Source organism: Prunus mume, linkage group LG4 (genome assembly GCF_029339155.1).
Source record: "Prunus mume cultivar Tortuosa linkage group LG4, ASM2933915v1, whole genome shotgun sequence".
Lineage (NCBI taxonomy): Eukaryota > Viridiplantae > Streptophyta > Magnoliopsida > Rosales > Rosaceae > Prunus > Prunus mume.
In genome coordinates, this window is record NC_142701.1 from 26,299,124 (window position 1) to 26,428,406 (window position 129,283).

At 37.0% G+C, this 129,283-nt stretch overlaps 10 protein-coding genes and 3 pseudogenes across 14 annotated transcripts; 7 read left to right on the plus strand and 6 right to left on the minus strand.

Annotated features, from left to right (window-relative positions):
- Positions 1-6,150: 6,150 nt before the first annotated feature.
- LOC103342477 (transcription factor MYB1-like) lies at positions 6,151-11,342 on the plus strand (annotated as a pseudogene). The gene is made up of 3 exons (XR_016126068.1): positions 6,151-6,526; positions 6,874-7,003; positions 10,898-11,342. The product of XR_016126068.1 is annotated as a transcription factor MYB1-like (transcript).
- Positions 11,343-19,679: 8,337 nt separating this feature from the next.
- LOC103342478 (transcription factor MYB1-like) lies at positions 19,680-23,550 on the plus strand. The gene is made up of 3 exons (XM_008246103.2): positions 19,680-19,910; positions 20,931-21,060; positions 22,900-23,550. The coding sequence occupies exons 1-3, from the start codon at positions 19,790-19,792 to the stop codon at positions 23,375-23,377; spliced, it is 729 nt and encodes a 242-aa protein (XP_008244325.2). The 5' UTR covers positions 19,680-19,789; the 3' UTR covers positions 23,378-23,550.
- Positions 23,551-43,109: 19,559 nt separating this feature from the next.
- LOC103328572 (protein C2-DOMAIN ABA-RELATED 4-like) lies at positions 43,110-44,866 on the minus strand. Of its 2 annotated transcripts, XM_016793882.2 has the most exons (4): positions 44,550-44,866; positions 44,308-44,441; positions 43,715-43,810; positions 43,110-43,617 (listed from the first exon to the last, which is right to left on the minus strand). In XM_016793882.2, exons 2-4 carry the CDS (start codon positions 44,422-44,424, stop codon positions 43,327-43,329), a joined length of 504 nt encoding a protein of 167 aa, XP_016649368.1. In that variant the 5' UTR covers positions 44,425-44,441; positions 44,550-44,866; the 3' UTR covers positions 43,110-43,326. The 2 variants fall into 2 exon arrangements, with proteins under 2 accessions (XP_016649368.1, XP_088907378.1); XM_089051252.1 differs by having other exon boundaries at positions 44,308-44,856.
- Positions 44,867-46,109: 1,243 nt separating this feature from the next.
- On the minus strand, positions 46,110-47,999 carry LOC103328573 (protein C2-DOMAIN ABA-RELATED 5-like). 2 transcript variants are annotated; one of them, XM_016793883.2, is made up of 2 exons: positions 47,552-47,999; positions 46,110-46,676 (listed from the first exon to the last, which is right to left on the minus strand). In XM_016793883.2, the coding sequence occupies exons 1-2, from the start codon at positions 47,660-47,662 to the stop codon at positions 46,296-46,298; spliced, it is 492 nt and encodes a 163-aa protein (XP_016649369.1). In that variant the 5' UTR covers positions 47,663-47,999; the 3' UTR covers positions 46,110-46,295. The 2 variants fall into 2 exon arrangements, with proteins under 2 accessions (XP_016649369.1, XP_008229192.1); XM_008230970.3 differs by having other exon boundaries at positions 46,110-46,673; positions 47,552-47,871.
- A 2,656-nt stretch (positions 48,000-50,655) lies between these two features.
- On the minus strand, positions 50,656-51,608 carry LOC103328574 (protein C2-DOMAIN ABA-RELATED 4-like). The gene is made up of 2 exons (XM_089049527.1): positions 51,374-51,608; positions 50,656-51,205 (listed from the first exon to the last, which is right to left on the minus strand). The coding sequence occupies exons 1-2, from the start codon at positions 51,482-51,484 to the stop codon at positions 50,819-50,821; spliced, it is 498 nt and encodes a 165-aa protein (XP_088905653.1). The 5' UTR covers positions 51,485-51,608; the 3' UTR covers positions 50,656-50,818.
- A 4,410-nt stretch (positions 51,609-56,018) lies between these two features.
- Positions 56,019-57,003, minus strand: LOC103328614 (protein C2-DOMAIN ABA-RELATED 4). The gene is made up of 2 exons (XM_089051157.1): positions 56,774-57,003; positions 56,019-56,622 (listed from the first exon to the last, which is right to left on the minus strand). The coding sequence occupies exons 1-2, from the start codon at positions 56,882-56,884 to the stop codon at positions 56,236-56,238; spliced, it is 498 nt and encodes a 165-aa protein (XP_088907283.1). The 5' UTR covers positions 56,885-57,003; the 3' UTR covers positions 56,019-56,235.
- A 4,564-nt stretch (positions 57,004-61,567) lies between these two features.
- Positions 61,568-63,420, plus strand: LOC148918290 (uncharacterized; the record flags this gene model as incomplete). Its single annotated transcript, XM_089050534.1, has 5 exons — positions 61,568-62,276; positions 62,843-62,977; positions 63,053-63,115; positions 63,218-63,280; positions 63,373-63,420. Coding segments are annotated over exons 1-5 (945 nt in total), but the record flags the coding sequence as incomplete, so codon positions are not given.
- A 1-nt stretch (position 63,421) lies between these two features.
- Positions 63,422-64,398, plus strand: LOC148918291 (uncharacterized; annotated as a pseudogene).
- A 9,945-nt stretch (positions 64,399-74,343) lies between these two features.
- On the plus strand, positions 74,344-75,607 carry LOC103328575 (uncharacterized protein At4g22758-like). The gene is made up of 2 exons (XM_008230971.3): positions 74,344-75,109; positions 75,263-75,607. The coding sequence occupies exons 1-2, from the start codon at positions 74,830-74,832 to the stop codon at positions 75,442-75,444; spliced, it is 462 nt and encodes a 153-aa protein (XP_008229193.1). The 5' UTR covers positions 74,344-74,829; the 3' UTR covers positions 75,445-75,607.
- A 9,146-nt stretch (positions 75,608-84,753) lies between these two features.
- LOC103328576 (DELLA protein GAI) lies at positions 84,754-86,550 on the minus strand. Its single transcript, NM_001326504.1, is given in 1 exon segment — positions 84,754-86,550. A coding segment is annotated over 1 exon segment (1,797 nt).
- A 9,454-nt stretch (positions 86,551-96,004) lies between these two features.
- Positions 96,005-100,583, plus strand: DHAR3 (dehydroascorbate reductase 1). The gene is given in 7 exon segments (XM_008230974.2): positions 96,005-96,212; positions 96,215-96,367; positions 97,015-97,105; positions 97,268-97,411; positions 99,345-99,462; positions 99,827-99,967; positions 100,173-100,583. Coding segments are annotated over 7 exon segments (798 nt in total). The 5' UTR covers positions 96,005-96,148; the 3' UTR covers positions 100,260-100,583.
- A 2,111-nt stretch (positions 100,584-102,694) lies between these two features.
- Positions 102,695-108,856, plus strand: LOC103328615 (putative splicing factor 3A subunit 1 pseudogene; annotated as a pseudogene). Its single transcript, XR_016126434.1, has 3 exons — positions 102,695-104,834; positions 104,954-105,517; positions 105,917-108,856. The product of XR_016126434.1 is annotated as a putative splicing factor 3A subunit 1 pseudogene (transcript).
- On the minus strand, positions 107,441-108,538 carry LOC103328616 (geranylgeranyl pyrophosphate synthase 7, chloroplastic-like). Its single transcript, XM_008231018.3, has one exon. The coding sequence runs from the start codon at positions 108,536-108,538 to the stop codon at positions 107,441-107,443; it is 1,098 nt and encodes a 365-aa protein (XP_008229240.3).
- Positions 108,857-129,283: the final 20,427 nt, after the last annotated feature.

Consider the following 129,283-nt stretch of genomic DNA (forward strand, 5'->3'; position numbering starts at 1 on the left):
AAGCAATGACCTCCTAACAGCAGCCTTTAGGTGCTTTCATAAGAAGCATATCAGAGCTTTTAATAATTTTTTATTATTTTTTTTGCTATCACACCTCCACCATCATCACCATCACCTCCACCACCACCCACCACCCACCACCACCACTACCTTCACCTCAATTGCTACCACCACTACCTTCGCCTCCCCTGCTACCACCATCACCACCACCACCTCTACCACCACCGCTATCATCACCACCACCACATGGTTAGCACATCATATATTCAACGTCATGTCCATTTTAGTCATTATCCACAGTTTCAATAGTTTTATATTAAAATTTACTAAACGGTTTTGACACTACTTTTTATACTAATAGCACTTTAAAATGAATGATGAGTCATCATCTAGTACAATGTCTCCCATTTGTGATGAGCAAAATCTACCCAAGTCTCCCATTGAGGGGGTTAAATATTAGATTTCCACAGCAAACAGTTGAACATCTTACTCTTAACTCAGCATTGGATCCTCGTGATTCCTTCAAGTCTTTCAATATTGAGCATCTATGTAAACTTGTTGAGAAATTCTATCATGCTGATTTCCTTCCAAGTAAGTTGAAATCTTTATAGATCAAGTTGAAGTTTTTTCAAAATGATATACATCGCCTTCCATGCTTTAAGGAAATCACCACTCTTTCTTAGTTATGTCAACAACTGGTGGAAACAACTTTGGTACCAAACTACTTTTTGTTTAACAGTTTGATTGAGTTGGTGTTGACTCTTCCTTCTTCTACAGCAACAACGGAATGAGCTTTTTCATATATGAGAATTTTTAAGAATCGGAGCACAATAGCTGATGAATTCCTTGTTGATTGTAAGAATCAACGCACTATGGCTGATGAATTCCTTGCTAATTACTGTTGGTCCGTCGCAAATCTCGCGGCCTGGTGCTCCGGGCCGAGGAGGTCCGCGTCAACACGTGACGTCCCTCTTTTGGATGCGGTGCGGTTGTGCGCGGAAGCGCCGACGATCTACCGTCAAGATGATGATGAGGTTCGGATAAAAGATGGTTTAAGTGTTGCGCTGTTTGCGTTCGACTCTAATCAAACGATTGTGGCGAGTGGGGAACGAATCTCGGCCGTCAGGTTCACGGCCTGAGCTACAAGGCAGTTTAGTGGTGGTGTTGGTGGCGAGTTTTAGGCGGTGCTCCGTGCGTTGCTCGAGAGCGACGGTCGTATGATATATGGGGTGAGTGAGGTGATAACAGAGATGGTGCTTCGACGCCTTGAAATCAAGGATCGTATGATATATTGATGGATGGATTTTCCTTACAATCTACCACTACTCCTAAGAAAGCAAATAAAGGTATTGAAAGTGCATTATAGGAAAATATAATTTGCTCCGTGGGAGGCTTTTGGTTTTGGTGTTTGAACCCCTTGAACGTAGTCCTGAGCTTAGTATTTATAGGAGTCCTAAAGGGACATTCGAGGCTGATAAGACCTGCGCGGTGGAGCCTGACTAGGGCAAGTGGGTAGTCAAATCGGCATTTAGGATCATGAAGTATGGTGGTCTGGGGTTGAGAAGCATGGTGGTGTGACCCCCATAGATCTCGGCAAATCTCGCCACCGCCTTGATCGTGGGTTCTGCCCCTTGGCCGTGGGAATGCATTTAATGCCCTGGACTGGTGGTTGATAATCTGACCCTAAGTCGTAAGATTACTTGTGAGAATGTCTGCGCCTAACCACCCTGATTCCCATCACCAAATCCTGACTTCAGCCACTCCCCTCGTGCATTGAATGCTTCTTGTGACTAGTGGGTTTTGCTGCGAAGTCAAAGGCATTACTTCATCAAATGAAGCGTGGGGCCCTGAGGCCACGTGGCGATTCAACCACAGCTTTTTCGGACCGTGTCTTTTGTGGCCTTTGGCCTCGGTCTTCAAAACTGTGGTCGCGAGGCCGAGGATTCTCCCTTTGCAGCTTTTCTTTTGCTCTTAGGAGGACGAAATGCTTGACGAAATGCTAGGCGCCGGGCCGAAGAAGTCCTTCAATCGATTCATGACTGTGTTTTATTAGGCACAAACATTGCCCCATCCCTTGATTCTTGATCGCGCCTGGGCGAGGCGAGAGGATTCCAAGGATGGACCCTTGCATTCCCGAAATGATTGTGAGTTGGTGCTTTAAATCGTAAGTCAATCGGCGCATTAAATGCGCAAGCACGTCTCTCGAGACCATCATTAGCGAGCTTGCGCGAGCCGTCGTTTCGTCCGTCAAATGAAGCGATGGCCTTTGGGCTTCGACCGTCATCGCGCCCTTTGAGCATGCTTGCGGCGTTCGTCTCTCGAGAGCCACGCCCTTCGTTTGAATTCTAGCGCTAATATAAAAGCTGTCATTCTTCATCCCTTCCTTGCGCTTTGGAACCTTGAGCCCAAATTCTGCCAAACCTTTCTCTCAACTCTTCAACCCTTTCGAACTTCATATTTCAGCACCTCAACCCCTTTACGCATTATCCCCTTTGTTAGTGACCACCGACTTCAATTGCCTTCCTGTGTTTTTCGAAAAATCTCGAACTCTTTGCCCTTTGAGCATTGGCCCTAGTGTTCTTTGTGTTCATCACCCTTCCTTCGACTTTTTCCAAACATATCCTCACTTTAATCCGTTGCAATGGCCTCTAACACCTACATCTGTTGAAGCTCGGTCCCAAGCCTTTTGATCGAAGACATTTGCCGAAATTCAGGGCTCGGTCTTACCCAACATCGTCACGCCTTGGGTGATGGCGATGGCCGCCACCAACTCTTGCGTCCTCGGCCCCTCGTAGATGGCGGGATGCCGAGAGGCGGTGGCTCACTTGAAGAACAATTTGGTGGACCTCGCGGCCTTTGATGAGGATTTCCAAGATTGGGCGTTGCGGACCGCAGCCCCAATGGCCAACCTCGACCCCAGACTAGGAGAAATGGTTGCGAGGATGGAGCACTTCTTCGGCCAGCAATGGAGGATCAGGGCATCTACCACTTGATCAAGTTGTTCGACCTGCCGCTCGTCATGAACCGGTCGCTTTGGCGCGGCCTATGCTTCGGTCGTCGGTCACAAATACCATGAACCTTCGGTTTGGTATGATGCGCCGACCGTTCTAGACATGGCTGCCTTATTCGGCCTCTCTCTCCTTGGTGTGGCATAAATACCACTCTGGTGGCCCCCGAGGCGAAGGAGTTTTAAGGCCGCATGGCCTCGGTCGACATGCTTCTTTGGGAGCAAGGCGAAGAACATGCTCAACTATTCCGACTTCTACACAACCGGCGTGGAGGGCGGCGCCGATGATGATTCCATTGCTCCTTGGGTCGAGCATGCGCGTCCTTCTTTGTATTGGTTATGCAAGTTCGTGTTACGCACCCGGCGAATAAAGTCACCCAGTTTGCCCACCTAGCCGACTATCTTGCGCGGCGAAGGTGGCGCTCGGCCCTTTCCTCCTCGATCATATCTACCGCATGCTTCACGCGTTGTCTCGGGCGGGATGAAGGCGAACTGATGGTCCACTATGGGCCTTCGATTCGGCTGCGAGCTTATTTCCCGAGGAGAGCAGCCAATATCATCGACAAGCCGTTGGCCAATCGTTTGCGGGCCTAGAAAACATAATGCCTCGACTTCTGTTATAAATCTTTCTATGGTTTGGTCGAGAGGAGGGTCGCGATTCGGGTGTGCCTTACTCGGCCGTATCCATTGTTCTTGGCGCACGACCTCTCAGTGATCCGATGGTGAAGCGGAGAGCGATTTGAAAAATGGGCTCCTTCCGTCGCGCTCGACCTTCACTGCGATCTGTCCAAAGGGTGAGGTTTATCTGCCGAACCGTGGCGCGGTAGTTTGGCTTGATCGACGGCACCGCTTCCTCCATTGTCAATCAATCGGCTCTCGTCTTGGAGGGCGGCGTAAATCGACAACACGGTGTGGCTGGCTTTTCCTTTCAACTTCAAAGGGAATGACCTTCCTCACTCTAACGCCTTGGCTGCGTCGTGTACGTATGAGGAGGATGGATGAGTCTAGTGCGAGGAGTGCATCTCGGCAGATTCATTCGGCCCGTTGAAGAGGCCGTGAGGGGCTCTGAAGAATGCAGTTGGGACCCTCGTCCCCAAGGCTACCAAGGGAAGAAGGCCCCAACCGTGCTTCCTCGATCGAGCTCGCTCGCGGCGATACCAGGTGGCAGCCCTTCCTTGGTTAGAGGCGGTGTGACCTCAAGCTGCGACCTCGACCCCAGCGCCGGCTATAGTGGGGTGCAAAAGGCTTCAGCGCATAGGACCATCCCATCCGCCAGACTCAATCGATCTGCCGTTGGTAAGCCCTCTTTCTTTTCGCTGCCGTTAGCTTCTCCAAGTCACCCTTGTCTTTGTTTACTTGCTTTTTACCTCTTACTTTTCCTGTACACACACAGGTTGCAAGAGGGATCGAGAGGCCCCAAACACTGGAGCTGATTGAGGCCGCCACGACCGAAGGTGTTGCCATTGAGACGGCGGTGCTAGAGCGGCTAAGGAAAAGGGTCCTCCTCATCCTTTCGGAGGCCGAGGACGAGGAAGAAGTCCCCACAGGATTGTGAGCGCGCCTCTCATGGCCGTAAGTACTCCTCCTCGATCACCTCTTTTCCTTCTTTTCCGGCCACACCCTCCTCTTTCTTTTCCGATAATCTGGTCTTTTCCTCGGGCGGCGTGTCAGGAATTGGCGATGAGGTGGCGACGAGGTAGCGAAGGACAGCCACCGCCGAGGTGGCGGCAGCGATGCATGCCGAGGCAGCGGTCGCGAGGTGCCGACCACTAAGGAGGCCGCCGCGGGCGTATTGGGACGACGAGGTCCTTGCGTGGACCCGCGCGAGCCATCTGGTAGAAATCCTTTGGCCGCCTCCGCCGTACCTACCTTGGCGTTACGCGCTGCTGAACCGCTGCCGCCGCCGTCGTCGTCGGCGGCATCATGATCCGCTCATTAAGCAATTTGTTCTTCAGTACATTCGTTTTATTTTCAGAATTCCGCCGCTGCGCTTTGATGAAATTTTTGTTTCAGCCTCCCTGGTCGTCATCACTACCCGCGATCGTCACGAGTATACCGTGGCGCGCGGTCCCGGCTTTCGGCGGCGGCCGAGCTTGTAGTGGTCGAGGCTATAGCTCTTGCGTGCCTAGCCCGCGCCCGTCTCCTCAACTCGACCGAGCTTGTTGTTGCAGAAGCTCCTAGCGCGCCGTCAGCTGAAGTAAGTATTTAGATTTTCACTTTGTCACTTACCATGTCCTAGTTGGTTGTTTCCCATTTTGACTCCCTTCTTCCATTTTCTGGGAACCACTTCCTCCGATGATCTCGAGGGGTTATATGCTAATCTTCATGAAGAAAGAGGCAGCTCGGCCCCGACCCCTTTGGATTAGGACTCTAGGGCTGTCATTCAAAGGCTCCGGGAGTACCTATTCCTCGAGAACGAAATTAGTAGCGTTATACGAATTTACATTAATATTTTTAAACTAATGACCAGAAATACTTACCCAAAGAACGTCTGAATTTAAATTTACCCCGTCAACATTCACGCAACGTGCGACGTATAATATGGTTCGTTGCACAAACTTTCGTTAGCAAAAACAACTTTCCGTCGCGCAAAATCAATCTTTCGTCGTGCAAGAATGTACCGACATCAAACTTTACGCGACAAACACTATTTTAAATCGCGCAAAAAAAAATATCCCACGCAAATATTTTGGCTCCCAAAAAAAAATCCCTCATTTTCTTACTGCGACAATCGTAAATCGCACAAGTTTTGTCGCCAAATAAGAACCAATTGTTTTTTCACCTTTACGCGACGAAGTGTCAACCGTCACACTAGGTTCTCTTAACGATTTTTCGTCGCGCAAAGTATCATGCCAAAAAAAACCCCAGTTTTTTTCTCACTTTCTAGCGAATAAATTTTCTGTCGCGCTAAGACATTTTGCGACGAAAAATTTGGTCGCGCTTGATTTTCGATGGTTTGTGCGACAAATATTCTTTTCCGTCATTGTAGTGCATTTTGCGCGACGAATTTGTGTTCATCGCGCAAATAGTAAAACGTAGTGGTGATTCCAACTAGGTTTCCTATAATGAATGCATGATTATGTCATGATTTACCTTAAATTAGTTTCCTCATATCGATCAAGTCACACTTTGGAAATCCGGGATTGAATGTGTTGCGCCAAAACTTCCAGTAAGACATATTTACACACTAATTCCCAACCTATGCTAAAGTCTAGGAAATGACAATACAATTTTCATACTAATAGGATATGAGGCATGCACGTCACTGACCTGGTAAGGTTTAATTTGATGGTCTCCATGCCGTGAGAGACCCTTTATTTATGGCTCTGGACGCTTGAAGTAACTAGCAGGCACAAAATAAGCTGGCTGCAAGCATACAACGCTGGCTAAATGAAAACATGGAGGGTTATGACTTGGGTGTGAGAAAAGGAGCTTGGACTAGAGAGGAAGATGATCTTCTGAGGCAGTGCATTGAGAATCAAGGAGAAGGAAAGTGGCACCAAGTTCCTTACAAAGCAGGTATTGACGTGAAATATAACCCCAAAAGAGAGATAGATATATGGTATATATAGCTACAGCTTAATTAAGTAGTGAAGCGTTGTCTTAGTATTGTTTCTTAACGCACACAAAAACGATATCCTGAACTTCTCCACTCATTGTCAATTGGTTTTCTGTACGTATTCTGCTCAAGGGATGTCATACATAAAAGGCCATTTTGATATCCAACATTGGGAACTTCCTCAAGAAAACACATTGTAGATATGCATGCTGTAACAAAGACAAAAACGAAGTTTAAGACGCAGCCTGATAATTTCATGACAAATTTTGTGATAAAAACTCAATCTTTGCATTATGCATGGGTGCAGGGTTGAACAGGTGCAGGAAGAGCTGTAGACTAAGGTGGTTAAACTATTTGAAGCCAAATATCAAGAGAGGAGAGTTTGCAGAGGATGAAGTAGATCTAATAATTAGGCTTCATAAGCTTTTAGGAAACAGGTACCAAATGTCTCTTTCCTTATCCCACATCGTTCTTTCATCACATACCATTAAAAAAAAAAACTAAAATCCACTATCGCGGACATGCATCCCGTGCTTTGTTTTCTATATTATATCTTCTGTTGTTTATCTCAGTACGCATGCACGACCACAAAAAGCACTAGAAGGGCAATGTAGCCATGCATGATGTATCTTAGTCTCCGTGAATCGTAAAACATAGTGATCATATATGTTACAACATTTATAGAAGGCTTTTTATCATAAATAGTCCTGGGGTTTATCGTCTTTCGTCCTTTTTTTTTTTTTTTTTGTGTAATCTGTTTGGGCCAAAATTGACACACCCAGTAAAATTAGGCCCGAATAAAGCTGCAAAAAATCAAAGAAAGATGGAAACCCAAAAAACCAGAAGAGACCCTAAGGCTCATCAGAGCAAACAAGGCTAATTTGGGCCTCACAGGCCCAATATAATAGGAAGAGGGAGCCCAGAAATAGGAACAATCCCACGTGACATCTCTAGGATAAAGAAAAGTCAGAATGGCAACTGCCATAGAAGAAGTGATTGAAGGGTTCATGACATCAAGTTGATTCTGAAAAAACTGAAGATCAAATCCCTCTTACATGTATATATGTATATTCAGAGATTTTTCTTCTGTCTTTTCAGAGAAGGTAATTCTCTCAAGGAGATAGGCAAGTTACAATCTCAAAGAGGGATAAGCAGGAAAGCAGGGAGCTGTCCAAAAAGTAGTCAAACTAACCATCACGGGTAAAATCTCACAAGGGGCAGTTGAAATTGGGAAAGAGATTAGGTTCCTTTTCAAGAAAATCAGGGAAGTGATTGCCTATTTGAGAGCCTATCTGCCAAAACTGAAGAAATCCTATTTTCTTTCCTTCCATTAAAAAAGAAAAAGGGGGGAGATATCTTTGCCGCCCAATAAATAAACACAATCACCCTACTCCAGAAAAGAAACAGTTTTACTATAAATACAAGAAGGAGTGAACAGGGTAAAACACACACAACAAAAAAATCATCACCCAATCAAACAAAGATCCTACACAAAGAAAACCGTCAACAGCCAAGTTCAAAATCAACCAATAAGCCCACTTGAATTTCAAGTGAAACCAGCTCCAGATCAGGATACACAAAATCCAGATTTAAGAAACAAGTCATTCAAAACGAGATTTCTTTCGTTACAAATTTGGTTCAGCAAACCAAGACAGGCAGGGTTTGAGTCTCCTCCAAGTATGGAAAACCTCAACAAAATTCACGGTGTAGTCTCTAGCCCACTGAAGCCCTCAAAAACCGTCACTCCTGCCCGTGCAGATTAAGAAGATTGCGCCACTCAAAAGCTTCACAAAAGCATGAGGTACATCAAAGCTCTGCCAGAATCAGCCTTTGGTATCGATTTACAAGTTGAAGCCTAGCAGCCAAGGTTGTCAACGGTCGATCCGGTAGCGTCGATCGGCCGGGTATCTCGGTCCAGTCGGACGTAACCTTCTATCTCGACAGAAATAAAGCCCGGTTGTCCCTTCATCTTCCTCTAATATAAGCATTCACTGTTATATATATATTTTTTTGTAAAAGGCGTTCCGCCTAAAGAACAATTTAAATCCCATCAAACCATTCTGGCCAAGGCAACCTCCTTATACTGAGATAAATTGTTAAAGTCCTCACCAGTCTGAGGCAGGAAAAGAACTTACTTGGGAGATATTCCTCACCCAAATTCACAATCGTTTGTTTGCAGAAATCAGTAACTTGGGACACAAGTTATCCATTCCAAACCAAGTCTGCTAGAAATTTTGCTAGCGTACCACGCACACCAAAGAAAGCGACTTGTTGACCAGTTTATGGTTCTCAAGGCAGTAGGGAACTTTGCCCTTCCATCATAGGAGTAAACCAAGAACGGGCAAACAAATACTAATGGTCCTTAAGGTTATCCTTCACAAATCAAAATAGTCTGCCGTCAGTTTCAGTCAAATTTTCTATTAAAATGCTGATGTGGCATATATGTGGGGCCACACATCTAATAACATAGTGCCACATAACTTTAATAAAAGATTTAATATATTTAAAAATTAAATTAATTTTTTTAGAAAAAAGAAAAAGAAAATTAAAAATTGAATTTAAATATTAAAAAACTTGTCGCCAGCCCTTCCCTTAGTCTTCTTCTCTGCCGTCTTTTCCCTCTGTTCTCTCTCCCCCTCTCCCTCTTCCTCTGTACTATCTCTCCTTCTAGAGCAGCACCAGCGGCCCTATCTTAAATGCCTTGAAGAAATTAATTGTAACTTTGTTACCATTTCTTATTACTGTGGCTGCATAGTTGGGCCCAACGTACAAGATTTCATAGTTAGTATCTACAATTCATGTCGAGTACCTAGGTAAACACCAGTTCAACTTCTACCATCACAGAAACTACACACAATTTCAAGTTCATAACAAAGAGCCATAACCACCATTCCAGATTTGGCCTATGCCTCCCCAACCATTGAAACTGATTATGTTCTTGCATCAAATCCCAACCCGGTTCTTTGCTTGCCTGACCATCACCCGAATCTGATGAGAGAGAGAGAGAGAGAGGGTGGAGGGAGGTGGGGTGCCATGGTGGGGTGATAGGTTAGAAGAGGGCGAGAGAGAGTTTTTTAAATTTGTTTTTTTTTTTTAAGTTTTAATCTTATCTTTTTTAAAATATATTAATATTCACTACTACATTTTAGTCTTTGCACAACAAAGGGGTCTTCGTCGCGCAAAAATGATTTTAGTCGCACATAATTATGCGCGACAGAAGTTTCGTCGCGCACAGTCCGTCGCGCAAAATTCGTGATGAAAGGATTTGCGCGACGAACAAATGTCATTGGTCGCGCACTGCAAGCGTATAACAACCGTTAAAAAAAATATTTGGGACGACCTAATTTCCGTCGCACAAATATTTGCGCGACGAAAGAGTGGTCGTCGCAAAAACAATGCGCGACGGACTCTTCCGTCACGCGAGATACATGAAGTTTGCGCTACGAAATGATATTCGTCGCGACGTAGGCCATGCAGCGGAGATAATTCGTCGCGCACAAATTCGCGTGAAACAATTCGCATACAAATTTTGCGCGAAATTCTTCGTCGCGCATGATTAAAATATATTTGTAAACGGGTTATTTAAATGTTTTGCGCGACGAATTACGTTTCGTCGCGCAAAAGCAATATATATTATTAAAAAAATTTATTATTATTTGATTTTTAATTTTGTAAAAAAATAAATTTGGTTTTTTTTATATAATTAAAATGAAATTACAATAAAAAGATTAATCGCAAAGAAAACATTTATTATATAAAATAAAAGAAATGTATATAAGAGAAATATTGTAAAAGTAAATATAAAAATAAAAAACTAATCAAATAATGTTCCAAAATCTACTTGGTCATCTGTGACATGCGGCTCGGAGGTATGGGCGTCTGCAGGGGCCGTGGTGTGCTGGGGATGCTCGGGCTGGAAGGGCTCGGAGGTCGCGCACCAAAATTCGGGATTGGAATCCGGACGCGCGAGGGCTGCAGAATCACCGACATCGACCCTCAAGCTCGGCAACCGCGATGTCAAAAAGCGATCACCTAGCTGTTTGCTGCGGCGATGACCGCGGTCGAGGTTCCCTCATCGGGCATTCCCATCCCCTACAATCGTTCGGCCTTCTCGAGTCGATCCAGCGTCTGCGTCAAAATCGAAATCCAGCATCATGCGGAGGATCCACAGACTCGATCGGTGTCTCGGGAGGAAGTTGGGAGGCGGACTATTTTCTTTCGTCGCTCCAAGATGTTTTGTGCGACGAATTATTCTTCGTCGCGCAATCTTTCGTCGCGCAAATGGTGAAACGTAGTAGTGTTGATTTATTTTCTCATGCTATCTGTCGAAGGTGGTCATTGATTGCAAGAAGGACAGCGAATGATGTGAAAAATTATTGGAACACTCGACTGCGGATGGATTCTCGCCTGAAAAAGGTGAAAGATAAACCCCAAGAAACAATGAAGACCATCGTAATAAGACCTCAACCCTGAAGCTTCATCAAGAGTTCAAATTGTTTGAGCAGTAAAGAACCAATTTTGGACCATATTCAAACAGTCGAGAATTTTAGTACGCCGTCACAAACATCACCATCAACAAAGAATGAAAATGATTGGTGGGAAACCTTTTTAGATGACGAGGATGCTTTTGAAAGAGCTACATGTTACGATCTCGCGTTAGAGGAAGAAGGGTTCACAAGTTTTTGGGTTGATGATACGCCACAATCGAAAAGACAGTGTACCAATGTTTCAGAAGGACTAGGCGTGGACCTTTGGAATCATTCAAAACAAGAATAGAGAAAGAAATTCTTGTACAAAATACAACTATCACTGCCTTTGTTTGAACAACTAAATCTTGTAGAGGTGTTTTCATTCAAATGAATGTCTTGGTGTCTAAGTCTTTGTAATGTTGGACTTAGTTTTTTCTTTTCTTTTCTTTTCTTTTTTTTTTTTTTTTTTTTTTTTTTTTGGTGGTAATGTTTGATGGCGACTTTGCATTGTATATATCATCTAGCTCGTGTACTACTGTTTTTCTTTTGTTGATGTTAATGTAATATTCTTTTATATGACTATACAATGAGGATATCAACAGTAATGTGGGCATGCATAGAAAAGTCACGGGAGACAGGTGCTATGAGAAATAAAGCATAGTGATGAGCTGAATAAAAGTCACATGTACGTTTAGGTCTCCAAACTATACTTTTGCGATTTATTATGCATAACAACATTAGGCAGTAAGTGGTCTCAGGTGCGAACTCCTATGACACTTTGATAATGTGAATATGTTAAGCTATCGTTTGTATTCACAAAAACATAAACATAAACAAAACAAAATATCATAGGCAATCAATCTTGATAAACGGGATTTTCTTGAGTATGAAATTGTCTACTTGTTACACTAAGTATGAATCTCGTTAGAACTCCTTCCTATTAATTCCAATTAAATTCCTGAGTCTAGCTAGGCTTTTCTTTGGGAGCTGAAAATTCCTCCCAAGTTGCAAATCTTTTTTTGGCTTGCATCCCAAAGTAAAATCTTATCCAGTGAGTATAGAGTGAGGCGTCAGCTAGCTATTGATTCTTCTTGTGGGTTATGTGATTGGCCTGTGGAATCTGTGTTGCATATTTTCTGTGATTGTGAAAGGGCTCAAAGTGTTTGGCATGCTCTTTCTATTCTTGGATTTGCTCCCCCTTTTTTTAAGCAGGATTTCATACCTTGGCTTAAAGTTAATCTGCTTTCTAAAGCTAAATGGGGTGGTGGTCTGCCTTGGTCAACTCTGTTTGGTACCTTGAGTTGTCATCCTCTCGCTGTGTTGATTCAGAGTTGTTGTGTTCTTATGAGGCGTATTGGCAACTGTCACTTTGCTCATGTTTACAGAGAAATGAATGTTGTAGCAGATCGTATGGCTAACTGGAGCTTTAACTTGGATTTGGGGGTTAGTTATTTGGATGAGGCCCCTGATTGGGTTAGCTCTTTCTTGGATGATAATTTTTTAGGAGTTGTTAGACATCGTTTGATCTGTACTAGTTAGTTGTCTTTTCTTTTTGGGGTTTGTCCCCCTTATCTCATAAAAATAATAATAAGTGGTCTCAGGTTCGAACTCTCATGACACTTTGATAATGTGAATATGTTAAACCCCCTCCCTCTTATAGTTTAGACCATCGTTTGTATTCAAAAAAACAAAAACAAAAACAAAACAAAATATCATAGGCAATCAATCTTGATAAACTGGATTTTCTTGAGTATGAAATTGTCCACTTGTTATACAAAGTATGAATCTTGTTAGAACTCCTTCCCATTAATTCCAATTAAATTAATTTATATAAATTAATTTTTTTGGGCTTCCAGGAGTTATGAACAACTAAACGTACATGTCATGTTTGTTCTAAACACATATGTCATTGATATATCCAAATTAAGCAGAACATTGTGAAGTTTTTCGTTTTACATTTGCAATGCGCAATAGAAATGTTCTATATATAACACGCACCAATGACTATAAACTCTTGTCAAAACACATTCTCCTATGCGGATGGCCAAACGTTATTATTGTGTGAAAACCGTATATTTTCTACTACTTTTTTATTTTTCGCATATTTACAATGACGTCCGCACGGTAATTACTTACGGACATCCGCATAAGAGAAAAACTGTATATATAATATATATGTCCCTTTGTTATAGAATATTCCAAATCATCTATTTATCAAGTTTTCATTTATAGATTATTCCTGCAAAATAATTAGACAAACTGAAAACCATGAAGACATCTAGTTGTCACCAATAAAATAGATGCATACGGTATTTGAAGAAAACATAAAATGACAATTGTTTAATTAAGTGTTCAAATAATTTCAGATTTAAAAGTGATATTTTGTACGAATGATCATTAAAAGAATACCTATAAATAAATAAAAAATTACCCTATTCGGATCATGGAAATCCAATCCCTCAATTTCATATCTTCATTTGATGATAACCGTACTAATCCAGCAAATCGTGGTCCCAAAATTTGCAAATAGTACTCAAAACTTCTGGCTATTCTACTTCTAGGACAGGACTTAAATAAAATCAAATAGTGGTCCCATTCTTTTTTAATATGAAATCTTGGCCCTGTGCTTTTTCGTATACAAGATCCATTTTGAAAACGGTTGAACAAAGATACGTAATTATTACTGCTGAATTCCACTTTTCCAGACAATGTTGTTGTATAACACCTAGGCAGTTACAAGATCGATGTGTGCTTGATTCGTTTTCTCATATAAGATGCACTGTAAGGTAAGTTGTTTGGTTTCTTCCAGTAACGCATCTGTCTCCCTGATGGGACAGGACTGTCCCTATTTCCATGTCTTTTGTGTCTCTTGTATAATTTTTTGACATGTATCTATACTTAACTTGAATAAAATTTTAAAAATAAAAACTTAATATTGAAATGAAAAAACAAAACAAACAAAGACAACCTAGCAGCCGCTAATCTCAACAGCCAACCCAACTCCTGACAACCACCCACATCCATCTGACCGACAGCATTTGCCTCTCCTACTCATCGCCGGCCAACCTCATCCCCTCCTCCTCCCCTATGTCAAGCTCGTTGGAGCTGATGATAGAACACTTGAACACGATGCTGTTAAAGAAATCACAAAGATCGGACTTGTCTATCAGATCAACTTCACACCCAACCCTTCCACCTTCTCTAAAGTCAGAAAAATTCACCACTTTTTCCTTTGATATTTTGAGTGGAATTGGAGAAATTGGATTTGATGACATAATTTTCACCGTTGATCTCAAGAAAAGGGAGTTTAGGGTTTCTAATTTTCCTCTATCCTAATTACTTATTGATTTTATAATTATGTATGAGAGATAAAAACTTTCTAAACTCTTAAACCGGAATTCATGGCCACGTGAAGGAGGGAGGCCAGGTACCACTTTTCTTCAAAGAGTGATGGCTTTGTGAAGGTTCCAATGGGGAAGATCAACCCAAAAATTGCTTTCATAAGGATTGCAATATCCTAACATTTTCCCCAAGCCTTCCAAGATGTGAGACCTGTGAGGTTGCAATAGATAGGAGATTGAGAGAGACTCAGGGAAGAGGGCTGGTCTGCAGTGAGAAGGACAAGGGGTTGTGGCGGGTGAAGTGGTAGGCGCTCAGACTGGTGGCTGTTTGGTTATATTTATTCTTTTAATGTCTGGTCTTTTCACTAACCCCTTCCTTTAATTTTATATTGAAAATTTTATCATTTCATAAAGAACACTTCTTTAAATGACAAAATTAACTTAAACAATTAGACTTCAAGAATATACATGCAATCTAATCTCTGAATTAACTTTGTTAACGAAGAATTTTGTTTTTATGACAACACAAATTTTGAGATGGATAATTAACATACGGAATTTTGTGAAATTAATTTGAAACCTCAAGAGAGTGTGGGTGTGTGTAAATTTTGAAACCTCTAGAGGTTTTGGGACCAAAAACCTCAAATGGAACAAATATCTATTTGACATCAAGGAAAAGGATCCGTGACATACAAACTCGTGTTTGTTTTGTTACAATAGAAAATGACCCACGAATCCTTCTGATTAGTTATAAATTAGAATACAAATTTTAAGATGCAGACATGGACGATGTACCAGTTGTATAGATGAAAGGCTGATTATATCCTTTGATTTTTTAAAGCTCTTGTTTCAATCTTTCATTATTTGTTGATGAAGTCTGGGGCTTGTTTGTTTGTTTTTGGGGGCTTTGTCTTTTGTTTTGTTTTGTTTTGTTTGGGTTGTGATTCTGTTTTCTTTTTCTGTTGGGTTTCTGGTGGTTTGCCCTGAGGGATTTTTGTCCTCTTTCTTGTGTTTCTTTTTTTGTTCTAAACAAAACTGTTTCAATTAGAAAAAAAGTATTGAGAGCATTTTGCTTTTATATATGTACATTCTTGATTTGTTTGTTATAACGTGGTCTACTTGTTTGGTGTTATTTCTTCTTTTCTTCAGTTCAATGAATGTACAATTTCTTGTTTAATACATTCTTTAGTCTCACATTTTTGTTATTTTAATTTGGTTTTTCTTCTGAGTTGAAGTAGATGGTGTTGAGGGTCATCCAATTGAGAGACAATAGATTGTTTTGTATTGAAATGCTGAAGTAATAGTTTTTTTAACCAATGATGTCTGATTAATTTGTTACCACTTTAGATGAGTAGTTCTGGAGATAGTTCACAAGAAGGGCTCAATGTTGACTTGGGGGATGGTCTAGAGGGAGATGGTTCCGCAAGTGGTACTGGTATGTTGGTTCCGCAAGAGGTCCAGAAGACTAATTGTACAATTCATCATTGTAGATTTTATTGGTCTGGTTAATCTATGATGACCATAGAATTTGATGGAGAATGATCAACTGAATGTATATCTTTGTTTTTTTGTTAGGCTGAAATGTAGGAAAACAATTAGCTCGGAAAAGAAGGTATATTTAATGGTGCATTAGCTCAGAAAAGAATTGAATTGACAAACAATCCTGGCTTTTCTTTTTCTTTTTTTTGGGTTAATAAACAATTCTGGCGAATGTTTGGCCACTGGTATCCAAACAATAATCCTCACAAAAGCTTGTTTAATACTGGCCATTTGCTTTGTCAGTAATAAATTGAAAGAGACAAACCTATACGGACGAATAAGTTGCCAAAGTTGGTCGGTTTAGTATTACTGACAGGACTTTTACAGACAAGTCTTATTTCCGCCGCTGCACTCGCCAGGAAGCCATTATTGACGAATTTTCACCAGTGATGAGGTTTCTATTGACCATAGAGGGTTGTCGGCATAAGCTAAAATTGAGATGGATAATTAATATACAGAATTTTGTGAAATTAATTTGAAACCTCAAGGAGTGTGAGTGTGAATTTTGAGACCTCCAAAGGTTTTGGGACCAAAAACCTCAAATGGAACAAATATCCATTTGACATCAAAGAAAAGGACCCGTAACATACAAACTTGTGTTTGTTTCGTTACAATAGAAAAAAAGGTGTGAAAGAAGCACTTGGGATTCTAAAATTTTGGAATCAATTAGACAAACCCTCACAATTTGTTTTCATCGTTAGTTAAACTGTTTTTTTTAATTTGCATCTTAAAAGTATCCTTAAATAACGAAAGAGTAGCTTTTCTGAACTTTTAACCTCAAGTTTAAACAACATAATTACCACGCAAAACCAAAGAAAATAACATTAATAATCAGATTTTCCACCTAATTGCACATCGATCCAAACGCTATCCCTCTATCCCTCCAATTAAATTATGTAGCTTCCTCTTGTTCTTCACGGGCTTAAATTCTATGTTTGCTATAGTGTAGTTTCCACCAATGCCCCATCTAAACTACAAATCAATCGGTCGTGTTTGAGCTTTTTGAATATTATCTTTTACTTTCTATAAATTATTGTTTTCTGATAAGTCCATAAATATACTCATTTATGTACTCTTTTTACTTAGGTTTTGTAGGAGAATTAGGTTTAAAATGGGCTTATTACTTTACTTTTCTGATTTTCAGCTTTTTGCGCTCTTAGAAGACTTTTAAGGAAAAATCAACTTTTCGGAGGAATTTTAGTGCAAGGCCAATCGAAAATGAAAGCTAACATCTTGAAGTTCAATCTTTGATTTTTCTAGAATTTTCTAACGAGCCAATTGGTACAGTATTACAAGTAAAGTTAGCCCACGTGTAGACAGGACAGTTTCGTACATGTTACGTGAATGTGAAGAAACGGAAGTCTTCCCGAATTTTTCAAGTTATGTGCTATATATGGTTGGAAAGATAAGACATTTATATTTCTAAAATGTATTTTTAATGATTTTTCTACAAGGCCGAAGATCCCCAAATCGTGTGACAATTGGGTTGAGCTGTATTTCCCTATGGAGTTAGGAATTGTGATTTTTACTTTCCTATTTGGATTCCTTGTTTACCAAGAGTTCTTGGACGACTTGTCAGTCAATTTTAGGGTTTAGAACTCTGATGTAAGTGATATAAAGGCCAGCCAAGGCCCCGATACAAGTGATTCACGTCCTAAGGAGATCAACCGCTCAAGAGGAGAAAGCTGCCAACGAGTTCTTTCTTTTCCTTCCTTCTTTTACTTTTCAGTTCTTATGTATTTATTTTTGAGTTCATCCAAGAACATGAGTAACTAATTTCTTGTTAGTTAGGGCTTAATCTTGAAGCCCTAAACATGATTTCAATTCTATAAACAAGTTTGAATGGATTTTCAGTTTCTACAAGTGTGATGATTTCGGTTTCTCTATGTTATGTGAATTATGATATTTTGTTTCTTTGAGTAGCTAACTTTGAAGCATGTATTGGAATTAAATTGTTGTAGAACATAGGTCAATTGCCATATTGAATGTGTTCTTGTTTGCAACGAATAATTGGGTTAAGAACTAGTTATGAGAAATCGATTCTTGAATTCCTAATAACAAATGCCATGTTTTAGGGTTTTTGTGACACTCATATTCTCTTTTATCTTAATGGATTCTTGATTGTTAATTTGAGTAAATGCCATACTAGATTTCAATTAAGAATACACGTATTGATGTAAATGCCATACACTCTACATACACTTAAGAGAGAATCATACAACTCGAGTCAAATGCCATGATCTTGTTGTGAGTGTCGTCATTATATGCTTGCTAGAAATTGATTATCTATTGTTGTTTATGGATTGATTGATTGTTTGGAGGTGGATAGTGAGTCCTAGCTATTGTGCTTGATTGATTCTAAACCAATTTCTCTTAAACTCTAATTTAAATTCTGTTTTGTTTTCTTTTCCTTGTTTTGTTTTATTCAAAAAATCAAATCAAAACCCCCCTGGTGTTGGTGTGTGTGTTTAGTCATTGTGTTTTAATTTTCGTTGCTTGACATTGATAAACATTGCTTTTGATTACAATCTATGTGGGATCGACCCTTGCTTGCTTACTATACTATCATTTGATTTGTGCACTTGCAAGGTTTTAATATTGTTGATAAAAATTACCAACATTTTCCTCTTTCAACTTAATCATATATCGTCCAATATTATTCTTGTTGAAGTTTTGTCCCTTTTTTTCACTTTAAAGCTGAATTCGTATAAAGGCTTGTAGTTTAAATGGTTAAAAACACTTACTCATACACAAGTCCTTGCTTCGATTCCCTCTCTCCCAATATTTACGGCTCTGGTCAACACTCCACCAACTTTAGCTTAAGTAAGTATTACAATAATTTGAGGAAACAATGTTAGGTGTTTTAGTTTAGTGGTTTGGTACTTCAATTGTCACGCGAATCTTTTTTTTTCATTTTCATAAACCAGACACAACGAATTACAAACTAACACTTCAAAAGTAAGGCAGCCTGTTGGGAGCATGCAGACAAAAAATCAAAAGCAGGATTCCAGGTGGGTAAAGATGTGTGTGTAGTAACAAGCTACACGATGCTGCATTCATATTCTTACAATGTGTTTTGACTATTAGACAATTTTATGCCTGTTGAAAACTGAATTTTCTGCTCATGTGGAAATTGCAGCTTTCTACATATAACTTTCATTTTTGTTTGTAATACGTATATATATGAGTGGACATCATCATCTGCAGACAAATCCAGATCCTTTTTCATCGTTAGCTTAGATAAAGTGAATGGTATGAAGATTACAGCCTAGTAGTTGGTGGAGGCACGAAAGGCTACAGCTACGCATGGGAAGTCTCAGTTAATGGGATGCCGGGTTCCTTTTGAGTGTAGAAAAGCTGCTGACAAACAGGATACCAGCGGAGTCTAGCATCCTATGTGACAAAGTTGACCTTTGAGATTGGATTGTAGATACTTTATTGAGGTTAATTTTCTCATTTGCATAAGTTTTTTTTCAATGAAATCATCAATTTTTGGATAAACAATCAACGAAAAAGGGATTTGTGAAAACAAACTTAAATCTCAGGGGGTATTCGTGTAATGTTTGAGACATGAGGGGAGTTTTGTGAAAACACAAGAAACCTCAGGGGGTGTTAGTGTAAATAGAAATATATTTAATAGTTTGACTGGTAGCTAATTTATGACTGAGAATTAATAACTGTTGCAATCTTTTAAACTTCGTCACTTTTTGCTTCTGTGGATATGAGGCATGCACGTCACTGGCCTGGTAAGGTTTAGTTTGATGGTCTCCATGCGGTCTTTATTTATAATGCTAGGTGGCTTCTGGACGCTTGAAGTAACTAGCAGGCACAAAATGAGCTGGCTGCAAGCATACAACACTGGCCAAAAGAAAACATGGAGGGTTATAACTTGGGTGTGAGAAAAGGAGCTTGGACTAGAGAGGAAGATGATCTTCTGAGGCAGTGCATTGAGAAACAAGGAGAAGGAAAGTGGCACCAAGTTCCTTACAAAGCAGGTATTAATGTGAAATATAACTCCAAAAGAGGGATAGATTATAGATATATGGTATATAGAGCTACAGCTTGATTAAGTACTGAAGCGTTGTCTTATTATTGTTTCTTAACACGCACAAAAACGACATCCTAAACTTCTCCACTCATTGTCAATTGGTTTTCTGTACGTGTTCTGCTCAAGGGATGTCATACATAAAAGGCCATTTTGATATCCAACATTGGGAACTTCCTCAAGAAAACACATTGTAGATATGCATATTGTAAAGATGTTACAAAATTCTAAAGGTTTAAACTTTTTTTTTTTTTAATTCATAAATTTTATAGGCTTATTTTTTGATATACCCCCAAAAAGTGTATTTGAGTCTCACTTTGCTTCCTGAAACTCATTTTGTCTCACTTTACTCTATGTTTCACACATACTTGTCTCACTTTACTCCATTTTTCATAACATATTAATTAAAATTTTCAATTTCAATTTTAAAACTTAAAATCCATTTCAAAAAATTGTAAATAAAATTAATTGAAAAAAGAAGATTAAAACAAAAACAAAAACTGCATAGACCAAATCTCTGCCCCATTATCTCTCCCTCATCTTCCTCTCTTTCTCCTTTTCTCTGTCAGTTATCTCTTCCATCTGTGAATGGTGCCTCTGGTTTTGTTCCCCCAACTACCCAAATCACCCCCACCCTTGAGCCTTACATGTAACCCAACAGAAGGACCGTTTGCACAGAGAGAGAGAGAGAGAGAGAGAAAGAGAGGGCATATAGTGGGTCGAGGATGGGAGGCTGAGGTTTGGGTTGCGGGTAACAGAGACATAGACAGAGAGAGAAAAGAGGAGGATGGGGCAGAGGGGGAGGGGGAAACGGATGGGGAGGTGGAGGGGCATGGGTAGGGATGTAGTTTTTTGTTTTTTGTTTTAATCTTATTTTTTCTCAAATATTAATTTTCTTTACAAATTTGTTATGGATTTCATGACACATTTTGTGATAAAAACTCAATTTTTGCATTATGCACGTCTGCAGGATTAAGCAGATGCAGGAAGAGCTGTAGACTAAGGTGGTTGAACTATTTGAAGCCAAATATCAAGAGAGGAGACTTTACGGAAGATGAAGTAGATCTAATAATTAGGCTTCACAAGCTTTTAGGAAACAGGTACCAATAAATGTCTCTTTCCTTATCCCACATGGTTCTTTCATCACATCCCATTAAAAAAAAAAACTAAAATCCACAATCGCCGACATGCATCCCGTGCTTTGTTTTCTATATTATATCTTCTGTTGTTTATCTCAGTACGCATGCACAACCGCTAAAAGCACTAGAAGGGCCATGTAGCCACGCATGATGTATCTTAATCTCTATGAATCGTAAAACATAGTGATCATATATGTTAAAACATTCACAGAAGGTTTTTTTATCACAAATAGTCCTCAGGTTTGTGAAATTATCATCTTTTTTTTTTTTTGTTGGGTGATAGTACTAATGGTCCTTGAGGTTATCCTCCACATATCAAAATATCAGTTTTCATATTTTTTTTTTTTGTTGGGTGATAGTACTAATGGTCCTTGAGGTTATCCTCCACATATCAAAATAGTTTCTGTCGTCAGTTTTCATCAAATTTTTGTTAAAATGCTGATGTGGCATATATGTAGGGCCACACATAGTATAGTGCCACGTAGCTTTAATAAAAGATTTAATATATGTAAAAATTAAATTAATTTTTTTTTAGAAAAAAGAAAAAGAAAATTAAAACTTCAATTTAAATACTAAAAAACCTGTCGCCAGCCCTCCCTTCCGTCTTCTCCTCTGCCGTCTTTTCCCTCTGTTCTCTCTCCCCCTCTCCCTCTCCCTTTGTTCTATCTCTCCTTCTACAGTGCCGACGGCCCTATCTTAAATGCCTTGAAGAAATTAATTGTAACTTTGTTACCATTTCTTATTACTGTGGCTGCATAGTTAAGCCCAGCATACAAGATTTCATAGTTAGTATCTACAGTTCATGTCAAGTACCTGCATCTGGGTTAATGAATCACATGCCCAACTCATGTGCAGCTATAGGTAAACACCAGTTCAACTTCTACCATCACAGCAACTACAAACCATTTCAAGTTCATAACAAAGAGCCATAACTACCTTTCCAAATTTGGACCCCTATGCTTTCCCCAACCATTGAAACCAATTATGTTCTTGCATCAAATACCAACCCGGTTCTTTACTTGCCTGACCATCACCCCCAAATCTGATAGAGAGAGAGAGAGAGAGAGAGAGAGGAGGTGGAGGTGAGTGGGGCGACAGGTTAGAAGGAGAGGCGAGAGAGTTTTTAAATAAAAAAAAATTTAACGTTTAATCTTATTTTTAAATTTAATTTTCTTTTTAAATATATTAATATTTTATTTAAAACCACCTGGCTATACATTATTGGATGTGTGCCCCACATATATGTCATGTCATCTTTTTAATAGAAAATTTGAAGTTGACGGCATGGACTATTTTGATGTGTGGAGTATAACCTTAAGGACTATTAATGTCACCAAAAAAAAAAATTGAGGATTAAAGACGATAATTTCACAAACCTCATGGACCATTTGTGATTTAAAAAACCTTTACATAAAGGTTTAAATTTGTCTGAAATAACATGGGGTAAACTCAACAATGCTTCCTACGGAAGATAAACAACAACTTGGTTGGAAAATCTTGATGTACAAATTCCTTGTACTATATAATCTTTTATCCTGTGATTAGGTGAGGAAAATAAACTTCCAAAATTGGATAAAAGTTAGAATTTCTAAAATAACATAGTCTAATCCCTTCTAAAATACCACAATCCCAAGTACTGTCACCGCCATCACATCTTTCTAACAAAACCAACAAACCCTTTTATAGTAGCAGAAATATAAACCTCCTTTGTTGGAAAAACATCACATCTTTCTACTTTTTTTTTTTGTGTGTATCATAGCACAAATGTATTGATTTATTTTCTCATGCTATCTGTCGAAGGTGGTCATTGATTGCTGGAAGGCTTCCAGGAAGGACAGCGAATGATGTGAAAAACTATTGGAACACTCGACTGCGGATGGATTCTCGTCTGAAAAAGCTGAAAGATAAAACCCAGGAAACAATAAAGATCATTGTAATAAGACCTCAACCCCGAAGCTTCATCAAGAGTTCAAATTGTTTGAGCAGTAAAGAACCAATTTTGGACCATATTCAAACAGTCGAGAATTTTAGTACACCGTCACAAACATCACCATCAACAAAGAATGGAAATGATTGGTGGGAAACCTTTTTAGATGATGAGGATGCTTTTGAAAGAGCTACATGCTATGGTCTAGCGTTAGAGGAAGAAGAGTTCACAAGTTTTTGGGTTGATGATATGCCACGATCGAAAAGACAGTGTACCAATGCTTCAGAACGAGGACTAGGTGGAGGTGATTTCTCTTTTAACGTGGACCTTTGGAATCATTCAAAACAATAATAGAGAAAGAAATTCTTGTACGAAATATAACTATCACTGGCTTTGTTTTCATTCAAATGAATGTCTTGGTGTCCAAGGCCTAGTTTGGGATTGTTGTGCTTTAAAAAGAATCAGCTATAAAGTAAAGCAGTTAAACATTTGGTAAACTGTAATTTTAAAAGTGTTGTGAGTATAAGCGATGTCAGGCGTTTGATAAATTTCTGTAAAAGTGCTGTAACTATTCATAATGACTAAAATAAACATGATGCTAAAAGTGTTTTTTTACTAATATGTTTTGTAAAAAATAAACCTTGAAAGTGTTATTATACTTTTCTCCCTAAAAATTATATTAATCTTTTCTTAAAGAAAAATAAAAATTCAATTTTTGAACAAAATATATCATTTATTTTCTAGGACCAAATATAACCAACAATGGGTAAGAAAGCTTTCAACTTGGAAGAATTAGAGTTGAAGGAGAGCAATGTCGCCCTGCCATTGAAGGACCTTTTGGACCATATGGATTCCATCCCTAAAAACTATCGAGAGATTGAAGAATACATATATCCCTAAAAACTATAATCAATAGCTTTGAAGAGATTGATAATCTACATTTGAAAAGAGATTGAATGAATCGTCTGCAAACTTGGGAGGCTACAGGAGATTAGTGAATAGATTGATAACTTGGGAGGCTACAGGAAATACCAAACGTTGGTGTCTGCAGACTTGAGAGAAATACGAGAGATAAATTTCTAACCTAATAATGGTATTTGTGGAATTGCAAAAAATTCATTAAAGGGAGCGTGCTGCTTCAATTGAAAGCAGCTTTAAAAAGCAACCCCAAGGATGCTACTAAAAGAGCTACAGGTTCTGATCTTGGGTTAGATGAAGAACTGCTCGCAAGTTTTGGGGTTAATAATGATATGCCACAATCGACAAGAACATGCATCAATTTTTCTAAAGAAGGTCTAAGTAGAGGTGATTTCTCTTTTAGCATGGACCTTTGGAATCATTCAAATGAAGAATAGAGAAAGTAAGTCTTAAGTCTTAGTAGTATTGTGTTTTTTTATAGTAAGTCTTAAGTCTTAGTAGTATTGTATTTTTTATAGTGTTTGTCCCACATTGAAAAGTTAAGGGACCTAGCCTGGGTTTATAAGGAGTTGAGGTACTCCTTTTATTGCCAATTGAGTTTGGAGTGGAAACTCAACTTCCTTTATGATAGTAGAGTAAGGCTTCACATGTGGGCCCAACCGCCACATGTGCTTCCACATCTCCTATTGTTCTTCCAAGTATTTTCCTTCAATTCATATCATGTTGTTGTACCAAATACAACTGTCAACATTTGCATTAGTAGCCGTTATTTTGGTTTGTTTCATTGAAATGAGATCTCTATCACCATCATTTCTAGTGTTTTTTACATTTGGAATAAGTCGAAGAGACCTTTAGGTTTTCTGTGTAGTTTTCACCTCGCTTGGTTTTTTCAACCGTTATCTCTGTTTGGTTGTTTTGAGTTTTGCAATCTTAGTTGGAATGTCTATGCCAGAGTTTCTTCGATCATGTGTATCATTAGTGAAAGCACACCAGATTGTCTTAGTTTTGATGTTAGATTGTGGCTAATTTGTATTGGCTTTTTATGGCTAGTGACTTTTTTGACTAAATTATGAATGAAATTCCAAAATTTCTCAACCCAAAAAAAAAAATCAGCATATGTAAAATCATGATCTATCTATGATTTTTGCAAGTTCTAACGTCTATAATGTTTACCTTTTCATCAACATAACTAAGACTACTATGTTGCACCGATACTCTTAATTAGAAGGGGGTGTTCATATCTGATACTCCTATACTCATGTCTGATACTCCGATACTCTGATACTCGTATCCGATATGTTGATACTCTTACTGTCTTCCAATAATGTCAATTTTAAAAACTCTATCTGTAAAGACTCAGCCTCTTCTTTTTTATAGAAGCTAGGTCTTCATATAAAGACTTGTATTTTGTGTTTTTTTATGGAGACTTGTATTTTGTGTTTAGTTTTATGTTTTGAAGTTATGAGGGACGATTATAACACGATGGATGCAATATTAATTTTTGCGATTTATATTAATTTTTTTTAATATATATTATTTTAATTGTCGTATTGGTGTCATACTCGTATCCTAGTTTTTGGAATTTCACCTTATCGACGAATCATACCAGCATATTTGTACTCATACCCGTGCAACATAATTATTAATTCCTTCTCGATGTTTGGTGTCTAGTTACATGTTGTTTTTAATTGAACTTATGTTGTACTTGTTTTTAATTTCACTATTGTTGTATTTGTTGTTATTCAAAATTAAATAAAATTATGTTTTTGGCACTTGAAATTTTTAGGTTAAAGTATTCATTAACATAAATTCAGATATATAAAAAATTAAATAAAACTAAAATGTTAACAAAACAAGATTAAAACAATTGTGAAACAATTAATAAAACTAAGGACTTAATTTTGAAATTGCAAGATTAAAGGAAAAAAACTACCTTAACAAATATTAAAACAATAGTGAAATAATTTTATTTGAGCGACGCCTTTTGGGATCCACTACAAATTCTTTTTCAATTCCAAACCATGTATTTTTCTCTTCTTCATTCACATATAATCCTTGCAAAAAATTAGAAAAATTCAACATCATTGAGGTATCTAATTATTACCAACAAAATAGATGAGCACCGTGCAACATAGTTATTAATTCCTTCTTGATGTTTGGTGTCTAGTTACATGTTGTTTTTAATTGAACTTATGTTGTACTTGTTTTTAATTTCACTATTGTTGTATTTGTTTTTATTCGAAATTAAATAAAATTATGTTTTTGGCACTTGAAATTTTTAGGTTAAAGTATTCATTAACATAAATTCAGATATATAAAAACTTAAATAAAATTAAAATGTTAACAAAACAAGATTAAAACAATTGTGAAACAATTAATAAAACTAAGGACTCAATTTTGAAATTGTAAGATTAGGGGGAAAAAACTACCTTAACAAAGATTAAAACAATAGTGAAATAATTTTATTTGAGCGATGCCTTTTGGGATCCACTACAAATTCTTTTTCAATAATCCAAACCATGTATTTTTATCTTCTTCATTCACATATAATCCTTGCAAAAAAATTAGGAAAATTCAACATCATTGAGGTATCTAATTATTACCAACAAAATAGACGAACACCGTGCTTCAAGAAAATACTAAAATGACAATTTTTATTTATCTATACTAAAACTGAAATTACAAAACGAACTCCCTAGGTTAATTTCACTATTGTTGTACTTGTTTTTAATTTCACTATTGTTGTATTTGTTTTTATTCGAAATTAAATAAAATTATGTTTTTGGCACTTGAAATTTTTAGGTTAAAGTATTCATTAACATAAATTCAGATATATAAAAACTTAAATAAAATTAAAATGTTAACAAAACAAGATTAAAACAATTGTGAAACAATTAATAAAACTAAGGACTCAATTTTGAAATTGTAAGATTAGGGGGAAAAACTACCTTAACAATAGTGAAATAATTTTATTTGAGCGACGCCTTTTGGGATGCACTACAAATTCTTTTTCAATAATCCAAACCATGTATTTTTCTCTTCTTCATTCACATATAATCCTTGCGAAAAAATAAGGAAAATTCAACATCATTGAGGTATCTAATTATTACCAACAAAATAGATGAACACCGTGCTTCAAGGAAATACTAAAATGACAATTTTTATTTATTTATACTAAAACTGAAATTACAAAACGAACCCCCTAGGACAAGAAAGCCCAAAGAGTTCAAAATAAAAGGAGAATAGATTGACAAAGGAAGCCCAAGATCCCAACTAACTTGTGACGAGAACCCATAGCCTAGCTTGGCAATCGCGTCCGCAGTGAATCTTACCTACCTAAACACATGCTAAAGCGAAAAGAAGCTGTAGAAGAGCTATGGAGCCAAATATCTTGAATGATTTGTTGGATACTCCAAGGGGAAGTAACTTTTTTGAGGACGCTGTCAATAACAAGTTTGGAGTCACCTTCTACCACAATATGACCCCAACCTCTATCAATGGCAATAGCGAGAGCATCCTAGTGAGCAACACTTTCAGCCACATTTATAGAATTTTCACCAATGTTATTGGCATCAGCCAGTAACACATGACCATCACTATTCGAATGACAAAATCAGTGGTGGCTTGAGAATTAATGACAAATCCATCGAAGTTCATTTTAATACAAGCTTAAGGATGTGGTAATCATTCCTTTTTTCGACCAAATGGTTATGCTGCCAATAATCCATACCAACAGTAGCTGCAACATGAAAACAACTGTGGCTGAGAGTCTCGGAACAACATATTATTCATGGCTTCCTAGATCTTCCAACAAATGAGAATAGCTTTGGACAAGTGATCCAGACCTGGGGGTTGAGTAGTGCAAGCTAAAGAGGATAACTAACTAATGAAATCACCAACATGCGAAGGAAGGGAAAGCAGAGGAGCATCCCTAAACATTCCTAGCAAAGCAACAATCCACAAACAGGTGTTGAATGGTTTCAAGCTGCTATTAGCAAAAAAGGCAGTTATGACACAGCTGGGGCATAAATCTATGGAGTCTAGCTCTCACTTGAAGGATTTTCTAACAAACATCCAAGAAAAAATCTTCACTTTATGAGGGATTTCAAGTTTCCACATTTTTTAAGAAGACGAGCTTGGGGGTATGAGGGGTGTCCCTGGACTTGAATATTGAAGGCACTTTTAATGGTGAAGGAGCCACTAGGGTTAGGGCCCCAAACCATTTGATCCTGCAAATTAGAGATAGGAAGAGGAACTGTTAAAATTTTACCAACCAAATCATCATCCAAAGCTTGAGAGAGTGTATTTCTGTCCCAATTGTTATTGGTAATAAAATATGGGACTTTCTCAAGATTCTAGGGAGCTCTTTGGTGCTCAGGAATTAGGTCAAGAATAGGGAAACAGTACTACATTTTACAATTTGCGTGAACGAGAATTTGTCACGCAAAGTACATTTTAGTCGCACAAATTTCAGCGCGACAAAAACTTGGTCGCACAAAGATCGTGAAGAAAAACTTTGCACAACCAAGGTTTTTTCATTAGTCGCGCAAAGTGACTTTGTGCGACAAAACAATATTGGTTGCGCAAAGTTTTGCGCAACAAAAAAATATTGGTCGCCCAAAGTGACTTTGCGCGACGAAAAATATTGATCGTGCAAAGTTTTGCCGACCGAAAAACATTGGTCACGCAAAGTCTTAAAAAAATTTAAAAAATAAAAATTCCCGTCCCTTTTTGGTACCGCCCAAATTTTGAGTTTTGCGACAAATACTAACGTCGCGCAAATATTTTTAGCGATTTTTAACTAAAATAAACTAATTTAATAGTTTGCGCGACGAAATATTTTGTCGCGCAAGGTTTTTACTTTTTGTTTTATTATTTCTTTAATATTAATTTAATTATATTAATTTATCCAAAATTTTACTTTTTAAATTTAATTTAATTGTATGTTTTTTTTAATTACTTTAATTTAAATTGATATTAATTTAATTATATTAATTTTTCAAATTTTTACTTTTAAAATTTAATTTAATTGTATGGTTTTTTTTTAATTACTTTAATTTAAGTTGACATATTCAAAATAAAATTACATATGAAAAATAGTGATCAAATTATCGAATAAATATATATATAATATTCAAAATGTACTCATAAATTAATAAAGTACAATAATAAAATCCTAATACAAGCCTATTATGGTTGTAGTGGCGGAGGATATGTTTTGATAGCTTCCTAATCCTCAACTTTAGCCGTCAAAGTCTCGATGACTCCCTACAAAAAAACAAATATGGTCAAATAACCAAAAAAAAAAAAATTGGTATAATCTCCCCTAAAATTGTTATACCACAAATCCAACCCAAACTCCAATCATTACCCTATACTCAACCCCAAACCCCACACCCCACACATACTCAAAACTAACTCCAAAAACACATATTAATGAAAAAAAAAATTAAAATTTTGAGAGAATATACCTTTTGGCAAGATTGAGAGTGAGTGAGAATGAGAGGGAGAAGTGAGTGTGAAAGAATTAGAGAAGATAGTGAGAGAGAGATGAGAGAGTGAGTGAGAGTGAGAGATTAAGTGAGAGGAGTGGCTGAGAGAGAAATGGTGGGATTTGGGGACAAGGAAAGAGAGAGGAGAGGTAAGAGTAGAGAAAGACATTGAGAAAATGGTGGAAGAGTTATTTTGATTTTAAAAAACGTATCACTTTGTGCAACGAAAAATATGTTGGTAGCACAAAGTTTTGTGCGACAAAAAATTTAGAATATTGGTCATCCAAAGTTTTGTGCTACGAATACTGGAATATTGGTCACGCAAAGTCTTAAAAAATTATTAAAATAAAAATAAAAAATTTACGCGTCCTATTTTTGCACCCGTAAATTTTTAAATTTTGAGCGACGAAAAATACATATTAGTCGCATAAAGTCTAAAAAATTATATATAAAAATTCAGCGTCCCATTTTTGGTACCCACCCAAATTTTTGGTGACGAAAAATATATATTGGTCGTGCAAAGTTTTGAGCAACAAAAAATATTAGTCATGCAAAGTCTAAATTTTTTTTTTTTTTTTTAAAATCTCTCGTCCCATTTTGGTACCCCAAATTTTAGAGTTTTGTCGACAACTGTTGATCGCGCAAACTTTTGAGAGACAAAAAATTGGTTCGTAGCACAATATTTATAAAAATAATTGTTATGAATAATAAAAAATAAAATAATTTTATTTTACGATGTAAAATATAAATAAGGTTAAAGCTACTTAATAAATATATATACTATTCAATTTCTTAAGTGTTATACGTACAAAATAAATAAATTTAAAGCTACTTAATAAATATATATATATATAACTACTTAATAAATATATATATATACACACACACACCATTCAACGATCCAACCGTCAGACTTGTTTGTATATACTTCAAGATCGTATACCCCAAAAATCACAAAAAACAAACATTCAGAGATCTAGTAACGGGACAAAACTAAATAAATCACGATTTAACGGTTATTTTAACTCCGATTTTGATGATTTTTTATAGCTACACTCCTTGGCCCTATACGAATACAATGACTGAATTTGATATTCAATTTAAAATATTTATATTAGTGGATACTATAAAATCTTATGTTATATTTAATGAAAGTATAAATAAACTCTTAATTGTTAGTGAATATATTGTTTTGATGGCATACACATTCTACGAAACTAGTTTCAAAGATCCAACCGTCTAACTTGTTTGTTTATACTTCAAGATCATATACGCCAAAAATAAAATAAAAATGAACATTCAGAGATCAGGTAAAGGGATAAAACTTTTCGATGGTTATAAATGAAAAATCACGATTTAACGGTTATTTTAACTCCGATTTTGATGTTTTTTAAAACTACACTCCTTGACCCTATATGAATACAATTACTTAATTTGATCTTCAATTTAAAATATTTACACTAGTAGATACCACAAAATCTTATGTTATATTTAATGAAAGTATAAATAAACTCTTAATTGTTAGTGAATATATTGTTTTGATGTCATACGCATTCTACGAAACTAGTTTGTTTGTTTATACTTCTAGATCATATATGCCAAAAATCAAAGAAAATAAACATTCAGATATCAAGTAACGGGACAAAACTTTTCGAATGTTATAAATGAAAAATCATGATTTAACGGTTACTTTAACTCCAATTTTGATTTTTTACAGCTACACTCCTTGACCCTATATAAATACAATGACTGAATTTGATCTTCAATTTAAAATATTTACACTAGTGGATAACCACAAAATCTTATGTTATATTTAATGAAAGTATAAATAAATTCTTAATTGTTAGTGAATATATTATTTTGATGGCATATGCATTCTACGAAACTAGTTTCAACGATTCAACCGTCAAACTTGTTTGTTTATACTTCGAGATCATATACACCAAAAATCATAAAAAAAAAATAAACATTCAAAGATCAAATAATGGGACAAAACTTTTCGACGGTTATAAATGAAAAATCAAGATTTAATGGTTATTTTAACTCTGATTTTGATGATTTTTTACAGCTACACTCCTTGACCCTATATGAATACAATAAACTAATTCGATCGTCAATTTAAAATATATATTTTCTAACTAAAACCCAATCCGAACTACAATAATATATTTTTCTAACAAAAATCTGATCCGATCTAAAATAATAAATTTAAAGCTACTTAATAAATATATATACCGTTTAATTTCTTAATTGTTATGCATACAAAATAAAAAATAAAAATAAATTAGTTTAGGCGATGAAATGTTTGGATTACATCATGCAAAGTCACTTTGAGTGACGATTTATTGTCGTCGCGCAAGACTTTGAGCGACGAAGTTTTGAGTTTCGTCTCGCAAAGTGACTTCTTTTTGCGCGACAATTGTTTTCATCGCGCAAAATTTGGTCACGCAAGACTTCGTCGTCGCATAAAATTTAGTCGCGCAAGACTTTGAGCAGCGAAGTTTTGAGTTTAAATCACGCAAAGTGACTTTGAGCGACGAATAGTTTTAAATCACGCATAAAGTTGGTCGCGCAAGGGGTTTTTTTTACTAGTGAAAGGCAAAACCCAATGGGAGGTCCAGAAAGATATGGAACCGTCATTTCCCACCACCCACCTAAGACTTTTGTATAAGACATGTCTAGCATCCAAAATAGGTTTCCAAGCAACAAAATGAATTGACTTTTTCTTGAGAGTAAAGAAACTCTCATGTATGAGATACTTCTGAGTAACAATCTTAACCCACAAATTAGAATGGTCAGTGAGGCATTTCCGCCCGAGCTTAGCTAGAACTGCAAGATTAAACTGCTTAGTAAGTCTGAACCTTAAGCCACCAAGGTCTTTGGGAAGGCACACATCCTTCCAAGAGATAGGACGGGTCCTATCACTACCCCATAAAAAAGTCCTACAACATTTGTTCATTTATTTAACCACCTGAGGGACATCTAAAATAGGACATCACATGATTAGGCACACTCGACTTTCTTAGGGTCAGTCGACCCACCCTAGAAAGGGTATGAGCTTTCCACCTTGCAAATTTTGAACGAATTCTTTGAATTAACTCCTTTGCATTTTGGGGATCTTTCCAGAAAACAATATTGTGGATATCTAAGTATCTACCAATAGCGGTGCTCGTGTTTGATCTGCAAGATAACACTAATATTGTTTTTGACATTTGTGGGAACTTTGAGTGAGAAATAAATAGTAGAATATTGGAAATTAATATGCTATCCAGAGGCCTTAGAGAAAGCCTCAAGAATTGTTAAAACATTTCTAGCAACCTGTGGCGTGGCTTAGTAAAGACTAAGCAGTCATCTGTGAAGACTAAATTCGAAATTGGATAACCAAAAGTAGACCAAACAATATTGTACACTATCCTTTAACACGACACGAATTCGCACGAAAATTTCAATATTAGGTCCGAGTTATCGTGTCGTGTTGACCCGTTAGCCACACGTTAAGCTAACAGGTCGTGTCATATAAGTCTCGAATAACTGTTAACTCATTAAGCTCATGGGCATTTTTTTAAATTTATATCTTTCTTCTCTCTTTTTTTTCTTTTTTCTCCTTCTCTTTCTTCTCTTCTTCCCCCATTCCCCTGACTCTCCCATTGTCTTTCTCTTTGTAAGTTTCTTCTCTTTTCATTATTTTTTCCCGAAACCAAACATAGCTTTCTTTTTTGTTCTTCTCTCTCTCTCTCTCTCTCAGGTTGTGTCATTAATGGAGGTTTATGGATTGAGGGAAGGAGGAGAGAAAGAGGAACATGGGGGTTGTGCAGTGGTTCTGTACATTTTTTTTTCCTTTTTGTTTTTAATTCTTAATGAGTGAAATGGATCGTGCCATGTGATTCGTGAATTGTAACGGGTCGTATTCGTGTTCAACATTTTCCACCCTTTTTCTTATAGTGTCGTGTCGTGTTAACCCATTAAGAAAAGCGGGTTGATACGAATGCCAAGTCTAACCAAAAGAGTATGAAAGCAAACCAAGTCCTAGTGGAAAGAGCTAAATTTTGCAGGTGCCTTATGAAAGGCTCCATGCAAATTATAAAGAGATAGGAAGAAAGGGGATCACCCTGCCTAATACCTCTAGAAATGATAAGAAACCTTCAGGGTTGCCATTCAAAATAATCGAGCATGAATTTGTTGAAATGCAATTCATGATTCTGTCACACCAGTCAACATTGAAACCAAACTTAATTAAACCAGCTCTTATGTAGTCCAATCGAGGAGATCATAAGCTTTCTCAACGTCGAATTTAAGTGTCATTACACCCAAAGAACCTTTTTTCCTTTTAAAGTGCTAAACAATTCATGAGCAATTAAAATATTGTCAAAAATAGACCTCACAGGTTCAAAGGCACCTTGGTTTGCAGAAATACACTTAGAAAGGATGGGCCTAAGTTTAGTAATGATGATTTTAGTAATAATCTTGTAAACCACATTGCAGAGACTAATAGGCCTAAATGATTTACAACTTCAGGTTTGTCAACCTTAGGAATCAAAACAATATTGGTGTGGTTTATGGGGTTGAGAAGAAGGTTATTCACAAAGAAATTCTTAACAAGCTGAATAAGAAGGTGCTTAGTCTCAGCCCAGAACCGATGGAAAAAAATTGCATGTAAACCATCAGGGCAAGGGGCTTTGAGAGCGTCAATGCTTCTAACCGCTTCAAAGACTTCCAGCTCAGAAATATCAGCCATGAGCTTAAAGTTGTCCTCCAGAGGAAAAACAAGGCTCAATCACACTTATAAAGTCTTGGATATTAGAGCTAGCAATAGGGTCTGACTGTGTAAAACTTTCCTAAAGGTTTCAATGACAACATTTCATAAGAAAATAAGCTCAATCCAATAGTACCTTGATCATCTTTAATGCTTTTGATTTGGTTTCGTTTCCTATGAATGGTGGCTTGAGTTTGGAAACATTTTGTGTATTTGTCACCAAGCTGGAGCCAATTTGCCCTAGCTTTTTGGGAAAAAAAACATTTCCTCTTTCTCAAGGAGGGTCTTGAGATTGGAGCTGAGTTCTTTATCCTTGTTGATAAGGAAGGTGGAGGTGGGAGAGTTCGCTAATTGGGTTTGGATATTTTCTAAGTGTTCTTGAGTTTAGAGCATCCACAATGGGCTATCTAAACCACCTTCTTAGACAAATTTTGAGGAATTGTAAAAATGCAACTCCAACCATGCTCCCTATCCACCTCCTAAAATATGGAGTCCTCTAAGAGCTCCTAAATCTAAGGAGAGAGAAATGACTCATAGTGACTCCCTATAATTTAATGCTGCTTTATTTAATGAGTATTTCAAACCTTTATTTAATGCTAGCTATTTTTATTTTTTTTTAATAGAGAGGGACCAATCAAAAAAGAGTTATAGCATTTATAACTCTCCAAATTAGGGAGTATGATTGGAGTTGAAATTTTTTAGAGAGCTCCTAAAACAGCTTTCTTATATTTTTAGCTAAATTTTGCTAAGAAATAGATAGCATCATTGTGGATGCTTATTTTCTTTTAGTTGTTGGAAGAGATTCCCAAAAACCTCAATGTTCCACCTCCTCAAGTGAACTTGGAAGGTTTTGCAACAAGTAGAAATTTGTTGAGTTGGATTTCCTACATAAGAATGGCACCAAGATTGATTGACAATTCGAGAGAAATCAGCATGGGAAAGCCACATGGCTTCCATCCTAAAAGCTTTGTGAACTCTAGTCCTAGGATTAGAACTGCTTAGGATAATGGGGCCATGATCCGAACTGCAAATAAGCATGTTTAAGAACTCATACTTGTGAAATAAATTCAGCCAATCCGATTTAGCTAAGACCCTATCAAGCCTTTCAAAAATTATAAAAGCATCGTATTGGACCAAGTAAAAGGCACACCTTCAGCAAGAAGGGATATAGTACCACAATCATTCACAAAAGCATTGAAAGCAGAAATGGCTCTATGGAATGAACTATTTGAAGTAGATCCTCCAATTTTCTCATATGAAGAGCAAATGTTGTTAAAGTCCCCAAGCAAAGCCCAAGGTTCCAAGATGAAAGGCTTAAAATTAAGGATTAACTTCCATAAGTCTCTTTGTTTATCTTTTTGAGGATAAGCATAAATAAAAGTTGCATACCCAGACTTTTTGGACAAAATATCATGTAACAAACAGTGCACAAAACGATCATGGAAATTCAAAGTAGTGCAATTCACATAACTAGGATTCCAGCATAAAATAATCCTTCCACACTACCCTGTGGCAGGAATACAAAAGACACCACCAAGATGCAGTTTCTGAGCAATGGCCTCAGCCCTAAGTAAGGTGGCTCTGGAATCTAAAATATAGATTAAAAAAAAGCATTTGAAAGATAAAATCCTGCCAAGAACTACCCTGGCTGTTCCAAATGAAAGTCTTCATGGGACTAAGGGGTTATGGTGTTGGTCAATAGGTCAAACACCCCAAGGACCTCCAAGCTAGCCTCAGACTCAGTCTCCCTCTCTTCAAATTCCTACCTAATTCTCCTTTTAGGGCTCTTAAAAGCCGTGAGCTGCTCTCCATTTGTCTCCAGACCCATCCCCCACATGCAGAACCAGTGCCCCTTCTCGCCCCATTTCCCCATCACAAGCCATCCATGTTAAGATATGGATTTTGGATTATCAAGGAAGCTCAAGATCTAGAGAGTGAGAGAGGTAGCTAGGAAAAAACAGAATTTGGAAATGTTCTCTGGTGCGATCTACAAAACCGTTGCAGAGATCACACCTTTTGTATTCTTTCTCATTCTCTCATTACATCAGCCAAATCAGTACCATTCTATTACAAGGGCCAATGTGAATGTGACACATGGCAGTACAAGGCCTAAGAGCCGTTGAAAACTAGCTGACTGCTTTACACCTTACACTTGGCATATGAGCTCAAGTCACTTAACTAACATAATGCTTAATGAAGCTAAGAGTAAAAACAGACTAAGTAAATTACTAACTAACAAGAAATTAGCTAGTCAATTTACATTTCAACAATCCATTCCCTAAACGCATCCCTCTAACCTAGAGCCCTTTCTCGTCCCCTTTCCCCCATAACCACCACCGGCAAGTAGCTCTAACCCCAAAATGAACCCAGAACCCACAAAAACACCCTCTTCCTTCCACTCCGCGGATCGATTTCTTCTCCACCCTCCTCCCACCCCCACCCACAACCCGCAGAACCCAAAGGGAGGGAGAGAGAGAGAGAGAGAGAGAGAGAGAGAGAGAGAGAGAGAGAGAGAGAGAGAGAGAGAGATGATGGTTTTTTTTTTTTTTTTTTAGTTGGTTTTTAAATATTTTATTCATATTTTAATTAATTTAAAATTAAAAAAACGAAAAATGTGGGACCCATAGTAACGTAGGCAACTAACGGTGATATCTGACGGTAGAACCACATTGTAATAAATTTAAAAGACCGAGGTATGTAATTGTAAAAATTTTAAAAATAGGAACTAACATATCTTAAGGGTGTAATCATATAGTACTAAACTGTAATTAACCCTTTTATATAAGGCAAAACAACAACTTATTTCATTAATATTTGGACACCAATTGTTGTGACTATGTTTCATTTGCTTTGAATAATTTAAAGGGAGTTTCACTAAAACACCCAAAATGGGAGTTGAAATTATAAAAAAACCCAAGCACTATTTAAACATATAAACACACCCAAAACCCATCATTACACACATTCAAAACCCATTTATAAACACACCCAAAAAGTTGACTTTGAGGTTGATTTTGGGTGTGTTTCTATGTTTAAATAGTGCTTGAGTTTTTTTATAAATACATGTCTAAGATTGGATTTATTTATAAATTTGTATAATTTAAACAAGTTAAACATTGTCATGTCCGTCGATGGCCAACTCATTTTGGCCAGGAAAAACTGTGGCTTTTACTATTACTGGCCACAAATTGAACAACGATTTATATTGAGGTCTTCTAGTGCGAAATTCTATAGCCAAACTGTAGGAGGTGACATAGGCCTTGCTGTAGAAGCCATAGCCTCATATGTAGCTTTGCATCTGACAAGGATTTGGCCCATTGTTTGGTACATACCTAAACCATTCTTTTTGGGTCCAATCTGAAACTCTCTTCTGCTTATGGCCCCCCACCACCAATATAGTACTACAGTTCTCAACGAAGTCACTCATTCCATTCTAGTACTCTTGGTAGGAAATAGTTTACCTTGAAGAAAAACAAAGAAACCAGAGGAACAAAGGAAAACAAAAGAAAAGTTTTACTGAATAATCCTCTTCTCATTTACTGAATTTTCTTACATAATTACATTTACATTTTAGGTGTATATATATAACCAAGGCTGTACTAAGCTTTCCCTAACAACCTGCTGTAACAAACATAACAGCATAACAGACTAAAAGAGCTGTCATGAGTCATGACTTGGCATCTTTATCTTTACACCCCCTCAAGCTGAGCTTGGAAAGACTAGGAGTACCAAGAGAAAGCTTGGATTGAAGAAAGAGGAACCGATTCTTAGACAAAGATTTAGTATGAATATCAGCTATCTGGTCTTGGCTGCAAACATACCTGAATGTAACTGTGATTTGCAAGAACCACTCTCGGATATAATGATAATCAATTTCCACATGTTTGGTTCGGGCGTGAAAAACAGGATTTGATGCAAGGGAGATAGCAGAAATGTTATCACACCAAATGGTAGGTTTAACAGAGGAGGAGAAACCAAAATCTCGAAAGACTTTGCAGATCCATGTAACCTCAGCAGCAGTGTGAGCCAGGATCGATATTCAGCTTCAGTAGACGAACGAGCAATGTAGGTCTGCTTTTTAGCACTCCAGCTCACTAAGTTGGAGCCAAGAAACACACAAAATCCACCCGTGGATCTCCTATCAAAAGTGCAGCCAGCCCAGTCTGCGTCGAGTAGGCGGATAGAGTGAGAGGACCTTTATGAAACCATATACCATGTGAAGGGGTACCCTTGAGAAATCTGAGGATTCGCTTGGCTGCCTGCATATGTGAATCAGTTGGAGCATGCATGAACTGGCAGACTTGATTAACTGCAAAAGAGATATCAGGCCGAGTCCAAGTTAAATATTGTAGGCCTCCCACAATGGATCTATACTCTGTGGGATTTTCCAAAGGTGTACCACCGTGATCCAGTTTGGTAGTTCCAAGAGGTGTAGAACAAGGCTTAGCACCCTCCATATTTGTCTTTTGTAACAAGTCCATCAGATATTTACCTTGATGGAGAAAGAGTCCCTTGTTGGTGCGTTGAACTTCAAGACCCAAGAAATAATGTAAGGGACCCAAGTCCTTGACAGGAAACAAAGAGCTCAGTTTCTTGATGAAAAGATTGCACACTGATGAATCTGGACCGCTGACCAAGATGTCATCCACATAGACAAGGACAATAACAAGAACTGGAACCTTGAGAACAAAGAGGGATGCGTCAGAAGATGATTGAGTGAAACCAAGAGACTGGAGAGCCTGAAACAATTTATCAAACCAGGCCCTGGGAGCCTGTTTGAGGCCATACAAGGACTTTTTGAGTTGACACACATGATTCGGAAAGCTTGGATCACTGAAGCCAGGTGGCTGATGCATGAATACTTCTTCCTTTAAATCACCATGAAGGAAGGCATTACTAATATCAAGTTGATGCAGAAACCAATTGAATTGCACAGCAAAAGTTAACAAAATTCTGATAGTGACAGGCTTTGCCACAGGACTAAAGGTTTCCTGATAGTCCAAGCCCTCTTTTTGATGAAATCCCTTGGCAACGAGCCGAGCTTTATACCTGTCAATGGTCCCATCAGGCTTTTTCTTGATTCTAAACACCCATTTACAGCCTACAACATTCTGGGATGAAGAAGAAGGAACCAAGATCCAAGTTCCAGTTGATTGGAGGGCATTAAATTCAGCTTGCATGGCTGATCTCCATGCAGCAAATTTAGAGGCTTGAAGATAGGTTGTGGGGACATAATCAAGAGAAGATGATAAAGGGTGTTTGGTAGCAGTATAAGCTTTAGGCTTAAAAATGCCATTCTTTGATCTAGTAACCATAGGATGAATATTTTGACCTGATAAAGATGGAGAAGAGGAGTGAGATTGCAAAGGGCTGAAATTGTGTGGTGATACAAATTCACTAGAATTAGGAGGAGAAGAGGAGTGAGATTGCAAAGGGCTGAAATTGTGTGTTGATACAAATTCACTAGGATTAGGAGTATGTGAAGAAGGATGGATGGAGGGAGAACTTGGGAAGATAGAGTGTGAGTTGGGAATGGGAAATTGCAGGTCAAAAACAGGAGATAAAGGAGGGATAGAATTAGAGGGGGATGCAGACTTGGCAGTAAAGGGAAATGACTTCTCATCAAATAAGACATGCCGAGAGATATAGACCCTGTCAGTGATCATGTCTAAGCACCTATAACCCTTATGCTGTAAACTATATCCAAGGAAAACACACTGCTTGCTCTTGCCATCAAGCTTAGAGGAAACATAAGGTTTCAACCAGGGGTAACAACTACAACCAAAAATCTTTAGCTTAGTATAATCTGGTAATGTATGAAATAAAAGCTCCCATGGAGATTGGGCAAGACCAGAAATAGGCAACCTGTTGATCAAGTAAGTAGCAGTGGATAGAGCTTCAACCCAATAGAATTTAGGAACATTAGAAGCCACTAACAATGTTCTGGCTGTTTCAACAAGATGCCTATGCTTGCGTTCTACACAGCCATTATTCTCAGGTGTATGTGGACAACTGAACTGATGAGAAATACCATGCAAATTAAGATAAGACTGAAAAGAAGCACTAGTGAATTCACCCCCTGAGTCAGAACGAATAGCCTTTATTTGATTACCAACAGATTTTTCCACATATGTCTTGAAAGTTACAAAGGTAGAATACACCTCAGATTTCCTTCTCAAAGGAAAGAACCAGCTATATCGGGTGTAATCATCCACTAACAGCAGGTAATATTGAAAACCACTCACAGAAGTTACAGGGGCAGGTCCCCATACATCACAATGAAGTAAAGCTAGACTATGGGAAGTAGATGAACCAGCAGGGTGAAAAGGCAGTTTATGATTTTTAGCTATAGCACAATCTGAACAGAAGAAATCAACAGAGGATTTACCTTGCAGGCAAGCTTATTACCAGAAATCACTTTTCGAAAAATATTGGAGGAGGGATGACCCAATCTACTATGCCAAATCTGCACCGGAGCTTTAAGACTGACAAATGCTGAAGAAGAAATGGAAGAAGCAGGACTAGGTGAAGGAGAGCTTTGCAAAGGATAGGATCCATCTCTAACTGGTCCCCGCAAAAGCATCTTCCCCGTAAAACGATCCTTGACAAGGGATCCATCAGAATCAAGAGTCAATGAACATGAATTGTCTTTGACAAATTGAAAAGCAGACAGCAAGTTGTGCTTCATTTGAGGAACATGAAGGACATTTTTCAATTTAAAGGAAGTACTGGGAGTATGTAACAAAGAGGAACCAATATGGTTGATGGACAGACCTTTACCATCACCAATATAGACTTTGTCTTCACCAGTGTAAGGAGATGAAGAAGAGATGTTGGAGATGTCATTGGTAATGTGAGAAGTTGCGCCAGAGTCAATGAGCCAGGAAGGAGAGGGCTTTGATGTATAGTGCGCACACATTGCAGCAAGCTTGGTGGGAGGGATTTTACCAGAAATTGCAGGATTCATGCGATCATAGCAGTCGATGGCCTCATGACTTGTATTTCCACAAATCTGGCAAGGAACACGAGCACCAGAGGAAAAGGAACCACGAGAGTTGGAATTATGACCACGATTGAAACCAGAAGGGAAGCCAGAGTTGTGGTTGCCTCGATGAGAGCCAGAATTGTAGTTGCCCCGATTATGACCATAGTTGCCCCGATTGTTGGAAAATTGATTATTCCTGCCACGATTGGAATTATATCGAAAAGAGTTGTGAAGTGGTGGATGTTGAGCAGCAAATGCCTGAGGTGGTGTAGGAAGAAGAGGCGGTGAGACTTGGGCCGAGAGAGCATGAAACGGTTCAGTGGTAACAGAGGAAGCAATTTTCTTCCGTCGAGTCATGGAGAGCTCCTTTGTGAGTAATAAACCATGTAATTCATCAAGAGAAGTTGAAGAGAGACGAAGCATGATAGAATCAATGAATGATTCAAAATCATCAGGAAGCCCAGCCAGTGTAGCAGCAATAAGATCGCGATCCAAACTCACTGCATTGCGGTGAGGGAATCGAGATTTCCTTGAGTCGCCAGTAGATAATCGACCATTGTTTGGGAGCCTTTAAATATTACGAAGCGAGAACGGTCTGATGAATATGAGCATCGAAACACCACCAAAGCGCTGCTCAAGTTTGAGCCACAGATCTCTAGACGAAGAAACACCAACAGTAAACGGAATGACTTCCTCAGAGAGGGTTGAATTGAACGGATGAGAAGATTCTGATCCTTCTCATACCAACTTCGTAAGCGAGATTGAGTGATCGATCTGGTAAAAATGGCACCGGACAAGACTCAGTTCCATCAACAAGTCCAAGAAGCTTGTAGCGGCGAAAATTGGGGCAAACAGAGCACACCAAGGAGATAATTGAGCGGCAGGCTTGATCGGCACCATGCTACCGATGTTTTGAATTGTAAGAAAGTGTAGGTTTGGGACGAATTAGGGTTTGAAAAGGAAGAATTGGGAATCTGAGTGAGATAGACGGAATCGGAGAAGAGGATTCAAGAGGTGACGCCATCAGAGATGAAGGAGACAAAGAATCAAGAAGAAAGAACAGTGATCAATTGCGTGCAGCAGAGATCAAACCAGTAGAGTAGAGCACGAAGCGGAAGAGACTAGGATCGAAGAGTGCCGTGAGGCAGTGGCGAATGATACCATGAAGAAAAACAGAGAAACCAGAGGAACAAAGGAAAACAAAAGAAAAGTTTTACTGAATAATCCTCTTCTCATTTACTGAATTTTCTTACATAATTACATTTACATTTTAGGTGTATATATATAACCAAGGCTGTACTAAGCTTTCCCTAACAACCTGCTGTAACATACATAACAGCATAACAGACTAAAAGAGCTGTCATGAGTCATGACTTGGCATCTTTATCTTTATACCTAACAGGTTTAAAAAATGCCTATAATTCAGCTTTCTGTTTTATGTTTTGTGCTTGTCCAGAAATTCACATTCTTTTTTAAAAATTAAAAAAAATACGGCTTTCCTGAAAATTATGTATCTTAAAGCATACCTTTTGTACAAATGGCTGAATTTATTGAGGAAAACATAGAGGAAAATGAATTGTTGACATAAAATCTCTTTCTTGACAACAGGCAGTGTTTAGTGGTGACAGAATTTTCCATCTGCTACATTTCTTCAGAGAAAGAAAATTAACACTCACCAGTATATCTCTTCAACGTAAAGTAAGAGATGTTAGAAAACCGTGATTTTTTGCACATACGTGAAACCGTATTTTTCAGGAAAAAAGGAAAACAATATCCAAATTTTGATGTACCATCAAGATCAAGCATCGACTGCCCTTGACCAAACCTCATTTTTCAATGCAGTATCAATTACTTGCAACCCTCGGATCATATAGGAAATTGAATCCCTGCATTTTTAATTTCTGGAGAATACCCACATCGATTGTGACACACAAATTCATCATTCGAACATATGTTTTACGCATCTTCTTGTCTATTTTATTTTCAACAAACCCTGTTTACATAAAGGGGAGGATACACTCAAAAACACTCTGTTTTTAAGCCCATTAACAAAGGAACCCATTGAAGAAACTCATCCAATCCAGAGCTGGTGGTATTACAATGCTCCAAATCTCTGCCATAACGCCAAAGCAGAAGACTTTGACAAGAAAATTTACAAACCCCTGGAACCAGGAATATCAATCCACTGTAACTGGAGTTCCAGTTCCCCCCTCTCCACATTTCTCAGTCTGATACACATGTTCTGGACAACTTGGCCATCAGTATAGATGATGCAGCTCTCTTCAGCTAGGCAGTTTTGCCTGTTCGGTTGCACTCTGGAAAGTACGGTTCCGCTTGGTACGCCTTGCACTCGCACCCGTAACGCTTCAAGAAACGGGCCAATCTCGAACTCAGCATCCCCCATTTTGTCATCAAGAGTAAATGTGTCTTTGTCATACACGTGCTGCAACATCAGCACCACAAATCATTCAGTAAAGATACGTAAAATTTAAGTTTAATGTGAAATGCAGCTAGTATTTAGCCAAAGAAAAAGTTGTTACAATGTTGACTGGAAGAGTTGGATCTGCAATTGAAAGTGTTAAATCTTCATTCCACTCGGGATTGGTACTCTTCTTCACTACACGAGTCTTTAACTTCTGCATCAGGCAACACATTTATAAACCATCAGTGACAATACACAAATGAACCTTAACCAACTCAAAGCAGAGCAGATCGGCAGAGGGACAAAGCTACAGATCATTGAAGTTTTGTTTCCCCTTCTTATTTGAAAGCATCGTGCAATTAAAACCCTATCAAAATATGATTGAATTTAAAGGTAAAGACAGAGACAAAATCATCTGCAAAAATTAAGGAAGAAGTTGAAGGAACCCCAGAAAACAGAGTCAACAAGAACAATCTTTGTTTGTTTTACAATTTACATCGAACATGGTCGACTCTAACTGGCTAAAATATTTGATAATATAAAGAAAAGCTTGACCATGAAGTCAACGACCACCAAAGCAATCCAGAAATCCAAATCCACAAACCTTAACGTCCAAGACCAGAACCCTAAAACTTAAAGTCCACAATTCCAGCAAAAACCAGAAACAAAAACAAAACATGAAAACATATGGAGAGAAGAGAACCAAGTTACCTGCTTGCCCATTTTGATGACAACATAAGGATCGCTGGTTCTGGCAGTGACATCTCTAATAGCAAGGTTTGCCCCTCTCTGCACTCGAACTCTAAGAAGGCCCAACAGGTGCTCCATTCAAACTTGAAAACAAGCTATGATTATGGCACAAAACAAGGATGAGAGAGAGAGAGAGAGAGAGAGAGAGAGATTTGTGGATAGCTTTTTGAATCCGTGATTAAAAACCCAACTGATTTTTATACCACAAAAACCAAGCCTTTCTCTACTGGGTCATTGCAACTTGCACCATAGAGTTGATTGATCAATTAATTAACTCCATAATCCCACGCGCAGGCAAGGAAATGGTTGTTGCCAAACTCTTCATTGGAAGAGTTGGTGTTCGATTTTCCAGTATATAACTCTTGATCAGTGATTTATTTGCCTTTATTTTATTTGGTACACAATTGACTGGAAAGTCCAAGCACTGGGCTGCACCCTTTGCCCTTTCATGGTTGCAGTATTTATTTGACTTGGTCGTTTCTGGAATTTGTCTTTAACAAGAAATATATACGAACAAAACTTGTCCTGGTCGAACATCCAATCAAAGGTGAAAGATACCTTAGAGAAAACTAGCATGAATCAAGATCAGATCCTTGCACAAGAAACACATAGCAGATGATCCAAAATAATCCAGAGATTTTAAATTAAAAATAGAGTTTGTGGTTACCGTTAAAGCTTGAAGATTTCATTCATAACAAGATTGAGTTTACGCTTGGTTAGAAATGGGAGTAAAGTCTTAAAGAAAAACATTGGCCAAAGCGAGAAGTGGAAAGGGACGTGTGTGATCACCAAGTAACTTGGGTAGCTTGTATGTGCGCTGAATCATATATTATAATATATTGGTCAATTTAGCCTATATAATATAAGCATTAAATGGAGCTTCATTTGTTAATGTTCCTTCTAAAATATCACGTATGATTGGTGTAAACAAGTGGATGTCCAGCTAAGTTGTGACAAATGATATCAAACCCCACTTGGTATATGGCGTTATGGATCATAACCCTCTGCATTTAGGTTTCGTATATTTACCTGTATTTAATTTAATGTTATTTACGGCGGTTATATTTTTCTGCTTTCCGTCTTTTTTCCAATTGTTGATGGTTTCTCTGCTTTTCATTCCTCTGACTTACAGGAATTCTTGTACCGTCGTAACAAACGAGTTTGATTCTGACGTTGCCCCTTTTCTTAGGTTTATAGATTTGGACTAAAGAACTCAGAAATAGTGCAAATTCCTAGAGAGTGCTTTGGTTTTCTTAAATGGTTATTACCAATAAGAGAATCTATGGTTTTGAACAATTATGATAAACCAAAACTTAGCTTGGCTACTGAGGCTCGTGGTATAATAGCTAATTGCCCATAACTCTAGTAAAAGAGAAAGAGGCAACTTCGATGTTTGAATCTTAGGACAATGTCTTGTAGAAAGGTTTGTGTGGTGTTTAGATTTTGAGATGGAGGTTTGGAAGGAAAAGGCAAATAAGGAAAGAGTGAATGCTTGAGATTAACAGTTACAACACCTACAAGGTGCTTGTTCTTACTGCTCTGACATTGCCTCTCCGATTTATAAGCGCTGGTAGCTCTGTCGTGCCTTAGAAACCCTTAACATATTGTCTTCTTGCTCTTTTAGCTAGGTATTTTAACTTCTTTCTCGCCCCCATAGCTCAAAAAATAGGATTGGATTTGGACTAGCCCATCGAGCTTGGGCCAGTTTTACAGGCCTAAAATGAGGATTAAAAAAATTATTTGAAATCAAAATGAGAATCAAATAAACAGTAATGTACTACATAATGAAAATCAAGTTATTCTAATTTGTTTTCTCACATCCCATATGTTAGCAATACATACTACATAGGTGGATACCCTTCTAAAACATCACTATTCTGACATTCATGAACCAAAGACTCAAAACTATACACATAGACCGTGTGGATGCAATGCAAATCTAGAGACCCTTAAGAGGTAGGAATATCAATCCACTGCAATTGAAGTTCAACTTCCCCACACTCCACATTTCTCAGTCTGAGGACCATGTTTTGGACAAGTTGGCCTTTGGACCAGACAATGTAGCTCTCTTCAGCAAGGCAGTTTTGCCTATTTGGTTGCACTTTTGTGATTATTGTCCCATCTGGGAGGCCTTCCAAGCGCATCTTCAAGACCTTAATAAATGTCGCAATCTCAAACTCTGCATCCCCCATCTTATCATCAAAACTAAAGGTGTCTCTGTCATACACATAAAGCCTGATTGGGAGATTTGGGTCTGCAACTGAGAGTGTCAAATCTTCATTCCACTCAGGATTCACATTCTTCTTCACCACCTTGGTTTTCACCTTCTGCTTTTGAACATAAATTCAACAAGCTATCAGTTGAAACGATAGATATTTGGAATCACATCAATTTCTCAAAGCTCTTAACCATAACAAGACATAATTCAGAAAGTTGTTTGGTGAAGAACCACCACATAGCAAAGTTGGGTGTTCATTGATTTCCTGGTCAATAATTAATGTGCCTGAACCCGTCTTTTTCATTCCCGCGGGACACGAGAGGGACTTGCATGTCACAGGGATAGCACTGTTAACCGAGAAAGCAAATGTCCTCCACAGAAGCAACAGTACTACCAGATTTTGTTTGGTGAAGACGGGAAACATTACCACCAGATCAAAAAATAATAATTTCTTGATGACTTCAAATAAAATTACAAACCAGAACCCTTAGTGATATCAATATTCTGGAAATCAAAACAAATGTTTTCAGCAACAGACAGAAAATAAGAAAACCATTCACAAGGTAGATTTAAATACCTTCATTTACTGTTCTTTAATCTTTACCATGAAAGAAAACAAAAAGAAATAGATTCCTTTCTCTTTTCTTTTTCTTTTTCAGATACCCTCTTGTGTGGTTGGAGTTTTTAATACTATGAAAAAAGCAACAACTAATAAGGCCAAAAAAAAAAAAGGTGTTTAAGAGGTTTCCAGAAGACATGACTTCAACCCAAACAAACATTAGTACAATTTAAACAGAAAATATGTATATGTACAATGAAACACCAAGTGATCCTACCAGATCCATGTATTGCTATCAATCACCTAAATTTGTAGAAAATAACAACAAAACCAAGAAACCCAGAAATGCAAATGGATCCAGAAATACAACAGCAAAATAAAAATTATCTGAAAAGTAGACCATTTTCATGATTAAAGACAGCCATTACCTGCTTGCCCATTTTGATAACAACATAAGGGTCACTGCTTCTCATGTCTCTAACAGCAAGTTTCACTCCTCTTTGGATGTGAATTCTCAGAAGACCCATCATGTTCTCCATTGGATCCAGATTTTAACTTTATTTTTCTTCACAAAGTAAGAAGCACCAGAAATCCCAGGAGTAGGAGGAGGATGAGAGGTTCGATTTGCAATTTGAGAGCCTCAGTCTAAATCTCAGTGCCTGAGTGAAGTTGGCTACCAAACCACAACCTTTTATATTGACCCCAATAGCTACAAGTCTCTGTTTTCTCAACTGTTCACGCGCTCTTCCGGACTCTTCTACTCGTTTATTTTGCCTTCTATTTTATTTTATTTGTCATTTTGAGGAGAGATTTTTTTAATTTTTCTGTAAAAATTAGAAAGAAAGACTAGAGTTCTCACACACTATCAAACTATCATTAAGATTCGAATATGAGACCACTGATTTGTAAATCAAGATTTTTTTTTTATTGAACTATAACCGTTCGTAGCTATTTTGGGGTGAGATGGTGTTAAAATTTTGACTTTTAGGGGCAAAATTATCCCACTCGGAGTCCAATGAGCCTGATTGTGTGCTCAAATTGACTATGCTCCAATAGAGAAGGACTACAAGTTTGTTATGTTTATTCTTTATGGTAAAAACAAAAGAAAAACGAGTTCTAAGCTGGCTCAGGTATGATTTTTTTTTTTTTTTTTTTTTTTTTTTTTTTTTGTGGAACCTGGAAATCAATACCAAGGCACAAATAGCGCAAGCAAAATACAGAAGCAGGAGTCCAATTAGGAGGAGACTACAAGCACGCATACATCACAGCCGAAGACCAAACAAGATACAAGTTAAAGAAGAAACGTCAGATAAAGAAAAGAAACAAGCAGTGCCATAGATGGGCAGAGGACGTCGAAATCTGACCTAGCATTCCTCAAGTGCTGTGAAGTGGGGGGCAAGGATGACCATCTTTGTCCAAGATTCCAATCAAAGAGTCTTTAAGGGTCCTCATCATGAGTCATGTTCATACACAGTATTACAGTTGGTAATTTCACTCAAATATATATATGGGAGGGTAATTAATAATGAATGTGACAACTTCTTATTTTCTGTTAATAAATAAGATTTAGAATGAAAATGATGCAATTTTGCCGACTTTTATGCATTTTTTGTATGCCTTGAAAGTTCCGAGCAAGAACTTTAGGTGTCGTTCGGTAACGTTTTCCCACGCCGTTTTCCGTTTTCCGTTTTCCCAAAACAAAAACAACCCAAAGTGCGTTCGGTGGTGTGAACTAGGAAAACGCGGAAAACAAAGTTAGAAAACAAACTCAACTTTTCTTCTTTAAGTTAGAAAACGGCTTTTTGTTGTTTTCCCCATTTTCAAAGGAAAAGTGAAAACACGAGAAATGGTTTAATGGAAACCCGGAGAAACCCACACGAAAAGAGGAAGACCCCACTGCCTCTCTCAGCGTTCCTCCATCTCTCTCTCTTCGCCGCCTCCTCATCTCGTCCTCTTGAAAACACAGTCCCAGACCCATTCCTCGTCGTAACCTGTCTCGTCTGTGACAAAATTTGGCTGATGGTTGTGAAAGTCTTGGTGATGAATTTCAATTACCTAATTTGGTTTTGTTTTATTTTACATTTGAGTTGGCCAAGATCGAAGAATTTGGTAGAATTCCAATCTGCTATGCTTTATTACAGTCACAAGGTATGTGATAATTAGGAGAGCAGAGAGAGGAGGAGAGAGAGATAGAGACAGAGCAGAGGGAGAAAGAAGAGAGAGACAGAGAGACAGAGAGAGAGAGAGGGGTAGGATTGTTCTTTTTTTATTATTTAATTGCATCTTTTTTAACATTAGAATTCTATTATTTTTTAAATCATATATATATATATGGATGAGATATTAACAAAAATGACATTGAAAAATCACTCACATAGTATGCATTTTAATGGAAAATTAAAATTAAAGGAAGTCATCCAACAACAACAAAATGTTATTTTTTATTATTATTCTCAAGTTGTCATACCAGACACCTTTTCACTATTTTTATTTTTGAATTCTTTTTCCAATTAATCTACCAGACGCATTTTTGAATCTTAAAAATGCAAATCCATTTTCTCGTTTTCCTTCTTATAAAATATTCTCATAAAACATGCTCCAAAAACGTTACCGAATGGGATATTTTTACTCATAATCAAAAGCAAATGAGGTTCTAATTCTGAGGATGATGATGTCAACAAACTAGTGAGTCATAACTAGGGAGGATAATAAAGTGGTTGTAATTTGAACTTCTAATTACTTTGGTGCGTAAATTTTCCAATAGGAAAATGTTAGGTATAACATATTGTCTAGCACCTCTTTAATAGAGGGTCCCATTATATTGGCAAGCTTCATCTCTATTAGAGAGATAATACACAATATGGTATATAAATGTGGTAAGCCTAGCATTATCCTTCTCAATATTACATATCTTTTCAGTGGTAGATTCGCTTGAGTACTCATCAAAGATATGGAATTCATAACACAAAAAGATTGTCTACAAATCCTTCCATTGAATAATGCATTGGAGATTATTTGTTTGTCAAAACACCAATATCATTCTGATCGACACTCTTTGCATTCTTAATTTTGCATCTTTATGTATTGTTGCCTAATTGGCTATTCTGTTTGTTAGTCCAATTTTTGCTATCAACTTCACACAATAATTTGGTTGCGAGTCGGATTATAATTTCCCTTCTAGATTAAGTTTATGGTTAGAGGTACTTCCCTTCACAATGTTAATAAAAATTTCAAAATTGAATTTCCACCCTTATTGGATATGTGAAGTCTCATATGCGTGTCATGTCAGACTTCTTTACGGAAGTGATGGTAGGAACTACTTGTGAGCACATATATTAACTTTGAGGACTACGAACATAAAAATAAAAAACAAAACAAAAAAGAATTTAACCTGATAATTTCATTAACCTCAGGTACGTTTTGCAATAATAAAAAATAAAAAATCATTATTGATCATACCAGAAGGAAGATGTTATTCTGGTCAGATTGGTGCTAGTTGGCATCAACAAAATCACACACAATAATATGAATGAATCAAATAAATTGTAATTTTTAATAGAAAATGAAACTCAATCTGTTCGAACTTTTCTCACATCCCATAAAATTGACACCAATACATGGGAGGATAAAAACTCAAAAACACCACTCTATCTCTCACATCTATGAACAAAAGAATTCAATAACCAGGATGCAATCTAGAGACCCCTAGAACTTGGAACATCAATCCACTGCAATTGAAGTTCAACTTCCCCACACTCCACATTTCTGAGTCTGAGGACTATGTTCTGGACAAGTTTTCCGTTGGACCACATGATGCAGCTCTCTTCAGCAAGGCAGTTTTCCCTAGTTGGTTTCGCTCTGTCAATTATGGTTCCATCTGTTAAGCCTTCCAAGCGCATCTTCAAGACCTTAATGAATGAACCAATCTCAAACTCTGCATCTCCCATTTTGTCATCAAAACTAAACGTATCTTTATCATACACACAAACCATGATCGGAAGATTTGCATCTGCAACGGAAAGAGTCAATCTTTCATCCCACTCAGGATTCAAATTCCTCTTCACCACTCGAGTTTTCAACTTCTGCAATATCAGAAAATTGGTTTCATAAGCAATCAATTGAAATGAAAAAGCATCAAATCAAAACCCAGAAACCCGTAAGTCCAAATGGATCAAGATTCAAGAAAAACATCACAAAAATATACCATTTTCACCACACACACACACAAAAAAAGTAGCCAAATGAATTACCTGCTTGCCCATTTTGACAACAACATAAGGGTCACTGCTTCTCATGTCTCTAACAGCAAGGTTCACTCCTCTTTGGATGTGAATTCTCAGAAGACCCATCAAGTTCTCCATCAAATATTAATCAAACTGGTTGTATGCTTTTCACAATTCAAGTAGCACCGAAAATCCCAGAGGAGTTTAAAAGGCTCTGTTTCTAAACAGTGAAGTGGTTGAACGAGTTCTTGATACCAAACCGCTGGCTTTCTTTTCCTTTTATACACAAAAAGTTGTGAAGACTATGCCTTCCTCCTTTGTGCTTTTACTAGAAGCCACCCATCATCCTATGTGCCTAATTATTTTTCAACGGCGACCAATCAACATCAAATCAAACCAGCAAGAGTCACGCGCTCCTCTAGACTCTTTCACTTTCGTTTTGCCTTTCCCTTGTTTTTCCTTTTTTCTTTCAGGCTGCATTTTTTATTTATTTAGTGAGTGTACATAGTTTGACTTGGGGTCGAATGACTTACGGGTCGGGTTTTTGTTTAAGTGGGCGGGTTTTTATTTGTTTAATTATAATTGACCGGGCGCCCCAAGGTGCCGGATTGTGATGGTGAATGTCACTGTGTGTGTGGTCAATTACAGGCTACATCCGGGCTTATTTGACTCAGCTCGACTTGGACTATACGAGATTACAGCAAGTATAATTAATGTAAATATGTATGTAATTAGGTGTTTCCTAATCATCATACAATGCGGTGTTACAGTTGATCATTCGGAGTTAAATTTGGGAGGATCCATAATAACAAGTAGGTAAAGACAACATTTTGGGGAATTTTTCCTTGATGAGGAAGGCTTTGGCTGGTATTAGGTCATACTCTCATCTTTTGTTAGTAACGACATGAATATCACTTTCACATGTGATGATCTGAGAAGATTAAAAACAGAAAGACAAACATGGTTTCGTTAGGGCAGTGAACCCACCTTCCCTTGCACTCAAATTCGAATTCCTTTTCTCGTAGATTAAATTAATTTAAAATAATTTATATTATTATGTATATTAAAAAAAAATAAACATAAATATTGTTTGCAGTTGCTTATTAATGGTTTTGAAGATCCGGTCATCAACTTAATAATGATTCAGCACACTGATTTAATATATCATATAATTCTAAAACGTTATACACCCAATTTGACTTATGTGTGATCAATAATTTAAGGTCATTGCCGGTGACCTCAAATGAGACGTGGTTTAATGCTTGCAGCTAAAGCAAAGGACAATTTCAAATAAAATAAAAAAATAAAATAAAAAACAAAAGCAGTAAAATTTATCTAAGTCTGCATCTCCCATTTTGTCAAACTCAGAAAATTTTAGAGATTTTCTATTTAAACCTCACACTTCTCTTAGTTCACCCCAACTTTTAATTTAAAATTTCACAATTTCTATAAAGACCCCACTATCTTCCCAAACTACTCTTAAATACACCTCAATCTGAAAAAATAAGAAAGAAAAGAAATTTTTTATTTAAACCCCACAAGCTACCCTTAGAGGAGGAATGTATACAGCTTTGGGGAGATCATGCTAGAAATTTTAAGCAATGGTAGGTTGACGAATTCAGGAGCAAGCATACAGAGTAAGTCAAGGGAAGTTGTTATGAGAGAAATTTACAATGAGAATGAAGTTGGTACGAACGTTCCGATGCGAGATGAGATAAAACTGGTACTTGAGGTGCTACACTTTGCACTAGGAGTAGGCCATCTGATCAGCCATCAATAAAGAAAACATTGAAGCTTTTATCATAGTGGAAAAGAAACTAGAAAAATTACCCAACTATTGAAGTTGCAGCAATAGGATTATGATTTTAGATGCGCATTGGAATGCCAGAAGTGATAATAATATTACTATTCCCAGCCCAAAAAAAAACACAAACAACCCAAATCCGAAATTTAATATTTTCTAGAGAAAGAGAACAGATTTACCAAAACATTAGGTATTTTTAAAAAAATAAAAAATAAAAAAACAAAAGCAATCAACAAAGGGAAGATAATAAGATCATTACAGCCAAACAATTAACAAGTCCATCCATTAGCTCCCACGTAGATTGAGACATGCTCTTCAATGTTCTACATCTCTGGCAATACGATGTAGAAAGAGTTTGTATTTTTCTAAAACTTAATATGAAGAGTAGTAGGGTGTATGGAGGTGTGTGTATAAATGTACTAGGGTTAAATATTAAGTTGGATGACCTTTTTTGTCTTTTTACATAATAATAAAATTTACAGCTTAATAATTTAAGTATTATGGTGAACAAAGATAAGTGTGAGGTTTAAATAGAAAATCTCAAATGTTATCATGAGAAAAGGATAATTAAGCAAAGTTTGTGATATGCTAAGTTGAATCCTAAGAAAAGCAGTAAAATTTATCTAAGTCTAGTTTTAGGGAATACATTGAGCAACATCTTGATTTGTGTTGAGAGATTGGTTGTTTTCGAAAGAAACATGTTCTATTATTTATAGGCAAAGCTTGTCGCCTTCAGAAGGTGTCGAGATTCTACAACCAGCGCCCAAATCTTTTGCATGAGCCGCCTTCTCACTGCCTAAATTCTTCTCGATCACGAGTTTTGATGGTTGTTCCCTACACCCACCTTCTTTTCAAGTTTCAAGGCTTCTACTCTCTGATAAGCTCAAGTTCCGAGAAGTAGCTCGATGTCCCATAATTCCTTTTACTCTGTTGCCCAATACTCTTCTCGAGATGGTGCACATAATTTCCTTGCCTCAATCGGTTCTGTGATTTTACTCTGCCGAAAAATGCCAATCTTTGAGTTCGGTAAATTTTTTTGCCATACATAACTGGTTGGGCCTAAGAATTGGGTCATTCCCTGGTATTTGAGCCGAGATTTCAAACCATGTTCTTTGGGCCATGGGCTTTAGTCAATGGCTTCATGTTTTAGGCCTCGTATTTATGCATGTTTTGAGACCTGGCTGAGCCTGTTATGCCACGGTTGTGGGCTTCTAAATTTTTTGAGACCTAGCTGAGCCTGTTGTATCATTAGACACATTATATATTGAAAGTCCAGTACTCTCTCTCTTTCAAATAAAACAATTTTGATTTCAACTTTGAAGTATATTATTACAATTTTTTAAAGATTTTTTGAGATATAGGGAGCTGATTTCATATATATGTTCATATGAGACTCTTGAAATGCCTAATGAGCATAAGTAGTCAGTGAAGATCTCAATAGTCATTGTTACAAAAAAAAAAAAAAAAAAAGATCTCAATAGTCAATGCATCTACAAGAAGAATTTTATGTAACAAGTTTATAATTTGGTAACCAACATATATAAAATAAAGGATTTTTTTAATGCGATTTTTTATTTTTTGGATTTAGCAGTGTCAAGTATCAAGGCATAAGGGTAAATCTAGAAAATAAAAGCCAAAATTGTCTCATGTATTAATGATATTAAATGTAACATAAGTTACACATGTCATGAGAAAAAGAACGAAGGTTCAAAAAAGAAGGTTAGAGAGAATGTTGCTAATATTCTTTTTTTTAATGACTCTGTTGGCTCGAATTTGATTAGTTTCTTCCCTTTTGTCCCTGTTCAGTCCCTTGTTTTCTATTATTCACAGTGAACATGGTGGAATGGCATCAGGGTAGTTTCTTCCCTTTTGTGGCACACACAGTCCCCCCGGTCCCCTTTTTCCATGTTGTAGAAAAACTGACTTGCATACCCAAAAAAAGTCTCATATAAAGTAGAGACATGTAACCAACAAGACAAAAAAGTCTGATATAAGATATTCGGGGTAGTTTCTTCGCTTCGGGGTTGTTTTCAAGTGATGTCATGGATTCTAGAATTCTTGAAAAGGCGAGAGCCGCGGCTACTGCGGACACGTGAATTCTAGCTATAAGTTAAGGTAGATACCCTTACTTCATAGAATTTGCTCCTCCTTTCAGAAAAGACTAATTTAAAAAGGAATCTAGGAATATTTATTGTAATTTTCTCCATCTTCCCTTCTCTTTGTTTCCTGTTTCAAGAACAAAAAATCTGGTGTGCTGCACCTAATTTCAGTTGCGCATAATTACTTTCCCCTGGTAACATTGGTTCAGTAAATCGTTAAAGAGGTTTACGGTTAATTTCAATTTAGTACTCTTAATTTTTAACCATAATGAATATTACTCGTGTTTTCAAGTTTAACATTTCAGTACTCGTATTTTATAAAATTGTTGCGATGTGGTTTAGGATGCTGAAAGAGAGTAAGCAAGTGGTCACATTTTGTGAAGAGGTAATTCTGGTCAGATTGGTGCTGGTGGAATCCTAAGGAATGACAGTGAAGTTTTTTTTTTTGTTTTTTGGTCAACCATGAATTGATTCGAAGCCAAAAGGCAACCGCAAGGAAATACATAGAAGGCAGTATTTGAGACAAACTACAGAAGCACCTTCATCTGAATCGCTACAATCCATCAAAAGAAGGAAATCTCCTACTCTAAAAAAAAAATTAAGGAGGACCTGGAAGACCATCAGACACCAAAACAAGTATGAGAGACAGCGGTGGTTGAGTAACAGAGCTTTCCAGCTCCACTGCTCGGCAACCTTTGTTAATCCACCTGATTGAACTGACTGACTGTTGATTACAATTTTTTGGCATCAACAGCTTCACACACGGTGATTTGAATTAATCAAATAAATTGTAATTTTATTAGAAAATGAAAATGAAGCTGTTCAAACTTTTCTCACATCCCATAGGATTGACACCAACACATGGGAGGATAAAAACTTAAAAACACCACTCTCATATCTATGAACAAAAGAATTGAAGAAGCAGGGCCCCCAAATACAAATATACAGGAAAACAAAGAGAGAGAGAGAGAGAGAGAGGATGCAATCTAGAGACCCCTAGAAATTGGAACATCAATCCACTGCAATTGAAGTTCAACTTCCCCACACTCCACATTTCTGAGTCTGAGGACTATGTTCTGGACAAGTTTTCCGTTGGACCAGATGATGCAGCTCTCTTTAGCAAGGCAGTTTTCCCTATTTGGGTTCACTCTGTCAATTATGGTTCCATCTGTTAAGCCTTCCGAGCGCATCTTCAAGGCTTTAATGAATGAACCAATCTCAAACTCTGCATCTCCCATTTTGTCATCAAAACTAAACGTATCTTTATCATACACACAAACCATGATCGGAAGATTTGCATCTGCAACAGAAAGAGTCAATCTTTCATCCCACTCAGGATTCACATTCCTCTTCACCACTCGAGTTTTCAACTTCTGCAATATCAGAAAATTGGTTTCATAAGCAATCAATTGAAATGAACAAGCATCAACTCAAAACCCAGAAACCCATGAGTCCAAATGGATCAAGATTCAAGAAAAAAGAAAAGAAAAATCGACCATTTTCATGATCAAAGAAATGAGTTACCTGCTTGCCCATTTTGATAACAACATAAGGGTCACTGCTTCTCATGTCTCTAACAGCAAGGTTCACTCCTCTTTGGATGTGAATCCTCAGAAGACCCATCAAGTTCTCCATCAAATATTAGATCAAGATCAGATTAATCAAACTGGGTTTATGGTTTTCACAATTCAAGTAGCACCGAAAATCCCAAAGGAATTTAAAGGCTCTGTTTCTAAACAGTTGGATGAGTCTCGTTTTAAGCTTTCCTTGCCTTTTATACACAAAAGTTTGTGAAGGCTATGGCTTTGTGATTTAGCTAGAAGCTTCCCATTATCCCATACGCCCTTAATATTTTCAACGTGAGTTATGCTTCCAATCAACATCAAAACCAGCAAGTCTCACGCGCTCCTGTAGACTTTTTCACTTTGCCTTTCCTTCGTTCTTCCTTTTTCTCTTTCATTTTGCATTTTTTTATTTAGAGTGTGTGCAAAGTTTGACTTGGGGTAGACTGGCTTACGGGTCGGGTTTGGTTTAAGTGGGCGGGTTTTTATTTGTTTATAATTGACCGGGCAATCCAAGGCGTCAGATTGTGGGCTTGTTTGATTCAACTAGTCTTGCACTGTACGAGATTACAGCAAGTATAATTAATGTAAATATGTATGTAATTAGGTGTTTCCTACTCATATCTTTAATAATAATAATACTGTGTTACAGTTGGTCATTCACAGTGAAATGTGGGAGAGGATCGATAATGACAAGTAGGTTGAGATAACACATTGGGATATTGCCTTGATGAGGAAAGCTTTTGGTGTTATTAGCTCATTTCTCTCTTATCTCTGTTAGTAACGGCATGAATATTTTGGGAGCATATATTTCATCAACCAATAAGAAGACGACACATGAAAGAGGAATATTCTTTAGGTCAAACTAATTACCTACTTAATTAGAGAAATTATCTTTAATTTATTATAAGAACATCTCCATAAATCAAGAAATCAATCTCCACCAAATCTCTTAGAGTAATTTCTATCATCTTTTTGAGGAAGAATAATCATAACCAAATAAGAATTATTCTTCCAAAATCGTAGTACACAATGAGGCTATAAATACATGGCTACACCAAGCGTTCAAGGTAATTCCAATAACTCTACAAAATCCTCTCTCTCCTTGCCGTCGCCCATCTCATCTCTACCTCTCCCACACAGCTAACTGCCACCACACATGGCTAAGCCCATCCGGCTCTCCCCGTAAGAGAAAACTTCATCCATTTTGACCATTACCACATCTTTTATCAAAGATCCAATTGAACTAACTTATGCACCAGATGGTCTTTGGCTAACATCTCTGAGTGTGGTCTATTTATTTCTGTTTATTTCATAAAAATTGAAGAAGAGAGAAAAAGAAACTCGAAACGAGAAAAATCTACACCCAGATAACGTGAGAAATTTGTACAAACAAATATCACCTCCACATGTGATGGCGTGAGCAGATTACAACCAAAGAGACAAATATGGTTTGAAAGATTAACTTTATATTCTTTTTTAATTATGATGAGAAAAGATTGTTTGTGTCCAATACACTGAGACGATGGTGATGGTAATGACATGATTCAATTGTCTGACTTTGTATCGAGAACGATCTTTGAAGGAAGAGGTAAAAAATGAACTGTTTACATTATCTAACCCAAAGAGAGAGAGAGAGAGAGAGAGAGAGAGAGAGAGAGAGCCATAGTTTAACAAATATTTATCCCTACAAGTCTTTGTTCAAATTGACCGTTGGTGTTGATGAACCAACATTAAAAGAAAAGAAAGAATTGTTGACAGTTGCTTGTTAATTGTGTTGAAGCTCTGGTCATCACCATAATAATGGAAGGGGGGGAGTGGAAAAATTAGCACATTTTTTTAAAATGACGTTAAATAAATAATGATACTCCCAGTTTGATTCGATTTAACACTATTCAATTACAATATTATATATCTAAAGGTTTCCCTCTCTTTGTCCGAACAAAAACAATTTCGTTTTCAACTTTGAATTATTATTACAGTTTTTTAAGCTTTTTAGAAGTGTAGTGAGCTGATTTCGTATATTCATATGAGACTCAAAAGTCATTGCATAAGTAGTCAATGAAGATCTCAAAAGTCATTGGAATAAAAAAAAACCAACATATATAAAATAAAATAAAAACCACATTGAAATTGTCCGTTGCTTTAGCTGCAAGCATTAAACTACGTCTCATCTTAGGTCACGAGCAACGGTCTGAAATTTTTGATCGCACATAAGTCTTAGATTTTATGGATTTATGACTATCGAGTTTGTAAATAGATCAGACATGTCACATGCAATGCGTGTAATTTGATTGGGGATAACAACTTTAATTATTAGTTTATCTCAACAACAACAAAAAAAAACTTAAATTAGTTTATAATTAATCAAAGTTAGTTGACAAATAGTATTCACTCAATAATAATAGATGAGAAAAAGAAAATTATGAACACAAAACTAATATTTAAAAAACAACTGCCGGACTGGCGGACCCCACTAGAAAACATGTAACCAACGAGACAAATAAGAGAGAAGAGATTCGAGGTAGTTTCTTTCGCACGTTGTTTTAAATTTAATTTCATGCATTCTAGAATTGTTGAAAAAGCATCCGCATGCATTATATTAGTTAGTTAGGTAGTTTAAATATTGTAGCGTTACTTTTTAATCTATAGAATATTTTTTTTGCTTCTCCTTATTAAAATGGAATCTAGGAATATTTTATTTAATTTTCTCGATCTGCCCTTTTTGTTTGTTTTCTTTTTGAAAGAACACAAAATCTGGTGTGCTGTACCTAATTTGTTGGAAGATGCTTATTGGTGCGGGGTTGACTTCTTCTCAATTAAGTTATCCTTTTCTTCTCCCAAAGGATATATGAATGGTGTTTTCCATGTCACATTTTGAGTTGCCCGTAATAATTACTTTCTCCTCGTATTCTTATGGAAGTTTACGGTTAATTTCAGTTTATGCTCAACTTTTCTATATTAAAAATGTTAATAACAGTATTTTCAATCTTAATATTTTCATATCTGCACCTTTTAAAATTGTTGCAATGCGGATGTTATATAGTAAGCATATGACTTATGTTGTCAACAAATGATCAAATTTCGTTCAAGTATTTTTTAAATGTCATTTGTTATGGTATTGTGACTTCTTTTAGGGAGCTTTAGTTTTAAAGCATAATATAGTTTACTAATTTAGTAGAAAGAAATACAATTTAGTCTAATTAGCAAAAGGCAAAAAAACAAAATGTAACAAAAATACCATTACAAAATATGAAAATTACAACATATGCCATTTTCAGTATTTAGTTTTAAACCAAAATTGAAAAACGACATCAAGCCAAAACTGAACCAAAACGACATCAACCGAAACCAAAATTGAATCACAACCCTTTCGCGCGACGTTTCAACTTCTCCTCCAGAAACCTCTGCAACTTCACCTCCAGAAACCTCCAGACCACCAACGATCATCGAAGACCACCAACGATCATCGAAGACCACCAACCCATTCGTGCGACCATCATCGAAGACCACCAACGATCGAGCCGATTCTTCATTCTCTCTTTCAGCGGTTCCAACCTATTCCCCAAAATCTGAAGCGGCGGCGATGCGGCGGATTTAGCGCGCGACCGGCGGCGACCAGACAGAACGGCGATTGAAGGGTTTAGCACTCTCTTGGGGAAAAATCGTAAGAAAATGACCCCTAACATAAATTTGCCTTAGATTCTAGGGTTCTGAAATTTTACTTACTGTTCATTCTTCATTCTGCAATGTAGTTTAGGTTTTGGGTTTAGTTTTGGTTTGAAAACCTCTAAAAACCGAAAAATTACAAAAGAAAGAAAAAGAGCATCAAAACTTTTCCTGAACAAAACAGAAACTGCATTGTAGTTTCTGCTAAATTATTTATACTTCTTTCCATTTCACGTCATGTTGTTCTGTAGTTTTGTAGTTCTTGTTTTGAATCATTCTACCTGCAGTTTTGTAGTTCTTGTTTTGGCTATGCTGATCTTTCAATTTCATGTCAAGTTGATGCATATTTTCTGGTACATTTTGTTTTTGCATTGCAGTGAAAGACAAATCAGCATTGTAGTGAACCACAAACGCATTGCAGTTTCTTGAATGTTGCTCATTTCGCGCCATGTTCTTCTGTAGTTTCTGTTATGTTTTGCAGTTCTTGTTTTGGCTATGCTCTTCTTTCAATTTCATGTCAAGTTGATGCATATTTTCTGGTGTATTCTCTTTTTTGCATTTTAGTGAAAGACAAACTGCATTGCAGCTTCACAAAGCACAGGACTAGCAAACGCATTGCAGTTCTTGAATGTTGCTCATTTCACGCCATGTTCTTCTGTAGTTTCTGTTATGTTTTGCAGTTCTTGTTTTGGCTATGCTCTTCTTTCAATTTCATGTCAAGTTGATGCATATTTTCTGGTGTATTCTCTTTTTGCATTTTAGTGAAAGACAAACTGCAGCTTCAGATTTCTACCACAAACTCATTGCGAGGTTTCTGTTTGCTTGTAGTTTATCTCTACTTGTCCTAATAGTATTTTCATCCCTTCTTGTTGCAGATCACAAATGGCACAAGAAATGTCACCACAAAAGGAGGAAGCTCAAAACCAACCAAAGCGAAGATTCAAAATGATGGCTCAAAAGAGTAAACCAAAGCCAAAGTCAAAGCCAAACTATGATCGGAAAGCAAAGCACCCAGACTATGTCCAATTTGGTGCAATTGCAACGCTTTCAACAGCATCATTACGGATGTAAAAGACAAGCTCAATGAAAGGCAGAAGAAGCTTCTCAAGAACACCCCATTTTGGAACTTGATTGAGGTGTTTTACAACCGAAGGATTGACATGAATAACATGAATAAGTCAGACCTTGACTTAGTTCAGCTGCTCAAGAAGTTTGATCCAGATACAAAGTCCTTCAACTTTGGCACCGAAGCATTCAAGATCACAGGCAATGCTGTGAGTCAGATTCTAGGACTGCCAAATGAAGGAAAATCCGTCCAACTTGTCAATGATAAGTACACTTCTACCTTCAGAATAAGGCACTTCGGATTAAAGGGAAAACCATCAAAAAATAAGGTAGAAGAAGAATTACTAAAGACAATTTCCTTGGCAAACCAACCGAAGAAAGAAAAGGCCAAGGCAGAGGAAAAGAAGAAAACAAAGAAAGGAAAAGAAAAGAAAGAAGCTGAAGAAGAAGAAGAAGAAGAAGAAGAAGAAGAAGTTGACTACGACAAGGAGGTGGTCAGCCTAGTATTGGTTCACCTCTGCATGACATTCCTTTTTGCCAACGCTTCATCAACTTTGCATTGGAAAGTATTTGAGCATTGTGTGAATCTAGACACACTTTCATGCTATTCTTGGGCAAGAGCTGTTTCAGCCTACATGAATGAATCCTTGGTCGCAAAAGCAAAAGCAAAAGCAAAGAAGGGTGGAGAAGGCTCTATAGGAGCTGTTTCGGGTTGCATTATCCTAATATTGGTAAGTAAACAGTGGCTTATGCAATGCATTTTGAGTTTTAGGCAATGCAGTTTTCCTTTAGTTCAATGCAGTTTCTGTTTTATCCTAAGCAGTTTCCAACCTAATTTATGATATATCTTTCAATTTCATGTTTATGTTTTGCAGTTCTTGTTTTGGCTATGCTGATCTTTCAATTTCATGTCAAGTTGATGCATATTTTCTGGTGTATTCTCTTTTTTGCATTTTAGTGAAAGACAAACAGCATTCAGATCTACACAAACTGCAGTTGCAGTTCTATCGCATTGCGATTTACCACCTATTGCATTGGCATTGCTTCTTCTTGAATATTTCTCATTTCACCCCATGTTCTTCGTAGTTTCGTTATGTTTTGCAGTTCTTGTTTTGGCTATGCTGATCTTTCAATTTCATGTCAAGTTGATGCATATTTTCTGGTGTATTCTCTTTTTTGCATTTTAGTGAAAGACAAACTGCATTGCAGTTTCTGTGCTTCTTGAATGTTGCTCATTTCACGCCATGTTCTTCTGTAGTTTCTATTTTATGATATATCTTGTTTTTGAACTGTGCAGTTTCTACTGTGTGAGAGGACAAACATAATACAACCAATCCTGGGCAAGGAGAAAGAAACTCCTGCCATTCTTAAATGGAGTCTTGTGGAACTCCACACAAGATTCAACCAAATAAAGGACTTGAATGACATCGAGGTATGCAATTTATCGCATGTTCTACTTTAATGTATCTTGAATGTGAATCCATGCTAAATCATTCTCATTGTACAGGGTATTTTTAAAACTCCTAAAAAGCGAAAAACTACCAGGGAAGAGGAAGACACTGTTGACAAGGTAATTAAAATCTGTATACAGTGCATTGCAGTTTGTGTTTTCTACATTGCAGTTTGTATTTTATCCAATGCAGTTTTTGAATCATTCAATCTCATTGTACAGGGTATTTTGAAAGCATATAAAAGGAGAAAAACTACTAGAGAAGAGGGAGTCCCTCTTGACAAGGTATAAGAATCTCTAAACAAAGAATTATGCATTGCGGTTTCCATTTCCTCCAATGCAGTGCAGTTTCTAATTAGTTTCCGTTCAATATGCAGAAAAAAGAAAAAGAAGATGAAGGACAACAAAGAGAAGCTAGAGGAAGCAGAAGACCAAGGAAAACCTGATAATGCTGATCAAACTCCAGAATTAAAAGAGGATGGAAAGAAGAAAATGTTTGAGAATGAAGCTGGAAATGAACCTCTTGCAATTCAAGACCTCTTGGTGAAGTCCATGACAGACGAAATCAACTATCGCCAACGTCAAGATCCTACCTTCATTTGCCCAGAAAGATTACAACTGTGGAAGGATGAAATAAATGAAGACAGTGAGAAGAAAATGAAGGAATTGTGGGATATATTTATCCAAGGAGAAAAGAGATCAAAGGATTTGGAAGCAAAGTTGGCAACATACGTAGAGAAATTAGATAATGAAGAATATTTGACTGCCACCATGACAGTGGAATCTGATTCAGCTTCAGGAAATACAAAATCTAAAAAGGAGGATTGCAGAATTGGAAGGCAAGGAAACTTGTATTGACAAGGAGAAGATTGCCAAGAAAAAGGAGATTGAAGAAAAGTACAAGGTAGAAATTGAAAGCTTGTTCTCAGACCCAACAGTCTTTGAAATGGAGATGGATCTGCCTACAACACAACCAACACAACCAGTTGAAGAGCAAGAAGAAGAAGAGGAAGAGAAAGAAGAAGACAAGAAAGAAGAAGAGAAGCAACAAGAAGAGAAAGAAGAAGAGAAGAAGCAAGATGCTCCAAAACCTGATGTTCCTTCAAGAGTACTAAGGCTGAAGAATAGAGAAAGAAAGAGGTTTCAAGCATCTTGCTATGTGTAATAAAAAATAAGAAACCAAAAAGAAGGCAAAAAAGGATGATGAAGAACTACCACAATTCAAGATTATCTCTTCCGAGGAGCAATCAACACAAGAGGATCCTCAAAATCAGAAGGTGGTATGCAATTATCTGATTCAGCCGGCTCGCTTTTCTATTTACATTGCAGCAAATAGAAATCTGCATTGCGGTTACTGCTTTAGAAAAGCAGAGAAATCGCATTGCGATTTATTCGCTTTATGAAAACGCATTGCAGTTTCTTTTATCAAATGTAGTTTCTAATTAGTTTCTTTCAATCTGCAATTACACAAGAGGCATCTCAGGCCGATGCCACAAATCCAATTCCTGATCCTCCAAAAGGAAGGAGCCTTCATGATTCAATACCATAGGTATGCAAGAATCAAATGATGAAGATGAAGGAAAAAAAAAGCCAACAAAGAAAAAACTAGGATGGGGTCAAAAGAGGGTTTGGCAGAAAATTCCAAAGGAGGAGAGGGACATAATTCAAGAATACTACTTAAGTACTCAACCTAGGTAATATCTCTATTCCAAAAGAACAACTCTTTCATCTTTTAATTACAATAAACTAAAACTAATCTTGTGAATTTCATGTATTCGAATCCGCAGTGATAGCTTTTGTGCAGGACTGATGAGAAAGTGACAAACCATGATATCAAAGATATTGTATGGGACTCGAATCAACACAAAACGTAAGTATAAAATACTAATTTCTATAACACACTGCACGCATTTTTTATTTGTGCTACCTATATTACTCTAATAATTCCATTTTCTCCAATCAATGTAACAGTTATTGAGGCCTATATCCAAATAGAGGAGGAGAAAATAGGGCCCATGCAGACAGATAGTCCACAGTACATGTCTACATGGACTTGGGTAAGAATTATTTTGAAAATTCAAAGTTGTTTAAATGATACGCAGACCATAGCTTTGAAAAATATATACTAACAAATTGCCATTCAATGATGGCAGGCTTACATGCAAACCTTTCTAGAACCAAATTGGCATAGGGCCCTGTATGAACACTTACTTGAAAACTGGAAATGCAATGTCTCTTCTTCCCGATCATTTCAAGTCTGAAGTTCCACTTACACTTCTCACATTTCACAAAATGGAACGAAGTGGAGACACTACAATCCACTTAGATCGTTGGGATCTAGAAAAGAAGAAAGGTGTATTGACATTGCTCAAAATTTTGTAAGTGGAATGAGCTGTCTTAATTTCAAGATACGGCACTAAACAGAATAAGATCTGCGATTTACGTATATAATCACAATGACCGCTGCTAATTTCAAAACTATAATATGCAATGCACCTTACCATTTCTTTTTCTCTTTTTTTCTTCTTCTTTAAACAGGTTAATATTGTGGAAGGGTGGCTAGAATATATCAGACCACAAGCACAAGAGTTCTTAGAAACTAAAACAATACCAAAACTTGTGAAGCAAAAAGAAGGGCCCCCCTACACCTGCAAGGTTGATTTGTCCCCAAATGAAGAACTCACTCTAAATTGGATTCTGCAAAATCCATACGTTTCATTTGAGGATGACAGAATGTGCTCAACAAAATGTTGCTTCGTAAGAATTGTGTCTACTCAACCATTCATTACAATTGAAATCATTCAAAACCAAAAGCTAATCTGTATTCATTTGCAAAAGTTGGATTATACAGCATGTTGTATGTTCTACATGGATAATAAGCACAAGGATGACCTATTCCAAAAAATGTGGACAAGAATTTCATGAATGAATATCGAGCACAATATGTCACAAAACTCCTACACCACAAACACTGTGGTAATTAATCGCTCTAGTGATTTGCCTTTCGTTAACTTCAAGACAATATGTATCTTTAATTCTGTGGATGTTTGTAAATATTTCAGTTATGGTATATAAGAACATATTTCCTATACATATAAACTGTAATATAATCTTGGAACAGGATGCAACAAGCGAAACAACAAGCTAACATTAGAATTTTCTGGTCAAAATCACAACAAATTAAAGCTGCGGTCTGCGATTTACAGTCTCGAACAATTATTAAAATTGAAATATCGAACAAAAGCTGTGTGTCGGTTTCTAAGTCGAACAAAGAAGCGCGGCTGGGTTACAGTCTCAACACCGCTTCTGCTGCGGTTACAGTCAATCTGCCTACGCTCAAAAGGTAAAGGCATAATCAAAGTACTAAAACTAATATCAAATCACATTTAAGTAGGTCAGCAGTTGTAACATTCCAATATACTTGCAAAAATTATTCTGAAATTGAATTATCGAACAAGAAACTGCCTTTGACCGATTTAAGTCTCAACATTTGCGCTACGAAGTCTAACGATTTAAGCGCGATTTAAATCCAAAATCTACCTTCTTTGCTCGTAAAGGCATAATCAAAGTACTAAAACTAATATCAAATCACATTTAAGTAGGTCAGCAGTTGTAACATTCCAATATACTTGCAAAAATTATTCGAAATGAATTATCCAGACAAAAGCACATACGCATTTACGGTCTCAATTAAGCCGTCGTTCACAGTCAATACACCTTCTTGCCTCTTGAAAGGTAGGCATAATCAAAGTACTAAAACTAATATCAAATCACATTTAATTAGGTCAGCAGTTGTAACATTCCAATATACTTGCAGAATTATTACAAATTAAATATCGAACAAGCTGGCTGCGTCAATCTACCAGTCCATCTGCTAGCTACTCAAGGTAAAAAGGCATAATCAAAGTACTAAAATAATATCAAATCACAACATAGACTAGCAAAAAATATTCAAATTGAATTATGGGACAAGTTACATTCAAAATGCAACAAATAGCAGAAGTCTTGAGTTTATGACAAATACCTTTCAAATCAAACAAGCATTCAATGGCGATCCAAGAATATCCACTCCTGAAACAATTGTATAATTTCATTAACTAAAAAACAATCATAATATCCAATTAGCATTTGTGCCAGCCATTTAAAAGCAACTAAAAAACATAATCTGAACCGATCTGCATACATTCACTAAACCATATCTAACGTAAGCAATCGTCAAGCCCAGTAATGTTCATATCACGGCCTTGCAAGTCTTCCTCTTACCCATTAACACTACATGACTGCATTTCAATGGCCTTTTCAAATTCACCAAAAGCTTTGATCCTCTTTGTTTGGTGGTCTTACGGTAACCTCTTTGTAATTGGCGAAGCACAAATCCAGCCCAAGGCTTTGAGTTTTGCCCAATATCGGAATAGGAAAAATAGGACTCTCATAGGCTTTTCGAAAGAAGTCACTCTATAGTAACACTACGTAATCATAAATTGAATCTTTCTTTTAAATTGCTACCGCTACTACGCGTAGGTACAAGGTAAGGAAAACCGTCATTAATTTGCCAAAGACGCAAGAACAAGTCCTTTGCTCAAGATCAACCATCAGAATAATCAGCAAATACTTGTAAAACAGTGAAACTAGAACGACGAACTACCTAAGTCCTACCGGCCTCTCCGCATTTTCCACAGTCTAGTTTCCATCTCCGGACACAAAATTGTTGTCCACTTCTCCGCTTCAATTCGTTGAGAATTAATACCATCAATTTCTTCGCCGAATCCTCTCTATCAAAGGTAGCACGCAAATCTCAAAAACACACCAACCCAATTATTAAATGACTCCGCTAAACTATTTGCCATCTCCCCATACCGCATTCCTTTGAAATATGCGTTCGCATAGTGATCTCTAGACAAATCAGATATAAATGTCTTCACTTTCAACTCCCAACAATCACCAACTCCTCCATTGCTCTAGTAAACTTCTTCCTACTACAGATATATAAGCACCTACTAAATAAATTGATAACACGATCCAGGCAATTTCCATAACGATTGGTGGGTACATTTCGATATCAAATTCTGTTTGAGGTGATAGTAACCGTAAGAATGAGGCCATCCAGGAAACACAAACCCTGCGTTGCATTTAACAAACCTTGATTATGCGATCCGAGAAAAAGGTCACTCCCCATCGGTAGCAAAATAGAAGCCAAATGTTGAAGAAACCAAGTCCAATTCTCCTACTGCTCTCGTAATCAATCAACATAAAAGCTAGAGGATAAAACCACCATCAAAACCAAGAGCACAAGTATAAGCAAAAAGGGAAATTGCAGTGCAGTTTTTGAAAACAAATCTGCTCAAATTTGAAAGGAAACCAAAAGGCAAAACCATGATCCAAGTACTAAAACTAAATTTAAAACACATTTAAGTTCATGAGCAAGTTGCAACATTCCCACAGACATAAAAAAATTACTAAGAAAATCAATTATGAAACAAGAAACTGCAATGGAGTTTCTGCATAAAAATTACAACAAATGGAATCTGCAATACATTACATAACCATACCTTGATTTCCATTCTTTCCGGAAGCTGAGAAGCTGCCCCTTGTACTTGCTCTTCAAAGCGTAGCATCGAACAACAAGGGTATGCAATATTGAAATCCAGCAATGCAACCGCCAAACGACACAAAAAACGTCTAAAGCGATTAATTCCAGCTTCACATTCAAGAGTGCAGAGAGAACCAGGTTAGTTTCCTTTACGGCGTCCGCATACCACACTAACTCGTTGAAGGACTTCGACTCATCACCGTGAACTCAATTTAGCTAACTCTTTGCCAAACCATGCATGGTAGTATGAAATGTCTATACCATAATAATCTTTGAACTCGTGTATAATCTCAACTGGCTTCAGCTCTGGTTTTGCACGAATTCTGTCCACAAAATGAGGGAGGACACCACACGAGACTTCATCATCTTACTCTTTGATTCCCGTATCCGACCCACACATGTATGCACATTATTTAATGTCCGAATTACAAAACACACCAGTAGCTTCACAGCGAAGCATAAACACGCCAGCTACAACCCTCCAATTTCTTATTCGAACAAATAGCAACCACCGCTTCTTGTCATTGCGGCATATAAAAAATTAAATCCTACTTCAAGCGTACTTGCACAATTTCAAACGGAACTCCTCTGCACCACCGTCAAACTTCTGGCCTACATGATGTGTACGTCTCCCACTCATTCGACAACAAAGGGCACTTGCTCTTGCCTGCCCAAAATTCATTTCTCTTCGATGCTACTAGAACATTCTGACACTCGCCTTTTCACATGCTATCAACTCCTTATTTGCACAAAAATCACCACTATATTCACTGCTCCCGCATAAATCCTTCACTAAAATATCAACACTCTTCTCATTTGATACAAACAAAAATGACCTCATCATGTCCAAATCGCTATCCGTTTCTAGAAAACAACTCGGATAACTGGGCAGCGAATACCGTAACGTAAAACAACCCAACTGCAAACCCTTAAACCTTAGACACAAAGTCTTCAAAATATCAACCATGGATGACTCTGATGAAACTGAAAACATAATGGTTTCCGACTTATATGTGCACTTGGCAATGACACACACCTCCATTAGCCTTGAAAATGCAAACAAAACAACAAACAAAAACAGAAAACAATTTAAATCAGTAAATAATGTACATGAGCAGTTGTAAAATTCCAATAGACTTCCAAATATTAGTCTGAAATCGAATTATGAAACAAGAAACTGCAATACAGTTTCTGCCAAAGTACTAAAACTAATATCAAAACACATTTAAGTAGGTCATAGCAGTTGTAACATTCCAATATACTTGCAAAAATTATTCTGAAATTGAATTATCGAACAAGAAGCAGCATTCAGGTCTCAAACACGAACCACCGCCATCAGTATGGAGTCGTCAAATCGCACCTGCAAAAGGTAAAGGCATAATCAAAGTACTAAAACTAATATCAAATCACATTTAAGTAGGTCAGCAATTGTAACATTCCAATATACTTGCAAAAATTATTCTGAAATTGAATTATCGAACAAGCTGTAGCTACTGCACCGCAGTTTCTGGTCTCAACAAGCAGCTGCAGCTCTGTCAAAATCTGCCACTGCTGCTCAAAAGGTAAAGGCATAATCAAAGTACTAAAACTAATATCAAATCACATTTAAGTAGGTCAGCAGTTGTAACATTCCAATATACTTGCAAAAATTATTCTAAAATTGAATTATCGAACAAGAAACGTGACCGTTTCTGTCTCGAACAAGAAACTGACAGATGATGTAGTTTATGACGAAGAAAATCAAAACAATTCGAATAGAAACCAAAAGGAAACCACGATAAAAGTACTAAAACTAAATTCCATAAACATACAAGTCGACATAATCGAAAAAGGTTCTAAAGTACTCATACCTCAAAACTTAGGACTGCCAAAAATCTCCACAACAACCAAACAGCAGCTTAAAATCAAATCTGATCAACGAAGAATATAGGGTTTAGCATTGAACGCCACAAGATCGCGCCGCCAAAAAATCGAGCCACAAAAGCTGAGCTCAGAAAACCCGAACTAAAGAGAACAGTAAATCATCGAATCGATAATATTCAAAGATAATCGAATTCGAAACGACGAAGTGTTGCACGAAACGAGCGTAAAAGGAAGACGAAAAGAAGAAAATAAAAGCAAAACCTACAAGAAAATTGAGCTCCAATGGTAGAACGGCTGAGCGAAGAGCGACGAAAGAGAAGAACTCGCGTCGTTTAAACGTTGAGAGAGCAAAAGCGTCATTTAATTTGTAGGTTTCACAGATGGGCCAGGCTTTTTAAGAGAAAGGGTAGAATTGTCTTTTTATTTGACATTTTTAAGCTGGCCCAACGAACCTGGGCCATTTTAGCCCTAATCTAAAATAGCTATTTTTTATTGAGTATTAAAACCCAAACTAAAATACCTAATATCTCACTTCCTAATTAGTAAACTTAATTATGTCTAATACCTAATTTTCCTCTTCTTTTAAATGATATTGTGAATGGATTATATATGGAAATGCAATATGACCAAAATCGTTGTGCTTGCCAAAATGCATCCACTTCTCAAACTTGTTCCAAATTACACATAACAAAACAGACTGCCTACTGCATGGAGGCAGGACATGTGGGACTTTGGCTAGGATATGGTGGCTTTTATTCCTCATACGTAACGTCATCATCAAGCCTCTCCTCATTAGCTTAACCCTAATTTACTCCATCAATATTGTCTTGGACTAAGCATCCAATATCTATGAATTGAACAACTCACATAGATTGTTCATAAGTATCCCACACTTCAAATTGTTGTCAAAATGTGAATCTTGACCAATTCATGTCTTCGTAGTCTTTCTGGACTTGTTCACGAGACGTAATATGATTAGTAAGTCAAAAATAAATTCTTGAATTAAACTCAGAAAATAAATTCTAGAAGCAACATTGTACTTGTAACCCACTTATATACTTCATCATTCATTGGTTACGTTGATAATGAACCTTTCAACATCTTTCGACTCATGAATAATATGTCCGAAAATTCATTCATTCAACAAGATAAAGAGCTAATGAAAGTTCATGCATGCCTGGCCACCATATGGCATTGACTCCTTTAAGCGCTCTCGAAGAAAATATTTTACTCCTTACATAGTTATGCAATGAGTCATCATTTTACATACAAATTACAATTTGACATATACATAAACCATTTTCTTTAATTATACATGCAATGTTCAATAACTGGTAGTCCATTTGTGTTTTATTTATTTTTAATCCTAGCTCAACTTAATGTTATTGAATGTAAAAATATTCTTATTAACGGAGTGTTAGTTGAATTGGCTCAAATCTTTGGTGTGCTCCTAAGTGATATTGGCTTCGAACCCCCATGGTATCTGTGTATGTGAGTGTTTTCTCTCCCCTTCCTAACTTTGGCAAAAACACAAAAACATGTAAAACTTCAAATTGGGAAAATAAATTTGGGCTTGAGAAAAGAATTGGGCTAGAATTCAATACGTACAGGTCTGGGTTTGGCATATCCAATATGACTGACCAATAACAATGTTAGTCGGCCTTGTGCTGTAGCGTAATTCCCATGTTGTCGTAAGTCCCATTTTCTCCCGGATGTCTGGCTCTGTTATTATTTGTGTGACACAAAATTTATGTCACCTTTGGCTCAGAGTAAAGGGGAAAAATATTTTCTAAGTTTGATTTTTCACACTCATTTTCCTTTGAAAATTTATGACCACTAGAGCTGAAATTCTAGTAAATCATAGAAGGATTCTCATATGAGGGTAATAGTAGGAAATAATGGAAAGTAAAAATTGATATTTATAAAAAAACATAAATATATAAATAAACCTTGACGTTTAAGTTTATATGAATATATCTTTGTAAATAATAAAGCTAATAGTTCATAACATATTCACTGACGAACAATATGTTTACCAGTATCAATTTTTCTTTTCGCACTCAAGGGTGCAAGAAATTGTAAGAAACTTTGTAACTCAAGTGGTTAGTCGTATTTGCCTTGATATTTGAGATGATATGTTGAATTCTCCCTCTCCTACTATTGAATGTATCAAAAACTAAATAACATTAATACAAATTTAAATCAAATCAATCCTAGATATGATTATAAAAAACCAAGCACTATTTAAACATAGAAACACACCCAAAATCAACCCCAAAGTCAACTTTTTGGGTGTGTTTATAAATGGGTTTTGAGTGTGTGTAGATGATGATGGGTTTTGGGGTGTGTTTATAAAGTGTTTGTTTTGGGTGTTGGGTTTTTTTATAATTTCAACCTCCATTTTGGGTGTTTGTTTGAAACTCCCTAAAATTAAAGAGTATGAGACATTTATTCAGTTTTTTTTCAAAAGAAGATTTTTATATATATATATATATATATATGGAGGCGGATCTAGACTGTATTTTTGACACAAGTTTTAAACCCTTGGATTAGCTCACTATCAATGGATGTAATTAAACAAATTAATTATTTTATTCTTTAAATAAGCAACTATAGAAAATAAATTTTAATTGACTTTTTATTTCCTCTCTCTTCATTTAATTAAGTTTTGATGGCTTATTGACACAAGGCACTTCTTCTTCTTCTTCGTGCCTTCTCATTAACACCACCTCCCTTCTTCTTGTTGCTTTTTCAGTAACCCTGAAATCACAAACTAGCCATCCAATTTCAGCAAATCATTCCATCTAAATCACAAACTAGCAATTAATCCTTAGAGTTAAGATTTATAATGATAAATCATTGTTTTAATAATCTATACAACAATTTGCAGAGTAGATCACATTAATCTAGCCAATTTGTGGTTGTTGGAGAGAAACTGGGTTTTTGTTTTTGTTCAATCAAAATTACTTCAGAGTTAGGGAAGTAACACGCCTTCGTTTTCATTCTCTTTATTTCCTATTTTGCTCTTGCACTTCATCCCTCTGCATCTCTGTGTCTCTCTCTTCTTCTCCATTCATTCATCTCCCCTCTACATCTTACACTTTCCCACCAATAATTATTAGAAAAAAGAGAGAGAGAGAGAGAGAGAGAGAGAGAGAGAGAGAGAGAGAGAGCAACACAGAGTTAGACCAACCAAACCATAGAGAAGAAATATTGCAACAAATATGAGCTTTTCTTTTAAATATTAAAATCCTATCTTCTCTTCAATATTGGTAGCTTGAGACAGATTTTCTATGTCATGAGAGAATGCTCGGTTGGTGCTGATGAAAATGGTAAGGGGAAGGTAATGGTGAGGTTTCACAGGATATTAATCGAGGAGAGAGAAAATGATAAGAAAACAAAAGGGGGAAATATAATGAGTGATTTTCGGGATTATCATAACTAATAAATAAAAATGAAATTTACTTGGCATTAGAGATTTAATTTAATTTAAGTAATTAATGAAACATAATCTCAACCATTCAATCCTTTCTAATCTAATGGTTGAAAATTTGTGTAAAAAATGTAGTGCCACGAATCCGCCCCCTATATATACATATATATATCAGTGGTCTCATGTTTGACTCCTCATGACACATTGATAATGTGTATGTATAAGAAACTCCTTCTCCTTGTAATTTAGACTATTGCTTGTTTTTTTTTTTAACTCAATACTACAAATAAATTCACGTGTAAATAATTTTTTTTACAAGAATATGTGTGAATAATTGTTACTATTATATTTTAAATGTAATTTTTAACGTGATCATATTATAACACATGTATTAATGACATCACTTTGCCATTGTATTAGGGTGACACGCAATTTCTTTCTCAAGGAGTGCGTGGAAATCTGAGGATTCGCTTCCTTTCTTTACATTGTATAACAACAATTAAACGGAAGTTGTCATACTTGACACGAAGCCTTCCATGTCCGCTGAAGATATTCTTCTTTCACAAATTTATTTCCCTCTTCTTGTGAAATACCTTTGAGTCTTGAATGGTAGAGATTTGTTGCTCCTTCATGCACTTCCTTCCTTTGCTTCCTCAGAGGACTTCTGCGCGTGCCCTTCACGTGCTGTCCTCCTCCTTCTCCTCTTCCTCCACCACCTTTGGTTCCTGCAAACAGGCTTGGTACCATCGCTGCCTTGGCCTTGACCCCCTGAACACTTAATCTCTCTCTATCTATCTATCTCTCTCTGTCTCTCTCTCTCTCTCTCTCTCTCTCTCTCTCTCTGAAAGTTCATTTGTGTTGTGCTGTGTGTCTCTTGTTTGGGTTGATTTCACTTAGGTGTTTGGAAAAACAGAAAAAAGCAACCAAAAAAAAAATCAGAAAGAAAGAATGCTGAAGAGGAGGAATGTTTTAGAGAGAACTACGTTACAGCAGAAGCATAAGAAGATCAACAATAATGAAGTTCACAGTGTGAAGAAGAACAGGTTTTTGATCACAGTGAATGTTGTTGGAAGCGCAGGGCCAATAAGGTTTGTGGTGAATGAAGATGACCTTGTTGCTGGGGTCATCGACACTGCTCTCAAGTCCTATGCTCGTGAAGGCCGCCTACCACTTCTTGGTTCCGATGTCAAGGATTTCCTTCTCTACTGCGCTAACGCAGGATCTGACGGTACAATAAAAAAAGGATTCATTCTTTCATGAACATGTGTTAAAATCTACGTCGCTATGCATACATGTCAAACTGTAATTTGTTTGGAATAACATATATTCACTTAATTAATAGGCCTGTTAATTACATTTTAATTCTATATATAACTTGTAGCCTTAAGTCCATGGGAAAGTATAGGATCTCATGGGGGAAGGAATTTTGTGCTGAGCAAGAAGCAGAGGGCAGTGCAGAACGTTGCAGAGAGAAAGCCAGAGATGACAGCTCCAAAGGGATCAGTTAGTAGCTGGAAGGCATGGCTCAACAAATCATTTCCTTTCAAGATATCATCTCACTGAGGCTACTGAATCTTCTCATACCATAATCTGATGTTTCAATCAAGTCTCTCAGACGATTGAAATTATTAAAGGTTTTATGTTATATTCTCTGCTGCCAACCGTGTAAACTTATGCCTTATTAATTAATTAAATATGAGCCAAATTGTTTTTGGCATATATTCCTGACTTTTAATTAATTTCAATAGAGTCCTTTAAAATATGTTCCTGCCTTTGATTTCCGGCCGTCATATTGGTCCTCCTACTTTAAGAAAGGGATGCCTTGATGAATTTTTCAGAGGATTACTTGGTCGGTGGAGGTGGAGGTGGAGGAGGTTGTTCGAAGAACTTTCATCACATTCATTCATTCATGGGGGAATACGAATATAACTTTGTCAAAAATAGAGGCTCAGCTTCAACAAAGCTACTTTTTTTGGGTAAGAAGAAAAAGAAAAAGTGGCTGTGTGACTTGAAGCACTTTACCAGCATCCTAATTGGTTATGATTGTTACAAACCAATAACAAAGTCTTCGTTACTGGTTTGTAACAATCAAGAATTAAGCTTCGATGTTGAAGTATTATTATGATTATGATTTAAAAGTTGTGTAGTTCAATGGCTTTCAAACCTAGCTAACGGAAACCAATATATGAATGTTTGTGTTGCTCACTCGTACGACAGCATTTGGATGGACGGTAAGCATCTGATGATGGTACAAGATGATACATGAGTTGCTAGTCTATTTGTTGCAGTAGTTGTGATTGCCGGACATCAATCAGTAAATTATAAACCGAAATGTGTCAAGATGAGACGTGTGTTGTCATGGTGTTACACTAAAATATTTCCCACCACGTGTCAACCAGGCCGAAAAACCTAGGAACAAGGGCGTCCTTCGGGTTTGTAGATTGTGGTGTGCTAGTGCGCAGTCGAAGGCAAATCATACACTTGAAATGATGGTTTTCATACGACTATGGCCGAGGAAGAAATACCTTTCGACCGTAGGTCCTTTGGAGAACTCAGAATTTTTTAACGGATGTGCAATTTTGAAAGGTTAAAAATTTTATTAATCTGATTCAAAACGACGTCGTTTTGGCTAGGATGTTTTTAAAAAAGAGGCACACTTCAAGCAGCAGCGCAGCACATAAAGACAAACTTAATTTAGAAAATTCGTTGAACACCTTGAGTGCACCACCAAAGGTGCAATATGCAGCGCCTTCCAAGACTTTTCCAACGAGAGGAGGTGTAATTGCACCTCCTTGCATTTATAAGGTTTAAATTTGACAATTTTAAAGTTTCTTAATCCTGCTGACATTCTTTCCAGTTTAGAACCTCTGGGCTAAATAGCCATATCCAAATGATGGATCACGTGCTTATTTAAATTGTGACCCAATCTCGCTTACTTGGGCCGTTTTTGGGCTCTGTATCCTTTATTTTTGCCTCAGCCTAAGTCCATGTAAAAATGGGTCCAAATACTTGATATACTATTTTATTTTATTTTTGGTCTGAAACACTTGATTCACTATGAACATCCATGTTTTGACATTTATTTTCAATTCATACGTATAGTTGTTGGAGTACGGAAGAATGGAGTTTTAAATTAACTTGTATATTTGTTAGTCCTATATAAACTTAGTATTCAAGAACTGAACCTTGAGCGTTTAATTGATATAGGCCCTAGCCCCAGTATTTGACTAATGAATATAGAATATATGTTGAGGCAGCATAACGGCTTCTATTTGTAAATCAGTAATCTCATGTTCGAATTTTTATTGCACCTTGACAGTGTGTGTGAGAAAATATGGTATTTCATTAAACCGAAAGGAACATTACATGATAAGAACTAGCATGTTAATGGCGGCCTCGTTAAAATCTTCCCAGAAAAACAAAATTCCTAAGTATGAAAAAGTACCACCCATGCTATTGACTAAACAGAAGAGTCAAACAACTTATACAAAACAAACCAACCTAAAACCCAACCACAAAACCCTTAAAACAACATCTCATCACTACGTAGGTATTGTCAAAAAAGTCCTCCTATGGTCTAGAAAAAGCATCATAGTTCTTCGTACAGAGTCAAAAATGTACTATGGGTATCATAATAGATCTAGCCAATTACCCAACCGCAAAACCATTGAAACAAATATCATCACTACGCAGATATTGTCAAAGAAAGCCTCCTATGATCTAAAGAAAGTATCATAGTTCTTCGTACAGAGTAAAAAGGTATTGTGAGCATCATAACATATCCAACCAAACATCAACCGCCACCTCAAATTTTCTTGATCCAGAACCCCAGCTAACAAACAAGAGCTACACTTTGATGTACAAAAATACCAAATAGTGAAATTGAATAAAGCTCGCTTTTCTCTGGAAAAAAAAAATTGAAAATAACCAAAAAAATCATTAAATTTAGGTTCTTTGAACTTTCAATGGAGACCACTTTGGCCTCTGGTGGCATGGACTCCACTTTCACAATGCACCATTTGGTATAAAAATTAAATGAAATGGAAAGGTCACATAGTCACACTCACTCACACTGCATTTTCTGTTTAATAACTCATCCTAATGAAACAAGATAGAATTAATTATCCTACTAATAATTTAAGACATTGGTTCAGCTCTTAGGGAATGCAAGACTTGCAATCTAGCAGATTTCACATCATAAAGTTGATGGCCTTCCAATCATAGGCTAAGTATAGAAATATATATTTTTTCTACTTTGGCTTCTAACTTATTATTTTATTTATATGATACGTGGACGGCACGCTGAGAAATTGATAAATCTAACTAGTAGATTGTGTTAGTGACAATGGGTCAATTATAGTGATTGCAATACCTTTAATTTTCCAACACTGAGGGAGATTGAAGCTTGACTACAAATGGAGTGATCAAGCAAATCCTATTCATTAATCACATCTTTAGATAAATAAATAGTTAATTAATTATTTAATTGTGTAGAAAGTGGAGAAAGCATTTTACACTCATGAAAAAAGAGACTTTAGGAGTAGTTATTGAGAAGACTTTGCACTTGAAAAAATGGGAGCTGTAAAGAAGCTTTGAAGGGCCCTTGTGTTTGTCAAAAGAAGCAAACATAGTGCATGTGTGATGAGGTTGTCAAAATCAATTGAACCACCGGTCAATTTCAAGGCCCCCAGCACAATGAAATTGTCTGCTAGGCTTATCTTAGAGAAATTTGACCCTTGATCCCAATTCATTTGTGTTTCTGTTGAATTAATAAGATTATTGGATGAAGTATAATTTAAAGAGAGTGTATTGTTATAATTAATTTGACACTAATAATTCTAATCAAGCATCGTCTTGGTGCCATACCCTCAATGCAAAGCTTAGCAAGACCACCACCCATCTTATGTTCGCTTGGCTTCTTTATGAGTGGTGTTTTTTGGTAAATATGTAAAAAGAAATCCTAATAACAACAACACATGCGTGTAAGTGACTTTTAATGGTTTAATTCATGTGAACCTCATTGTGAGACTCATTTATATCAATGATCGGGAGATATCTAAGTACACGTCGATGATTGTCCTAAACACTATGGCCTCGTTTGGGATTGCTTTTTTTGGCCAAAAATTTGCTTCACTTTAAAGTTAAGCAGTTCAAGGTGTTTACTATAAATAAAATATCCCGATTATTTTAAAAGCGTAGTTTGACAAAGATTTTAAAAGCGTGCTTTATTGCTTTTCAAAGCTTTAAGAAGCAGAGATGAACATTTAAGAAATTTTTATTTCCCAAAATACCATCATTCATTTTAAAATGATACCACCTCTATTTCCACATCCAACTCCACCATTTGTACTACCACATTCATTACCTCCACAACCACCGCCACCACCACCACCACAACCACCACCTCCACCTCCACCTCCACCTCCACCTCCACCTCCACCTCCACCACCACCACCACACCACCACCTCCTCCAAAACCTCCACATCCACCACCACCTCCACAACCAACAACACCACCACCTCCATGTTGCCATTGCCACCACCACCACCACCACCACCTCCACCTCCACAATCGCCATCCCCACCACCACCACTACCACAACCACCAACTCACCTTCATCACCACCACCACCTCCACTCCATCACTACTACTACCACCACATGATTAGTACATAACACTTTCAACATCATGTCTATTTTAGTCATTATTTACAGTTACAATAATTTTATATTAAAATTTACCAAACGGTTTTGACACTACTTTTTATACTAACAGCACTTTAAAAATATTGTTTATCAAACATGGAGCTGCTTTACTTTACAGCTAATTATTTTCAAAGCACAATATAAGCAACTTTTTTTAAAAGTGATAGCAATCCCAAACTAGGCCCATACGTACTCTTGAAGTGAAATTGATTACTATTGATGGAAACTTTATTAGAATTTTAAGCCGTTGGAGACACCATTTTTCTTATTCTTTTTCTTTGATGGGATTACCGTGATGCTTATGAAAACTCTCTTCTCTGTAACTCGTTTTTCTCACGGCCTTATACTACAAAAATAAGTAAAAGAGAGGATGTGACATGTACCCCACAGCCAGAAAAAAACCATATACCGACCTCTTGCTTCTCAATGGGAAAGCTACCCCTTATGAATCATTAACTAATTGTCCGTTTTTTTTTCTTTTTCTCTCTTCTTTTTCTTTTTCTGTTAAAAGGAGAAAAGGAAGATATCATTGAATTTCGAACATAAGATGATTAATCAATAGGAAAATACTCTTACTACTGAACTAAGGATCCGTTGGCCTCTCCCTTCGGCTGAAGGCATTTAGTTACTTCATAATGTCTACAACTAATAAAAAATTTATGAGAGAAAGGGGTTGCATGAGTTCAAGAAATATATGGTCCTTCCAACAATAAGTTTTTCTCACGTACCTATTTGTCTACCATGTGCAGCATAGTGCTGCCAAACTCGTTCATTTTGACTTTTACACGCAGTTTCTTTTTTTCAAAATTACACCTTGTTTTTATTAGGCAGCTTGTTTATCTTTCTATATTGCTAGATGAGAAGAATTTTGTAATAAAGTGTCCAAATAAAACTTCAGAAGAGTTATTTACACTAACATCCTCTGAGGTTTTAAAAAATTACAAGAACAACCCCTAAGGTTTCAAATTGTTTTCATAAAACCCCTTTTCATTTATTGTTCGTCCAAATCATTGTGTGTTTGTAAAAAAATGATCATCTTATAAAAGAAACTTACACAAATGACAAAATTAACCTCAATGAATGTATTTGCAATATAATCTTAAAGGCTAACTTTGTTATTTGGAGAAATTATTTATATAAAATCATCAATCTTTAGATGAAAAATCAATAGAAAATGGTTTTGGAAAACAATTTCAAATCTTAAGGAGTGTTTGTGTAATTTCTGAAACTTTAAGGATTTTTTAAAACAACAAAACTCCAACAAATGTTAGTATAAATAACTCAACTTCATAATATTGCATGGGCAAGTTCCTTGTAATGGAGAAAGAAAAATAAAAAAATTGATAAACCCGTTTAAAAATGAGTGGTGATTTCCCCACTTTATTTTTATTTTATCATTTACACTCTTTTATAACTAAAAAAGGAGTGTAAGTGATAAAATAGGAAGTAAATCATTACCCTTAAAAATTAACTGCCCATTGCCAAAGTATGATGAGATGTCGACATGTTAAAAAATCGTATCTTAGCAGTAGATAATATCGAAACAGGTTTCAAGTTCAAATCACGTTTCAAACTTCGAGTTGGGATCCATATGCACCACCTAACCACTACGTGCCGCTAGGCCTACCAAGGCTTTGGCATCCCGAGCTCACCTATCTTTTTGGCAAAAAATCTTTGAGCATCCATAATTACTAATTTTACCATGCAGTAAAAGGTAAATCGATCACTTCGGTAGTTTTCCTAAACCAGCTATCATGTTCAAGTACTTGTCCCCATGCCTTTCGAATCCAAATTATATGCAGGACCCATAAAGTACCACTACGGAAAAACCATTATGTACCAGTACTCACCAACGCCGGAAATACTTACTTAATAAATTTCAGGACAATTATGCAAAAGAGACGTGTCAATGAAACAGATCACAAATGCAATGCAATGCAATATATTCATGCACCAGTCAATTATCATTCACTCTCACATAATAGTTAGTAAACAGTTTAATTGAAATCAGCGCGCGCCTTTAATGTAAACAGTTTAATTGAAATCAGCTCGACTTTAATGAGAACGATTGATTATGATTCATTTTCAATATTTCTTGTTTCGACTCGAATCCAAGTAAACATGTCATAAACATTCTTCTTACAAATGATATGGTAGAGTAGTAAGACTCATCAACTCATTAAAGTTGCTATATATAAATAGCAATGTAGTTGCCTTATATATTAAACTCGGTAGTACAGCATATTTTCTCTAATGTACTTAGAATTTACAGCGCCATAAAAACTTACTAGAATTATTGCATCTTCTTTTGTCTTTTTGTATCTACACCATCTACCATTCATGTTTAAATAATTTCATTCCTGTTTACCTAGATGCCTCATGCATGCAATCCTCATTATTGTCCTTGCATTATCAATTGTTGACGAAAATACCTACCCGAATCGCCACAGCAACTCGTATAACTTCAAGGCTTAGTAGAGCTGCTTTTCATATTAAGCTAGCTTAGCCAGGAACCCTAAATCTGAATGCAAGTAAAAAAATTTCAAAAAAATGACCAAGTCAGTTTTTTTTCATCATGATTATTTTCATCTAAAGACAATGATGTCTACCAATTTTAATGTCACCTGTAGACCCAATGAAGCTCAGCGCAGGTGGTCCAAACTTAGAACAAAGGTGGTGGTGCCTGCTACGATTATTATTCATCATGCCTTTGTGTGGTCCATTGAAACACCTCATTTTAGTCATTGCAAATCCAAATGTTTATCCATATCTCTCTCTCTCTCTCTCTCTCTCTCTCCACAAAATCACTGCATACTGTAATCTCTAGGGATGTTCGTGGTTTAGTACGACATCGTCTTAGCTTAGGAATTACCTACCTACTTGAATTACACGAGTTAATTACACTGACATCTCTCTCTCGGGGGATATTTTTGTAAACATACCCACACACCAAAAAAAAAACCAAAGCCTCAAAAGGTGTCAATATAAATAACTCTACACAATTGGTTTACGCATAACCTTTGTCCTTTATAAGTACCTTCATATTTGGGTAGGATCAGAGTATACGTAAAGAGCACAGTAACCATATAGAACTTAGTTCCTTTTCTTTTTGGGGAACTTTTACACTTCTCTTCATTACTTTGATATACAATTGTGGGTTCATTCTCTAAGAGCTTGAAAAGAGGGACACATAAGGAATGAGTATTAGAATGATTTTAATTGATGACTTCTCCTGCGTTTACTAACACATAAGGAATAAAAATTATGTGGGTTCCACATTAAAATCTGTAATTAAATACCCTCAAAATCTAGAATGGAATCAACTAGGGGGGAGTAGTTGATCCGATTCTCATACCTTGATTACCCCATCTAAGTTCAGAAACATACAAAAGTACTTTTCTATAGATTCGATTTCAAATGCCAATCGCCATTTGGAGACTCAAAATCAAATCTCAATACTCTTCAAACGTTAATCCAATTCTCTCAGAAAAACAAAAACAAAATTTGAAAAATCCTTGAGCTAGTGTAATTTTACTCCTCTTTTATCTAAAAAAGTAAAAAAAATTTGGCATCAAACTAGTAGTTTGGGATAATCAGGTCTAGTATAGTTACTATTCTTGTTTGCCACAGATCTAAACTACATGGGGCTAGGGTGGGTTCACACAATATGGTGATAATGCATATAGTATGCGTAGGGTAGTAGGACCGTATGCTATAGATAGACAGATGAATAAATGATGCATTGAATTATGTCGAATGGCCACAACATGCTTGAAATTCATAGGTGGGTTGAGTACATTCAAGCAGCTGCTTGTTGGTTTCTGTAAACCTAGTGGAAGCAATCTTTACAAGTTTTTATTGGATCTAAATTACTTTTTGCAAGCCCTTAATCTTTTCTGCTCAAAACTAAATTGAAAATTGAAGGCATAGCCACTTCAGATCAAGATTTCGTAACTCAGTTTGTCTGATCTGAGCCATTACACATATATATGTTGGGCTGAGAAGAGTAAAGAGAAACATGGACCCCAGAACGTACCAGCTGAAATTGTCGCATGCACTTTCGATCACATGAAGTGTTGAACACCTGCTTATTTTTCATATGCCAATCTGATCTTTTATGTACTAACATATTCTCTGTGTTTTGTATTTCCAGAATCTCAAATGTACCAATGACACAATAGTTTCAGAGAAAATTATGAACATCTCAGACCAAATAATAACCTGGTTAAATTACTTTCATAATCCCAATTGCAACATAACCAATGCAAACTAAACTACCACTTACGATTCAGATCATTAAAATACAAATGCATCAATGAACCCATAAGAATATCGCCCGTAAATAAATCATGAGTCGAAACTCTCGGTATATATATCGGAAGAAAACACTGAGCCCAATTTTGAATTGATAGCTACAATACTAGGGTTATAAATAGGGACATGGACTTAAATATTTGTCATGCTTGTGTCACCAACAGTTTCTTTCAGATGGTGACATAGCATTTGCAGGCCACGTTTCTATGTTTGGACTCATCATCATCGGCTAAGCCCGGTGTTTGCAGGCGAAGAGAAGGATGAGAAAGAAGAAGCGGCACACAAACAAACACGAAGTGTCAAAAATTTAGAGAGAGATGTATATCTCAATAGCGACTTTTCTTTTCTTTTTTCTTTCTCATTCAGAATCAATGCTCATCATTTTTATTCAACAAAGAAAGATAGATAGATACATTCTCAACGATCCACATTGATCCCTCCCTTGAAATTATGCAAGGGGCCCAAAAAAACTTCACACAAAAACTTTAAAAAAAAAAAAGCAAAAAATCTAGACCAGAAGAGAAATTACATTAAACTAAACCAAGTTTAAAAAACACAGATGGGGTGAAAATCTGACCGAGACTAGGAGCCACAGAAGGGTAAAAATAAAAACCCACCATTTTACAGTTACAATTACAAACTTGATTGGATTGGATTGGTTTTACAGTTTCACTTTTTACTGCAGACCCACCACTCTTCTCTACTGACAAACTAGCCACACCCCTCGTAGTGGGTATCTGTACGCACCATACGAGTACGACACGCCCCTTTTTTCATCTAGTAGTCAATCGATAATCACCCAAAGGGTCTTCAGAGGTCAGTTTTGTAGCTCACTGAGTCACTCGGTTCAACTCACCGGGTTGACTCAGTCGAACTCGCCAGCTGCCATGCTGAGGTGGCTATGAGGGGCCGTGTGTGCCACCCAAGCATGAGAGACCCATTGTTCTCCTCCACCCTGTACCCATCTCCGCCGGCGAAAAGAGCCAGCAACATACTGGCCTGCTTGAACGCGTTCGACCCGAGGTGAACCAGGTCGAACCCGGCCGAGTCCATCCGACCTCGCCACTGAGTCAGAGTCTCGTGTCGCTCGACTCGGTCCTGACCTTCGCATGCTACCACGTTGCATATCTGTCGACCCAAGTACACCTCGGACATGACCAAATCCTGACTCGGACCGGACGATCCCTCCAGCGAGTCAAACAAGTTGGAGTAATAATGCAAGGCCTCGTTGAACCGGTCCAGGAAAATCGGTCCATTATGGTTTGCCTCCTGCTCCACAATTGTCACAATCTTAGGCTTCATGGCCTTGATTGATGACAAGACCTTTTCAACCGCCCCGGGTCGAGCCAGGAGAGGGTGGAGCTCAAAACACGAGTTCACCGCCACTGTCTCGACATCTGGAGGGCGGATCTCGAGCATCGAGGGTTCGAGATCCGCCAAACTATTTGCGACGAATCCCCGAAATTCAAACTCTACGCCAATAGTTTCGGCCAATTGGGCCAGCTTCCATCCCACCTGCTGCAAGGCGTCCGTGTTGTCGGGCTGCGGCGGGCCAATTCCTGTAAGCCGAAACGCGGGCGGCCCGCCGGGCCTCAATGCTAGGGCCTGCATGAGCGCTGGCCATTGCATCCCCTGCTTAAGCCCAAAATCAATGACGTGGACTCTACTTGCCGTGGCAAAGGCTTCGAGAATGGCCTGGTTTGCGGTGAAGTGAGCAAACTTGAGATAGGGGCAGGTCTCGTAAAAGTGCATCTGGAGAATATCTGAATATGAAGAATCCAGACTGTCCTGAGGGTAAATTCGGTAAATTCGACGAGCCAGAGCTTCGGCAAAGTAAGTGGCGACTTTTCTCATAGCGCCGGCTTGGGAGGCCGCGAGTAGACCCACGTGCTTCACTAGCGCGTCTGCGAGCTTCAGGTTCTCTTGCTGAACAGCCTCAGCACAAGCCACGAGTGTATGGACGAGTCTAACGCCTGTTTCTTGTGAGTCAACCAGGACCAGAGGCCGAGCTGGGTCCGATACAGAATCCGAGTCGGCTCCAACCCCGGAATTCGACCCGATTGAATTGGACCCAATTGCGGTTTTCAATCGCTTTCTCCTGCTCTCAGCCTCCGAGTCCAAATGGGTTTGTGGGTAAGCCGCAACGCCAGGAATTGCTCTGAGATCGTATTCCGAATCGTCGTGGAAAACCCGAGATGCTGGGTTTTCAATCTGGTGAGAATTGGAGAAATGTATGGAGGTGATTGAGGAAGAACCAGCTGCAACAAAAAGTGGGTCGTCGATTGCTGACCCGTCAACCGTGTTGAACTCAGAGAGCATGCTCTGAACCCAGCCGGAGAGATCAGATGGGTTGTAGTGGACTGTATCAGAAAGCTGAGAAATCCCATCTTCCTGAGCAGAGCCCATGACCATCTCCAGCTGCTCGAGCTTCTCCGCCACCTCGGCCATGTCTGAGGCCCGAACCTTGTAACCCAAAACGGCAAGCAACTCATCCATGCCGCCGCCGCCGCCGCCGCCACTGCCGCCGCAGCCATCTTGGTCTTGTCCCCAAATTTTGGCCTTGCCATTCAGCACTGAGGATGAGGACGACGAGTATTCGCCCTTGGAACCATTTTGATCCGTGCAGGTATCCCGGTGATCTCTCTTCATCTTTTTTTTTTTTTAGTTTGATTGTTGTGAGGAGGAAGAAGAAACTGAGAAAGAAGAAGCACTGAGAGATATAAACCAAACCACAACCACTAGGGTCTGTACATGTTGGTCAAATGGGTTTTTGAGGCCCTTTATTATTTATTTTCTCATGAGAGAGAGAGAGAGATGATGAGTAGGGGCGGGTGTTGGGTGGGAGGTCCAATGAAGGAACAGGAAGGGCTGAGTTTGGAAGAGATAAGGAACATTGGAGGCCATAATAATTGGGATATTTTTTTTCCATCTTTTTTATTTATTTTTATTTTTGGGATTCCGAGTTTTTAATTATTTTTTAGTGGCGGTTTATGTGGTGAACGTAAAATTTTGGTCCGGCGAGTACTTAAAAGCGTAAAAGAGCCGTAGCAGCAGCAGCGTCATGTAATTTATAAAAAAGTAAATTATTTTAATTTTAAAATTTTAAAATTATTAAAACTATTTTTTATTTTTTATTTAAAAATTTTAATTTATAAAAAATTTACTTTAAAAAAAAAAAAAGATGCTGATGGTAGTGGGCAGAATAGGGCATACGGCCGTACGTTTCATCAATTTCCCGACTCAGAATGAAATGCGAGGTCCAGCTCGGATTGCAGGTTTGCATCCCCCGCTCATCTGCATCTCACCACCCTTCATCACCGCGTCTCTGCACGCTCTTTTCATTGTCATACTGTCATACACGTAGATGATGATTTTATTTTTTTTGGTTATTTGTTAATATTTGCATTTGTTTTTGAGGGTGCTAAAATATGTTACCCAAATTGTTCTAGACCTAGCAATGGGCCAAACAACGGTATTATATATGAGTGTGCTACTATTAGCAATTGAAAAAGCTTAATAGATTGATAAGTGAATGACAGTTTATGGTTTAAGTAGCATGACTTCTAATCAAAATATTGTGCTCCGAACGAAAACGGGCTCAAATTTTTTTTCTATTTTATACGGACTTCAATATTAATCTAGTGCATATAAGAAACTTTTGCACATAACAAGACCAAACTAGTTGCAAATATACAACTCAGTTTGATATCAGTTATGATAATTGTGGTGACGACATTTCTCTCTTCTTATGACCTTCCTTAGACCATCTCCAACCCTTAGGGTGGAAACTCAAATTTTGAGTTTAGTCTTCAAATACCATCTCCAACCCATGTATTTTGGGGGGTAGAAATTTGAGAAATCTCAAATCTTGGGTGGAATTCAGTCCCTTTTTCGCCTGGGACTGATAATTTTGTGGGCCCAAAATCTGCTTTTTTATTATTTTTTTTTTGAAGCCCAACGCTTTGGTTTACACTATTTGGGCAGAACTTTGTGCCAAAAATCTGATATTGCTGGTTTTTTTTTTTGGTTTTGTTTTGTTTTATTTTAAATATTCCAACAACTATATTTGTAATCAATAATCATGATTAATTTTAAGCAATCTCAACGGCAAAATTTAATGATTGTCGTTTATTTAAAAATGCTTAGATAATTTAAACACACTTACATAATTCAATGAAGAGTTCGAATTATTCCGGGCATACGTATGGTATTGTACTTATTTTTATTTTTTAAGTGAAATTCAATTATGTTTTGGAATTTTATTTTTTTTAGGTTAAAATGTTTAGAAAATTAAATCACGAGTGTTGAAACGAAAATAATGTCAAGAAAAATTAACAAGAAACAAAATTTAGGGGTTAATCATTCTTAAACAATTTAATAAAGTTGCGGACTCAAATTATGAGTCTACAAGGTTGGAGGAAAAAAAATTTTGAATCCTGAAAATACATGAATAGTTGTATTTTGGAGGGTGAAAATTTGAGTTTAGCCCCAACATGGTTGGAGATGGTCTTATGTGCCAGTGTTTAATCTAACTTGAGTAGAAATCCAACTCCACAGCAGCTAGGATTACTTGGAGTACAATTGGAACAATATACTTCTTGGCATTGACAAATCAGGTTATATATCACCATGATTGACGTTGACAAATCCAAACGCTTAAACTTTTTTTTTCCCTATTTCAACATTCTTTAATAAATCAAGAAATCATTGGCCTCACTTATAAAAAAATAAAATTAAATAAAATTAAAGCCTCATAAGATAAACTCATATCTTCTATAAACTCGGTACACACCATAATTTCACATATGAGGAATTTAGAACGAAAATGCATATTTGGGTACAATAAACACACTCAAGATTTGTTGTATATATCTATAATTGATACGTATTTAATTAAGAGTTGCATTTTAAGATATTCTTATGTCTAATTTCTAGTAGACTTGTCACTGGATCGGATTTTGATTCAAATTCTGTGTAATTAATAGGATATGCATTGGACTTTTCATTCTGATAATCTGATTATAAATGGATCCATATATGGATTATAGTTGATCTGATCCGACTTAGTATGAAGTATAATTTTAATTTTTCTATGCTTTATATTAATATTTTATATGTGTAAATGAGTAATTTTGGTTTTATCTGCACTAAGAATACATTTAAAACTAATTTCATGATAAAATATCAAAAATTGATATAAAAGGTACATAAATACAATAAAAGAATGAGGCTACTAATGAAATTTTGATTTTTTTTACATCACAAAATAAAATCCGATAATAATCTGATCCGATGCGTAACGAATATGGATTGATAGGTGCAATCTGATAGTCCAAATACAATCCAAATATGATAATCCAATTATAAATGAATTCGAATTTAAATTTAAGTACATCCAATCCGAATCCGACATGTTTACAGGTCTAGTTTCTAGTACTTCATTTCTAAAGAACTCCACATAATCACCCAGAGTCATTTTAGTTGCATGACAGTTATCATTTGTTGGCTATTTCCTTTTAGTACTTCATTTTCAGGAAATATTCTTAGGACTTTATAATTTTGCCATGCAATAACGAGGATCCGTTTGATAATTTTTCTCAAAATTTGCAAATTGAGTAATGTGGTTCACTATAAAATCGTAATAGAGAATGGTAAAACAGATAAGTATGAACTCCATTGGATGATTCAACCATTTGTGGACCACCTGTCTCAACTCGTAGGCAAAAACCGCTGATTGCGTTTGTCTAATCCCAGGCAGATTCATTTATAGGAAAAATCTGGACCAAGGCAGTACCAAAAATTTCCACCGGGTGGGCTATATATATTTTTGGGTTCTTATAGACATTGCGTGGAAAACTAACTTATTAAAATTATATAAAAAATAAATTATACACGCATATGCCACTATGATTTATGCCACTATGATTTGTTTATAAGGAGGAATCGCTCTAAGTTTTTTATTTTTTGTTTTTTTTCTTTTATGATGGCTAGTTGGTTTTTCTCGTGAAATATTTATCAACTATTTCTATCATAATTAGTAAAATACGGAATATTATAAATATGAATTAAATACATACATGCCTTATTCAAATTTTTTTAAAGTAAAATATCCGTTGAAAAATTTGGTCATCATAATTAATTATTTAAAATTTAGTGCATAAATATTTTATTTAATAATATGTTAAAAATACGTGTATAATATATGAATTTTTATGTATTATTTGAAATTCGAGATGTAAGCGAGTGCGCCGCACCTGCCTTAGCTCGAGTGAGAAGAACAGTTTCCAGCAGACACAAACCCACATGAGGGAGGGATCGGGGGGTCAACTTTAACTTCAACGCACCTCAACATCAAGAATAACACCTCCCCAATCAGATCGAGCTTAGTGTCAGCGAGCCGGCACGTGGAGGTACGTCAGTGCAAGTGCACCGCACGCTCGCACAGTGTATTATCATTTTGAAACTACAACACCCAGTTTATGCATTCATGTAGGGCCCACGATGAGGGTGGGAGTGGGGGCCCCAGACGTCAATTTCAGTTTCTGTGGACCATCAACTCTCCGTGGGGCCCACTTAAATATATATTGTTGGGCCCACTTAAAATATATATTTTTTTTTATACGCGGAAAAGGGCGCCCACTGCAACAGCACGTTGGAACTTAACGGCGTTTTGTGTAACGGCCTTTATTTAATTTTAAAAGGGAAAATATCTGAAGCTGACGTTTTTAATTTTTTGGAATTTTATTTATTTTTCTAAATTCGGAAGGTGTGACAACAAAACCAGTGGGAGCTGGGGCTGACACCTCTCACTGAAAAATTGGCCCCTCGCCATGTGATTCTGCCACGTTGACAAGATTCTCTGTTATCATGGTTGTCCCAACACCTCTTCGTCCCGCCCTATGCAGTCCACGATCTATGTATGTATTTCTGGGCCCTATATTTATCTTCCACTTCACCCTTTTTTTCTTTTTTTCCTTTTTTTTTAAATGTAAATTTTTAAAGCCGGTAAAATGCCTGCCCCATATTGAGATGTAAGAGCATCTTCAGAAGAGTTTTCAAATTTGAGCCAAATTCTAGCTAAAATTGCTAGAAATCTATTATATTAAACTACTTAAAATGCGTTTCCTCCGGCAATGTTCTCTATTTTGACTAATTTGAAATATTTTTTTATTATTTTCTCTTTATCTTTCTCCTTCTTTCTTTTGCAAATCAAATATATTTATAACAAAAAGTAGAAACTCAATCTCACCAACCTCTCAAATGTCTCTATCTATCTCTCTCTCTCTTTCTCTCCTCCTAGCCAAATTTCTCTCCTCCTCCCTACATGTAGAGAGCCAAAAGTTGGTTCTCCAACAGACTCTCTATCCTCTCATCCCTAGCTAATTTGGCTATAAAAAAATATATATATCCTCCTCCAGCAGACTCCCTATTCTTCTATTTGTACTTGTGCTTTGTTTCTTATTTGTGGGCTTTGGCCCTCCTTATTCTTCTATTTCTTTAAAACATTAATTTACCATATTATTGTAATGTGGTTAATCATAATTTGTTTTTGGGATAAAACTAACCTCTATTTACTCAACATGTAAAGAAAATTTGCTCATTAAACAAGAATGTGAAAGCGGTTTGAACATAAAAGGGTAAAAGTTAAACATGAACAGTAAAACTAGATGGAATTATAATCGATGATAATCCGCCTCACTTAAAAAAGTTGGCCAACAGAAACCGTGAAATGCGAAAATCACGAATTCCCAAGCAAAAGTTGAGGTTACCACAACGTATGTGTTAGGACGCCCTAATTGTACCAACTAAATAATTTGCTTGCCTAAGTTGGTCAACAGAAATCGTGAAATGCGAAAATGCACAAATTCCCATACAAAAAGCTGAGGTCACCACAATACATGTGTTGGGATGTACTGATGTACCAATTAAGTAATTTGTTAAATCTTGAGTATATTCTCCCGCATTTGAGGTATTTGTAAGAAGGTCTCTAAGCTTTGTATACCAAAAACATTCAGATTACGTCCTTACAGTTGTAGCACTTCGGGCCCTAATGAACCATGATTGTGTTGAACAATCTCAATTGTGGATGAGGTTACAAGATTGGATAAGCCATTTATGACTACATGAGAATTTGCCTATTTATAGATGTGGAAGTGACTATTGTGCCCTTTCTTGAGAGACAACAATTGCATCTCTTCAAATTTGAAAGGCAAAAGTTGTAACATGTTATTTTGAATCTCATAACCTTACATTTGAATAATTACAACTCACCAAACACCATTTTAATTAAAATTAATTGGTAGAATAATTAAATTTTCCAACACTATGATCCACACACTAAGAGTTAAATTTAGCAATGCCTCTTGAATTGTAGGTCGTGTTCCACTTACCATTGGGACTTCCAATTTGGTTATGAGACTCCTTAAACTTTCATTTTGTGTCAATGTCCCTAATGTCGTTAGTTAAGCCAATTATTCAGTTCAATTGAGGGTCATTTTCGCCAATTTCATAATGTACTCTTCTACTTGATAATGGGGGTTCGGGGTTGAGAAAACTTAAGCAAATGCTTGGTTACAACATCAATTGACGTATACATCCCTACAAAGTTAGTCATGTGCCTAACATGTGAGGACAACTTGGGGAACACTGGCACAAATTGAAAGTTCAGGAACGCTTAAAGCTAAATTGAAAGTTCATATGACAAAGTGGAGCAAGGTCCAAAATTCAAAGGCAATGCTAAATTTGTCCATAAATAATAAGCTAAACATCTCCATATAATATAACTATGTAAACAATTATTATTATTATTATTATTATTTTAAAACGAGTGATAGTAATTTTATTTTATTTTTTTAAATATTGTTCTGCACCAAAATCATACTAGCTCGAGTCCAATATGTGTTGGAACTTCATTGAACCATTATAAATTTCTTGCTTTTGTAATTTTGTCATTGCACCCTAATGCAAGTAGTATTCCCTGCACTTGGACTTTGTTTATTCCTTGAAATGTTAAACAGAATTTCTCGTCCAAATAGAAGCCAATAAGATTCCTTTCTAGCAAATTACAATCTCATCGAAGGGGTACCATGTTGTCGCATTACGTACGTAGTCATACAATTTTTTACACACCAAAATCTTATTCAATCTCTAATTAATCTTGATGCACGTATACGTACACCTACATTTATTATGATAATAATATACGTGATAGTGTTTTAGATGCTGATGGTTTTGTTAATGATTTACTTAATTATGCATACATGCTTTAGATTATTATTTCTTAAGTATTCGCGCCGGCGATTCACGATACGAACCAAGTACATACAACAAATTGATTAAGATTTAAGTAATCACACATCCTTTTCTAGGCTCCTGTTGATTACCACAATTTGTCCCTAGAAATTTGAAATGTAACCTTAAAATAACGATCAATTATGTAGAAATTGCCACCATCGATGAGATCATGAAAATAATTGGACAACTGACCCATTGAAAGCTGATTATAAAAAGGACGAGTGACCTGGTTTCAAATTTTATATTTAATTGTGCTTGTAATGGGATTAAAATAAGGTCAAATCAAATGGTCCCCGTACTTGCTGAGTCAATTACTCATTTACTCCTTTTTAATTAATTTTTTTTTGACAAAAAGTGTTAGAGGTAGAGTTGAGGTTTCGAGCTCGGTCAGTTTGACATTGCTGTGCTGTGGAAATACTCATTGTTAGATTTGTTGTGAGAGAAAGTAATTTGCTTTTGGTAAACTTTTTATTAAAAGTGTTGTTGGTACTAATTTCAGCATAATCATTAAACCTAGCGCCTATTCGAAATTGATTCTCACATAATCAAAAAATGAAAGCATCTTATTAGCTGTTTTTCTTTATAACTTTCTCTCACATCAATTTTTAACAATAAGTGATTTTTTCATAGTTTACCAAATGGACTGAGCTTATCAAAATTTTAAAAAAATCACTTATCACCCCAAATAAGCAATGTCAAATGGGCACTTAAGTACTCGTTTGACATTGATTATTTAGGGAAAAATCACTTTCTTTGAAAGTGATGTGTGTGTCAGCATGTTTGGTAAAAATAAGAGAACGCGATCATTTGAGAAATTCGCTGTCAATGACAACAATTTGGGAAAGCAGGAGTGGAGGCAATTTTGTTTCCGCTTTCCCGAAAATCAAGTTGGAACAGTCAGGACATTAATGAATTTTTACAAACTACCCACCATATCTTACTTCTTTCTATTGCTAGAACTCCCATACACTAGTTAACTCATTAAACTTACTATTAACTTACTTTTTTTTAAAATGGAAAATTATTACTTATTTATTAAGCTGAGGCAGATACATCCAAATTCAACTGCAAAAAAGGCTGTGACAAGAAATTTGTAACTTAAGTTGTTATGAGGATAGATTCATATACCGAGATTCGTGTTCGATTCCTTTGTTTCCTAATCGTTGGTATTAAAAAAATGCAAAGGGTGTCAACGAGGTTTAACCTAGTGGAAAAGATTAGGGGTTTCAAGTTCGAACTCCCATGATACATTCGTAGTGCGTGTGTGAGTTTAGATTATCACGTGTATCCCAAAAAATGCAAAGGAAAGTGAGCAAAATTGATTTTGGGCCCTTCTCTAATCCAAATTTTTGGGCCATAAGGGTCAACTAAAACTTTTCTATTATCCATTTCCTCTTCCACAAATGACAGCCCGCTCTTTACGGTCAGGCTGGCTCATTTGAGACACAAACAACTTTCCCTCAATAAAGCCTGGCATACCCTTTTATTGCAACTGAAGCAATCTGCATTGCATAAAACAATATTTCTTATTAAAACCCAAGCATATGGGAGTAAATTAACTAATACACAAATAAAATTGAAAGAAAGAAAGTACATCCTCTTTTTATTAGTAAAAGAAAGTTCCAGATTGTTGGGTTGACCATGTTCCTAGAAAAAAAAAATATTGGCTAAGTAGGCCCAAGTCCGCTTTTTTGGGCTGTCATGAGCTTTTTCCCTTTGTGTTTGATCTCTTTTGGGCTTGTTTTGTTGACCCAAACATATGTTGGCTAACAATCCAAATTGTGTATTTTTAGGTCTTCAATCGTGATTGAATACACTCGGACTTCTAAATTTCTTTAAAATATTTTAAAATCTCAATTGAATACACCTCCTAAATGAGAAATTGTCTAACCATTCGGTCATGATGGAACATGATCACTTTAAAGTGACCTAAACAACGAACATTTGGCACATTACAAGATGATGTCTACATTCATTAGTAACGATTCGTTGAATAAATGATTTTTAGGTTGAATAATCTTTTAAAGTATGATGTTTGTATTATGATGTATCTAAAAAGTAAACAGCTCGAAGCTTGGATCAATACATTAATTACATGGAAAATCACATTTATAATTGCTACGTGATGAACAATAAAAAAAAAAGTTAAAATATTAAGGGCTTGTCTGGTATCCTACTCAAAAAAATAAATTTAAAAATTATGATTCTTTTAAAAAAAATATGAGTATTCAAATAGTGATTTTAAGATCTAAAAACTTTTTTGTTATTGAACTCCAAATTGTTTTTAATTAAAAATTAAAATAAAAACCCTAATCCCCAAATTGAAATTAACAAAAGAAAAGGAAAAAGATGTGAGGCATAAACCCTATCAATTTTGGTGGTGCACGAGAGAGAGAGAGAGAGAAGTAAAACCTCACTTTTTTTGTTTTTAATAATATGAGTGTTTTTTATTTTTGTTTTTGTTTTTAAGAATTGTATTTTTTTTTGTCCAGATGGAATAATTTCATTAGCAACTGATAAACAAATAGTACAACCAATTATCAACAGGCGAAGGAGCCGTAGAGTGACCTGGTTAAAATCTTACCATAAAAAAATCTCCAAAAGAAGAAATTTCGGACAAAAAAAGAGAGTAGCACAAGTCCACATTACTATGGGTCAATTACACGAAAATAAAAATGTTTATACCAAGAATCATGTAAAGGGTAATATGCCATGCGTATAAGAGAAAAAGGGTTCTTTTCTTCTATTGAAGCCTCATCCTCCTTTATAGAATGTTTATATATAAAAAATAAAAATTAAAAATTAAAAAAGTTGGGAATTTTCTGGTGCACAAACTTGGCTGTACGGAAAAGCTCTGTGTCGTTAAACCACTGGCACTCTTCCTCACTTCAAAAATAATAGGCAACAAAATCCTCATCTCCACGGTAAGCTTTAGATACATATAGATATAGCAATGTCGACGACCGCCAGAATTCATCCAGCAGCCTCTACAGCGTTCTCCTCCACTATCAAACACCACCTCTCCGACCCCCTCCAAACGCCGTCGTTTTCAGAACCAATCCCAACTCCGTCAGGCGTCGCGGAACCATAAGAACCCTCACTGTGGCAGCGGCTGCCCCTTTCGAAGTTTGCGCCAAAGCCTCCGTCACTGTCCCCAACAAGCTCGGCGACTGTAAGTCTGTTTCTGTTTGATAAAGGAAAATAAAAAGTCTGGTGCTGTTTGGTCTCCCAGAAACTGCCGGAAAATGAAAATTTTTTAACGGGGTCTTTCTTGGTTTAGCCTTTTGTAGAGTACCCATGTGGCAGATTTCGTAGCATTGCAGTGTGAGCGCACATAAGGCGCCAAATTCATATAAACTGAAAATTTTGTGAAACATGTTGTAGAGAAAAGCCTCTTTCTCTTTACTTGTGTTCGTTTTTACTTAATAAGTTGTGTTTATCTGTGTGTTGGAGGAAGAAAAAATGAATGTGAAGGATTGGGAATTTGTGGTTATAGAAATTATGGACATTATGTGAAAAGAGGCTATCTTTACCTTGGAGCTTCAATACATAGACTGAGGGGTATAATGAGTTTGAGAGTGCAGGTTATGGAATCAAATTTAACCACAGAAAAACTGATATTCTGATAGGCATTGAAGAGTTTATAAGATGGCAGGAAACGTCTGATATCTGTGTCGATTTAAATTCTCATATTGCTTTCATTGTTGCATAGTGGTTTATAATTGTTGAGGTGGGAAATTGTTTAATGTGTCACTGTACTTTTAGTGGTGCATTTAAATCATGGGCGCGAATGATTGATTGTTTAATTGTCTCTCCTAGGTCCATTTTGTCAAAGGGTGTTGCTGACTCTAGAGGAAAAGAATCTCCCTTATGACCTGAAGTTGGTGGACTTGGCTAACAAGCCAGAGTGGTGATTTTCTGAATTTATCTGGGATTAAATTTCATTCGGTGTTGTGGAAAAATTGTCACTTACCTATGCCCTAGCGCACAAAGATTAAAGTGCAAATATCTGCTTCTATTTTGTTTCATCTTTTGAGTTCTATGAGTTTCTTTATTTTGTTTCTGTGTTTAGGTTCTTAAAGATTAATCCAGAAGGTAAAGTACCTGTGATAAATCTGAATGGGAAATGGGTTGCAGATTCAGATGTTATCACACAAGCTTTGGAAGAAAAGTATCCAGATCCACCTTTGGCAGCCCCCCCTGAGAAGGCTTCAGTGTATGTTACATATCCAGTACTATGAATTTCTGATAGTTTTACTCATTGCTAAGACATATGTTATGGCTTGAAGTACAGCCTAATGGTGAAAGAAAAAGGGAAAAATGTCATAATGGATTTTTGTTTTCATTTTGAACTCTAACACGGGTAGTTGTTTTCTCTTAAGAGTTAGAAGTAAATTTATCAAAAATATCCAAATGTGTTGTCTACCCAACCGCACGAGGAGGATGCAAGCAGGAGAACCTATGAAAAAGTCTGTAGGAACTATCTAACTAAAGCAAGAAAAGGATTTTTATTTATTTGTTTTTTGGTGAGAATGAAATTCCTGAAAAACATGTTACAAATGAATACCCCTACCTTTTAAACTCACAAACTAAAATTGACCTAAAGGCAAGAATGTAACGATTGAGTTTGTTGGTCTATCACTATTGCAAAAGTTTAAGCTGTTTGAATGCAGCTGATGTTTATTTTAAATTCTAACATTCCCTCTCATATGGGGTCTCTCTCCATTATTAGTGTCCAAAATGTGGACTTACAATTGCTGGGATTCTAACTTAGGATGTCCAACTCTTACTTTGAAAATGTTTGTTGATTACCAGTATTCCCAAAAGTTTAAGCTGGTAGGGTCTGACATTTATTTTATGTTCTTACAGTAACTAACTTAGATATGTATGTTGAGCGATAGGAAATCAGGTCCAACATAAAAATTAAACTAAAATTTAAGATATTTTGGTATTTGAGTTTGCTTTTTCTTGAGCTTCTTGTTGTCTTCATCATTTTCCCCTAATTGGAGGGGACAAAATTCATCCTTGAGTTTTGAGAGCTTGAGTAAGAAGTTCCCACTTTGATTGTGGCATTAAATAAGTTAGGCAGAAGATAATTGTTGAGGCTGTGGCTTGAAATTATTGGAGAAGGGCTCCAAAATTACAAGCTTGATAATTGGCGCTTCTGCGTCCAGAGGGTAAATTGACGAAGCTCGATGTTCCAAGGCAAGTCTTGAGGGAAGCTGGAGCATGCCATGTGGTTTTAGCTTTCCTGTTTTAGTTTTGATGCATTTTTGAGTCCTGTTTGGTACCTATCTCATTCTGTTAGTTGTATTATGACTTTATGATGTTTCCTAATCAGTTTTTGGGTTTTAGTGAGCCTTTAAATAGGTCTTGCAGAGCTTTGTCCTTCTTAGGTTGTCAGGATGCTTGTTTGATCTCTTGTAAGGTTTAGATAAACCAATTGAGAGAAAAACCTAGCAAGATCGAGCAATTGTGATCCTTTGATTGTGATTGAGATTCTCTGTCAAGTAACATTGAGAGGAGTGGGAGATTAGTTAATGTGGTTGGAAGAACCTATTAAATTCTTTGGGTTTGTAATCTTATCCTTTCAACATTAGTGGATCATTGTGATCGTCCAGAGACGTATCCCAATTTGGGATGAATCACGTAAAATCTTGTCTTTTGATGGTGTGTTTCTTTCTGCATCTATTCTTGATCTTGGAGTAAGAGTTTGGTCTGAAATTCCGAACGTGCTTTTGGTCAATGGAAGCCGTATGTATTCCTTCAATAGAGGCAGTCTGATAATGATTTTGCTAATATGAACTAGAAGCTGAAGTATTAAATATCTGGGCATCCATGGTAGTCTTTTCTGGACTTTAATGTTGCTTATGCTGAATAAGTTACTATATGCAGTCAATAAGAAGTTGCCATCATAATTAATACCGTGCTATAACATTGCAGTCACCAAATTTATATACCTGATGTGTTGTTGCTGTTTAGTGAAATATCTCATGTTAAGTTGGCCTCCAGTTTGTTTGATTGTTACTCAATACTTTTAATTATTTATTTCTTTATTCTAGTTTCGACTTTTTTGGCTTGCCATAATATCATTAGCTCAGAATTCTTTTCAAAGCGCTATGAGAAGCAATTTTGGTTGTTCTTCGCAGTGGGTCTAAGATCTTCTCCACATTTATTGGGTTCCTTAAGAGCAAAGACCCCAAAGATGGAACAGAACAAGCATTGCTAAATGAACTTAGCTCTTTCAATGATTATCTCAAAGAAAATGTGAGGCTTCTACTTCCTCTGTTCTTTTATTTTTTTTCTTATTTTCTTTCAGCTTCTCTCTCTGTCCTCCATCGGTTGGTATCTTAGAATTATTTTCCTACTTCATCCATATTGGATTCAACCATTAATGGCTAAAACTTATGATTATAAACAAATTTATGATGTAAGGGACAATTTGGGATGCAGTTAATAAATTCTCATTTACCAAAATAAGAAAGCAAATTTATGATGTGGTCTTTCTGTGTAACGTAATGGTCCCTTGATGTATACATAACTTGTGAAGTTTGATGTCTTCTTGTACAGGCATGTTTTTAAAAACCAAATTGAATGGATATTTTGACGTTTATCTTTTTATTTATATCAGGGTCCTTTCATCAACGGGAAGGAGGTTTCTGCTGTAGAGTTTTCACTTGGACCCAAGTTGTATCATCTAGAGATTGCTTTGGGGCATTTTAAAGATTGGTCAGTTCCAGATTCCCTTCCATATGTGAAGTCTTACATGAAGGTACGTGATATGTAGCTAACAAGCTTCCACTGTAATGAACAAGAGATCGTATTGTTGATTGAAAAGTAAATCTATAGGATACAAAATTGGATGACATTAACAATGCAGAAGCAGTTTTATGTAAACATGTTTGTGCAAGGACTACTACCCCTTTTTACTAGATAGTGTTCTATGTTCCTAATACTGATGAATTTCTGATACGCAGAGTTTATTCTCACTGGATTCATTCGTCAAAACTAGTGCCCTGAAAGAAGACGTCATTGCGGGTTGGCGGCCGAAAGTCTTGGGTTAAAATTGTCTTGCTGTTCTCTTTCTGTAGGACACCTTAGGTACATACCTTACCTTCACCTGTTCTGTACCTTAATCAAATGAATTCCTCTATGATTGCCTTCTATGTTGGATTTCATTTTCTTACTGTGAAACAAGAGAGTACAATGAGTTCATAGATAGCAAAAAAAAAAAAAAAGGAAGAAAAAGAACGAGTTTGTATATCTGGTGTTTAGAATTTGGAGTGTATTACTGGTATAGTAATTTCGGAACTCCTCACGTAGATGTGTGTAAGAATTACTACTTGGCGTTTTCAAATGTTAATCCACAAAATGGAATATCTCAACTATACCGAACTTCTCTTTTTCCTTCCTTTCTGTTCGCTACAAAAAGCTCAGTGAATCACAGTAGGCAGAGGTTAAACCAAAATTTGTCTGTTTGAATGCCATCGGGCAACAACTCGTCTTCAAGTACAAAAATGATTGTACAAAAATGCAAAAAGTACACAACTCCTCCTCCAACATATGGAGAGACTTTGGCTGTCATGGATTCTTTACGAAGGCAACTAGAATAGGGGAAAGCTTGAGCCTTGTGCCCTTGGGTTGCTGCTGTCTCCTTATTTCGATAGACATACCGCAAATAAATTTTCTGACGTTGTAGGTTGCTTTTCTGAAGCAGTTGCATACTTTCTACAGTTTTCTTTTTCGGTTCTTATTGTTGAGCTGAATTATTGGCATATAAGGTAATACTGTTTAATTATTTCAATAACAACAAAAAGATGTGAACATGTCATTTTGGGGCCAACAAGTCAATAGCTCAGAGGTAAGAGCATTTGCTTGCAGATCAATGGTTTAGATTCGAACCCAATAAAGCCTTCCCCTAACCCCTCCGAACTTTGACCCAAAAAAGAGGTCATTTTGGGCATACAAGTCTTCAAGGTAGCTTAAACAGGTTTGCAATGATTGACCTCATAGGGGTATAGCTTAAGCAATCGATGAATTAATGGTTTAAAGTAGTTTAATATAACTCATGCACAAACCAGTTCAACTAACATGGTCTCATAGTTGCTAAGGGCTTCACCCACGTATTATCTTAGGGGAACATCCTAAGACAACAATCGTCATTCCAAATTTATAATGATAATGAAATGTAAACTAAACCAAACATCAAAACTTTGTTGCTTAACTAGCAGCTTAACAAAATATCCCATTTTAAAAGTATTTCGATGCATTTGGTGCCTCGCATTGGACTGGATTATTTAAACGTTGGCTTAATATTTGGCGAACTTAAAAATACCCGGACTGAACTCATTAAATTAGACAACAGTCCATATAACAAGCGATAAATCTAGTCAGCTAAATAATATAGTGGAGCACCCCTAACAGCATCGAAGCGAGCAAGCTCTTCAAATGCTTGAGCCACCAATTCGCCAGCAACTTCAGCAATTTAAGGCCTTTCGAATAAATTTTTTTTCAACAAAAAAAATTGTAAAACTGAATTTTGTTTAAAATTTTTTAAAAAACGCAAGAGACTAAGCACAAAATCCTGATTTGGAATGGGTTTTCTCATTCTTTTTTTATTGGCTGCTGTCTTTTGGATGTATTGGTTAGGTTAATTCTGGTTCTGTTGTCGAATTTCAGGTGGGCTATGTTTTGAGGGATATTTGGCTTGGTTTGCTGACCTGAGGGTGTTTGGTTCTTCATGGTGGTGATTGGTGGTTTGTCCATCTACAATCGTGGAGTTTCTCTTTGGTTGTGGCGGCTAGGTATTTTTATTTTATTTTATGTTTAATTTGGGCTTTATGCCAAATGTGGGCGTAATGCCTCTTTGTGGGTTATATGCCTTTATGTGGGCTAAATGTCTTTATGTTGGCTTTTGCTGTTTTATTTTTTTTCTTCTTCTTGGGAACATGATCTTCACGCTATACTGTAGTCTGTAATGGTTTTGAGCTAGATTTGTTTCATGTTTGTTTCCTGTTGGTTTTCTGGCCGATGTTTTTGCCCAGCTTTATTTGTTCTATTCTTTGCCCTTTTAAGGGATTGATAAAATTTCAATTTTTGTTAAATTGAATGAACTTCGATGAACCATTTGGGTTCAAAAAAAAAAAAAATTTCAATTAGCCACCTTCTTCGTCCTCCGCTGATTAGCAAAATATTGTGCTGATATCTTTCGATCAAATAAAAAGAGGAATGCAAAAAAAAAATATTGAAAATGCAAAGAAATATTAACAAAAAAAAGAAGAATAGAAAAACTAGTTTTGACGCTCACGTCAAGACTGAAGGCATACAGGTAAAGTCCATTTTTCCAATCCTTATCCAACAAAAAAAAAAAAAAAGTCCAATCCTATTAGGTTAAGGCTTTCCCATACCTATAAATATAAGGCATGGCTATTTTTGTTTTTTTCCTCCCTCCCCTCGGGCTGGGTCCATCTCTTATACAAAACCCAGGCACAAACACAATCTCTCTCGTTCCCTCGTTCTCTCTCTCTCTCTCTCTCTCTCGCTTGTAAATGGTGCTCAGCTCACATCAGATGGGTTCCTTTTTGCCCTTAGCGGTTCCTCTTGATGACGGAAACCTTGGTGCTATTCCAGCATCCCAAGTGAAGGATGAGAAGCAATTGGGTGAGGAGGTGAGCAAAACCACAACCAACTTGTCTTCTTCTTCTTCTTCTTCTTCAGTTTCGACGCATACTAGGGCTATTGGGATCATTCATCCTCCCCTAGAAATCAGAATCGTTCTTGACAAAACTGCCGAATTCGTGGCAAAGAATGGACTCGGATTTGAGAAAAGGGTCGTTGCTGAGAATACTGGAAATCAAAAGTTCAACTTTTTGATTTCCTCAAGCCCTTTTCACGCATATTATCAGCATCGCTTGCTTGAGTTCTGTGCTCAAAATCAGTCTTCTGGACAGCAACAGCAAGAGCAAGAGCAACCTTCTTTGCAGCAGCCTGCAGCAGATCCCTCTGCCCAGTTTAAACCAGTGCTCAAAGTGCTCGAAACACCCGAAGCTGAGGAGTATACTGTTCGGCTTCCTCAAGGAATTACTGGGGAAGATTTGGATATTATTATGCTCACAGCCCAGTCCGTGGCTCGAAATGGGAGATCGTTTTTGACAGGATTGGTAAACAGGGAAATCAATAACCCCCAGTTCCATTTTCTGATGATTCCTACCCACAGAATGTTTACGTTTTTCTCTTCTCTTGTAGATGCGTATTCGAAGGTGGTGATGCCGCCCAAGGGTTTGACAGAGAAGCTTAAGAAAAGTGTTGCAGACATGGAAACTGTGCTTGAAAGGTGTGTGCATCGGCTGGAGTGGGAACGTTCACAAGAGCAGGCAAAGCAGAAGGCTGAAGATGAGATTGAGCAGGAAAGGATACAAATGGCTATGATTGATTGGTATGATTTTTCTGTGGTTGAAACAATAAACTTTGCTGATGATGAAGACGAGGATTTACCTCCTCCAATGGCCCTTGACGAGGTTATAAGGAGAAGCAAGGTCACTGATATGGAAGAAGATATTGTTCAGCCTGGTGAGCAGGTGGAAATGGAAATGGATGAAGAAGAGATGCAGCTTGTTGAGGAGGGCTTCATGACAGAGGATCCAGAACCACCACTGAGAATTGTGAACAATTGGAAGAGACCCGAGGACAGGATCCTTGACCAAAGAGACCCAACAAAGTATGTCATTTCTCCAATCACTGGGGAGCTTATCCCCATCAATGAGATGTCTGAACACATGAGGATTTCTCTAATTGATCCAAAATATCAAGAGCAGAAAGAAAGGATGTTTGCTAAGCTTCGGGAGACTAACGCTTGCTCATGATAACGAAATCTCAAGAAACATTCTGGGCCTTGCACGAACCTGCCCTGACATTTTCGGTACCACAGAGGATGAAGTTTCTAACGCTGTCAAGACTGAGATTGAAAGAAAGAAAGATGAGCAACCACAACAGGTCATCCGGGATGGTCACACTGGAAGCACTAGCCAGCACAGAAAATCATGTCCTTAACAATGATGCAAGGAACCTTCCTGGTCCTGCAGCTCCTCCTCTGTCTAGACCCCCAGTTGTCCAATATCAATCAGTTAGACCACCCCCACCCGGTTCTTGGTTTACAGTCATGCAAGTTCCCCGAGCTTATAACCCCCTTGCTGTTCCTCCACCTACAATACAGATGATGCCACCACCACCTTTGCCTCAGGGGATGCCTCCACCACCACTTCCAGAAGAACCTGCGCCAAAGCGGCAGAAGCTTGATGATTCTACGCTTATTCCAGAAGATCAGTTTTTGGCACAGCATTCGGGACCTGTCCACATCACAGTATCCGTCCCCAATGTTGGTGAAGGTAATCTGAAGGGACAACTTTTGGAGATTATGGTGCAGTCTTTATCTGAAAATGTTGGAAGTCTGAAAGAAAAAATCTCTGGGGAGATCCAGCTTCCTGCAAACAAGCAGAAACTGAGTGGAAAACCTGGTTTTCTCAAGGAAAATATGTCGCTTGCATATTACAATGTTGGAGCAGGAGAAACACTTACTCTTTCATTAAGAGAGCGTGGTGGAAGAAAGCGATGAAACAGATTATATAACCAGGGCGATTAAGGTTCATGCTGAACTTTTCTTGTTATTATGAGAATATGCAATATATCATGTGGGACTAAAATTGTACTTTATTGGATAATTTTTCTGAACATATTATTGTTGTCTTTAAATTGTTGCTAGGTGTCGTATCTAGTACAGATTTGGTGCCTCAGCGAGTGTCTCTGGAGGACAATGGGAAGTAGATCAGTTCCTTTTGCTTAGCCAGAGCAAGTCATTTGCTTATATATCTAATTACGGCTCTTTTTTTGCAATGCAGTTTTTTTCTCTGGAAAAGATGTGCCTCATAGTCGTATTATGGCTTTGATATCCATAGAAGCATGCTTGATGTCAGAAGACCCTTGTTTGTTTAAATTATTTTTGATGTTCACTTCAAATTTTGTTGCTGAAATATTTTTCTCTTGATGAATATTTGGTGTTTTGGGCGTTATCTAAGTATTTAGTTTCATTTTGTAGGGTTAAGCTATACTGTGCACTTATCAAAGGGGTGATGCCTCTAGAAACTTGTATTGTTTTGTACTCATGTTATCCTTGAACCAGCCAATAGCAAGCAGTGGCTAGTAGAGTTGGTGTTTTCTGATGTTGGTTGTTAACTGCAGGACAAACGCTTAGAGCTACTTGTTGGGACTCATAAAATGGTCTGTGCAACCAGTTAGATGTGTCTTCTTATTTAAGCATCTAAGCCAGGTAAGATGCTTTCTCATCTTTACCATTTTCATGTAGAATTCCTTGCTCTTTTTCCAACTCTGATGGCAATCCTTATACATGCCATTTCTTTTTGCACTATGGGCTGGAAGGAACCACCGGGTTTGATTGCAGTACCATGTTAAAGGAACACTTAGGATTTTATATCTTTGTATTTTCTCTAGGATTATTAGAGAAGGGTTACATAGCTTCCCATAGGAAACCGAACAAGATCTCTGACTTACGGTTCCATATCAGCACATTAGCCATATTCTATCATGATTCATAACTACAACTCAATTCATAGCTATTTTTTTTTTTGCAGTATACTGTTGAAATCCCCCTGAACTTGTAGCTACTTTTCAACTAGTGTAATCTTTGTTTTACCGTTGATCCATATAGGTTCCACATCTCATCAATGGGCAGACCTTACCAAAATCCGATGGAAGAATACTGGTTCATGCATCATCACTTTCGATGGTCATTCTGTAATCGGTTTTAAGTTACCAAAGCAGCGTGCAAGTAACCTTTTCGTGTCAGTTTGAGCACCAATCTCTTATAGTCACATAGCTAGTTGTAACTTGGATTGTAGTGTGGTGGATGTAAGCTGGTATTTGGTGAATGAGCTTGACCACCAGTTGGGTTTATGAGTTGTCTTGGAAACAGAGTGGTTGTTGCGTCAATATAGGCATCAAGGAAAAGATTGCAGAAGTCAAGAAAAGAAGAAATTGCATTGAATTAGGAAGGGTCATGAATCGCATTGTGCTTGCTTAAGTGTGATCGAAATCACAAGTGAATTACATATATTTCTAACTTAAGAATTAATAACAAGTGACTTGTAGCTCAAGTGATTAAGAGTAGTTACCCCTACACCCTGAGGTCTTGTGTTCAAATTCCCCCTCAATATCGCTTATAATTACAGTTGTATTGTATCCATGATATTGTCTTTGCCTTGTAGGAAAATCTTGGTTGTGTTGACAAGTTTCAACAGAGTTGTTTTACTTGTTATTCTATAATAAAAATATATATGGGGAAATTGAGTTGGCTAAAGAAGAGATTATTAATGTGGGAGATGTGCGTCTAGTCTTATTATTTGCATATGAATTATTGGAGGATTAGCTAACCATTATAGTCCTCTCACTAAAGACAGTTCATGGAGTTAAATTATTCGCCTTTATGGTTATGAGGGAAGTCAAAGTCTGTTTGCTTTTTGTTGGGTTTAATTATATAATAGTTTTAGGGGAATTTTTATTTAAACTTTTCTGTGTTATGTAATTTTACTCGTGTAATTCTTCAGTTTTTTTTAATGAGAAAACAGTTTTGTAGTTTGTTCTTCTCTATTGATTTCTTACCAGAGATGGCATCTACTACCACAACAAATATATATCCCAGAAATATAGCTGTGTTTTTTTGATTGCCAAAGTTAGGAAGAGGGAGGGGTGAGATTCACATGGGTACCGTGGGAGTTTGAACCTAGGACCACTTGAGAGCACACCAAAGGCCTGAGCTAATCCAACTAACACCCCAATGGATTAGAAAAATAGCTGTTTGCTTTGCCATATATGGCTAATTAAATTATGAGATATTAATCTCATTACTTAGAATTATGAGATATTTTTGCAGTCAGGTTTCTTTTCTTATAAATAATGATTAATTAATCTAGTAGACACAGCCACAGGTCTGCAAGCACACCATAAAGGACAAGAGTTTTGCCCTATCTAGCCATACTTCTTCACAAATAGTATAGTATATATAAGTATATATTACACTGTTCACTACTACACATGTAAAATATCATAATGTAAAACAATTCCACACATATATATTTACTGCTTAGACACTAATCACTATAGGCGAAAACCCACCAAGAAGTTTAGAAGAAAAATTAAATAAAGGAAGCGCATGCAGTCTTTGTTAATTGCTCCTCTAAGTCTGTCTATTGGCAATGTAGTTGGCTAAACAATATAATGGGGCAGCCATAGCAGCATCAAAATGAGTAAGCTCTTCTATTGCTTGAGCCACCAACTTAGCAGCAAAATTCTTTGCCCCTTCAATGCCCATGAGCTTTGGATATGTCGCCTTATCGCTTGCCAAGTCCTTCCCAGCCGTCTTTCCCAATTCCTTTGACGACTTTGTCACATCCAAAATGTCGTCAACAACTTGAAACAACAACCCTATGCACCTTGCATACTTCCTCATCCTCTCTACCTCACCTTCATTCCCTCCTCCAATTATTGCCCCGCAAACCACCGAAGCCTCAAGGAGCTTCGCGGTTTTATGCACATGTATGTACTCCAATTCTTCTAGTGTCACTTCTTTACCTTCACTCAAAACGTCGACAATTTGACCCGCCACGAGGCCTGATGACCCTACGGCTGAACCAAGCTCAGCAATGGCCCGAACCACACGTTCAGGGGAGACCACTTTTGTGGTCTTAGCTGCTATGTGCTCAAAGGCAAGGGAGAGGAGGGCATCACCGGCTAAAATAGCGGTTTCTTCCCCAAAAGCCTTGTGGTTTGTGGGCTTTCCGCGACGAAGATCGTCGTTGTCCATGCAAGGAAGATCATCATGAATAAGTGACATGGTGTGGATCATTTCAACTGCACAAGCTGTAGGGATTGCAAGAGACTGATCCCCTCCTACTAATTCACACGAAGCAAGACATAGAACTGGACGCACACGCTTTCCGCCGGCTAAAAGTGAGTACCTCATTGCCCTATGGATTTTCTTGGGGTATTGCAAAGGCACAGCCTCATTCAAAGCTTGCTCCACCTTCTTTGCCTTCATGGACAGGTACTCATCAAATTGGAATATGGGCAATTGGGTAATTTCAAGTGGTTTGGTGAGCAATGGTTGGACTGAAGATGAGTCAGCAACTTGTGTACGAGTGGCCCTAATCTTCAAGGAAATGAGCCTGAGGCTACCATTTGATGTTCTAGGTCTAGGACTTTTGTTGAGACCAATATTAGGGTTTCTGAGGAGGAGTGAGTTTTCATAGCTTGGAATGGTTGAGAAAAGAGCCATTGATTGGAAGACCAGAATTCCTTGTTGATATTGATTGTTGGGTGAACGGTGGCCTTGTGGGGAGTTATAAACTAATGATATAGGAAGAGATTAAAGAAGTAAAGATGCCGTTTAAGATGTCAATTTCCATAGCTCAAAGTTATTCCTTTTGATCTGGCTTGGACTCTAGTGTATCATTATTTATTTATTTGGACGTTAACGTTTTGGATCTTGTTGTGGTGATGACAGTTGGTCACACTCTATTTGAGATTTATTTATGTATTTCCTATTTGATATGCAAGAATTTGAATTATTTAATTTGACTAATTTAAGTATGCACCCGTCATTGTGTTGCAATAGTTTTGGAATTGATGTTGTCATCTACGATATTATTATCTTTGGCTTGTCGGAAAACCTTGAATATGATACAGCCAGCCCTGTTTGATTCCGAACCTGCTTAGCTTGCCTACAAGATTAGATTCCCCGAGGAAACCAAACTCCCATCAAGCATGCATGATGCATCGCGACAGATAGTTTTCCAAAAGAAAAATCTCAAGATTTTGTAACATTGTATCATGCAATATGCCAATAGTAAATACTAGAGAGAGAGTCGAACATATTACCTTAGTATATATTTCAAATTTGAATACCTTCTTTCGTGAAAAAAAAATATATGTATTATTTATTGCAGAGTTATGAGTGAGGGTCAATTAATGAGATTAATTAGTTTTTAGCAATCATTAAGCACTAACTATATTGTCTCCCTTAATTAAGCTTCTCAGATTGACTCTGAAAAAACAATGGTTTTCTCTCACACCTATTTCTTTCTCAGATTCATGTGTAATGGAAAACATTTGCTGGTTTAAACTACAGTAATTTTCAACATTGGACTAACAAAGAATTTAGTATGGTGACTCAAATTAAGAGCACACGCACATTTTTGCACTAATTAAATATTAAGTGTATTTTTTTCTTTTGAAATTTTAGATTTATTAATAGAGCAAAAAGATCTAATTAAGTACAATGAGAAAGTAGGAAAAAACCACAATAAACAGGAAAAGCTAAATTGATTTCTGTAGGAAAAAAGTTTCTTAATTACCAGGATGAGGATACTTGGGAGGTAAATACAGCATACGTGGGAGTATATTCCTAGATTTGTGCCCCAAACTTTTCATGCCAAAACCTGACAGTTTGACATTAAAATCCTGCAAAAAATAAACAAAACACAGTTAGTTAATATAATTAAGGGTAATCCTAATCTAATATATATATATATATAGTTAATTGAGATATAAAAAATGAATTTAAATACCCGGCCTAGGAGGATATTAGCATCCTTAAAATAGGGTATAAATACCATTGGCACACTACGCAAAAAAGCCAGTCCCCTCGCCACTTGAACAACTATGGAGATTTGGTTGTCCCCAGATAAAGTGACATTGTTGCTTGCGAGGATATATCTCAAGCTTCCTTGTTCAATTGATAGATACAAGACAAACACAGTATCGAAAGAACTATCGAAGCCATATAGGAAATTATACCTAGAGTACAAAGAAGATGGAGGACATTTTCATGAACAAGCCTCTTTAACCATTTTTGCTCTCCCTGTCAAATTCCAATACCAAAAAATCAGGACAATATAATAAGAAGTAAAAAGTCTCCGAGTTCATCAAATCTATATTTTCCTACTCATTAGGTGTTGTGATAACTATAAGAGTACTGCTAAACGAACCCTAAAATTAACTGAGTACACCCTACTATCAAAGTATTTATTGAATTACTAATTTATCATAATATAAAATGACAAAAAAGGATATATAGAATTGTGAAATAAATATAATTTTAATAAGTACACCCTACTCATCATATTCAACCCTAATCAAACGTAGAGAAGTTTTTGTATAATTTTAAGGGCCTTTAATGCTTCAAAGGCTTAGAGCTTCCTTACAAACACGAGAAAGACAAGTGTCAGCGTTTCTCCATGTACTTGATTATTCATGATGCAAAAGATGGGTAGCCATATTTGAATGAAAAAGTTTGTTCCAGTCTGACTTCTTAGCTCAACATCATCCATACAATAAAGTTGAAGTGGATGACTTTAAAATCCCAGGGTTTAAACTTTTCTTCTAACTTGGAAGCATCCAAAATTCTCAAGGATTTTAGACTGGTGATGATGCATTTCGCTAGTAATTTGACAGAGATGTTTGAGTCCCCTCCACATATTTTGAAGAAAATCACAAGGATTTACAAGATTCAAGCTTCGAATTGAAGGAGTTAGCAAATCTACTCCCACAACAACTTACGAAATTAAAGATTTTGATGCGAACCCAAAATCTGAAAAGAGGACACAAATTCATGTAAAAAGAGAAACCTGGTTTAGGATTGATATTAGGGTGTTGTGTATTTTGGTAGTTAAATAGGGTGTATTTAGTTAATTTTACATTTTGATTAAAATAGTAGCACTCTAACTATAATGTACATTCAAGCAATAGGCCAATTGATCACATATAATAAATTGATTCATATATGACTATTAAATCTTCATCAACAGTATCTGTGTTTAATCCTCACTTGTATTAAAGTCACCAAATCCGAGGATTGAACCCAATCTTCATGATTTACAAGTACACTTTTAAAAATAATTAAGTTGTCTTCAAACAAAAATGATTTAATAACATATGTTTTAATTTCTGGAAAATCAAATATCTGTTCATGCAAGAGTTTGCTTTTCATTTCACATCTTGGAATTAAAAAAACGAGGACATGTGCTAATTAACATAATTACAATAATTAATTTATCTACCTCCAGGTCCAACGCTAAAACTTAATAAATAATAATAATAAAAAGGTCTAGCGCTAATTAAGATAATTACAATAATTAATTTATTGGCTATAATATTAATATTAATTGGATAAGAATATATTATACCTTAATATATATATATATATATATATATAACATAATGATTCAATTAAATTGATGTGTGATTGAATCAACCAATGCAACTTAAAATGAACTATAGTTAAAAAAATTAAGGTATATAATTAATACATACCTCCCATTGTTGAAAAGCCTCTTCAAACTTTGGGTGTACCTTATATAGAATTGTAATCTTGATGGGTAGCTCATTAATAAGATCGCTATCCAAAGGTCCAAGGTTAGTATGTCGGTTGAGAAGCCCCAGTAGCACCACATTGATGTTCCTATGCTCACGAATTTTAAATTTTAATAACTCTTTAGTCGTCTCACGTTTCAAAACTAGTAGTTTAAATTTGAACTAGATAGTTGTTTTTTAGAGATCTTCCTCCTTGAATAGGTGAAAGTTAGGTTGTTGTCTCTCTTCCAAAATAGTCCCGCTATAGGCAGTAGTAGCAACCACGGAGGGTGTTCATCCAAGTCCCCACCCACGGTGTTTGAAGGACTAGCAGCAAAAGTAGATGATGAAGAGGCACCACATGTTGTATCAAAAATAGGTAAATTAAAATTGGTACAATAATTAATATAAGAAAAGATTAATAAGATAAAAGTTGATAAGCACCAAGTATGGACAATGATCCAGGTGGATCTTCCGTACGTAATACAATATGACATTAAATCCATATCATATTATGTTACTTAATTATCATTTTATTTAATTATTATAAACCCATTAAAAGTTTTCGGTTCAAACCTAATGGATTTGAAACCGCTCAAACTTAAAAGTTTATATTAATTAAACTTTTTAAACCATACATGACGCAAGGTTTAAAATCAATTGTTATTTTTAGTTTTCATTTTTAGAAAACTCATTCTGTATATAAATTGACTATTAGAATGAATTAATCAATCAGTTTTTATTCGATTCTATTCCATTCTCCATAGTCATTGTGTTTATTATTCTTGATTAAGAGTTCCACAAGAAACCTTTGATCAAGTGGAATCAGAGTGAACAGATTCTGCTGTAGCCTGTGGTTTATGGTCTCAACTCACAAACAAATCGAGGTTTCGAGTGAAGAACTTGTTGGACCATTAATTTCAGAAAAAGCTCTTCAACAAAAGAAGAAGAAAGCAATGGCAGAAGGAGAAGGAACCGATGCTAAGATTGCGTTGTTGGCGCAACAAATGGAGAAAATGACTCTGATGATGGCAAAGTTGGTGGAGGACTTGCATGCAAACCTCAAGATGAGATTCCCGAAGATTCCAGGAGGAAGACCTCAAGAACTTAAACATCCAAAGTTAAGAAAAGGGTGCAATTTAGTGAAGAGGAAGATTTCGATGAGGAAGAGGAGACTGCAGAGGAGTTTGGTGCAGGTCAAAGCCAAGAGAAGGAATCAGATGCTGATAAAGCTGGTAAGTCCAAAACTTCTATGAATGGTCTTAAAATTGATGTTAAGATTGATATTCCAGCGTATGATGGTGAGATCAATACCGAGAAGTTGGATAATTGGATAGACCAGTTAGAAACTTATTATACTATTTATGAGTATAATAATCGTCAGAAGATCAACGTTGCAACGTTAAAGTTGACCAAGCATGCTTTGACATGGTGGAAGGCTTATAACAAACGTTATAGTATAACGACTATGACGTGGAAAAAGTTTAAGCGAGCCATAAGAAAGCAGTTTTACCCTGTTGGCTTCGAAGATGATAGATGGTTCAAGTGGCAGCATTTGAGGTAGAGTTTTGGACAGTCGGTACAAGATTATGGAGCCGAGTTTCAAAATCAGGCTATGGTGTTGGACCTAGACTTGGAAGACTATGAACTCTTTATGAAGTTTATTGGGGGCTTGCAAGTGTATATTCGCAAAGAGTTGCGATTGTTCAAGGTTGAAGACTTTGAAAAGGCAATAGTAATGGCAATTGTCATCGAATCAAAGAACAAGAAAGTGGACCAAAAGGAGGACAAGAAGGATTCAAGGAAATTTGAAGTTGGGAGTAGCAGTAGTAAAAATAGGGAGCAAAGTTCTGGAAAGAAGCAGACAAACTGTGAGCATTGCAACAAGCCAAGTCATAGTAAAGAAACATCTTACGTTATTCATCCCGAGCTTAGGGAGAAAGAAAAGAGAAAAGAAGTAACCAAAAAGATCTTAAAAGAGCATTGAATGCTAACAAGACTGTGGAGATTCCAGAAATGATGCAACCCAACACAAAGTTGACTCTCATGACCCAGAAGCTTATTCATCCTGAAGGTCGTGAAGACTTGTTTAATGTTCGTATACAGGTAAAGTACGACTTGATAGACACTATAATTGATTCGGGAAGCCAAAAGAATCTCATTTCAGAGGCATTAGTCCGGAAGTTGCGGTTAAAAACCACTCCTCATCCTAACCCATACCTGTTGGGATGGATACAGAAAGATGTTAAGTCACCGATTACTTGAAAATGTACTTTCAAGTTTGCAATTACTAGAGAATACATTGACGAAGTGACTTGTGAGGTAGTACCATTGGATGTATGCCAAGTAATTTTTGGTAGTCCATACTTGTGGGATCGTGATGCAGTGTTCTATCAACGACATCAAAAGTATAGATTTCTAAAGGATGGAGTAGAGTACTTCATTCATGCTAGCAAAGTTTCCTTGAGTAATAGTTTGATTAGTGCTAATCAAGCTAAAGGGATGGTGAATGTTTGTGGGAAGTTCGTCTTATTGGTGGTTCGACCACGAGAAAACACCCCATCTACATATGTGTTATCAACTATGATACTTACTCCTAGATAGAAACTTTATATGGAGGAGTTACAATTGCAATTCTCAGACTTGTTTGAGAATGTTGAAGGCTTACCACCACAGCTCCCAGTAAAGCATAAGATACAACTCGTTGGAGAATCTCCATTGCCTAATTTGGGTATGTATCGTCATTTAGTGCAGGAGAGCGAAGAAATCAAGAGACAAGTCAAAGAGCTCCTAGAGCAAGGAGTATTGATGCCAAGCTGCTCACCTTGTGGATCCCCAATATTGTTGGTCCCAAAGAAAGATGGCAGTTGACGTATGTGTATTGATTTTCGGGCGCTCAACAAAATCACTATTAAAAATCGGTATCTATTATCGAGGATAGATGATTTAATGGATCAACTACAGTTAGCTCGATGGTTCACCAAACTAGATTTGAAGTCTGGTTATCATCAATTCAGAATCAAAGAAGAAGAAACATGGAAAACCGCATTCAAAACCAAACAAGGCCTCTTCGAGTGGCTACTGATGCCGTTTGGTTTATGCAATACTCCGGCAACATTTATGCGTCTCATGAATAAGGTACTTCGTTCATACATTGATGATTTTGTCATTGTTTACTTGGACGATATCTTGGTGTTTAGTCCTACTTGGGAAGAACATTTGATTCATGTTGAGAAAGTGTTGAAGACATTGAGGCAATATCAGTTATGACTGAATCTGAAGAATTGCGAGTTTGGGAAGAGTTCTCTTGTGTATCTTGGTTTTATAGTTGGTGACGAAGAATTGAAAGTTGATATGTCCAAGGTGTAGGCTATTACATATTGGACTAAACCTTGTACAGTAACTGAAGTACGTAGCTTTATGGGAGCTTGTCAGTATCTACGTAAGTTTATCTGCCATTTTTCTCAAATTTTTGGGCCATTATTTGAATTGACTAAGGCAGGAATAAAGTTTGAATGGTTAGATAAACATGAAGATACCTTCAGATTGCTTAAAAAGAAGATCTCAAAAGCTCCAGTTTTAGCTTTGACCAATTTGCAAAGATCATTTGAGGTAGAAACGGATGCGAGTAATTACACATTGGGTGGCATTTTGAAGCAAGATGGGAAGCTAGTTGAGTATTATTGAGATGTTCAATGCTGCAGTTCGAAATTATCCTACCTACGATAAGGAGTTGTTTTCCTTACACCAATGTATGAAACATTGGAGATGCTACCTATTAGGTAAGGAAGTGATAATGCAGTCAGACCACAAGCCTTTACAGTACTTACAGACATAGTCTAAGTTGCAGCAAGCTCGACACATGAAGTGGATGTCCTACTTGCAACAATTCAACATCATTATCAAGTAAAAGAAATGGGTTACAAACAAGTTGGCAGATATGTTGTCTAGACCTCCAAGACATTCCGCTTTATTGGTGGCTATGCAACTCCAACCTGTGGTACTTTCCGAGTACGTAACAGGTTATGATAGTGATCCAGAATTCAAAATGTTCTTTGATAAGCTACAATGTGGGAAGCCATTCCAATTTGAGATGAAAGATGGCTTAATGTTCAAGGGAAAACAACTATGCATCCCTAACAATGGAGACCGATTGCAGTGGATCAGGGAGGCTCATACTTCTAGATGTGCATGTCACTTTGGAGTTGACAAAACCCTCCTCAATCTACAATGTTATGTTTATTGGCCTCAGATGCATGTGGATGTTTCTCGTTTTATTCGAGGTTGCGTGTTATGCAACACCTCAAAACCATCGAGGAAGTTGGGGTTGTACACACTACTTCCAGTACCAAATAGACCTTGGGAAAGTATCTCAATGGATTTCTTGGGTGGTTTGCCTACAACTACCATTGGGCTTGATTACTTGTTTGTTGTGATGGACAGATTCGGCAAAATGGTGATCTTAATTCCTTGTCAGAAGACAATCTCAAGAGAAGGTGCTGCAAAGTTGTTTTTCCACCGTGTTTGGAAACATTTCAGGTTACCTACTTCTATCATTTCGGATCGAGAAAACAGATTTCTTGGTCACTTTTGGAAGTTTTTATGGGGATTGATGGACACAAAGTTGAAACATAGTACTATTTTTCATCCTCAAACGGATAGACAAACAGAAGTGGTAAATCGGACCATGGTACATCTATTGAGAGGATATAACTCTAAGCATCCTCGTACTTGGGATGCGAGTTTACCTTATTTACAATTTGCCTTTAGTAGGGCAATTCATAGTTCTACTTTGAAGTCACATTTCGAAGTCTGTTTGGGCTGCCTACCTTCGAGTCCATTTGATATGGTCTTTTCAGTTGGTGACAAACAAAATGGAGAAGAAAATGATGATAGGCTAAAAGCACAATGACTGTTGGAGTACTTTTCGAAGATCCATAAAGAAGTTGAGGAGCAATTACATAAGTCACGACAGCGATACAAAGCGCACATGACAGACATAGGCTCCATCATGACTTCAAAGCAGGTGATCTGGTTTGGTTAAAACTCAACAAGGAAAGATTACATGGTGTAGGAAGGAAATTAAAGCCAATTCGATATGGGTCATTCAAGATCTTGTAAAAGATTGGAGAGAATGCATTTCCACTTGAGCTGCCACCTTACATGCAGATGTATTCAGTAATAAACGCCAAGTATTTAAAACCCTTTAAGCCATCATTATTGGATGATGATGAAGACGTAAAGGATTCTCGACTTCCCCTGCTAGACGATCTATGGTTTGAGAGGGAAGACCTATTGACGGCAGACTGCATTCTTGAGAAAAAGGCCACTATGACTCGACGTGGTCAAATAGAATCCTATCACATTGGAAGAAAAGGGCAGTTGCCAAGCAAGTCAAAATGGTTTCGCAAGGAAAAAGGAATTCAAGAGTTCCCTCATTTGCAGTTTTAGCTTTCGCAGGAGCTTCAGCGTCCCTAAAATGGGGAGCCATGATCCTAGTGGATCTTCTGTACATAATACAATATGATATTAAATCCATATCATATTATGTTACTTAATTATCATTTTATTTAATTATTATAAACCCATTAAAAGTTTGTGGTTCAAACCTAACCTAATGGATTTGAAACCGCTCAAACTTAAAGGTTTATATTAATTAAACTTTTTAAACCATACATGACGTAAGGTTTAAAATCAATTGTTATTTTTAGTTTTCCATTTTTAGAAAACTCATTCCGTATATAAATCGACTGTTAGAATGAATTAATCAATAAGTTTTTATTAGATTCTATTTCATTCTCCATAGTCATTTTGTTCCCTATTATTCTTGATTAAGAGTTCCGTAAGAAACCTTTGATCAGACAACAAGAAAAGCACATTGTTACTTTTTAAATTCAGACTATTTTTTGTTCTAGAATTGTCTATATTTATACCACAATCAACCGAGTGCATTCAACACTAGAAGACCGGGGTGCAACTAGGCCTATAACATGCCGGAGGTAAAACTGATGGCACCATCATAATCCCAACTACCAGTACATAGCTAGGCCTATAACATGCTGAAGCCCTAGCTACCATCACAGTTGCTCGTGTCTAAACCTTAATATCGTATGTCGCTTTGGCATACCCTAGATAATTGCCACGAACAATGGCTGACAATTTGATAACGCCAAATTTAAGCAATTTTGCTCCAACCTCAAGATCCATCTTTACTTCGCTTCTCTGGCCAGTCCCCAATCCAATGGCCAGGTAGAAGCTGTGAACAAGATCATAAAAAAGACTTTGAAGACAAAGCCAAAGATTATTGGCACGACCTACTTCCAGAGGTCTTATGGTCTTATCGCACCACTTTTTACACTTCTATTGGAGAAACGCCTTTCTTTATTTCCTTCGATACTGAATCTGTTGTACTAGTAGAGATTGGCCAGCCCTTCCACCAAATGTCAGTATATGATGCCGAAGCAAATGACGAGCAATTGGCCCTGAACCTGGACCTCATCAATGAGCTTAGTGAGTAGGCCCAAATGAGCAATTTTGCTTATAAGCAGCGCGTCGTTAAATGAGCAATTTTGCTTATATGAGACTTTCTATTTTGTTAAGTTTCCGATGTGGGATTTGTGTATTCTTCAAGTAAAATCAAACACAATGATACTCCAATCTATACTATCATGCCACTTTGATTTTGAGAGGAAAATTTTTCTCAAAATACAAAGCTTAAGATCAGCACAAAAGAACTGGGGTTGAGCTCAAGGAACCAAAAAAGGTTTAAGGCTATGAAATTGAATTATGACCGTATTCGAGATTTATCACTGCAAGAAAAAAGAATTTTTTGATATGTATGATCTTTCCGCAGAATTTGTACAAAAGAAATTACAAGAACTAATCCGTGATACCTTGGGATCCATCCTAGTTAAGAAGGACTTCAAGTTCATTGTGCCTTCTAGAAGTTCAACCTGCACGGTCTTCAACGATGAGTTATGTCGTAGGTTGCTGACGAGACATGCAATAACACGTTCGTAGTCTAATAGAAGTCACAGTGCTTATGCATACGTACATTTTTGGTTTTGTTGATCATCCATAAACGCTGCTTCATCAATAACCAACGCATAAAGAAGCATGAGGTTTTTTTTGTTGATTCTAAGCTGTTTGGGACTGAGTGCGGTTTGGATAGAGTAATTGATGACATATGTTGCATGATAGGCTGCACAAGGCTGAGTCTCATGGTCTTTGTTGACTCACACGGTGAGGTTATTGGTCCATTTAGCTTCAGGTGCGACAATTCTCTTTTTGATTGCTCTTTGTTTGCCTTGCGTATCCTGTCTTGTGAACATATAGTAGATAATTTCAAGAACCATGATGCATTATTCATCTTACTTGTTGAGAAGAATACTGTGTTTACTCATTTAGTTAAGGATAATTTTCATAAGGAGGCTCGTTGCATTATGGTGACCGGAAAAGAATTTGGTCACAGAGCTACCAAGTTATTCTTGAAAAAGCTTTATTATGGGTTAAAGCTTCCAGTGCTAGCCATTGTGGATTGCAATCCATCTAGACTTCACATATTTTTTTATTACAAATATGGTTCGGTTAGGAAATCATTTGATAGTCGTGACTTAGCCACTCCAAACATTAAATGGTTGGGTCTGAGGCCGTCAGATATAGAAAAATATGAAGTTCATCCAGGAGACATACCATTGGAAGGGACTAGTGTCTTTGCAGCAAATAGCTTTTTGAAACAACAGTTTGTGACGAATGACAAAAATTGGGTTAGTGAGGTAGAAAAAATGTTGGAGATTGGAAAGATGATAAATATTGAGAATTTGAGTTTGAAAGGTAGTTAATATTTGTCAAGGGAATTCTTGCCAAAGAAATTAGAGACAAAGGATTAGATATAGAGGAATCAAGCAACAAAGTATTGGTGCTGCAAACATTATACAAAAGGCCTCGATGTTATTAGGACTGGAACCATTTATGATATAAGACTTTATATTTTGTTAAGTCAATCATGTGTGATAACTCTATTGTTGGTTCTGTTGTTGCTTCTTCTGCAAAGTTGTGTGTTTCTGATTATATTCTAGGTACTGGCTCCAATACTTGGATAATTGACACTGGTGCTTTTAATCATATGACTTATGATGCTAAATTTTTTGATGAGTTGTCTAGTAACTCCTATATGCCGAGTGGAAGCTTCGGCAGAGGCTCTAAATCAAACGGAGGTACCCTGACTTGCCCGTGATGTCCCGAATGGCCGCTTCCAACCCCTTCCTCTTATTGTCTAAGGTTGCTGCCACCAACTTGTAGTCATCATCCCGAGTCCACTTACCGACAGCACGACCTCCTGCCTTCTCGTGGTGCCATTTGGGCCCTTGGCCTGCCTATCTTCTGCCTTTCTGGCCCTGGCAACCTTTTACTTCTCCCGCCTCTTCTTGAGCTTATACTGCTTCTTTTCTTCATCAATTTTCACCACCTTTGGTGACTACTCCACTGTAGTCACCCCTTTCGGAATCCTTGCCACTGCCATACCGACAAACAAGAAGTTAGTCAACAATATATATGTACCAAACAAAGACACCGAACAAACACAACTTACTTCCTGCAGCAACCCCAATTCAAGCAAGAGATTCGGCATCAACAAAGTCATGAACTCTCGCCTTTCTGCTTAAACCAGTATCCTCACCAACTCTATCTCTTCCTCCCTCTAATTCGATAGTCAACACTTCACAGAACCTACACAAAAAAAAAAAATATACGATTAGTTCAATTTTACTGCTTCGACATCATGACAATTCATATAACAAGCACATGCAAGCACCAAAATCAACACAACAAAAAGGTATGACCAAAGACTTATCGATTGAAAATGGGTAGACACGTGTTTGCTGACGGTTTGTCCAGGCAAACACTCCTAATTGCCGAATACAAAGAACCACCAATACCTTAATATATATAACATAATGATTCAATTAAACTGATGTGTGATTAAACCAACCAATGCAAATTAAAATGAACAGGTTGGGGGGTAATAAATAAGGAGCTATAGTTCAAAAATTAAGGTATATAATTAATACATACCTCCCATTGTTGAAAAGCCTCTTCAAACTTTGGGTGTACCTTCTCTAGAATTGTAACCTTGATGGGTAGCTCATTAATAAGATCACTATCCAAAGGTGCAAGGTTAGTATGTCAGTTGAAAAGCCCCAGTAGCTCTACATCATTGTTCATATGCTCATGAATTTTAAATTTTAATAACTCTTTAGTCTTCTCATGATTCAAAACTAGTAGTTTTAATTTGAAATGGACAACTGTTTTTGAGATATCTTTCTCCTTGAATAGGTGAAAGTCAGGCTGCTGTCCATCTTCCCAAATACTTCCGCCGTAGGCAGCAGCACCAACCAACGAGGGTGTTTCACCTAAGTCCTTACCTCCGGTGTTTGAAGTACCAGCAACAAAAGCAGATGATAAAGAGGCACCATGTGTTGGATCAAAAGTAGGTAAATTAAAATTGATACAACAATTAATATAAGAAAAGATTAACACGATAAAAGTTGAGAATCACCAAGTACCGTGTGGACAACAAAATTAATACGATTAAAGTTGAGAATCGTGCTATTTTTTGTTCTAGAATTGTCTATGTTTATACCCCAATCAACCGAGTGCATTCGACACTAGAGGACCGAAGCACAACTAGGCCCATAACATGCCGAAGGTAAAACTGATGGTACCATCATGATCCCAGCTATTGAAGACCTCTTCTCCGAAGCGGCGGTTGTCTCCCGAAGACGATTGTCGAAGCTCTAAACTACAAAACCTAAAACTTGGACACATGTCACAATTGTAGTGATTTGCACAAACTCCCACATTGAAACTTTTTGTAAATTCCCACTTTCACCTCTCTAATACCCAAGTAAAAGGGGGGAACTACTTTTCACCTCTACTGTTACTCGCCAAAATTATGACATCACACATTTGCTGACTTAAGTATCAGAGAGCCTTCGTCAAGTACCACATCGGTTCCCGGACCTTTAACGATTGCTTCTTCCTTATTTCTCTTGTAGGATCTCTTCTTGCTGAAGGTCCACAACTGTTTATCCTGCTGAAGATCTCGTACTTCTTTCATCTAAATTGACACTTGATTTCAGGCATCAACAATTTGGCGCTGTTTGTGGGAACCCAACTTTTGAATCTCACACCTCTAATAGTTCTGCTAGCTCTTTCGCTTATCTGACCCCGTCGTCTCTTCCATTTATTACACTTCAAAATGCCGAGCGACTCTAGCCTTGACACTCAATACCATACCCCCATGTGGAGTCCTCTAGAAGGAAACCTTCAACTGACATGCACCTCTAGGTCGAAGTGGAGCGGGTTTGTGCCGACATTGACAAATTGATGGAGAGCAGCGATATTCTCCTTACCAAAAATGTCGAGTTAGAGCATGACTGTCGAACCTTGAAGCGTAACTGGGAGAATACTCACCACCAACTCACCAACATGACACCACCCAAGGTATCGAGCACACCTCTGAACCAGCAGGTCGTCTCCCTTCACAATGCTCTAACGCAGCCTAGGCCTGACAAAGGCAAAAGCCACCTTCATTCTGAGGCAACAATGTCATGACCTCTTCAAATTTCCCCACCAAAGGACCGACCTAATTCTCCAACTAAGATTTACAAGGATTGCAGGGATTGCATATCAGAGCTTCGACCAAAGCCCATCCCGATTCCTGTAGATTTACAAGAATTACAAGATCACATCTCGGAGCTCCGCCGAAGCCTACTTATCTCCCTTTCTAGGAGGAGGTTGGTGATTTTGACAATTGGGAAACTTATCACCCTGAGGATTGGAAGCCTTACCATTCCGAAGCTTTCAGAGAATGCAAAACTTATCCATTACCACCTCCTCAACACCACAAATCTTCGCCATCCGATACCCTTCCTTATACTAATTAACACCATAAACTTATCACGCCCATCGTGAGTTTTTCCAGAGATGTTGTCCAACCTATCGGGAGCATCCACCTTTGGATCTCAATCGGTTCGGCACCTTAGCAGGCCACGGTTACCACTCATTTTCTAATCGTTGATTGTCCCACTGCCTATAACGTCATCTTTGGACACCCAACTTTAGCACAAATGAGGGTATTCATTTCTACACACATGCTGATGCTAAAATTCCCTACTCTCCATGGCACGGGCACAGTGCAATGCGACCAACTTGGTGCCTAGAGTTGTTATGCTATGGTGGTCAAATCCACCAGTCGCCACTCACAACGTGAAGCCCTTTTGGTAGCCAAGGCCCCACCTCTTCCACTAATTTTCTAAAATTGTCATTTGCACTTGGACCCAAATATGACTATGAGGATTTTTAAAATTGATCCATGAACCATATAATAGGCAATTTGGGCCTCTATAAATTTAATAGGTAATTATTTGCATCACCCATTAAATATTTTGGGCCTTTGAGAACTAATGGGCAAATATTTTGAGAACCCATTAATATGTTTCGGGCCTCGTTATTTGACTGACCCATGAACATAAATTGATTCACAACTGTAGTCTTCGTGAGAACAAAAAAAAAAAAAAACTCGGCGTGAAGCTCATCCTTTAGGTGGATCAGTCATACTCCAATTGGGACTTCAGGAATTAGAGACGCAAAGGAATTGGACATGTGAAGGAAGTGTACCCTTATAAAATTGGAGAGCAATTGCACCAGACTCTCTCCTGTACTTAAAGCAACCCATCTTTTGTTTTGTCTGTTTACAAACACCAAAACCCATCTTTTGTTTTGATTGTTTGCACGCACAAACACAAAACACAAAGTGCATGCAACGTGGCCAACCCCCCATCAAACTTTCTTTCTTTCTTTTAGTTGAGCCCTCTATTTTCCTTTGTCTTTCATTGCTCTGTTTGTATGCGATCCAACATAAAACAAATTCCAAAGGGGCTGTGCAATTTGCTAGACAAAGAAGAAGAGAGAGTTAAGTAAATGTGCCACTTTCTTCTTCTTTTTGTTTTGTTTGTCTTTTTTTTTCACTTCCCTCTTTCTTGTCTTCAAAGAGAATTTAAGGCTATTAAGAATGGACCATGCTGCATGGCCCCCACCACTCCATTCTTTTCCTTGTTCTAACACAGCAACACAAATTCAAAACCCTATTGTCATCTCTTCTTGTTTTTGTACATCGCAAATTGGGTTTCTCCTAAAGCCATACGGCCTTAACAATTTATTTTTTTTTGTTGTTGTTTGTTTGTTTGTTTTCTTTCTTGTTTTCTTTGAAGACAGCTAACTTCTTTCTTCTTTTCCTTTTGATGCGGTGTACTCAGACAGAAAAAGCAATTGATACAGCTTTCTCAAATAGAGAGGGAGATAATTGGTCAGAGTGTCCAAGAGGTAGAGGTGTAACCCCTATTTCGTTTGCTAATTGTCATGGATCTTTGAACCCATATTCCAGATTTTTTTTATTTGCAGAGGTTCTAGGTTTCTCATCCATATGGATTTTTACATTTAAATAATTTCGGGATTAGTCACCCATGGATTTGCATCCAAATGATTTCGGGGTTTCTCACCCATGGATTTGCATCCAAGTAATTTCGGGGTTTATCACCCATGAATTTGTATCCAAATAATTTCGGATTACTCACCCATGGATTTGTGGCATGCTATGCCCAACATAGAAAAGAAAATAGAGATTACAGTATACCTGTAGCAATTTTTTCCTCTTCTTTGCACTGCTCTAATTTCTCCAGCAGTCTTTTTAAATATGTCGTCAGCTTTCTCCCTTTTTTCTTTTCTTTTTCTGTTGTAGCATTTTTATAGGCCAACTAGATAAGACTCACCTCAACAAACAACACTTTTGATTTTCAAATAAGTGGTGATCAGATTCAGCCTCCCTTTTAGGCCTATTATCTCACCAATTTGAAACATGACAGATATCCCAAAATTTTGGGAACCCATGTTGGCTTGCATTTATCATTTAATTAAAAGAGTCTTATTACTTTACTTTTCTTATTTTCAGCTTTTCTATGCTCTTAGAAGGTTTTTGATGCAAATTCAATTTTCTGAAAGAGTTTTCGTGCAAGGCCAATTGAAGAAGAAAGCTAAGATATTGAAGATCATTGTGTCAAATTTTCATAATTGTCTATGAAGCCAATTATTCCAGAATTGCAAGTCAAGACAACCTAAGATGCAATCCCGTCAGAACTGTACTTCTGTAGGAGATTGAAGAGTTGAAGACTTTCTTGATTTTACCTATTGGCATGTAATATATGGTTGGAAAGCTAAGAGATAAAGCTAAGTGTCTCATATTATTCAAGAATTTATAGGAACAACCCCAAAGATTTCATGCAAGTCTGCTGACATGTGTCCCAGTCAGAAAAGAATTGTTTCCTAGTTTGTTTCCATAATTGTTTAGGGTTTTGTTTTATTTTAGGAGAGTTTTTCCAGACCTTTTGATATTAGGGTTTAGGTATTTTGCGCTGTATAAGGTTGCCCTAGGTCTCTAGAGAAGGGGGTGGAGATAAAAGAAGGAGATATATCTTTGGGCAAGCCACCATGTTCCAGGTTTTATTATTTTATTTTATGTCTTTTCTTATTTTATAACTTTGTGTAACTAATTTCTTTCTAAGGTTTATGATGAAGCCAAGATATAATTATTTGCGAAGTACTTTGTTGATTTCTATTCAATTATATCTTGTGTTAAATTCTTAAACTTTGTGTGAATTTTATTCTAAGTTTGAAATCTTATTGCTTGATCACCACTAGGAACTTTGCATTTAGATAATTGGATAAATCTAGGAGAGAAACGCAATCCACTAGGTTTATTGGAACTAAGATTAAGAGGAGTAGATAGTTAGAAGAGAACGTCACCCACTAGTCCTACTTGGTTGATTGAATTCTTATGATCTTAATGAGTTTTTGAATGCTAAATTTTAACATCATGACAGGGTAGAATTGCATTAGGGACACACGATTTATGACATTGACAGGCTTACTTCATACTTTAGAAAGAACAAACTTTAACATTGGCACCATAATTGGATAGTAATTCGCTCTAAGAAAAGGAAATAAGATTGTCATTGGTGGATTGATAACCTTAGATCTTCATCACTTTTTCTTTCAAACTCAATCTTTGTTAAGTGTTTTTTTTTTCTTTTAATTATTGCAATTTAAATTTTCTTTAATTCATCACTCAAATCAATCAATCATTCGTTTAATTGGGTTTAGTGCGATTTAATTAATTAAGTTGTTTTTATCAGTCCTTGTGGGTTCGATCTTGTACTTGTATATCTTTATGCTATTGTTAAGTAAATTAATTTCTGATTTTTGGATACTCTTTTCAGGTGTTCGAGATTCTACATCAAGCGCCAAAACCGAGGTTTGAGATTTTGGGACTTAAACAAAGTTGAGGAATTGGACCAAAACTCCCACTTAATATATGCTATAGGAAATAAATAAATGAAAAAAAAAACAACACACGGACAATGCATGATAGTGTTTTTTTGTTTGTTTGTTTGTTTTAAAAAAAAGGATGAAGGATTCACATCATAGAGCACAAGCTATAAAAACAATTAGGTGAATGATGAGCACGAAATGCTTGAGATCAATCCAAAGAAACTTCAACTTAAGAGATGATAGAAAGTTTTCTCCAACTATGTGTGCATAGAAAGTTCTTAAGTTTCACATATAGCAGACTGCATAATAATGATAAGATTCCCCTTAAGTATCAAATCCCCTTAAAGGAATATAGAAGAGTCGTGTCCTGCCCCCTTATTTTCCCCATTTTTTTTTTAAGAAGAAAAAAGAGTTTATGCATAAGTCATGTAGTAGCTTTCACACTATACGAGAGGTAGCCCTCGCCATAAAGCATAGACGATTACATATCCATGTTTATGGTAGCTTTCACACTACCCGAATATCTACACACATTTCTTTCTACATATCCATCTTTATGGTGGTGATCATTGCTCCGAGAAATATTCTAAGAAACATGGTTATCCCGATTGGTTTATTGACTACAAAGTTAGTATGCGTGGCCCCAAGGTTGCTTGCACTACAGCCCAAGGAGAGACAAATTCACATGCGCCATCTGCAAACTTATGTGCTTCTTAGACTATTCCAGGTACTGGTTCCAATACATGGATAATTGACACTGGTGCTTCGGATCATATGACTTGTAATGCTAAATGGTTTGTTGAGTTGTCTAGTAATCCTCGTGATCCCTACATAACTAGTGCTAATGGCTTATCCTCGCCCGTTAAAAGAGATTCAAGACGATATATGTTCATGGGTGAGGTTGAATTGGATAAGCGTCTGATTCTTTTTGCTTATTGTTTTAACCAGATGCCTCTAACTCCCGGTTAGCCATAATTGTTTTTATTTTTAAAACCCAATAGCTGAGCATGTACTTGACACATGAGTGATTGCACCAATGCATGCTTATGTCTTTAGGTATGGTGGTGTTTGTAAGATTGAATACTTCATATTAGGTTAGAGATTCGTCATGTGAATTGAAAACATTAGTTAAGAATGTAAACTGACTCGATTTGATTTTTAGTTTGTTCTTTGTAGCCGCTATGTGGATGATGAGGATGTTGTGATTAAGAGCGTAGACAAATGTGGTAAGTACAAAGAGCATGATGAAGTTATGGACACATGAAGAATGAAGGGAAGCTTCCTCATTTTGTATTCTTAGGGAGAGTGTGAGAGGGTTTAAGGTTTAGAGAGAGAGAGAGAGAGAGAGAGAGAGAGAGACTTAGTTGGGGGTGGGAGAGGGAGAGTGAGGAGACATAGAGAGACTTAGGTAACGTTTGGGAGTGCGGTGCTTAAAAAATAAGCGGCTTTAAAAATAATTTTTGCAACTGAAAATGTTTGGTGAAAGAAATCAAGTTGTTTTGAAAAAAAAACCAGCCGCTTCCTTTTAATGATTTTTTTTTTCATTTTTCCCATAACGCCCTTACTACTTTTCCAAAATGACAGCCCATATCCCTCCCATTCCAAAATGGGTTTCGGCTTTTCTCTGCACGCATCACACTCTTCTTCTTCCTTCTTTTCACTGCAAGTTGGGCCAGTTATTGCGAGCCATAATAGCCGCTGCAATTTCACCAACAATCAGTCTAAATTAAATTGAAATTCATGTGTTAGATTCATAAATTTCATTAAATTGAATAAAAATAGAGAAAAAACCCTAAGATTTGTATTCGGGAAGTGGGTATGGCTTGGTGGATTTGGGCGGCGTGGGGGATCAAATAGAGAGACGGTGGAGGCTTGAGTGAGAGAGAGAGAGAGAGAGAGAGAGAGAGAGAGAGAGAGAGGTGGTGGTTGGGTGAGGTTTGTTATGTAAGGCTGGAGTGGGGAAAGGGGTTGGGTGTGGTGATATGGTATCGGGGTGGGTCGGGTGAGGTTGTTGGAGGGGCCTGGCGATTGTTTGTGGCTTGGGGATTGGTTCCTAACAGGGAAGGAGAGGAGGGAGGGTGGGTGAAAGTTTGTGGTGGTGATGGGAAAAAGGCTGCGAAGAAAAGATGGGAGGGGCTACTGTGCTGCTGAGAGTTTTGTTTTTTTTGGTAGAGACTTCTATTTGTTTTAAAACTATTTAAAAATTTTAAAAAATATTATTTTCAATTTATTATTAAGTTTATTTATTTATTAACATTTAATGGCTCATTTTCAACTAATTTTTACATCTCATGGCTTTTTTGGTCATTATATATACCCAAAGTGCTTCTGTATAAAAGTTTACCAAACATTTTGATTACTTATAACACTTTTTTAAATATAGTTTACCAAATGTCTAACATATTTTTTTTCACAGTTGATTATTCTTGCAACACAAATAGAATCAGTTTTTTTTAAAGACAACGCCAAACTAGCCATTAGATTTTGGAAGGTAGGCGAACTCTGCTTCTAGCTTATAACAAAAAGCCTTTAATTCGTGACTCTCCACATTTGGCATGAGTTCTTTTGTGGGGAAAACCAATTGAGAAATCTTGGAGCTCATGTTCAATTTTCGTTCTTTATTCATTGATTTCTTACACAACAACACAGTCTAGGACGAATGGATGATATGACGATGCTTTTGTGCTTTTATTCTCTTATAAACCAACTTATTGTATTCGATGAAATTTGAAAAGATGAGAAGGGATAAGCCTTTAGCGGATGCAGTGCTGGTTTTCTCTCTTGATTTTCTTTGATTGTAAATGACATCTTTAAATTATTCTTTGAAATTCTTTAAATTGATTCAAATAACTTGTTTTATTATGAGCTTTAATCGTATATTAGTTTTCAAGATCAAACTATGAGAAATTTCAAAGCTTAATCAGTTTATGATATGATTATAAAAATCAAGATGAAGGAATGAAATATCAATAATTTCGGCAAAATAATCGTTTTTTTTTTGCATCAATATTTTAACACATATCCATCCATTTATCGTCATCTTTTTGAAAATTTCATCGATTTTTTCGTGGTATCAAAAATGTCTTAAATTGTGATTATTAGGTAACAGATTTTGTATTTATAACATTCTTTTGAGCTGTTTCTCAAACTAGAAATTAAAATAATTACTTATTATTTTATATTATTAATCAAATACTTAATTTCTTAAGATAATTTATTTCTTTCCTATTTAATCCATTTGGTGTTATTGATTAATTTATTATTCATCATAGTTGCTTCCATCACT

Coding starts and splice junctions, on each gene's coding strand:
- LOC103342478 (XM_008246103.2), top strand. CDS start 19,790: ATGGAGGGTTATAACTTGGGTGTGAGAAAAGGAGCTTGGACTAGAGAG. Junction 19,911..20,930: donor CCAAGTTCCTTACAAAGCAG/GTATTAATGTGA, acceptor GCACGTCTGCAG/GATTAAGCAGATGCAGGAAG. Junction 21,061..22,899: donor CACAAGCTTTTAGGAAACAG/GTACCAATAAAT, acceptor TATCTGTCGAAG/GTGGTCATTGATTGCTGGAA.
- LOC103328572 (XM_016793882.2), bottom strand. CDS start 44,424: ATGGAGCACCTGTTGGGCCTTCTTAGAGTTCGAGTGCAGAGAGGGGCA. Junction 43,811..44,307: donor TCATCAAAATGGGCAAGCAG/GTAACTTGGTTC, acceptor TGCCTGATGCAG/AAGTTAAAGACTCGTGTAGT. Junction 43,618..43,714: donor CAACTCTTCCAGTCAACATT/GTAACAACTTTT, acceptor CTGATGTTGCAG/CACGTGTATGACAAAGACAC.
- LOC103328573 (XM_016793883.2), bottom strand. CDS start 47,662: ATGGAGAACATGATGGGTCTTCTGAGAATTCACATCCAAAGAGGAGTG. Junction 46,677..47,551: donor TTATCAAAATGGGCAAGCAG/GTAATGGCTGTC, acceptor TATGTTCAAAAG/CAGAAGGTGAAAACCAAGGT.
- LOC103328574 (XM_089049527.1), bottom strand. CDS start 51,484: ATGGAGAACTTGATGGGTCTTCTGAGAATTCACATCCAAAGAGGAGTG. Junction 51,206..51,373: donor TTGTCAAAATGGGCAAGCAG/GTAATTCATTTG, acceptor CTGATATTGCAG/AAGTTGAAAACTCGAGTGGT.
- LOC103328614 (XM_089051157.1), bottom strand. CDS start 56,884: ATGGAGAACTTGATGGGTCTTCTGAGGATTCACATCCAAAGAGGAGTG. Junction 56,623..56,773: donor TTATCAAAATGGGCAAGCAG/GTAACTCATTTC, acceptor CTGATATTGCAG/AAGTTGAAAACTCGAGTGGT.
- LOC103328575 (XM_008230971.3), top strand. CDS start 74,830: ATGCTGAAGAGGAGGAATGTTTTAGAGAGAACTACGTTACAGCAGAAG. Junction 75,110..75,262: donor CGCTAACGCAGGATCTGACG/GTACAATAAAAA, acceptor TATAACTTGTAG/CCTTAAGTCCATGGGAAAGT.
- LOC103328616 (XM_008231018.3), bottom strand. CDS start 108,538: ATGGCTCTTTTCTCAACCATTCCAAGCTATGAAAACTCACTCCTCCTC.